The 103,811-nt window shown below is 35.3% G+C and overlaps 3 protein-coding genes, 1 long non-coding RNA gene and 1 other non-coding gene across 6 annotated transcripts; 2 read left to right on the top strand and 3 right to left on the bottom strand.

Moving 5' to 3' along the window:
- Nucleotides 1–1,063: 1,063 nt before the first annotated feature.
- Nucleotides 1,064–102,587, bottom strand: LOC117166763 (dual specificity calcium/calmodulin-dependent 3',5'-cyclic nucleotide phosphodiesterase 1A). 2 transcript variants are annotated; one of them, XM_033351048.2, is made up of 12 exons: nt 98,607–102,587; nt 23,766–23,921; nt 22,991–23,201; nt 21,938–22,051; nt 20,110–20,262; nt 14,076–14,325; nt 13,183–13,440; nt 11,966–12,135; nt 9,652–9,897; nt 8,724–8,950; nt 8,541–8,636; nt 1,064–7,991 (listed from the first exon to the last, which is right to left on the bottom strand). In XM_033351048.2, the coding sequence occupies exons 1-12, from the start codon at nt 98,788–98,790 to the stop codon at nt 7,867–7,869; spliced, it is 2,190 nt and encodes a 729-aa protein (XP_033206939.1). In that variant the 5' UTR covers nt 98,791–102,587; the 3' UTR covers nt 1,064–7,866. The 2 variants fall into 2 exon arrangements, with proteins under 2 accessions (XP_033206939.1, XP_076483914.1); XM_076627799.1 differs by lacking the exon at nt 20,110–20,262 and adding an exon at nt 17,903–17,956.
- On the bottom strand, nt 21,314–21,385 carry TRNAT-CGU (transfer RNA threonine (anticodon CGU)). The gene has a single exon. It is a non-coding gene; the product is annotated as a tRNA-Thr (tRNA).
- Nucleotides 37,192–51,377, top strand: Hbg3 (alpha-glucosidase). Its single transcript, XM_033351050.2, has 9 exons — nt 37,192–37,300; nt 37,567–37,739; nt 40,430–40,767; nt 43,137–43,262; nt 46,771–47,181; nt 48,537–48,792; nt 49,231–49,426; nt 50,185–50,325; nt 51,201–51,377. Exons 2-9 carry the CDS (start codon nt 37,571–37,573, stop codon nt 51,289–51,291), a joined length of 1,728 nt encoding a protein of 575 aa, XP_033206941.2. The 5' UTR covers nt 37,192–37,300; nt 37,567–37,570; the 3' UTR covers nt 51,292–51,377.
- On the top strand, nt 60,092–70,363 carry AGLU2 (alpha glucosidase 2). The gene is made up of 8 exons (XM_033351049.2): nt 60,092–60,266; nt 63,365–63,552; nt 64,249–64,518; nt 64,949–65,200; nt 65,548–65,733; nt 66,177–66,378; nt 68,645–68,987; nt 69,553–70,363. The coding sequence occupies exons 1-8, from the start codon at nt 60,107–60,109 to the stop codon at nt 69,686–69,688; spliced, it is 1,737 nt and encodes a 578-aa protein (XP_033206940.2). The 5' UTR covers nt 60,092–60,106; the 3' UTR covers nt 69,689–70,363.
- Nucleotides 69,985–74,577, bottom strand: LOC143305143 (uncharacterized). The gene is made up of 2 exons (XR_013061849.1): nt 72,097–74,577; nt 69,985–72,026 (listed from the first exon to the last, which is right to left on the bottom strand). It is a non-coding gene; the product is annotated as an uncharacterized LOC143305143 (long non-coding RNA).
- Nucleotides 102,588–103,811: the final 1,224 nt, after the last annotated feature.

The raw sequence follows: 103,811 nt of genomic DNA, 5'->3' as shown, positions 1-103,811 counted from the left end.
GCAGGCCTGGTTACATTTTGACTGATTATCAATAGAATTTTAGTCATAACGTTGAACAATTCGTTTGATAGTGAAATCTAATTTTCAGAATAAATATTTATGGACTTCTAGCATTCGCAATTTGGAAAATTAAAGACAGGTCCGTATCTTCGAAATTGGTAATAGAAGAAGGATGATTTCCTTTGTAGATTTCGGTTGCGGGTTGGTTTCTTCGTTAAGTAATTCTACGAGTAATGTAGCATTCTTTGCGATACAGTGGATACAGATGCAAGAAAACGACTGTTGGTAATTATTGGCTGACCAAGCTGTGTGGGATTTTCTATTTGTTACAAGTACGTCAAAAACCGATACGCAGCCGATGTTTCTCCTTCGCTTGCTATTAACTAGCACGAGGAACCTCAACGTTGCGATGGCTCGGTTCTAGCCATATCCATTCATCTCCGCGCGATGTCATCTGGGATCCATGGGATTACTCTCGAGAGACGAAAGAGCCAATTGTACCATATAAAAGTCATCTTCCATTGGATAGGGTTTCATAGGGTTTCATTCGCCTCTAGCCACGCCGATAAAGTAAGATTTAAGAAGATCAGAAGAATCAAGATTATCTGCTTTTTCTTTTTCTACGCGGAGGATACCTTTAAGAGATACGGTGGACCTCTTGGGGAGGTCGAGTGAACTAATTAAAAGATAATGATGCTTTTCATCTTGCTCATTATCCTCCGGTAGTTAACTCGGTGGAACTCCAGTTCGAATATAACAGGTGCAAGAATCTCTATACAAAATATAAATTTCGTCCACGATTTTGTACAGAAAATAGCGTTCGCAAATAGCGTGTTACTCTTTTACACTTTGATGAATATTCTTGACAACGACTGGCAAAGTTTTGCAGAAAGTTGTTAATTTACCGATACGGTCGCCATCCTCGTATTTGCATATTTTACTAGCGAAAACGACAAAAAAAGAATTTCCGCGTTGTCGGCGTGGCCGATAGTGGATTAAAAAAAAAAAAACAAAGAGTCAAGGCGAAAAGGTTCTCATGGGCTGAATAACTAATTACGATGAGTAATCGAGTATTTTTTATTTCTCGGTGAATTTATGCAGAATACAGTACTAATTATACACGACGTGTATTTATACTTTATATTTTGTATTTATATTAATATATATTCTCCCGTACCATATCTTTGTTTCACTTAGACGTTATTACTTAATTACATCACATCAAACGGACACGGTGCTGTATGGTTTCTTTTATCGATTATGTACACATCTGTTGCGGTTAATTGTGCCGATTAAACGAACGTTGAACGGAGGAACGACGAACGAAAAAACTGGAGGAAAGAATAAAAAGCGCACAATATTCGTTCGATTCCCATATTTTCTCCTTATAATGTATGTTTAATCGATTGTATGATCGATTATATAACGTTTCTTTATGAAAACCAATGGAAATCGAACTTTTGCACACTTTGGGGCTTAAGTGGTGCTCTTTTATGCGCACATCCGGTGTACGTGTACATTGTATGTATGCGTGTGAGTGTTCATGTACGTGTATCTTTGAGTTAGCTTATCTTATGAATTACGATTATTGGTCGAATATTGTTGTTCCAAGCCTCTTTGCCGTGCAATATCGATCCTTCTCTCGCGACCTCCTGTACACGAGCCACGTGTCGCGTTCAGGCTATTATATTTTTTTCTTCTCTGTTTTCTTTACGCTTCTTTTTATATTTTATTTACTAGGTACACCTAGAGCAAAGCGTTACAATAGGTTATACGTATCAAGTACGCGTTACGCGGCTCTTAGTTTTATGTTTTGAATCGTAAGGTGGCCTTGATACGTATTTGTTTTCACTGTTCTACTAGGAAAGGCCAGTATTTGTTTGAAAAAAGTTAGACGATTAAGGTGAGACTGAGCGACGCGAGCGAATACGCGAATACGAATGACGTTGAAGAGGACTCGTTTTAACGAGAGTTCGAAGAGCTCGATAGAGAAACGTGCATGCGATAACTTGACGAAAGAACGGGATGGATTTTTGTAGGATAAATTTAGGCGGGAAGTCTTAACGCGGAGATATGGCTGTATCGCGGTGAAATAAGTTGATCTGAACTGGAAGAAAGTATTGAGAAATTCTTAGCAGGTGGTATCATAATTTATGAAACTAAGTAGATATGGAATGTTCAGCAGCGATAAGTAAATAAATAATTTTGTAAAATTATGCTGGAATTTTAGAATTGATTGCTAGAAATTGAAACAGCTTTTAGCGAAACGTACATCGTATTCGTCATAATGTAAATTCAATTTCATCGAAGATTTGATTCAAGATTTAGATAATAAATATTCGAAGTGTATCGACGAGTCGAGCTTGAAATTGTAACCAACGAAATATTAATTTCGTTACAAATTTTCTTATTAAAACGCATTAACCTTCTAAACATGACGCACCTTTCAGAGAAAACGAAATACAATGGCTGTTAATGTTCGATAGAATTAATTCCCCTTGCGATAATTTCTGTATCGAGCTCTCTCCATCTTAAACTACGTGTCTTACCATTATTATTCAATTTTGTACGATCATAATTTGTTTACCGTGGTACTACGATCAACCAAAAATCAAAAGCATCGAGTAGACAGCATACAATGCGTACCTACTTAACATAGCGTTTTCGCTCGCGCGTTTCCTATCGAAATATTCTCTTGGTACGAGCATGGTTCCAAATGTACTGTCTCTTTTTTGTTTTTTTTTTTCTTTTTTGTTTCTCTTTAAATTCTATCACGCGTTTTGGCCCCTCGTCCGCTGCAGTAAGGAAAATGAACTTTCGTGCTGAGCACGTAACGCAAAAGTGGCAAGTGCGTGGTCGCGTTCGCGTCGCGACGAATGCGAGCATGCAAACACATTAAAATCGCTGGAGCAGCGTGCTTGGCTTTCGAAACGACCCGCTGCAACGAATTCGAACCTCGTGCACAGTCTTACTTGGGAAATCGCCCTAAAGAAAAAAACACGCGAATGTTCCTTTGTTGCGTTGCGAACAGGCAACTGATCTCGCCCACGATTTGTTCCACGTATGTACAATTAACTTACTCGCACATGAAGGAGATACGGGTCGTGTTCCTGGAACATGTTACATTTCTTTCTTTTGACGGTCATTAGTTTTAATTGCTTGGATGAGATTTAAATCTTTCGTTTCTTTTTACCCATACGGTCATAAGAGAAAACTTTATGAAAAAGCTTCGAGAAAGTTTTTAAATTAAAGCGTTTTCGCTTGGCTTGAAATATATTTATAGTGGGATATATATAGTTCGTAAGACTTCATCGTTTATCATCACGTTTGAATAGAAAGGGATCGAAATTTTCAATTCAATCGTAACGTGCACTAGTTCAACTATCTTAGATGCAATTCTGTACAAGCACTTTCAGTTGTAAATTTCAAAAATCATTTGTAGAATTGTAAAGCAGGTACATTTTCAGAAATTACGTACGATTAGTTCCATATCGTCGAATACGATTATTTTTCATTGGTACAAGCTATCTTGAATAATTTAGATCATAGTATCCGAGAAATTCAGCAGAATGCGATGCGATATCTCATCCGTACCAAGCAGCATCAAATTCTACGCCAATGAAACACGACACGTACGCGAAGGAGAGAAATCAAATAAATACAGGACGGATATGTTTAATCTTCGAGCGAAAGACTTTGTCCTATGCATTCTCTATGTTCCTTACAAATGTACGCGCGCTAAAGGTTCCTCCGTTTATTAAATCCTATAATGCAGTTCACATCGCATTACGTCGTTCTCGACGAACGTTGTGAGCCTCGATTTCAAAGGATTCTTCTCTTCGCTTATCGTTCAATCGATCAAAGTTAACAGGATAAAACGATGCGATTCCCCGATATGTTCGATCGAACGTACAAACTAGACGCGTTCGTAATTACCAGTTCGCGTTTCTCGCGACATTGCGCTTGAAATGTGCAGAAACACACCTACTCCGTTCCTTCCTCGTTTATGTATGTATGTACATGTACACGAAACATAGCACACGTTAAGTAAACGCTAGTGATATCCCTTTTACATTACATTTACATACATTAAAGCTGCACCTTTACGTGTATACGAATACACATCTAATGTAAGTATGTACAACGACGTTACATCCCTATGAATCTAACTCACACAGCTAGATTTAAGTCCGATTCTTCCTGATTCGATGCTCGTCCGTTCTCGTTTCGTTCGTTTCCTTCAATCGCCGATTTCTACTCGTTACGCTTCTTTTATCCGATTATCGCGTTTAAAAATCGGTTCTTTCATCCAATTTCATCGATTCTCTTATTTTTCGTTAAGCGTCGGTCGTTTTATTTATTATTTACCCATTAGACGTCACGTGGTTCGAAATGGTGTTCGATTTTTCAGTCGTTTATATCGTGTAAATTTCACTAGGACTTGTATTTTTTCTTTTTTTTTCCAAATTTCTCGAGTAAAGCGTAAGTAAATATCAGAGACTGAAGCAAAGATTGAAAAATGCTAAGAAGCTCCTCGACGCGGCTAACTTCGTGAAACACGATCCGATTAATCAATTTTAGTTAACAAGGCGTTTCAAGCTGTACAGATAATTAATCAATGTATGGAATAATATGAAAGTTACTTTAAAAGAGAAATATTCCAGAAGTCGAATCAAAGCAGCGATCTGTCTCGAATCTCGAACGAAACTCTCAGCAATTTCGTAAGGGATCCTAAGTTTCTCGGAAACTTTATAAGTGCCAACTCACGAGTGAATCGAACTGGAGAAATCGGACCTTCTTGGAATAGAAGCAACTTTTCGCCTTTCTCCGTGCCAATCGGCCGGTCGAAGTTTCGAGAAGGCAAGTGTAAGCTTTTCTGGTCGCGGGAACCTGACGCGTATTGCGCGAGCGTATCGAAGATTGGGCTCAGCGCAGCCCGAAGGCTTTTAACTTCGCGACATCCCGTCGAGAAGAATGTCAGGTTCTCCTCGTATGAAGTTCGCTTGGAATTCGACACTTGTGCGACAGTCAGCCTGCGTCTATCAATCCTACAAGCTTCGTACTATTATCTCGATCAAGTTATTTGTGGTAAAGCTATGAAAAATATGTTTTGCTCAAATATTAGGGTGTCTTTGGCGTAAGAACTAGCAGAGTAGTGAAAATGATCGGATCGTAATTTTTCACGATAGTTTTATACATAGATCTAAAATGATTCATTTTGAAGGATTTCAATGATTTTTGATAAAGTGGTCTTTCTGCGCTATATCTATCTTTATACAGGGTGGTTGGTAACTGGTGGTACAAGCGGAAAGGGGATGATTCTAAGCGAAAAAGGAAGTCGAAAATATAGAATAAAAATTTTTTTTTTAATTTTTCCATCGAGGCAACGATCTACAGTGAGATCACTGTATTCAAATTCAAAGTCGATTTTCTCGAAAACAAAGCCTCAAACGAAAAATTTTTATTCTATATTTTCGACTTCTTTTTTCGCGTAGAATCACCCCCTTTCCGCTTGTACCACCAGTTACCAACCACCCTGTATATCCTGCATGTTGATTTGCTTGGTACGAGTTTTATACTTTAGCTATTGGTAGTTCCAGCGTTAAAAATATTACGTATTTGTAAAAAAGAAAAAGAAAATTCTTCCTTATGATGACTTGGTCATTAGCGAAGAGAATTTACATATAACACGATTAGAATTAGATTTATATATTAATAAATTGAATCTCGATTAGAGATTTCATCGTATCCTTTAAATCCACGAAGTACAAAGAAGGAAATGTATGCCATTAGAATTAGCGCGAGCAGCCTCCTAAGCTTTTTTTACCCTTTTTATTTTTTTTATTTGAATAGATGATCTGAACATAACTCGAGTAGCATGATCGATGTTACGTGATATTTCTCAGATACCCTAATGTTATACGCAAAACACTCGCACTTACAAATCTACGGATGTTCGTGAGTTTAAGTCAGGGTTTATAGTATCCTTAAAAAAATTCAATAAATTAGAAATTTCAAAGATTTTGTAAAAAAAGATGAAAATAGCAAATAATTTTTATTTCATGCCTCCCTATAAACGTAGAATATTATTTACGAACAAGAGATTGGCTCAGTGCTCGTAGCAAATGATCGGTACTTTAAGAAACTATGAATTTCAAGGATTTTATGAGAAACGAGGATTATGAGCAGTTATTAGTTAGTATAGCTCGTTCAATGATCGAATTCAATATTATTTCTTTTCTTCCCTCAAAGATGAAAGTCTTCGTTCCTATGAAAAAACGTATGCTCTTAGTTATACACTAATTGTAAGAAAAAACAGGTACGGACAAAGACAGCGCTCCAATGGTGAAACGCTATGGAAAACCCGTCGACGTGTTGATGTTAGCGTCCTTTCACACGCGCTACCACTTCATCGCGAACAGACAATTGTGCTTCTAATTGTAAGTACGTTTACGATCTTCTCTTTCTCTTTTCTTTTCTTTATATATGTATGTTTGTTTGCTGCATGTGTAGATGTATGTGTGTGTCAACGTGTACTTGATTTTTGCCGCCTATTGCAGCTGGTAACTTTAGGCTACGCTTACGATGGAAACTCGATCAACTATATTTCTACGTTTTGATAGTAATATTTACGCGTAAAGTAAGCTGAGAAAGTAACGCCTTAATCGCTTGCTCGCTTCTTTTTTTCCTTATAATCCAACATGTAGCTACTAAACTGCTTTAAATTTGTCAGTATAGGTTTCCTGTTTTCATTACAGAATCGCATCGTACAGTTAGTTATAATCCTAACAATTTTCTAATTTTAATTATACGTTTGTTCAGGAGTAAAATTACATTGACACGATGTTTTTGATGAGCGTTACGCTCTATCTTCGATCAAAAGATAGTACAAACTACTTGTATGATGATGCAACAAAAATCGCAAAGATATCGTTTGTTAAAAGCTGATGTGACTAAGCGACAACTCACGATCCTCGAATAGTATGCTAATTTTATAAAGAACGTACAAGTCATACCATTGTGTATTATAATTCAACTATGACCTACATTTACCGAATTTTTCATCGATCGAAAGTCAACAATTAATCTTCGTTCTCATTGAGCAATTGCGAAGGAATGTTCCCTTTATTGACCCCTTTTTAATGTAAATTTTTCAAGAATTCACGAATGATATTTAAACTTTTAAGAAAATACGACGAGCGACACTCACACAAACGAAACAAAAAGATTTTGAGCCATCTTCTTCTTAAAATTTGAATTTCTTTCGATGACGATTTGCGTTTAGTATCACCGTGTTCGACGATCGAACATCGTTGGTTAAGGCGTCACTTTCAAAGCTTAAAAGCTACGAAAAGACCGCGACCTGCTCGACAGTAGCGTAGCGTAAGAAAAATCCCGCGAAGCTTCTGTTGTATTTACAAATCGCGAAGATTTCTCGGCAACGAAAGAGCGAGAATAAGAGCAAGGACTGTCGATGGCATCGATTATGCAAAGGCTACGTTCGACCGCGAGAAAAATCAAGACGAGAAATTGAAGACGCGTACAGACATCGATAATTTTTGGTCGATCGATAAAAAGGTGGAGTGATCGTCGAAATACAGCGAAATCGGTGAAGAATTGTTTGTAGTGTGGTGAACAAACGGTATAAATAGTCGTGGGAGTATTCTTTTTAATCGTACACTTGACCTTTCGCGCGTTCGCTCGATCGTCGAGGGAGATCACTTTCTTGGCGACGCGCGATTCGTTTAGACGTGTCACTGAGACAGACACAACGCGGTGGATATTCTGCTGTGTGTGGAATCACGAGCTTCTTCGTAGCCTAAAATTACATATCTTCTTGAAAAATAGAACGGCCCGCTGGATTTTTCATTCCTCGGACGCTGGCTGCGTCGTGTCGCTGTCCTCGCGGCTCTCGCTGCTCGCCTTTTGCTCTTGTTCCTTCTGCGCTTGCTCCTTCTGCGCTTGTTCCTTTTGCGCTCTTGCCTCGGCGTCTGTTGACAAGTAAAATAACAAATAAAATGATATAGTAATGATAAATTTGATTTATTTCAGTAAGGATATAAAAGGTCGCTGTTTGTTTTTATCCTACCACATGTATCTCTATTTCTATTTCTTCCTCGACCTCAAATTAAACAGAAAAGAAAGAAAGAATAATATTTACTGAATACACGAATGATATTTACATGAATAGATATTTACTGAGTATTTACCGAGACACCAATTTTACGAGATATGTGTTCGCAGAAGATTTATTACTATTGATATACTATGAATGTTTACGAGAAATTTAAACGTGACAAATTTTCACATCATACATAGCGTGCGTAAGTATACAAAATACTCAAAGTAAATGACTCGTTATAATATTTGTCTTTAAGAGGAAACCTCTTCTTTCCTTTACGTTCATAAAATTACGAAGCTCGACGAAGGAATTTTAATGATTAATATTTGAAAATACACAAGAGAGCCTAATTCTCCGTGTCCTGATATCGTGGCCGCTCTTTTCCTCAGAAATGTAAAAATAATCTTGATGAAGATACCTCGAACAGCTTGTTCCTTCCAAATTTTCTTGTTGTCACCGAGGCAAGGAATCCAAGGTTTACCGATCTTGAATCTCTTGCTTTCTCCAACGGATCCTATGAATTATTCGTCATTTGAATAGATTTCACAGAGTGGGGCAAGTGAAACGCATTAAAGCGTGACATAGATAGGCTTTCGCTCACCGTCGTTCGATTCGTCCACATTCTCCTTTATATTCAACGGAGCGAGAACCGTCTCCAACATGTCGCTGCACACCTGCATGCTGGGCTCGACGATAAACTCGATGAATCCTATTTGCGATTCAGCTACCAGGGTATTGTTACGGTCGCATAGCGGAGAAAACGGCAAGCCGAGAGCATTCTCTTTATCCCCCTGCCGGAAGAACTCTTCCAATAGTTGCATTGTCCATCTGAGTGGAAAGGAACAACGTCATCGTTTTTTATTTGCCCAGCTTTAAAATTTTATTCGATACGTCTTGCCTCGTAAATAACGGCGAATTGCAAGGGAATTTTCAAGAAAGCGACTGTGTATTTACTTAACACGTTGGCTGTCGCGATGGTCATCCACGTTAAGTACTAAGTTTCTTAGAATGATTAAAGTAAGATAATTTTCATGGAGTAAACAATTTTCGACAATATGAATGATTTAAATAACATTGTTAGAAAAGATCGAACTTGTAAAACAAGTAACGTGAAACTAAGTTTTAAATGTTTGCAATTGAAAGTAGTAACTGGTGTTTTTTACAGTCGAATATTAGGCAACGCTAGAACGTTTGAAAATAAAAAATGTTTCTCATTCTATCCTCTGAAATTTAGAAAATAATTCTTGAATTGGATACTAGAGAAAAAATTAAACTTCCCATTATCTATTGGAAGTTCTTGGTAAAGAAAATTTCTAAATACCATTTTAAATAACAAATTGTGTAAGACATAGGGAAAAAGAAGCACTTTTCTGTCATTGATAACGAAGAAATAAAATTTAATTGAATTGGGTACACTTATCTCTGTCATTATAATGTTTTGTACATAATAGATTTTGTACGTCATTGCAGGGAAAGAATTTTTTGCACAACAATCGTTCAGTTGCTTACAATAGGAGCAAAAGTTCTACCTGTGATGAAGATCCCATCTTTTGGCCGGATGCGAGATGTCGCAACAATGGAGAACCAGACTGACAGCTTTGCTTTTGTCAACGCTAGGCTCCGCCAAGCTCAGAATGTTTTTCATGTTTTTCAGTTGTTGGAAATGAAAGCTCATGTCGGTTGCGAGTACCATGTCGATCACCAACGAACGAAATTCACGGAATTCCTCCCTCGATAGATTTTGTAATATATTGCATTCATCTTCCCTCAATATCCTGAAATATATCTTGATAAACTTATCTGTCTTTTAAATTATTCTTGATATCATTAGCTGACCTTCCAGCTGCAGCAAAATTCCATTACTTTTCTTAATTTCTATGAGAATTCTAATCCATTTTAATTCATTTTTTTTACAAAAATTCATCGATATTGCAAGAAAATAAATAATTAAATGTTTTCTGAGTAATTTGAGTTATGTAACAAATTTGCAACAACCAAAATGTTGTTCCCACAAAAAGAAATATATACGATACAGAACTATTTGTTGGAACAAAATTTTAATTAATGGTCAATTAAATTTATTTATCTAAACGTGAACTGCTATTATGTGAACAATAGATAATTGGTAGCGTGGAAAATTGGTGATCTCCTATTAGATAAACTGCAATTGTATAAATTGTTTACCGAGCGACGAGTTTAGATAACTACAGTTTTATTGTAATAGTCCCGATAAAAAAGATTTAGATGCATATTTCTGCAGCTAGAAGACCATAAAATACAATTTCGGAATAATGTCGCGTTTATTAAGATTTGAGTACATTAGAAAATATATTATGATATTCAACCCTCTATAACGTTATCAACAGCGATTAAATATATGCTCTCCTTTAAAATACACTTTAAAATAATTAAAACACGTTTCATAATTCTCTCTGCGTATTCCATTAATCGTTTAAATTTTTATATCAATAGCCATAGAATACAAATAAAAATATATCAATGTGAACCCTCTTGCGTTATCGACACAATATTATTAATAAAATTTTACAAATCAAAGTTTACGTAATTTACAGGTAGCAAAAACTACCCTTACATTACAGTGATATAGTTAACGAAGAAAAATTACATTTCATAAATTACAAGTTATTTTAGTATTTTATTTAGTAAAAAGTTACGAGATTGTAAAAGAGAAATCTATAATGTACAAGTTGTAACTTGTCAATTCTTAGCTAATACGGTAGAGCCTCTCTCCGCCCCATATTCGAACATCCCTCATCCGAATACCCTAATATCCGGACACAATATTTCCCAGTAAATGAACGGTTTGTTCCGTTTCAAATATTTGCATATTTTATTAGTGCTCACATGCAATGTATACTTTGCTTTATTCGATTGATTGAATTCTGGTTATAAGGATGCGATATGAAAGTAATACGATAAATAAAACGAAATACGGCATGATTAAAAACACGAAGGTGCTGTAAATGCAACGGAATTAATAAAAATACATGGCGTTGAAAAAACCACAGTTACGGATATTACGAAACAAAAATTGGAATTTATCTAAAGCACGTAGTCCTCTGATGCTGGCAACGGTAGAAAAAGCTCAGATATACTGGCGTAATGAAACAGTTTCATTACGATAAGGACGATAATAGCAACGATTTTACATAAATGGAAACGGCAAACGAAAGTGGCAATGAAAAGCTGACTTCTCGTGCAAAAGCGTTCGTGGTATTCGAAAAGGAGTTTCGATGATTCGAAGTACAAGAAGAACGTAACTCTATGCGATTATTTATAACGAGAAAATTACGTGACTTGGCTGTCGAAAAGAGGAGAAATTCACAAACGTCTAAAGATACCAATCTTAATTTACCATTAATCTTAATTTGCATTTGAATCAATGAAATTTCAAACGAAAGAACCGATTGTTACATTATCCGAAAATTCGGATTCTATTAGATTCTATCGTCCAAACAGATTTGGCTCCCTGTTATTTCGGACAAGGGAGGCTTTACCGTATTATCGGTTGGTAAATCATAATTCAAGAGAATCAAATATCAAATTATACATGAATATCGATAAACCGCGTAACACCATAGGACATGTCAAACTTCACGCAAATCGATCAGCATAAAGCATCCGGTGGAATTTAAACCGCAAAGCGTTAACGTTTCGCACTTCGTGTCGTGCATCAATTACAATTTCGTCGAATGGCAAGATTTACGTGTGAGAGGAGGACGGTTGTTCGCGGTATAACGGGGCACAAATTACAACGAAAATAGCCGACAATCATCAAGGGATCGAACGTACACACGGGACCAACGTTTTCCGCGTACGTACCGGAAACTCGCGGAGATGTGGTGATTTTCCAGGACGGCTCGATCGTTGTAGAGTAGAGCCGTATCGCTACCGGACATTACGTGGAAATTGTTTGTGGTCCCAGTGTGCTCGTAGTCGTGAATAATCGCCGCAACCAGCGTGGCGAAAATCTCCAGGTCGGTCAGCCAATTCTGCAAACAAGCAAGCGTTTCGACTGTTCGCGCGCCTGTAATCCGTGGCAAATGAACAATTTTCCTAGAAAGTGATCTGAAAATCGTTATCGAGGATATCGAGCGAAAGCGAAATTTGTTTCTCACCCTCCGCAAACCTCGATTTATTCGTTTTGCGCGCAGATTCTCGAGTGACTCGCGCGTCAAGCGGCACAAGTGCCAGCTAACTTTTAAACTAGAAACAGCTCGATGTAGTGGTAGTCTGGTTCGAGAACTCGACGGGGGTGGGAAACTAGTGGGTGAAGTGGTTTTCTCCGTTCGAGCGTGAATTGGCTCGGATTTTCAACTTTTGATTAGTTACGTTTGATTTTTGTTAGGTCCAGTGTGGAATGCTGTTTACGATAAACCACTTGAAGTAAGTTTGCGATGTCGCGATTTCTAATTAAATAATTCCACATATTGCTACTTTGCTTTCATAGTGGCGCAACCGATAAATTTACTCTTCTCGCGTACAAAGTTTACATTATGTTTGTACTTTTATCGTGTGAACTCTTGTAATTCCGCCCCAGTTTTACGTCAGAGGACAATGTTATTACTTATATCGTTATCAACATGGCCTTACTTTTACAGAAACACTGGCTCATCATCGGTTGTTTCGTGATCGGTTATACTACTTTCGCAAATAGTGGCATAATTTGTAATTAAGTCAGCCTTATAGCGTCGTTGGTATGGCTCACGAAAATTTCTTTATAAATTTTAAAATGTCTTTTCCCTAAAATTTACGTTTTTTGAATTCTGTCGATATCAAAGCAAAGTAGCGATATTGAATTTCCTTCTTACAAGACTGTCGAAAATTATTTCATTTCATATTGAAATATTCATCTCGAACGATATACTAAATAATAATAATAATTCATCTTCGTTTTTAAATAATTCACATTGGTTCAACTAATAGTTATCTAAGTTATTTTCATCGCAATTTAAATGCCAATATACCTACTCGCGATATAATGATAAACAATGGAATGTCGTTAAGTCACTGATACACTTTTTAATTGATCGACTTACCATAAGTCCTACTTGACACAAAATATAGTGCATAGTCTGTGCGACATCAGCTGCGTGAAGATTATTATGATACGGATTTCGATGCCTGCAGTAACCCTCTTCGACTCTTCCCAAGAAGCACTCCAACACTGTTGCAGGGACTTTAAATTTGTGGATCATGCCGTATCGATTCAACAGATCATAGCCGAGATATTTCACTGGAGCTCCCATTGCGGCCTCGTTTAACGAAAATACGTCAAAGGACCAATCGTCTAAAGTCTTAAACAGAGATATATAAATTTCACTGGGTATTTCCGGCACAAAAATAAATATCATCTACCAGATCGTGGTAACGACATAAAAGTTCAGACTTCTTCCAGAGACAAGCGACCTATAGCTATGATCAGCTAGTGAGATCAATTTCAGGATGCTATGAAGCTGTCAAATTTCGTACTCTATATTTATGTATTATATCTGAAATATTTAACGGCTTGTCTGAATTTCTCTTGTGTTACACCGTGAAAGTATTATACTATCTATATACGCTTTAGCAAATGACTAATTTGAGCACGTAGCAAAGAAAAATTAAAGCACTGGAGTAATACATTATGGTAGAAAATTTTAGAATCTATCGGTGTCTCTTCAAAAACGCTACTTTCTGCCCAAAGACGCGTTATAAAATCAAAAATCAAAACTCGCTAGAAAATAAAGAGTCAATTTCATACAAAAATCTACCGTTCGAAGCTGCAAAAGAAGATCCCTAAACGACGTTACGTGTTAGAAAAAGTACGAACAAAAGTCTGTACAAGTGTGTGAAAGTCTTGACAAATCTGGCTTCATCGTCAATCATGTTCGCGCGCAAATTTCGCACGACAGGCGTCGGATAAAGCTCGTATCGAATGCACCCGGCATACCTTGAGCACTCTAACCACTTCCGGCGGGAACTGCATGAACGCGATGTTGGTGACCCGCCTGTAAATCCGATCGACGAAGATTCCTGCCCTGATGGCGTGCGCGACCGAGCGGAACTTTGGCTTCTCGTCTGCCTTCCGCCTCGTGGTCGCAAGCTGTCTGGTAAAGGTCGAAGCCAGCCATTCGCGAACTTCCGGTGGCACTGCATCCGGCTGTACCTCCGACAGTTCGTCGTCCTCGTCCGCTAGCCGCCTAAGGAAAATGTTTCTGATTGACTGATACGCGGCGAGACCAGAGACGATCGCGAAACAACTTGGAATCACAGTGGACAACTCCTACCTTCCCTACAATTTCTTTTTCTTTTTCTTTTTTTTTTTTTAATCTTTCATAAGAGAACAGAGAGTAGGCTTACGCTCGAACATCCGCTAATAATCGCTTTTGCTAGTAATTCCTACCTTTTCTTAATTCTTTTTGTCTTTTTTCTTAATTTCTGCGTAATTTGCTAGATACCAATCTATTTTTGTGGTTTCGGTATTTTATTTAAATATCTTTCTATTTTTTCGTTTGGCGAATTTTTACCGTCTACCGTGTACCTTTCCCTTTTGCCATTTCTGGTTCTTTATCGCATGTGTCATTCGAGTGGCTTTAATAAGAAAGGGGAAATAAGAAACACGTACGATTGGATTATTATAAAGGATACGACCATTCGCGGACTTTGTCAAGGAGCAAAGAAACAGCAAATGGTAGTCATAGCTTACGCTTATCTCTGCTTCGGATCGTGACGGGACGCTTGCTCGACAGGGTGCGTGTGAAGCTGTGAATGACACAATTTTTCTTTTTCTTTTATTTCCTTTTTATTTTTTATTTTGTTACAGGGCGTTAGATATACACCGAGCATCGTGGTTTGCAGTCTTTGATTATGATGCAATGTTTTATCCCCTGGATACCTCTATCGGTTTTATCGTACTTTTGGAAACTACTGTTAGAGAGATTTTATGACTTTTTTTTAGGTTTTATGGTTTTTTGTTACTCTTTTTTTTCGTAATGTGCCTACAAACGAACTGAAAAGATATTAGTTTTTGCTGTCATACTTTTGCCCGTGCTTGATATTGATTGAGGAAGATCGATGCGACAACGAATTATTCCGTGACGATAGACATTGGATTTTTAGCGAATATTCATTGGACAATGTAAGCTGGGAGTATTGTTTCATGGACAAAGTGTTCTTTAGATACAACTTGGAACTCTAATTTTCAAATTCGAGGTTATAATGGGATTTACATTGAAAGCAGATATAATACGGTTTCACGTCTCTATTATTACGAACGATTTATTATTCTTACAGAATCTGGATCAATGAATCCAGATTGTTATCTCGCTCTTGGATATTATGGTAGCGTTATTATTAAAACGAAAGTGTGCTTAATTGTACCAAGGATTTGCCTCTAAGGTTGTAAATCTATTCCGTTCTATTTATTCTCTTCCAAAAGTGATCCAAATTATTTATACATAATTCTAGAGTTTGTTCTGAATAATACAGTCGAAACTGTTTGAATAGTTAAGTAGAATAGAGAAAATGTGCAGCGAGGAAAAAGACGGTAGTATGCGAAAGCGGTTCAAGCAAACACACTAGTGTTTCAAAGTGGCTAAAAATATGCTATGTATAGTGATAAATTTTTAATGAAGCGGCGACGTGAATCCGTGTAAATTGAGCAATGTACGGTATTAATGAAACTTCTGCGTCTGAATATCGATGACGATGTGTTTCTGCATCGACTGCATTAGGAATCTAACCTTCGGAATCTTACTCGTTTTATTGAAAGCATAAGAAGTTTTCTTCAACGTCAAAAACAGCAAGGGAACTATAGGAATTAGAAAGTCCTCGCAAGTTTTTATAAGTTACTGGTGCTATATACAGTGGGTCGTTAATGTCTTTAATACTTTTAAGAGGGAGCTCGGTAAAGTTAATAGGAACTGTGATGGAATCTTCTCTAAAGAATATAACACTGAACAGAGAGGAATTATGTTTGATAAAGGAATAAGAGTTCTGTCGCGTTTAATAACGGAAAAATTTCTTGATTAAAATACAATTTCTATTAAATCGATGCAACATTTTAAAATATCAATTTGAAAACAATATTTTACGAATTTATATCCTAAATAATAGAACTTATTCCCCCGCCACGGTACGTTGCTTTTTGTTTCGTTGTTCTAAGATTATCGTTGTAGTGGGTGCATATATCGACGAATCGACATTCTGACGAACTAAATACGTCAATGTAATCAAATATGTACGTATATGGGTTTTTACGAGTGTATCGCAGTCTTTAGCTGCTTCGTTTATCAGAATATCGGTTCGTTCGAATAATGTTGGATCCATCGTAACGATACAATTCATTATAATCATGACTTGCAATAATCTTTCTGCCTAAATTGCGTTATTCATTGCTGGATAATGAAATTGACGCAATCTGTGCAGATGTAACGTTGCAATTAAAATTCGAAGAAACATCGCAAAGTATAGAAAGCAATATTTTTTTGAAAGAAATTTTTGTACTTCGAAACGATCGAGCTCCGTAAAAGGTTTTAATTTATTAAGCACACTAGAAACACTCACTCGATTTCTCGTTAGGTTCAAGTGTCAACGATAAAAGGAAAATCGCGGGAAAATATATCGAACGCAAACTCGTTACTGTCTTGAAAGAAAAAAAACAATCTTCCAATTCAGTGTTTCATTTTTTAGAGTGCTGATTCCCATTACTTTTGATCGATACAAATCTTTTTGTATTAAATAAATACCGATGCTGTTGTCTAAGATCGAACAAAACTATGGAATTTCCTACTGCTGTGGTCATTAGAAAAATACGACGAACGAAACGTCATATTGCACGGTATCGACCCGTGAAAACTTTGGAATAATAAAATATCGATTTATCAATACTGGTAACATTTATCGCGTAAAGGTTTTCTACGATAGTTCGAAATATTACGATCAAAAAATATTTACATTTGATCGAATAGGGAAACAGTTCCTTTATCAGATACGATTAATTGGCATATCCATGCGTACTATAATTTAACATGAACAAGTGGTAATCGTGTAATTTGGTAAAAATGGTAATTTCTTGTGATATTAAAGCTTTTGGCGAGTGTATTTATATTACGTGAGCGATTGTTACTAAAACAAGACAAATGGTGATGGATGAGGATTCATGCAGAATATGGATCATGGCTGTGTTTTAATAGTTATTGAAAGGGCGACGGTGAAACTACTATTTATTTTGTAATATCTAATTTTTGTACGTACTTCGAATGTAATTTTTTGGCGAATGCTAGACTAATTGCTGTTATTATTATCGTCAAATCATTTTGATAGTTCTTTTAGGAAATTTCTGTGATATCGATACGGTATAAATATATTTATACTACAATTATTTTTAAAACAAATCTGACATTAATCTTTAAATATTCTACCAATCGGGAATACGAAATATTTTGTAGTAGGAATAAAAACATTAATGGAAATTTTCTTTCAAATTCCAAAAAATCGCGAACTCGAGAAACGTAGATATCGAGGAAGATATTAGAAAATAAATGGAACGGCGCTTTAACCGAGTTCTCGAACGAACTATTCAATTTATCCAGAGAATGGCGTCGTGTCACCCTTTCAAACGCGTTCTTACCGCGAGTTTTGAAGATTGCCGTGTCTCCGCGCTACGAGAAACGCAAAAGAAACGTGACGAAACGAAAAGACGTGTCTGACAGCGATGCACATCGTGAACGTGAATGAAATCTTAGCGATTTCTTGTATTCAAACATTTGAACGAACCTACGTCGTATACCCTGACGGCGAGTAGCGGTTGACTCCACACGCTCGGCGTCTCTATAATTCGAAACATGAAGAAAAAAACGTGTGTCACATTAAACGATAGATCACATTCATCAGGCCGTATCTAAAGCACGGAACGTCCGCCTGCGTGCGTGTATATCGATACATGAAAGTAAAGTAAAGGAGGAGAGAAAATAAGAAAGAAAGATAGAAGAGTAATGGAATAGAAGAAGAAGAGAGAGAGAGAGAGAAAGAAAGAAAATGACAAAAGTTTGTACAGTTCCATTCTATCAGCGACATCTCATTCTTTTCTCTCATTTTTCTTTTTTTTTTTTCCTCTTTTTATCTCTTACGGTTGAGAAGCGCTTACACAATGTCGCGTCTCGATGACGATTCCGTCATCCAGTTGGTACAGGGGACGTTCGAGCATTCCATTAAAATAGCTCGTTTCAAACGACAAGTGATTTCTCAACGCACATCACCCTATATATGTATATATAGATACACGCATGCACGTTCTCATATAGATGGGCGCAGGAAACACATACATAGAGACAGAGGGAAGAACTCGATTGTACGTATATTTTTTTTTTCTTTTTTTTTTTTTTTTGAGATAGCGATGCATACAGCTGGTAAACAGGCAGATATCCAAGAAGTGAGCAGGTTACACCTAGAAAGATCTAAAAACAGGCTAGAGAAGAGGGAGAGACAGGCCAGGCAGGTAGAGAGAGTCGTCATGCTGTGTTTTGATGTGTTTGACGCTCGTGATAGACCGACTTTGATCATTCGCAATCCAATTATGTATACCACGTAACCAGCGAACAGCTGTTCTTTTTGCGTCTCCGTTATGAATTTTCGAGAAGCTATTTTATACGTTTCCTGGTTCTCGCGAATGTTTGGTTAATAAAAAAAAAAAGTCTGAACACGATTGCAAATCGATGAGATCCTATTTACAATGATGTACGAACGAGTGTTAATTTTGATATAAAATGAAATAAATTAAAAAAATTATCGCGTCTATCGTTACTTTTTGACTGATCTCTTTTCGATATCGAAATTTGGCTGTAGGAGGTAGAACGTAATTTCTTGCATGTGTGTTTATTCAGAAAATCTAAAACTAATATGTCATCAGTTTTAACTTCGCAGCATGATATAGTTTCGCTATATAGTCGCTAGACCTATCTAAACCTAAACTTATCACATATTAACATTCGTGCATTGCAGATATGTGCAAATTGGTAAGGAACGATACGATAGTTCCGAAGATACTATAAACTTGACTAACGATCGACACACATTAATTCCTGTGCAAAATGTCTACACTACCTATTTAGTACAAAGCCAAAACTACATATATGTTGACTAGAAGAAAACGTAGTATGTATGTATGTATATAGATCTGCGGTGCAACGCTGGGGGAGCGAAATCGCATTGGAAAATCTCACACTTTAGATTTAATTATCGGGCGGTAAATTAAAAATATCTTAAACGCGAACTTCACCATTGAAATCGGTTTTCATCGAATAAACTTCATTCCGAGAAATAAATATAATTCTATATATTACGGGTTCTTATCTTTAGGTTCGAAAAAATAAATGAAGAATCATTGTTACGAGAACTCAAATACTACAATATAAAAATATAGTGAAAAAATCAATTACAAAAAATCAGATAGTTATGAGAAATATATAAGAAACAATAATTATAACAATTAGTTATAAAGATATAATGGAAAATAATTAAAAAAGATAATTATAATACCACTAAAGAATAAAAGAGAGAAACATGAAAAAACAAAGTCAACTTCACACCCATAAGAAAATCGTTTCTCAAGATCCTTCGACCGAAGAAAAACATCCCGTGTCAGCTTTTCGCTTTCACCCCCCCTCGTTGCCTTCATTTTTCACTATCAGAGACCGGTCGATCGAATCGGTCTGGAATTCGGTATGGTTCACGGGATAAGGTTCGATTCCCCTTAGACGCTAATGATCAGAGCAGACGACGCATGATCGTGACCCTTAACAACGAACTCCATGAGATCGAGAAAAGATGTCAACACGTGAAGGGGAGAGAACGACAGAAACATGGCGGATGTCTGGGTTGATAGGTTCTTGAAGGATGTTTGATTTTCGAAGGGTCGAAGAAGGGGGCGGGGGTAGAGGCGGTGAACAAGTCGTGTGAGGTCGGAAATGTGAATATTTCGCAACCTTGCCCATACGGGGGTGCGAAGCTTCCGTTTCTGGGTTACCACCGCGTGGCCCTGTTGTCCATCCGAGTCCAAGCCGCTCCCCAGGGATGCAGATGACAGGCTCGCACCCCTACGCGATGACCGAGAGCACTCAACCCCTCCTGAATTCACCCTGCGGTACTGCTTGTTAGTGCATGTGTCAAGTAGGGAACAGAACAGTAGAATATTACACTTTTTCTTTATTTATAATCATTAGCATTATAGCGCCGCCATACGGAGAGGACATAAGCCGATTAGCTTGGTTCGAATCGATGTCGCTATTCCCCTTGGGATACCTGTTTCTAAGAAATAATTATTACACGGTCGAGGGGTTAACAAGAATCTGGTCGCGCCGATATAGACTCTGGAAAGATCACGGTTAGGTGAATTATGTAGTTTCGAACTGTAGACTGGTGCAGACACAAGGATTCTTCAAGCCTCTCGTCGGTCGTTGCTGCTGGAATATGTTAATCGTGATATACGCAAATATTCAAATTAAACGAGGAACGTCAGTGGAAATTGACATAGATAGGAGATTATCATGGCTGTATTTTAAATTGAGTATTTTTATATCGTAGTCGCCAGCTAGTATCGAGTTTATGGTAAGAATTCATGGATAATCTTAGTAGAAAATACGTCGCATTAAAAAATAGTTTGCACGTCGTATTATGGTTTTCTCGTCTTGTTGGATGTGTTGAAAAATTGCATAGATCGTTTAAAAAATATGCGGATGTTTCTCGACGGGAATGGCTTTCACGGTAATGTGAGCCTCAAGTTGGACTGACTGCTTTGTCGGCGTGGGTAACGCTGTTATTTTATCAATTTCGATATTTAAACGAAATGAGAAAAATGAGAAAAGAAGAGAATGAAAAAGAACGTCAGGAGTATGAAACATATTGACTTTTTATTTGACTAATATAAAGAAACAACTTCGATCTATAAATCATTGTAATGTAATAAATCAATGTAATGATAATGCGAAGTAAATATAAGCGTAAAAAGGACGATTTGGAATGTTAAAGACATAGAACTGCGTGAGAAATACGATCACAAACAGCTCAAATAATGATACAACATTTATAAAAAGAATTGTTAAAACAGTTGTGAAAAATGATGAATATTTCGTCGACGAATGTTGAGAAATTTTTGCGATATACGGAAAGAAAAAAAAGAAAAAATTCAATTGCCTCCTGTGAGGATTGAACTCACGACCCCTGGTTTACGAGACCAGTGCTCTACCACTGAGCTAAAGAGGCATTTCTGTTATCCTTACTGCTCGAATCCATAGTCATAATACAATTCTATATTTTTATCAAAATTACGAATACATAGTTTTTCTTATCGTTTTAAATAATATATACAATATACAAATATAATACATTACACTTACGTATTCAAAGATATAATTTATTACTTTTTCATATAATGTCGTGTTTTCAAGGGTCGTGAGTCATACAAAATATCATATATCATACAAAATCCAGATAAACATATTATTAATCGTTAGACATCGATAATAATAATTATGGCAATAATAACGAATAAATTACAAATTCGTCAATGATCGATTAATCGTGTTGCCTAGAAGTCAAATTATTAAATTTGATTAGATGAATATACTTAGGGGTAGATGTGCGCAATTTAATATGAAATTTCAAATTTTTTGATGGTACACACAAGATATAAATATAAATCTTCGCGAAGAAGTTGTGGTCTGCATGTAGCTATAACGGAAACAACTAACACGATATTATTAAAGGTGAAATTTACAGAAGAGATTATCAATTAACATTCTGAACGAAACTTACTTGGTTTCATCGAGGAAGACAGCTTCGAGTACGCGTGCCGCGTAGTGTAAATTTCGTTGAAGTAATTCTGCAGATATTTCGCCATGTTGAAGCTGCCTCAGTAAGCATCTCAATCTGTAACAGAAATTAATATTTTACGTGTTATAAATATTTGAAAGTCACTATTACTATTAATAAATTTACCGTGTTATAGAAGATAAGATTTCAAACGATTATATCAATCTTCTTTTGCTCCTGATGGTCTAATTCTACTTAAAATATAATATTTTGTCACAGTAAGAGATCGTACTTAATGCATACAACGTATCGAGTAACGTATACAATAAAAAAAGGATGATATCAAACACAAGTAACACGTCATAATTCGTTATATTTTGAATTCAATTCTGCACAATATAAAAATCAATGTTGTGATTGTGTGCGTAAATTCGTAGCTATGTTTTCAAAATATATAAGCATTTTCTAGACAAAAGCTTGAAAAAGCTTGAAAAATGTTGCGTTATTTAATATTTTGCACGAGTGGGAATAAGCTTTGAAATTCGTACTTTTGTATCATCGAAACAATGCGTAGTTATATTAACCGCGCACCATGATATTTCAGAAGAATACTGCATTCAAATGGAAAAGAGAAATTGAATTCATTTCTATTTTACATCGAAACGTACTTCGTGTATTCTAGTAATTGCGTTCTTGAAATAACGAAATAATAAAATAACGAAAAAATGTTGAAATCATCTTAAAAAGGAACTATTTTTATTTCCTTTTAGTTTCCAACTTAATTCTTCTAAATTAAATCCATCAATTTCCAGGACGCGATTTTTGTATGTTTTTTAAGTACTCAGTTAAATATTATTTTACCTCTCGATTCAATTGTTATTCTACCTGTAATGGCTTTTTACATTTTATTTCGTTTCCCATATGTATTTTGATATTTACGAACGTGTGCAATTATGTAAATTGACACGAAATGATGGAACAGAAATATATGAGATACGCTTCGAAAAGGATGGAAGAACACTGGCATAGAGGAAAATAGTATCGCGGAAGCCATACCTGAGAGCAGCCTTGTCGCAAGCATCGGGGGTGTCAACGGCAGGAAGCGAGTCCGTCGTTAGATCGACATTATCAAGGATCTCATCAAGGTCCACGGACTGGCTTGACGAAAGAGTGTCAGGACTGTGCGGCGGCGGAGAACTTTCGAAACTTCCGCCGATACTCTTACTCTTACCAGAACTTCGACGTACTATCGTTAATGTGCCTTGTTCTGGAACATAAAAGACACGAATATATTAAATAATTACACGATACTGCGTACATCCCATAAAGGAAAAAATTCTACATTCGAAACGCTTGATCATCGCTGAAGGAAGATGACTTTCCTTTCTGGATCTAACACGAGCTCCGATAATGTGATTATAAAAATTTCGTTGAAACTTGGCCGAACGATGACTTTTAAATATATTTTATCGCAATTTCCTACGCGTATAGAAATAGTCATATCGAAATTAATTACGTAATTCAATTATCATAATGTAATGAGACTAATTGTAAGCTATATTCCAAACGAAAAATCTATCTATTATCGATATACTTGATCGAATGAAATTTACGACTCTAACATATGTGATAAAATTTATCAAATGTGTAGATTTTGTATAGAAATTCTGATTCAATTTAAAGCATCGGAACTTTCTATGTACATCGCAAGATTTATTGAAATTTATTGCAAATGTTCGTTATTTAATCACCATGATGTTATTAACCTTATAAAGTAATCCTATAAAGGTCTTAATATACTATACAACAATCGTGTTATAGAGTCACTTACTCGATAGCTGGCCATTCCGACCAGGCGAGGAAGGGTTGTGCAATCGAGACGACGTTGTACTAGTGCAGCTTGTAGTTGCATTAACGTTTGGAGATGCACCGGGTGAGGACACTGCAATATCGTCTCTCGTGACTCTTCGATCCGGTGGAGATGCAACTGCAATTCAATGAACAAGTATAAATTACTACTAATGCAATATTAATGTAACATATATTTATTAATGTAAATTTTCATCGATTTATCGTCAATTTATAACGGTACATTTATTTCGGTTTAGTCTTCGTTTTGTTGCCTATTGATTATGTATGTAGTATTATTTCAAATGGTAACAAGAGGGAGATGCTGCTAATTTTATATAATTCAGGAATAACATACATATGTATAGTAGCCTCGATGATTTAAAGACGGGGAAAATTAATACTATTAAAATTGAAATTTCATTTTATGATTATCGCAATATCCTTTTTCGTAGATACTATTTTTCATTTTATCATTGAACAATGAAGGATTACTTCAAGATGTTATATCGATCTATTTACTTTTTTTCTCTTCTATAAGAGTTCATATATTATGCGCTAATTATTAGAATAATTAGAAAATTTCTTGCTCATGATATTTCGATATTTGATAATACAATATTCTTATCTTAAAGCAGTTATCGCACGTACAGAAAAAGGGATAAAGTAAAATAGATTATTTAGATATCAAGCCACCAAGAAAAGAATTGAAAGTGAATGAAAGTGAATATTTACGACATTTTATTGTCGGTGCGTGTATCAAGAGGAAAACGTTCTAGCAAGTCAGTGAAGATTATAATTAATGGGAATATTTCCGCATGGAATGAATGATGATTAGGTAGAAGTAAGGATAATTCGGAGTCCATTCGAAAGCGACAAACCGTCAGGATAATCACTCTAATTGATTGATCAAACAGACGTGAAAACAACAGGTCCGCATAGCGGAATTCGGTGGAAGAGCTATCGATTCGTGCTGGATGTCTGTGGATAACAAATTAGGCCTGCAGCAGTCCAATCAATTGTGCTCGGCTTACAATGCTATCACATTGCATCTGATAGTAGTTATGGGAAAATTAGGTAGAAATATGATAGAAATTAGGGAAACTTGAGGTTTCATCATTTTCTTTGTGCATTTTTTCTTCATTTAATTTAGAATATTTATAACTTTAAATATTTCAACGTATTTCAACATGAACAAATACTAGATAGAACATTTTAAGAATGTTATAATGCTTTAAATCAATATAACAATTTAAAGCAATCTTTATATTATATTAGATATTTTAAATCTAGAAAACATTCTGCTATTCTTTTCATTATCGTATCTTACAATATTTTTGAATTATTACAATTGCTAGCGACATTTCACTTGTTATCTTTGATATAGAAATTATCTTAAGTGTTAAGTATCTAACATGTTATATCGCATAATTTCCTGTTATACAATGTTCTTTTGTGCAATCGTGCAATGGATAACAGAGGAAATTTATCGCGCCACAAGAAATTGATAACATCATTATAACCGGATTATTTTTAGGGCTGCAAAAGAGTTACCGTATTGCAAAATAGAATCGCTTTACGCTGTTACTTTGTGCTATCAATGAAATGAAATTCTAGCGTCATTTCTAGTGATGTATTACCTGTACCTAATTAACAGTTTTACTTTTCCAGGTTCCCGTGTGGTTAGTTTTATCGCGCCGGATACCTAATCAACCTAAGTATTACTATTTCGAAGCGTGCAACTCGCAATCATGTTCGTAATAACGTTTACTTCGTTTCTAATTAATCAGAGTCATTCTCGCGAACTCATTTTACTTTCAACTAACCCGTTCTTGTTTCTTTAATAAAAATTTGTTAATAAATTTTGGAAGATGCCAAAACTTTTAAAAGAAAGCAACGAGAAATGCTCTGACATATCGCAGCGTCTTAGGTTGCTTTACTTTCTTTTAAACGGAGAAGAGCAAAGAGGAATGCTCAAAAAGTTAAAAAAGTTCCAACGATTATGGTTCTGGTCTAAAGTTATTTAAAATGAACATGCCATGGATTTTAGGTGAAAATTTTAAACAGAATATTAATAGTAGAAGCAGGAATGTTTGGAAAATGGAATTTTTGGATAATTAAGTTTCCTTTTCTTTCTGTTTCAAGTGCTTTATGTTAATACTTTGCAAGAAATTGTCAGAAGGATTGTTGATTCTTTTTGATATGAATAAATTATACTGACACACTTGATTCATACTAACATTGATTCAACGAGTGCATGAACTTTGATGTTCATTCGTGCCCATTTCAATTTACATCTCATGTAAATCTAAAAATTGAGTTGAATCGAAACTCTTTTCGATATTTCAATGAAATTTTCTATACAAACCAGTATCCGTTTATTAATTCAGCTCTATCGAAACTGAATGCCTAAATAGACAAGTTGAAATAACTTGTTCTGAATGAGATTTTGAAAACAGCTGACGCGTATTCTACGAAGCTAAGATTTATAGAATTAGAGCGAACATTTTATACGCTATATGTGTATACGATGTAATTCAATTCATCTTCCTTTATTAAACTATTAATAAACTGGTTAAACATAAGCTGAAGGATTCTGCAATTTTTAGAATATTCTGAATTTAATATTTCGTTTGAAAGTTATTCTTTCAGTCTCTTCTAAAATCAATTCTGAATTTAAACCAGCAGCATCGATAACCCGTAACCTGATATCCTTTGATCCTATAGAATCTGAAAAATATTTATTCGATGATAAGAAACATTTTCGAAGATTTTCCACGTGAATTTCTTTATGTTATTTTCATTTTGTAAACGTTTCAGCCTTATCTCGGTACTTACAATAAAAAATATGTATCAAGTTACGTATAATTGATTATAGTATAAAAAAAGCAAGCAGTAGTTTAGAAAAATGCTATATGCTATCAATAATATAAGTATATAAACATCTAGTTCTTTTAAAGATTTACTTTTCGGTAATTAAACGTCGCATTTCTATCGATGTCCTGTTTCTTCTAGGGTTTCGTAAATTTTCATTGGCGCTTAAATAACCGTAATAAATACATTTAATTGTTTCCACGATAGCGATCAAGACAAACTGCTTTTAAATCTAAACATATGACTGGAAAGACGCAGTAGGTCGCTCTCGACTTAAGCATTCAATAAATTGTACCAACTGGAAATCGAGAAGATTGAGTCGCCAGCATGGCTCGCTTGAATTTCGTGATTCATGGCTGACGATAGTGACCCGATCAAGTTCCGCTCCAATGAATCGTGGATCCATGCAAATTTCTGTCCGTTACGGCACGTGTAATGAAAATACAATTATGTGGTTCTATAGTACTTATTATGCATCCTCGGTTACAGTTATCACGAATCAATGCACGTTCTCAATACTGACTGTGTTAGTATCGGTGATTGAAATCGTGTAATTGCGTCCAAATAGACGACATTTGTTTAGTGCTTATCGGAATTTGTTACAAATGAAATGATTTTTTTATTCGAATTTTTTTTAAATACAAATTATTAAAACTTGAAATGATCTGCAAATTTTTGGACAGTGATTTAAGGTTGCGAAGAAAGGGAAAAAATATATACAAATTTTTCGAATCTATATAAGGCGCATAAATTTTTTATTAAAATATTCGACTATGTAACGAAGTCTAAAATTCAAATAAACATAATTTCGCTCATTTAGTTTCGGTGTTATTATAGAATCTAATTTATGTAAACTCGTTCGTTACATCTTCATTACTTGTTTATATCACATCTATCACTCTGCTGTAAGTAATTAAGAGAAAGAAAAGACAAAATGTGAACGTGAACTTATACTAGTTGGAGTTGAACGTAAGGATTTCTAGACGAGTAAGATGGTTTCCAGACATTCTGTCTGCTGGATGTTGACTCTTGAGACGGCCACTTCACTTCTACTTTAAAACTAACCTTGCGCTTCTCTGCAGTCGTTTTTTGCGTATAAAAGCATGAAGTAATCGGCTGTATCTATTGGCCAACCCTCTACCTCATGAAATTGCAATTTTTGACCAGTGTTTACTTTCTTTATCGATCGATGAAATTTTGCATAAAATTCAAAATTTTTGATAGATATATTACAATAAATTTTGGATACTTTTAATTTCTATTGTAATATATGAATGTACAAAGTCTTAAATAATAATTATATTGTCAACGGCATAGCACGCGTAAAAGATACGTTTTTGCACTTTATGAACGTTAAACAAAAACGAGTATTTCTTTCCAATTTTCTTTTTTTTTTTTTTTTTTTTACAGTCGAGGAAATTGAATTTTCAAAGGTGCAGCTTCAGAGGGATCTTGTCAAAAGGTGCGGTTTAAAAAAGTGCATTGGCACGTAGTGAATCTGGTTTAAAGCTCGACGCGTCACGTAGAACCAGTCTATAACGTGTACGTCGAAAACACTTTAGTCGTTGTATTATGCTAAACAATTTGCGCTTTCGGCGTGTTACGTTAATTAAACCGATATTACTATTTCAGCGGACAATATAAATGAAAATGCGTTTGTTGCTAACGTGTATACATATCTACATATATTACGTAGAATTGAGAAAAGTGTCGTTTATATCGAGGCAAACAATTTTTGCTCGAGTATAATTACATATTTGACTAATAAATTTTGTGGAACAAAAATGTGTGAAAATTCTCATGTTTTGTTTTTAAACAGCTAATAGTCCTGTGAACATGACTTCACGGACTACTTTCTACAAGTCTAAGGTCAAGACAGTTTAGTTTCCAAATACAGTATTATTCAAATAATATTATTTAAGATTAAGTAACAATTCATTTCACAAATGGAACAAAACATTTATCTGAATAAAAGTATATTTTGATAATACCAAATCTTGGTTCGTTTCATTAGTTGGAAATACAGTGTAAAAAATCTGTATCTAAAGGGATACTAAAGTGCAACTAGAACGTGATGCATTATACTTTATACCTTTTGAAGAGAATTTAGCAAACATCCTGCGAACGAATTTGCCCGACACAGATAAAATTATCCATTGTATTGTAAGGTGCTGGAATGGAAATAAATAGGGCTACAAATGACGAAACTAAAATTTTATAGTAAACAATGTTTTCGTTTACCAAAATGTTATTTATTGACAAACTATTACAAAACTTATTTATTACCTGTTTACGATATTTTTATTTTAATATTTCAAAGACCTTTTGACAATAAAAAATTACAAAAAACTATAAAAGGAATTATATATTTTAAGCAGAAAAGGCTGTAAGTGTCAGTACAGATTTTCTTACCTGATGGGATAATCGAAATGTATAATTTATCTACGAACATGTTCTCTCATGTGATAACACTTTCCTTCATATTTACTGATATTGATCTTCACACAAACTATCTTTTCGAGGAAAAAAGTTCTTTTTTAATTTTTTCAAAAATAGCTATTACAGCTTTTACTTCCACCGTTCAATTTTAGTTTCAGGAGGAAGACTGTGAAATTGTATCCCCATCTGTTTGTCCACCGATTTAATGGATCGTCGTCAGTTGCGTTTATGTCCCTTGAGAGTGCCGAATGTCTCGTAAAACCGAAAAGTTTTTAAGGCTCGCGATGCGTGCGCTGATATTTTGCACATGGGATTTTCATCGTTCGATAAAGGAAGCTTTATCGAATTTTGCTTGCTTGGCAGGTAAATACAACGCTGCCTGTGTAGTTGAAAATTAATTATTATTTCCAACAGCGCAGCGTTTCGAACGACATACTTTTCACGTTTTAGCTCATGTATTTTATTTATCGTATCTCATACCTTGTGCTTCATATTTGGTATTACACTACGGTTGAAGCATGACAAACGGGAGATATGTAAAAATAAATAGAGATATAAATGTGTATTATATTTCAATGCCATTATTCAGTTGTCATATCAGGCAAGCAATCGAACCGATACAAGTAAATATAAAAAGAAATTTAATATTAATAATATCAGAGGTCAATAACATCAGACGATGGAAATTATTTCCTCTTATTATTACATAATAGAATTGCCAAGTGTGTTACAATATTGTTATTGCATAATAAAGATTATATTATCACTATGATTTTTAAAAAGAGATATCAAATACTGAAAGCAACTGGAAGATTGAAATTATTTTTATTCGATTAAAAGTAATAGAAGTCTTTTAAAAATAAGTATACGTAAATACGTAGTAATTTTGACATTGATTGCAAACGTCGATTACAGAGGGAACCATATAAACACAATTGATTTTATACGTAGAGCTTGTCAAATCCATCTACATATTAATTTCATGCTCCTGTATAATATTTTCCTTTAATGCAATTTTATGGAAATTTCATTTTATTTATTGCCAGTACGAATAGAAACTGACAGCACAATTTTGTTAACGGGATTAGAATTGAGTTTATAACTCAATAACATTAAATAACACAATGCATTGTCCCACGCTGAATAGAACGCAAGAATATCAACTGTACCACAAAAATTTTGCGACCGATATTAGCGACTTTAATATTTCGACCAGGTAGTTCCATTATGATGATTTTCAATCGCGGTCCGGTTCCCGGCGAATGAAACGAGACCGATAAAAATTTTAATGAGAAACTTAATACATATATACATACACAAGCAATAGTAACAATACATATAACGATGAAAAAGTTGAAACGCATAAATTTCAGTTTGATCATCTCCAGTTTGAAGTTTATGTTTGATTCATGCTTTAAGTTTGAAATATTTTTTACTGTATTAGAAGAATTATCAAAGATATTGAATCGAACAAATAAGACGATTAATATAAGACAATATTTTTTGATAGATTAGGTGTTTACGATATCAAAGAGTGTTGATAGGTATTGAAGAAAAATGACAAAAAGAAATAAGAAGAAATTAATGTGGAAGAGATGTAACGCAAAATATATTAAAATAACAATCGTAAAAGGTAAAGCCCTATCTTGTTTGCAAAGCACATGGACGATGCATGCGTGACTTTCAAGTCACAGAGCATTATAGGGGTTAATAAAACAGCTGTTAGTCGTATTTCAGTATGAATCACTGTTACGCAATAAAAGATAATTTACAAGTAATATGTTAGGCTTTATTACGTGGTGTTCGCATAGCCATAGACAAACCATGCTTCACAGACACGGCGAATGAGATTAACTAATTACGCCTGTTCTATGTAACTTTCAACCGACCTCAATAACGTCGTATTCCTGTTACAATCACATGGAAACTAAGTCTGGGCAATTTTAATATAAAGCTGCTTAAAGTAGAACAACTGGCAGGTTGTATATATTTATTTCAATTCATTACATGGTGTAATATGAATACACCATGTAATGAATTGAAATAAATTTGTAATTAATAGGAGAGATAATCGTTGTGAACTTTCCTATATAAATATTTCGTTTCACTAATTTTTTTTTTATATTTCTTAAGAGTTAATCACAACAACGAGTTGAAATAAGTTTTTGATTGAAAAAAGTCACCGTTCAAATCTTTCTTTCGCAAACATTTCCTGGTACTAATTTTCCTCTTACATCGCTTAGGATGTAATTACGGACAATAAAATCCATATTTTAATAAAAAAAATGACTGCAAACATCACAATTTCTGTTTTTCTAAATACTATACTAAAAGAATACGTTAACTTTTTGATCACAACGACAGTTCGCTGGAAGTTTAATTTATAAAGCAAATCATTTCAAATAGCTGAAACATGTGGCTTGTAATCAAAATGCAAATTTGATTATTCATCGATGGACAAATGTTGGCGCCATAACCGTGTGGGACTGTGTATCCATAGAAGATACATCAGTAATGTGCTAAAAGGATTACTATTAATCCCCTGTAATAATAATCATAATCGTCACGAGATATTCTAAAGTTAAATAGCAATCATTTTGCCAAATAATATCGAGCAATGTATCCATCAATTATTAATCTGAAATCTAGACGAATAATGAGATCAAGCTATCAATGATGCTATGATGTACGATCAGCGTGAGGCATAATAAATGTTTCAGTCGCAGTTCTGAAAATACTTGAAAATTTGAACGATACATGTGCGTATATCGGTGCAGATTCTAAGTGTATTATATATTATACGATATAGTTAAGTATATTGTTTTCTTTTATTAGCTGATATTTTTCGAGTCGAACGTTCGGAAAATCGGAATTCTGCTATAGTGAAACTCGAAATACTACGTTCTTAGATTTATTTCAGGCGGATTTTTCATCTTGAAGACCGTATGTAACCACGCCCTATGTCCTTTAACTCTAAGTAATAAATTCTGAGATCACAGGCTTCTTGGATTAATTATGGCGAGTTTCACGACACGATAAAGTTGAAGGTTCTACAGCCTCATAGATGTTGTTGTGTAAAGCAGGTTTTATAGCTTCAAGGTAACCTGTTACTTTCTTTACCATAGGTTCTTGTGTGATCTTAGTTTAATGTAGATTCCAAGAATACCAAGTTACTAAATCATAGATTTCAAACTTCCATGGATAGGGATGGTTACTGATGCGTCTGACGACTTCTGAGTTATATAAAGTGGTTTCCGCATCTCTGTAGATAGTGAGCTTGCGGTTCCACGATCTCGGGTTGTCCAAGACATTGCTAGGTCATTGTGGTGGTCTGTGGCGTATCTTACCGCTTCGGGTGATACGCGAATGCTTGGCTTTACCACGGAGCAGACCGAGCATTGTCCCGCAATCTCGGCGCCTGACGATCGAAGATTTAAGCAGCGGGGTCGAAGATAGGTTATTTTCTCTCATTTCTGTTTCGTAGACCTTCTGTCGTAAATCCTGAAGTTTATGAAACTGGGAAACTCGTGAGATTTAACAAATTTCTTAAATATATCAGCTCTCTGAGTTTTCCATGTTCAAAACTTTTAGACTTAAGTACAGACGTTAAAAAATATTGATCGATCTCCGTCAATTTTAAAATTAGAAAGTCAATATCCTTTAAGAACCCGGAAGTTTTCAAATCGTTCAATGCCTACCTTTTTAGTTGAAAAATGTGGCCAACGATCTGCAATAGATGAACTAAGATTAAACAAGCTAAATTAAGACTTAACTGAAACACGATTATGGTTACGCAATTATGGTAAAATTATCGACGTCGACACACATGACATAAATTGGTCTATAGTTTTGTACATACACTGTCATAAATACGATATTGCTAAAATATCATCGAATAGGGTGATTCTCTTTCCAGCTTTAATATAACTTTTGAAGTTATACCTTAGAAAGGTGTACTTTAATATAACTTCAAAAGTTATATTGAAGTACACCTTTTTTAAATCACTAAATAACGTAAAAATCAGAAAACCTACAACATTGTATTCAATATATTTCTCAATTTTAACTTTCAATTCTTTTTCCAGCTATTTGTTTTCTTAGAATATGAGTCATTATTCACGGGGCAGACTTAAAGTTCGACTATTTGTCATTCGCGTTGAGTCATGACTCGTTACTAACTAGTAATTATTATTGTGACGTCTTTTGGGTACTGCAGACAAAGCGTCTAGTTTAATTAATTCTCCATTCGTACAGTTCGATTAAGCAGGCTCACAGCTAAGGTAAATAAGCTATGAACAGCCTGTTGGATACTCCTTTTGTCGTTGGTGTAAAGGATTGATGTGTTGTGCAGGTTCATAACATCTATTAAGCCTTTGTTCCTCTGTTATCATGCTGAATTGATCTCGGTAATGACACTGACGTTCCATCTCCAATTATCAACTATGTAATTTTCGTTTTGTTCAGGGGAGTGTTGGCAATTAATAACACAGGCATAATACAAGTATCACTTCAATTGAAGTTCCATTCTTCTCTTTTTTCTTTTTTCTAATTATAAAATTTACGAAAATATGAATTTGCAAAATTATCCGCAGTCCATTTACGAGATTAAATAACGATGAAATTAAACAATATATAGCTTCGTAACGAAGAAAGAAAATGGAGGAATCACAAAGATAAAAAAAATGAAACGAAACTGCGTTTCGTACGACTAGTACGCTTATCGGTAAAACATCTGCACACACTAAACGCTGGACAGTAAAGGTCAGGTCAGAGAAGGTATTTGTATGGGCGAGATAGTTAAGCGAGGACTTTTGAGGGTATTGCTTTTGTGTGGATGTCTCTGGTGGTTCGCATACAGTTATACAAAATGTACTTACACAATCAGTACGCATAATCCAATTGTTGCTTGCAAATATTTGTACCAAACTACACGTCGTTCGTATATGTACGTTTATTTATGTAAGAAATTAGATATATATTCTATATATCTAGTCTACGTAGAACTAGACATTCTATCTACGTGCATAATAGTTTTGGTACATATGTGCATACATAGATATGTGACACTTATTAGAATTATTATCTAGAAAATCTCGTTAAGTTCGTGCGATTTAATCGTGATAGCAAATGTTTATATAGTATTAGACAGATTTGATCGCCATGATCCGTAATTCTTTTCTAAATGTATCAGATTACACGTTTACACGAAGATCAACATGCTCTTCGATGTTTTATCAGTTCAAGCTAAGGTATTATCCAATGTAACTTTAATATGATCACGAGTGTTCTTTAACTGATTTTGTAAACATACTGAAAAAATTCCGAATAATCTTAAACAATGTTCGTGCTATGAAAACATAAATAATGTATGAACAATTATGTTACACAGGTAAGTAAGATATTCTGTACGAATAGATAAGTTACTGAAAAGTAATAATTAATGTACCGTAAATTCCATATATGTTTATTCTTCAGAATTACATTTTGTAATTTAGATAACAAATTGTTGGAAAGCAACGTTTAACTTATCGTTAAAAGTACCTCTAATACGGTCAGTTGGATATGTTAAATAGTAAGGAAGGACATAATGAACACAAATACAGCGTAAGGCTACTTGTCTATGTATAGTGCAAAATTTAGTAAGCGAAAAGCGATATGTTATTTCTTTGTTCCTGAAGTACTTCGTACAACACAAAAGCATTACTGTTATGAAATACTGGCAAATTAAAATTCGACAAGAGAAAAGTGAGACAATTACAGAATATAATTGCGTTGACGATAAGTATGAACATTACGAGACATTGTCTATAATCGAAATAGCGAGATTAACACAATTGATATAAAAGATATCCAAGTGTTAGCTACGTAATTAACTGTATCATTAAAACGTTATATATCCAATTCATTGTTTCATAATTGTATCGATCCACGCGAAGAATGAAAATAAAATTTATTATCGTTAGAAGACGATAATAATATTTCGTAACGTAAATTTTTCGTATTACAAAGTCGCAAGAGTCATATTTCGTAACGAAATTATTATCATCGATTTATTAATATCGATTATTATCGTCAGAAGACGATAATAATATTTCGTTACGAAATATGACTCTTGCGACTTTGTAATACGAAAAATTTAATGAATTTAATGAAAAATTTACGAATTTCCCTTTTGCAATTTTATCTTCTTTTAGAGATAATATCATGTATATGTCAAGTTTAAATGAATTAAACGAATAAGTTCGTTATCGATACTAAAATATTTAACACAATTTCTGAACAACGTCGTCGAAAGGTACTCTTCTTTTTGACAATTGCCTATCTTTGAGATGTTATCTCTAATTAATAGCGAAAACAATTTGTAAGCGAAATATTATCGAATAATAATATTTTTCTAAGATACCGTATTTACAGAATTAATTGCCACCTGTATGAATTTTCCTTTCCTTTCTTCGTCGTCGACAGAACGAAAGACATAATTCATAAAATTGAAAAAAGATAAAACTCTAATTTGAATAGAATTAACATATCGATTCCTTGGTGAGTTCTACAGCGAATTAGGTTTTAAGATTTTATGATTTCTCGAATCTAAATTTATGACCTGACATACGGTGCTAATATAATAAATAATCGGGATTCTCTTAAATCCTGAATTGTCTTATTAGAAATACAGAACATGCGTGGAGCTGCTAACGCATCGCATACATCAATGAGTTCTAATGTATTTCGCGATGCTATTGGTAATCCTCATCTTAATGTCGTTCCAATTTATGTTGACGAAATTCTCGGATCGCACAGACCATCGCGTATCATAAATGCTAATTAACTGATTTACAATTTGATCGTACGATAATAATATTTGGATGTCTATAGTACGAAATATATTCAGATCAGATTTATGTGTACATATGCATAAAAAATTCATAGTTTTTAGTTTTTTTTTTTTTGTTTACATATACTTATATTTTAGAATATGTGAATATTCGTACAATTAACATAATCTTTGCGATCATAATAAGAAGATTAAAAAAACATTTAATGGGTTGTTGTATCGAATGTAGATAGAATATTGAATATCAATGAATATAGATGGAAAATAGATAAAATCTATTTAAAATCTACTATATTTTATATTAAAATCTATTTATATTTTGGAGAATATATTTATTTCTTTAAGGTACTTTATTATGTTTCTTGTTATCTGATCTTCCGTTATTACAGCTGTGTATGGTTTTATGCCGCATTTCTTTTTTGTAATACTAATATCGTAGTAAATTAAAAATCTCATTTAGAAAACGTATATTTTTTATATTTAATATTCATAATAGGTGTGCACTTTGATGTAACAAGCTTCTTAAATTTAATATTATGGGAAATAATAATACTCTCGACATTAAAGTTGCAGGTTTGTCTCTTAAATTAGTATGCTCTTTCATCGGACAAAACAGTGATTTAAATACATTTTACTTTGAAAATAAATTGATGGTCTTGTCAAAGATCGTCCTTCTACAAACAAGATTTTAAGCATCGGTATTATACGAATATTTTTAACGCTTGCTTTTAAAAGCAACGCAAACACCGATTAAACCACACATTTTGTTCGTATTCAAATAGAACTATTAATAATAGACTACGGATATTTATTCAAAACTCCTATTGTTACGCATACTAAGCACTAAAAGTAGTGATAATGCTCTGCTATTACTTAAAACGTGAAATATTAAGTAAATACAAGTACAATTTTTCAGGATTTTCCAATAAATGTATCCAATAGGTGTCCCAATCCTAATCGTAATGTTTATTGGTTGGCGGTATAAGTAAATTATGTTTGGACATTTTCGTTGCAATACAAAGAAAATGAAGAGAAATTCCGACCCTTTTATCGTATGAAGTTTACATTCTAAACATTTTATTAAATAGATCGTGTGGATATTCTTACTTACTTCACTAATTGACGAAATGTGTGTCTCCACGATAAGATGGCGTTTCCACAGACGAAAAGCAAATCGACCACGTTTCGATAAAAGTTAACAAGGACGATTGATCGTCGAATGTGTGTACCCTGCCACTGAAACTCTAGACAATTATGCGTTACATAACAAGAAGTGGTATAAAAGGGAAGCTATCCTGCACTACATCACAGTCGATCGTTATAACGCTGGCGAAATATTCCAGGCGGACATAATCGATCGTGTCTTAATTACTGTGAGTACCTCGAAATAAGCTAAATAACACCATATTGAAACGACAAATTGTACATTGTTAAGCAACATATTGCAAAAAGTAATTTATTCTGAAAAATAACTATTTAAACTTCAATATATATCGTGTTTATCACGAGAACAACCGGAACCGGTATCACGCTACGAATACCGAACTACGTGTTTACGATGTGGTGCAGAGTGCACCAAGCTCGAAGTCACGCGAATGATTAGACGACTAATTTCATATTCAACGTTTTGTGTGCTTAGGGACATGAGGGCGCTAATAGTATTCTGCCTAACGGTATTGCCGTTGGTCGCTTCATACTCATGGAAACCGACCGCACAATATTTGAGCAACAATTTGGTAGGCGCATCGGTCTATCAGATCTATCCCAGAAGTTTCAAGGACAGTGATGGAGATGGCGTTGGTGATCTTAGAGGTACGTTCCTCTTTTTCCTTGATAGTTTCAGTTTTTAAGATGTTCTTGTATTTTGTAATTACGAGTTCCTTTTTCTTTCATTACTTATTATCTCATTGATTGTTTAATATACAGAGGAGTACATAAAGGTAGGAGAAAATGTAGAGGGAAAAGTTGAATGATACGATAAGATTCTATGTTCGTTGCCATAAGATCCTTTTTCCTTTCCATGTTTTCTTAATATCTCCTTTTAAATGGAATTTTACAATCTTTTATTAACCAGGTATTCTTTGATTCTCTACAAAAGTGGTACTGAGGTGCTTGAGCAGAAAGATGTTTAGTTCAAAAGATATATCAGTTTTAATTTCACGAAATTTAGTGTATGAAAGACAAGTTTTACAAAAGCAAGCATTTTTCGATCCAAGTGCCTCGATACTTTATTCTTTTTAGGGAATTAAAAATTTTATCGAATGATTAACACAAGATTATAAAATTCCATTTAGAAGATGGATACAGTGGTACTGTCTCGGTGCATCGTTGTATATTCAAAAAAGTGAAAATTCTTTTTCTATCTCTCGCCGACTTATTATTATTCAATGTTAATACGTAATTATGAAAATATTAGAAGAGTATAGAAAGCCGTTTATTATTACGAATTTGTGAAATTAATTAATAGTATTATAGTACTAGTAATTTATTTTCTCAAAAAGTCTCGATTATTGAACTTTGTATTATTTTACTACTGTAGTAAAAATAAGTCTACCTAAGCGAAAATGAAATCTAACTGTTGTAATCGTAGGAAATGATTTTTTAGTCAGAGAATGTACCCCTAGTTACAAAGGATAATCGAAGGCGAAACTTTTGTTACGCTGTCGATCCACATGTCACGGCTCGTAAACGGATGCATAATTGCTTTTCCTTTTCGCGTCGTCTTTCGATTTGTTCGCGCGATTATGTAACCACAAGGAACAAAGACAAGTACGGTACGGATGTAATTAACAAGGAAATCTAAAAATGCAAACGTTAGCCGAGAAAAAGGAAAGTGAAGCGCGACAATCGCACGTGGAGAACTCTGCGGAAGAAGTTAATGTCGCTTAAACGCGAAAATAAATTTTAACGAAACTTCCGTTGCGTTCGCCTCTTCTGGTCGCTTTGACGCGGCTTAAGAGCGACGTGTTCCGGAAAAGAGTTTCAGCCTTTTTGTAATGCTCCAGCCATTACGAAAGATTTACACCTCTCTGAGTTAATGTCGCAAGCGACGTCATTGGAAAATAATTTTCAAGTTCCCGTTAGTTGAAATTTAACGAACACGTTCTCTTTTTATTTTCCTAAATGAAATGTTACATATATGAAACTTCGACGTATATTTTTCCGCGTTAATTTTTTGTTCTATTTATTTTTATTTGTTGTCACGATATTTAAGCTGATTTTGATAATTCAACGAAGATATTATTTCGAGAAAAAGTTTATTGCTATCGAATGAAGAATTTAATGACGTAAAAAAAATTTCAAAAATGATCAGCACCAAGACTAGAATTTAATCGACATATCGAATTTAGACTACAAACGAAGAGGAAAGGATAATAATTGAAAATCATCAAAGAATTTAGGCATATTTGGGATAATTTTCAATTCACGAAGCGATAGATAATCGTATTATATTTTTCTACAAAGCTCAGCTTCTTATTCTAGGTATCTGAGTAATCTACATTGTTTTCATAAACTTTAACATTTTATTGTAACTTAAATTTGAGATAAATTTGTTTCAGTATGTCTGAGCTCCGTTTTAACCAGCAATAACGATTATAAATGTAGACTGAAATGTTTCTTGTTACAATATCTTCTTGAAAATCTTCGAAAGGAAAATAAGCTACACTGATAACGAGCAACTGTCAGATAACAAGACCAGAAGGATGTAGGTCTGTATAGTAAAAGAGTGGAGAGTTTGTTAGAAAAGAAGAATCAAGAGAGAAATAATGTAAAAGCATGGTAGATGTTTACTTATACACGAAAAGAAATCAGTAATATCTGAGTTATTAATAAGTATCCTCATTAAATTTTCCTTCTTTCTTAAAAGCAATGTCCTAAAGTTACTAAAACATTCTGCTTAAATGATATGTCGAGTCTTCATTTTTCCAATGTTTCATTTAACGAATGTCATGTTTCAAAGGTAACTTGAATTGCGGAAACATTGGAAATTGATCTTTATGTATATTATCTATAAACAATTCTGCTCGAGGAAACCGTTTTGCTTGTAGCTTTTATAATTCTTTCTAGAAAACTTGAAATCGAATATTTTTCGCAAAAAGTATCAAGCATTTATGTGCAAGGAGCTTGAAAACGGTAGCAGATTTATCGTTGTATGTGTCAATAATTCAATCAAATTTACACAATCAAATTTATCACAATAGTTATTACTTTATTGAATGGATAAATCTATCACACCGTTCTGAGCCAAAAAACCTTTAATGCACGCGCTTACGAAAACTAGGGATAAAAACAAAAAAGCATCTTAAGCTTATCGATTAAATCTATCGATTATAACTAGGACTATCTTTTAGTTACTATTTCTTATAACTAACGCATCTGCATACGGATGGCGAGCACGAACTCACGTTGTCATTTTCAACACGATCAAATTGTCTTCTTCTCGAATATAATTTATTCGTCGATAGAGTTCGACCAAGAAAACGAGATCTTCTCTGTTACAGGTGTCATAGAGAAGTTGGATCATCTGGTCGATGCGAACGTTGACATAATTTGGTTATCGCCCATTTTTAGCAGCCCTATGGTAGATTTCGGTTACGATATCTCAGATTTCCGGAACATCTACCCCGCATTTGGTACTATAAAGGATTTGGAAGACCTGATCCGAGAAGCGCACAAAGTGGGTATAAAGGTCTTACTGGATTTCGTCCCGAACCACACGTCGGATCAGCACGAATGGTTCCAGAAGAGCTTGAAGGGAATTAAACCTTACAGTGATTATTATATCTGGCATCCAGGAAAAGTATTGGAAAATGGCACCCGTGTCCCACCATCCAATTGGGTAAGTGCAATTTAAATTACTTAAAACGTTCTTCAGCCCTCAAAAACTACGATGGATCCAATAGGCAACACGCAAATTTTATTTGAATATTATTTGTTGTTATTTCTATACTCAGAGGTAGGATCACAATAGTTATTATTTTATTGAATGGATAAATCTATCACATCGTTCTGAGCAAAAAAAAAACCTTTATTGCACGCGCTTACAAAAACTAAGGATAAAAACAAAAAGGCATCTGAAGTCTATCTATTCTAGTTACTATTTCTTATAACTAACGCATCTGCACATGAATGGCGAGCACGAAATCACGTTGTCATTTTCAACATTATTGTTTTGTGATAATGCTATAGTTAAGTTATTTACAACCATTGTGAATAGTAATATTGACTATCATTATTTACCATCTGGTTTTTCTTCTTCTTATTATCATAATGATATGCAACACATCCGTCGCGTCGTTTCAGACTTTTCAATTTAAAACTTACCTTTGCGCCCGTAATTTTCGTGAAATACAACTGCCGGTATTCGTTGCTCGATGCTCGAGCCGCTTTAATTACTCGAAAAAAATTAAATTGTTAGTATTTACATATTTCGCGTTCCGACGTATCTCGGTTTTATACTTGCCCCATTGGCTATAAATAGTTATCTAATATTATTTCAATAGAAATACAGTGAAGCATGTTCTCGAATTTTTCTGCGTCGCATTCTTCGTTAATTAACGCGGTCGAAATATTTTCACGTGAAACAGTCGTCGATACGCCTATTACTTCCGCGCAAACAATATTCATGAGACATTTTGTACGATTCGTGTAACGAAGAATTTAAAAAAAAATGTTTGCAATGTTAGTAACTGTACGGGACAAAATATACATAAAAAGATATAAAAAAAACCTTTGTACTTTCTTGGTCGAAAAGTTTTACCGATCTGCTAGTTTCTTATGATTAGGAATGAACTTGAAGTACACTCGATAAAAGTTTCAGATAGAGTGCACTCATTCCATGTTTGCAACAGAGGTGAAAATATGTTATAACTTCATTTAGAAATGGACTTTACGATGTGAGAATGTCTTGTCACGATCTATTAAAGTTAGAGGATAATTACTTTTAACAATTTCATTGAGATGAAACTTTGATATTATTTGGTTGCTCGGAAACTTCATAGCGAAATTGATTGTGTCACTAAAGGCTAAACGAAACATTTCTAATTAATCAATTTCAGAACCGAATCAAGAGTACTATTTGGTTAAAATTAATATTTTGATATTTGGTAAAAATTCGTAATAATTAATTCCCTTTCAATACTATTAAATACAGCGTAGAATATATTCACTGTCAAAAACGTAAAGAAGTTTTCGAATAGCTGAATATAAATGATCTTGAGAAGGCAGAGAAAAATGGAAGTAGAAGCGACAGTAGAAATGATGGCCGACAATTTCATAAGTTTGTAGCGAAACTTTTCCAAAGATTTCGCGATTTATGGTAGACTCGTAGTAGGTGAAGAGTATGAAACAGTACACTGCATATCAAGAACCTCGGAACAGAAATGGTAAAATATCAAAACAATGTTGCGCGGCGATAGTCTGCAGAAATTTTTGTACCTACGCGTTGCTCGTTATTTCCTCGTGAAAAGATCTGTTTACATCGTTTCATCGCGTAAGCAATGCATTTTTCGTCGAAATTTACATTTCTTCTTCGCTTGTAAACGCAGAATGAATTCAATTAAACTACCAGTCGTTTCTATTCTGTCGTTATCGACCAGAAAAGATCATTCAACAACAACCAAAACTGATACAAATCGATTGGTATCGCTGTTACCTGCAGTTATAAAATTTAATGGCCGTGTCTCGTTTCGAGATAAAAATAGTCAAACAACGTAGAAATTGAAACTGACAATTAAATCTTTCTTTTGTTAGGCATTTGAAACTTCAATGGCACGAATATCTAGTTACTTTCGAACGATCAACTTTACGATAATCAATTTTAACGATAAGTTCCCGATAATGTTCGTTACGATCGTACAATGCCACTGATCTATCACTGTAACAATTTTGAAAGTAATATTGACCAGAATTTTTAATTCGCTGTACTTTCAAACTGCGATTCGGAAATTTCGTCAAATATGACATTTAGAATTCCATCTTTGTTTAAAAATGTAATTTCATGTTCTGAAAAAGGCAAGCTCGCATCATAGCTGAAGGCTATGATGTTCACGGTGTTGCTCGAAATATTTAAATTACTTTTTACGCTTAATTTAACTTAATTAAACAATTTTTTGACGACCCGTTTCGACACAACGTGGTAAGAGCTTATGCAATCTTTGTTCATCCTCTATGCACTTTGCAAATTTACAAACACATATTCTCGCGCAGGTGAGCGTTTTCGGTGAATCAATGTGGGAATGGCGAGATGAACGTAAGGCGTATTATCTGCATCAATTCTCAAAGGAACAACCTGATCTGGACTTCTTTAATCCACAAGTGGTAGAGGAGATGCATGTGAGTATCGTTTGAGAAGTACATAGTTCTATTTAAATCTATCGTTATAGGTAAAATTGTTGAACTTGTTGATAAAGTATTCTCGGTTACTAAAGTAATCACGATATTCTTCACTAGGATTTACATATCTTTTTTTAATTTTGATCACAGATATCTTTAGTTGAATTAATAGTGTTTATTTTAACTTTGTTGAACACTGTTTTGGAACAAAGTAAACACATCGAAATACAACATTTCCAACACGTTCAACATCCAAAACAAATTTAACGCGAATTTATCCAATATTTTTGTTGAAATATAGTTTTAACAAGAAGAATATATTTTTTTTAATTGAACTATATGTAGTCTATGATACAGAATAAGACTGTGTCTCTCTTACTGTAGATGTAGACTGTAGGCTACTATAGACTGTCTGTAATTTCCCTTAAACCTACGTTTAAATCTGAGTAAATTTCCCATTATCTGTTTACCCCATTATCTCTTACACTTCTAATAATTTTAATGGATTTTGTTGTAACAGAAGCTTATACCGATAGAGGCATTTTTTATCCACTTTATCGATACTTATAGTTATAAGAAGTTTTTCTATTATGTACGTTTTCATGACTATATTTACTTATAGATAGTGATATCTATGTTGCATCATCGAAGCTACAATATCGGATTTTCTCTTTATCGTATTATCTTAAATTCGTAAAAGTAATGAATTACGCGGAACTGTTAACAAGAGGGAAATAAATTCCGTCTGTACACGATAAACACGAGCTGTTTCCAATCTCTTCGAACGATGCTTCGTGTGTCAAGTATGAAGATTGTACGAACCTAACACGACTCGACGATCTTATCCTCAAACATATTTTCCGTTTTTTGCTCTTCTATTCTCTCCTTTTTATTTTTATCGTTGTTTTAATGCCTGGCAAATTTACGACAATGATAGATCTCGTTCAACGTCATCGTTAACCGTTAACCGGAGACCCAACAATTAACATCGTAATGAATCAAGGACCAAGATACGGTCAAACAGATATCGATTACCCGCTTTGATTTTATCATTTCCCACGAGACAATACCGAACCTTCAATCATTTCAGCCGAAGTTGCTGGTTTTTCGAAGCACGATCACTCGAAAAAAAGAAAATGATGAGAAATAAAGATATTCGTTGCTTCGACGTGCTACCCGTTGGTTCAACGTGATCCCGATTGTTTTATCGAACGAACCGAACCGATTTCTAAGGAATATGAGTCACAGTTCGTCAACATCGTGGAATTTCATGACGTCTACGTCATTTCAATAGAATTAGCAAATCCTTTCTCTTTCATCTTTATTGCACGTTTCCTGCTAGTATTTAATATTTGGTCATATTTCAATTTATCAGAGAATATGATTAATGTTAGGAATTTTTAATAAGAAATTTTTCAAATATATATTTTATTTAGCGTATGCATTTCCAAATTGATCTAAAATTTCGCCATATACAATCACGATAGTCGTGTCCCATTGCATTGCTAATCAAACTTCAAACAGCTTCACATAATACACGTAGGTAAAGGTATAATATGTGGTAATTGTTCTAATTAGCTTCATGAGTCGTTTATACCTCAACGTCTGCCACTTCAGTATTCGCTACTTTCATGCATGAAACGACAGAAAATCTTTGGAAAAATATTTGAACTTGGTATGAAATCCGCGATCAAACCGAATCCATCCAGGATTCCGGCGATGTCTCGTGACTTTTTTCGGAATTCCGCGGTAAATTTGAATTTTAATGGGCACAAATTCGTTCGATGAAATTCGACGGACATCACGAAAACACGGTCGGTTAAATTCAGTCAGCCACGGTTGAAATTCAAGTAGGGCTGAAGCCGCTCGTTCCACTATCCAGCAAAATATAAATCTGACTACGGTTGCGAATGTTATAGCTATGTCGGGTTTGAACGACCATGGCTTAAAATATGCGAAATCGAGGGATACGTGGTACTTGCTTCATCGAATTTAAATGAACCGAAGGGGGAAACACGGCGCGATTGCGAGAAAGAAGTTGTAGAATACATACAAGAACATTATACAGTTAGGTTTTTCAACTATGCGCTAAAAAATATTCTGAATATCAGTCATCTGTAATTAAATGAAAAATTGATCATTTATGATATTCGAATAAGAAATAATATTTATTGCAGTGTAACCTCATTTATCCTTATTAGCTTCAGACGTACGAATTTATAATTGAGCTTTCGTACATGAAATTATTTATTTGTCCTTTCAAAATTCAAAGACTTTTAGGTAATTATACACGTTAGCGAAAATAAACTAATTTTTATGTTAACTTGTTAATAGATCAATATGATCGAATTGCTTGATATAAAAGAAAGCAAACATGAACAATAGATACGATCATAAATATTATGTGAGAGCCAATAAATGGCAATCTATAATAGAAGTACTCATGACCAATTTTGCCGCGAAATCTTTCGGATATCGACATATGTCTCGCAACCATTGACTAATACGAATCAACCATACGTTACTATATCTTTCACCTACGATTACTTGTAGCGTCTAACAGTACGATATTGACATTTTAGCGCGGAAATCTAACGAACCCGACATCTTTGTTATAGAAACGTTACGAGTACGTATAAATTGGGAGAAATTTACCGAAGTACCGAAAGTACATACGAACATAGAAGTAATGTAATATAACGTGTAGAGACTTGAACTCATGAATAGTCATGCGAATCAGAAATAATAAAAGTATACCGGGGAAATGTATTGGTACAAAGGTAGAAACGAACACAATCAATCGAATTATCGGATGGTAAGCACGTGTACCTGTCCATTCAGAAACTGACTTATTTAATATCAGCCGTGTTAAAAGAAAATCAGCTCGCGTTAGAAAAATTACAGAATTTACTAAGTAAAAAGAATTTTATTTCTTTATATTAGAATCTTCTTTTACGTAGCTGAATACGATCGTAGCTTCGATATATGTATACAGTCGATTTTTATAAAGCAGATTTATTTCCAAGAGGACACGTTTCTGTAAAACAATCATCATCTTATGCTTGTAAAAGCACTTTCCACGGGTAAGGAACGTTCGTTCGGTTCGTATTTTTCTTTTACGCCAATTTGTTTTCGCCTTTTTCTCTGGCTCAACGTAATCGTTTCGCTGAAACAATTTGGCGGACTATATGGCTTTCAAGAGTACGACACAGTCGTTAATATAATCGTCGATGGGAAGAACTTTGAATTCGTAAAAAGTGTCATCGTCGTAGCTGGACGAAACGATAAAAAACAATGTAAAAATTAGAAACATGATTTATCATGATTTTTATTTGTGATCTACATGCATAATGTATATATTATCTCAACACGTAATAATATTTAAGATTAACATATTATATATATATGTATAATAATATTTTCGTTCTTGGATACGTAAAAACACTATTTCCAATGATATATTTCTCAAATAACATGGTCTAACTCTGTGCTTATTGATATATTACAGGAAATTTTGAGATACTGGTTAAGGAAAGGCATTGATGGCGTCAGAATAGATTCCTTGCCATTTATTGCCGAGGACATGAACTTCCCAGATGAACCTTTGTCAGGTAAAACCAACGATTCTACTAGCCCTGACTACACCGATAGGATATATACCATGCATCTGCAAAGAAGTTACGATTTGATCCCTGGATGGAGAAACGTCCTGAATGAATTTAAACAACCAAAATACATGTTCATCGAGGCATACGCAAACACGTCGATGACGATGAAGTATTATAAATATGGAGCAGACTTCCCCTTCAATTTTGGCCTGTTTCAAAACGTCCAGCCTACAGCGAACGCAACAACCTTAAAATCTGTGGTTGATACTTGGATGATGAACATGCCGAGAAATAGCATTGCTAACTGGGTGGTAAGTTACTAATATTTTCAGAAAGCCGATTAATTTTCTATTAGATTGTCATTTATCCCCATAAAACTTTACACATATATTTCCTTCAAAATATTGTACATTCAGTCAAAATGATTTCTACATGGTTCAATGCACTTCATCAATGTCTAAGTGATTTTATCATTTCAAATTTATTAAAATTATTAATGTTGAAATTCAAAATTTTCTGGACTGGAATTATCATAGTTCGCAGTTTCGCATAGTTCGAAATAATTCATCCACCGAAAGATTGCCTGGCTGAAATATAATATAATATAATAATATAATCATAAATTTAGAGGAAGAATAAGCGAGGAAAAATATTGTACGATCAGGAAAAATGATCTATTTATATACTTGTACGTTCATCCTTTTTCATCATAATCTAGTCAACCCTTATAATCGTAATTCTATCTTATGATAGCATTAAAAATTACAAGAAAGTATCCTATCACTCCTAGCTTATTTCAAGAAGAAGAATTTAATTAGAACAGTTGCTTTCTTAAAATTTGATCAGCACCTATATCGTTTATTAATTCTATAACTAATTTTCCTTTTATTTCAATAATTTTACTCCTATCATATTCGCTCATATCGCATTTTTCTAAATTCGTAACAGGATGACAAACTTCCATTTTGGCATTTCTATGTTCTCACTCACTCGCACACACACACACACGCATACACGTACGGGCGCGCTCATACAATTGTGGATGTTAACTTCTCCAACCTCGGCGAGGATCTGGAAAATTTTCTTCGCCAAATCCTTCCTCGATTCGCTTCTCTTCGTCTGTATTTGCTCGCCAGGAAGTTGGACGACGTGATTGTAGATCGAAGGAAAATCAAATTACTCTGGAAGCAAACGCACGAAACTGGTCGAACGTCGTTCGATTGGAAAAATGGTTGATAGCACCTAACTGTTTCGAATTCGAAGCTGCGCGATTGAACGGCGGAGGCAACGCGTGAACGAGCTTGAAAAATGTCCACAAAACGCCTGGAAGAGAACGAAACGAGCCTCTTTCCGCTCGCGTTCTTCGAATTCCACGAGCGCATCGAGCTTTTGTCGAACTCGTGTGTGCATCGGGCATTCGATCGAAAACCTAAAATTTCAAGCCTTAAAATCGATATTTCTATGTCGAGGAAAATCAACAAAAAACGTTTGTTGGAAGAAATAGAACGATCGAGGAAAAAAGTAGAAAATCCCCAAACATTATATGTATTTAAGCTAAAATATCTTCAACTCAATACGATTACCGTTAGTTAAAAAAAAAAAGAAAAAAAAAAGAAATAACGACGGATATTTTAAATTTTTAAATACCTTAAAATTTTGTGTGCAGATCGGAAACCACGATCAAAGAAGAATAGTGTCGAAAGTAGGAGAACCACGAGCTCGTGCCCTTACCGTAATGACGCTTCTATTACCTGGCGCAAGTGTGACGTATAACGGTGACGAAATCGGTATGTCGGACACTTGGATCTCTTGGGAAGAGACACAGGACCCGCAGGGTTGCATGGCTGGTTTACTAAACTACAATACTGCGTCTAGGGATCCCGCGAGGACACCGTTCCAATGGGATGACTCCGTTTCTGCCGGTGAGTTTCCAATAAGATATAACTTTCACGCGAATGAAGAAATTTTCAACTGAGCCTTGATTTTCACATTTTTGTCGAATCATTTTTAAGATATTATTTCTCCATCATGCCATAACATGTTTCACTCTCACAGATGAAACTGGAATTTCATTCCACGTCTATCAATTATTTTAAAATCAATTTCATCGTGTCATAGTAATAAAATAATAATACAGAATGTAGTAAAGAAAATGTTATCTTTTGAAAAATGCGAATTGTAGATTGTATCCTTTGCCTGTACAAATATCGTAAATACTGGTACGTTTGAGATGAATCTTCGTGTGAGATTTCAAAAAAGGAAGCTCCAATTCCAGAAACTCTAATTAACTAACTACAATTAACTGAACAAAAAAAGAACCAATAATCGCAAGAACTATGACCAAGTATTTCGATTTGTAGGATTCTCCACGAACTCCAATACTTGGCTGAGAGTCAACGATAATTACAAGACTGTCAATCTGGCTGCCGAAAAGAAGGACAAGGACTCGTTCTATACCCTCTACAAGAAAGTCTCAACGCTGAGGAAGTCACCGTTCCTTAAAAAGGCCGACTTGACTACGAAGCTGTTGAGTGAAAACGTTTTTGCGTTTGCCAGGTAAGGATAGTGAACATGTAAATCAAGATGATACTACGACCATTATATACCACGATTCGCTCGTCGAATATATTGCTAAATGCGAGAAAATTATGATTAATAGCGTGGCAGTATGTATCTACACTATCATCTACAAATGTCCAAATATTTTGGTCGATTTGTAATACAAATATTTCAATTTCACTACAAAATAATGCTGAACTAATAATTAGCAGTAATATTTACTAATTTTCATGGAATTGCCAGACTATACGATTGGGTCATCTATTAAAAGACTAGAAGAATATATTTTAGCATTTAGCATTATGTATACTACTACATTTATTACTTAAAATTTACTACTTAAATATCACAGGTTCTATTAACGTCGGAAGTCTTTCTGTCAAATTAAGAATTTTCTTCGTCAAGCTTATAATTCAGAAATTAAAGAATCTGAGAATAAAGAGCTCGACGAATAATAAAATAGTTCTACGATTGCAAACGCTGACTTTACGATCGCGTATTGATTTTTGAAAATCGATTCGATCACGTTAGAATATTGTGCCATGTGTAGCTTCGATGATTATAAAATATAAAATTCTTAAGGTTTAGTTTATCCATTTAATCGATACATTTGATTTGTGCAAATATCTTTGTACAATAGCGTGCAATTACTTGATCGCGATCATCGGCGTTTGCAATACGATGAGTCATGGTACTAAGAGTGCCTTCGTTTCTTAACGATACACTGTACATATGGAATATCATAATTTCTTCAGGGAAACCATGTTAGATGGATCTGTCTACACCATAATAAACTACTCGGATAAGGACGACGTAGTGGATCTGTCAGTATTCGAGAAAGCACCGAAGAAATTGGATGTGTTTTACGCTACTGCTAACTCTGTTGTGCTTTCTAAGTGAGTGTACAATTTCTCCAATTTTATTTATCTAAATTGCATCGCTGCCATGACAAATTTATGCAATTGCGTCGAGTATCGTTTCATAGTTTCCTTTCTTCTTCCAACACGGTGGTAAATGTGAAAAGCACTGGAAATAATTCGCAAACTGTAACGTCGTTCTTCAAATTGAAAGAAAAAGATAAAGAAAAGGTAGAAAGGGAACGAATGAGACAGAAAGATGTCTTCAATTATTTGAAGAGAAATTGCGTATTTAACAATAATTGATTAAATAAGCAACGTAACATCTTTCAAACTTGTTGAGATTAGAGAATAAAAAGATTTACTTAATCCTTGCTGCGTTCTTTTAATCATTTTCGATTCAATTGTACTTTTCTAATATTAAAAGATATCTCAAGTTCGAAGAAAATATGAAAAACTGCTGATTTATGTCAAACAATTGCATGTTAAACGTTTTCTTGAAACGTTCGAAATATTTTCTGTCCCCTAAAATGAAAGCAAGATTGTAATATGAAAATCCGAGGAGCGCAGTTGGATTAAGTGACTCTGATGTTATTCTGTTCCCTGTTAAATTCTTAATCCACAGAATTATTTCATGTTTCTGCTATCATGTACTGATTTTTTTTTTTTAATTAAATTATCCTATTACTTGCTACCTTATTAAGCAGAAACGTTTATTCCGACGTCTTATCAAATTAGTTCTTTTCTTGACTATATTTCTTTCTTTTAAATAAATTTCCATCTTATTATATATAAATTCCTATTGCATTATTTTTAGAGACGATGTCTTTAAATCGATGCTTTAAACATCCGTTTGTTAAACATTGTTGCGATGATATTAATTTTGTAAATTTGTTTGTTTGTTGGGAATATAGGTACGAGGTCACGGACATCAAGAAAGTAAAGGTTCCTGCCACGGCAGTGATAATCCTTATTGCCCCAGGTATCAAATTTGGATACATATAAATCTACAACAGATTCCTACGGTTTCTAAGTTCCAATACAAACATGTATCTCTAAATAATTGAAAAATATAGTTTTTTTCTTGCAAATCGTTGTATTTACATCTTAACAATAGTACAATGGCCAACGTTTCAAAAATAATCCAGTTACAATAATTTATCACACAGCCACGATTTGACGACCATTAAACTTATCGTTGCCTATCGCGATTATTATAAAAATATAAACCCTGCTATTAATCGTGAGACTGAATGGAAAAGTAATACGAGTGCATTTTTCCAAGAAACGAGATAAGTACGGAAAACAACAGTTACAGATTTATTTAAAAAGATATTATTACGAATAGCCTGCGATCGCTTACGCTTTTATTGACACTTATTTTTAATTTAAACTAACGTTAATTTAAATCAAATAATATAAAAATTTCATGGAAAAATATATAGGACTCGCGCAACATAAAGAAACATATAAAATAATATTACTCGTTGAGATATTTCTTAGGTGAAACAGATCTCCACTTATATGCTCATAAAAGTTTTCCCGAATGAATGTTCAAATACTTTCGATTTCTCCGATAAAACTCAACTTTCATCAAAATTTCCTCAGATTTAAAATATTCCTACTCGTATCGCTTGCCCTTTGAATCTTTTAATTGTCTTTCAAATGTCTCCAACCAAAAGTCTATTAAATCAAAAACCTTCAAATTCCAAACTGTCGACGTGCTAAAAAGTCAACGTTCACGTCGAAACATTCACCGAAGAGACAGCCACAGGTTAAATTGGCCGAAATTCACGATACGAATCGAGGACCAGATTCGATTAACCGGCCTTTCACTTTTTTTTACCCGAAGGTAAAACTGGCCTAAGAGCGTGAACGGAAGCGGCCGCGTATCGGTTCCCCCATCGATGTGGCCACGTCAATCAGCTTGCCAATTATAATCGTCGCTGAATATCCATGGTGGATTTCGTGTTTCAGCCCGTAAGAATTTCACTCGTCAACTTTCGCAAAATTCCTGACCGATCGAGAGGCGGCCGTGGTCGCTGCTTTGGGGCATTTCCTTCAATTCACCGTTAAAAAATTCGCCGTTCGAGCTTCATTCCGCATGCAGGCCGGGTGAAACAACCGGCGAAATTGGGTGCTCGAAAACGCGCCATCGTTTCGACGAAGAAAGCTGTCCTAAAGCGAACACGGTCGAGTAGGAAGACGAACGAAACTTTTCAAGTCGATCGAAATTTGTATATCTATATCGATGTATCGTGTCGCTGTTTGTCGTTGATAGCGGTACAATTCAAAACACGTAAATTTTAGAGGATTTATTTAATTTACAAGGAAACCTTCGTGAGTCATTTCAACGACACTGTAAGGCTGACTTAACACAAGGTATGCCACTGTTTGCGAATGCAGTACAACCTTCCACTTGTAGCGTCACAAAACAACTGAAGATAAGCCGGTGTTGTTGCAAGACTAAGACCACGTTGGTAGTGACATTTGCAATAATATTGCATTCTGATGCAAAGCTGATGGAATTATAAATATACCGTTTTACATGATAAGAGTACAAACATAATGTAAACTCAGTAACAGTGAATTTGAAATACTTTCAGTCGTGTCACTATCACTGCCGAGCACCGATATTATAATTCTATACTGGGTGTTTCTGACTTTTCGCAACAAGCTGTTCCATTCTTGTGTATGACTTTTTAATACAACTCTTAGCCAATTATATTTCTTCTTTCTACATACACAGCTTTTATGCACAAAATTTGTCTGATTATTAATATAAATAATTTTAGCTAAATTTCAGAACATTCGGCAATTTCCTCTTAATTTTCATACCATAACGTGATATATACTTTGTTTCAGATACCGTTCCGCTGATCTGAATTTGTAAAATGGTTTGCTTCCAACTACTTTTTGGACATACGAAGATAAGTTAAGATCGTAAAAAAAAAAAAATGACTTAAAGAATGTCCCAATTTTGGGCCTGGTTTTTTCCGAAACTCTTATATAACTTGTCTGTGCAGCGAAAGACATAACATTCGTTCGTCGTCGCAACTTCAATGTGTATGTATCGAAGTTTCCTACGTATCGAGCTGCCGTGACTGTTTGATTATTTAGAATTGCTTCTTATGTTTTATGAAACGAGTTCTTCCCTCTATATTCATTTGCGCCAGAGAAACTTTAAAAGAGAGAACAAACCAGAATCGCAGAAAGGAAAATTTACTTTTTATTCTAATACAGACAAGTATACCTTTAAAATAGAATGTGTCGTAATTAGGATGAATCGTAGGACGAAATGAAAATCACAATTAGGGCGTTTTAGAGTTATACACGTGTGCTGTTTCGTTGAAGGGAAATTAACGTTGGAAACGTAAAAATTTAATAATGCAAGCAACATAGTGGATTGTTTCTTTCGTGCAAATGCATTTGGGAAACGAACACCGAGAATTTTGGAAGCAAGTCGCTGCAACAACTGATTCAATCGTGCAATCTAGACGAAGCAAAGGAAAACGATGTTTGCATACGAATTTCGTTTTATTCCTCGCACGTACACATTTTTTACACTGTAACGAATCGAGTATTTATCGATCGTATCGATTCTTTCTCCCTATTGGAACTCTTAAACTTTCGATGAGAAATTAAACTAAACGGTGAAAATTAAAAGCTACTTCAATAGTAACGTTTACAAGAAAATGTGGAAAATGTTACCATTGAAATATTTACATGAAAGTTAATGAACAGATAGACTTTGAATATTTATTTCACTTAAAAATTGTTACGAATACTTTGTATATTTTATATATTTTCATACCTTTGAATTTCACATAAATGCAGAAAAATCTGCACGCTCTACCTATCAATAACATAATAAATTATTCGTCGTAAAATAAATATTCACTACCTTTACTAACATATGTTTGTCAAATCGAAAATTTTCTTATTCAGAAGCTAAAATTCGCCAGCCAGAGATAAAATCATGCGCGATGCTCCAATATTTTCGCTTAAATTCTATTTCGTGTAACAGGATCACCTGTTTATCCTTTTGCTCTCCGGCTAAAACGTAAAAAATATCACTGTTCGCTACGAATGGTTTGTATGGGGCGTAATCCCGCACATTTATACGGTTTTCTGATTTTTAACAACTTTCAGTACGCTGCTGAATAAACTTACGTCATTTGCCAAAATATACATATGCGCCGCTGGATTATGTTTTCAATGTACGTATTTCTCGATTGCTTTCGGTATCTACTTTATATCAATGAACATTGTTCGAAAGATACGATAAGATAACATATCGTCGAATCAAAGAAAAATGACAATATTCGGAAATTTGTATTCTTTTCACGAGTAAATGAAATACTACCAGGCACAAGTATTTTGACACATTGTGCAATTTAATCGAAACATTTATGTTTTCGAAATATTTGTAATTAATAATTATTAAAAATTTTCTAATTAATATTATTATTATTATATTAAATTATATATTATTATTATTAAATTATTATAATATTAATTATAATATTAAATAATATAATTAATATTTTATACTTTCAAAATTATAACAAGAGAACGGCTCCCTGTTGTTAATTCTTTACCTATCGTACCAAGTTCAAACTAAAACAAACAATATGCTTGCACCGCTGTAGCTTCATGATTATGCACAACGAATGATTGAAACTTTGCAAGATCTGTATCTGTTTCCTGTAACACGCGTACTATAGACCTGTACATTGATCTAATAGATCGTTATCTATACAGATAATTTTCTTTTAATTCCTTTCTGACGAAAGTAAATACTAAATAAATCGTATTTTATACGTTTCAACAATTAATTTTTATAAGTGTCATTGCGTGTTTGTTCGACTTCATCATTTCGATATAAAATCCACTTTAAAATTATCGTATATTTCTTAGAAGACTATAATAAAAAATCGTGGAATTTCGTTGTACGTTTAATTCGTTTGTGCGATTTTTATCTCATCTACATATGAATATCATTTTGTATCTCGACTACGTATGAGTATCGTGTACGTGATATTCCATTTTCGAATTTTGGAAATACAACCTACCATTACCCGTCATAAGCACCCTGACACCATTATACTTTTAATAGCGACGAAACATCAGAAACATCAGCGTGCTCAGAATGCTATCACAAACTTTCTCGACTCATTGAAACTACGATCGCTATGTTGCAAATTTGCTGATGTTGAATAAATTATTTTGTCCTGACAGGACTATCGGCGTACATTCGTGCGTGTTAACAACGTTCTACTCCTGAAATTATTTTAATTTCACTTATGCTTGTGTAATACGTATCCGATTGTGAGATAATAGGTAGGAAAATTATTGGAAAATTATTTCCTGAAAATCATTTCAGGAAATATTTATTCAAAAGTATAAATGCTAGCTAAAATAAAAATCTATTTCGTTTGACAGTTAAATGATAAAATTATTCCGAGAAAGATCGTTTTATTCGCTGAAATAAATTATTTCGAAGTAACATCTGCCCAAGTAACACGATAACCGTTTAAATAATCATTTTTCAAATATTTCATCTAAATAATGCTCAGGCCTAATATAAATGTGTAAAAGTTACTAAATATTAGATTGTTCTAATGATCTTGTCCATTAGAAACATTGAAAAAATTATATTCCTGGAAGCATCTCAAACTGTACATTTTCCACCATTATATATTTACCGTCTTCTATCTGAAATGTTTAAAGATCGTCTTATAGAAATTGAAACAATAAAGCTTATACATATCTAATCATTAATAATTTAAAAATAGTATCTTGCACAAGTATGATTAAGTATTACATCAGCAGTGTGTTTTAAAACCAATAAACTTACTACATTTCTGCGTTAATAAGAAGGGGAGAAGCGTAAAATCTATATAGGGTGTATTCTAGGTAATAAGAGCCAAGATAGACGAATAAATATGCTTGCCACGTGTTCCGTTAGTATAGAATTTTAAGATATAGATTGCAAACTGACGTCATCTTTATCATTAGACTACAGATACATATACATATAGATTTTTTGAATATAGCTAAAAAAATGCAAGATAGATTTGTCCCACACACTAAGTATAATCAATATTTTACAATAGTATTTTACTTGAAATATTTTATATATCGTTGCATATCGCATATACAGCCGTTTAAAAGTTTGCAGCACAATTTGCTTTTCGAACGGAACAACTGTTTTTGTACATTTTCCTGAGGAAGAAGAAATAGTATCGTTAAAACGTTTAATTTTAAAACAGGATCCCACAGTTACAATTTCAATACTGTAAAGGAGTAATATAACGAATAAGATATTTATTTATTTAAGCAAGCCATTATTTCTATTGAAATCCTAACATATGGCAAACTTTAAAACAGCAATATACATTTCTAGACTTTTCTGTACGTTCTCGCACTTTCACATTGCTCATAAACATACGAATATTCACAGTTTAATCAATTCGTAATATTCATTGCAGATACGATTGATTATCTGTAGCCGATTATTTTTTATAGGATTTGTTATAAAGCCACTTCTGGCAAATATCATTGGATCCGATTGCCAGTTAAAAAAGTTGAGTTATTATAATATAATAGAAGAGCGAACAGCGAGTAATTTGTTCCAGAGTATAATATGTTTTTGCTGCGGCTCCAAGATCGCTTGTTAAAGATAACTACCACCTTCTGAATTACGTATTAAAAAAGAATAGCGACAAAAACTTTTACCCTTTCTCTCTTTCATCTCAGTTTTGTGTTTCATTTGATTGAGTCATAAGCAATTACCGTTTTTATACACGAGCTTCATTTCTCTTTTAAAGAAGCTCAGAAAATAACTTAATGCCCGTTATAAAATATAACTTTTCCTTGCGTATTTAGTAACTTGGAATTTCTTATGTAAAAAAATTTGTTCATTTTGACGAAAAGAAAATTTGTATAAAATCTTGTACACGATCGTTGTTATTGAATTTTGGTCCATTTAACGTTTGTGCTTCTTGGGTTTAGGTTCGTTCTGAAGGCTGATCATATGTTCAGGACGAAACAAGATTAACTTAGAAAAGAATCATCGAAAATTCTTTTTTCAATAATCGCCGTATATTATCATTAATTTTAGGATTCTCAGAATATTCTACAACGAATATCCTATTTTGATTTCTTCGTTTTAGTCGTAGAAAAAATTATATTATCATTTGATCTACAACTACTTGATCCGTAAACACTGATCGTTGTTCTTAATAATATTACGATAATGTAGCAATGTGAGTTGAAGTAATTATTAAGACACTTTACCGATGTCAAATTATTGTTTACTTGACGCAAAAAATTCATTCAAGTTCCTACGCTTGTTTTCATTAGTCGAGTGACTCGATCTCAAGTCGCTTAAAGTAACTTGACCGATCCGAGCTAGACTTTTTTAAAACGACGTAATCATAACTAAGAACTGGAAACTAAAAAAGTTCATAATCATCCATCTGTATCAACAGCTACTTATAGCTAGATGTCTGTGCAATTTCATATCTTTATGATCGTACAGAAATAGAATCTAAATAAAGGCTTGTTTTACACAATAAATATTATAGTAATCACTTTATCTTGGATATGTTTATACGTCTAAATTTACCATAAATTCATAAACAGCCGCATTCCTCTTGCAACTAATGTCAACGAGAGAAATTAAAATAAAGTAGCATTTTGCTCGTGAATTGGCATAACAAGTCTTTCCCACTGTACGTTCCAATTGCTTGCTACTTGTTTCTGTTTGTAAAATTCAACAATTCCAAATATTCTTCTCAATTTTGACGCGAGGTTCGTTGGTTGCAATAGAAAACATGTTCTTTCGTTGCAATATGGACAGAGGAAACTTTGGTACAACTTCGAATTACCCACCGCGCAAAAAGAGCTGGCAACTTCTTTTCTCGTTCTTTGCCGCCTTCAACAATTTTCTTGGCACACGCCAACAAGTGCAAGTTTTATAAAATCTCCGCGCAACACAACTTTTCTTTCGAATTTCGCGGAATCCCGCTTCGAATCTGCTGTTTCCTCGTTGCGAAATTTAGCGTAAGGCGGGCGACTACAATTCTCTGAATCGTGCACAATGTGAAGCTTACTCGACTTTGCAATTGACGTAGCAATCACAGGTTAACAGCCTTCAAACTTTCTAACGTTTTAAACATCTTACGTACTTCGTACCTAATAGTGTCTAAATTTTTTATTTCTAAGATTAATTTTTAAGATAGTATCTAATAATAATAATCTTTAAATGTTTAACACTAGAACTACCGATAGTTGACACGAAGCTATTCCTATCAAAACCAATGAAAATGACTGGTTCTTAAAAAATACGTAATAATAGAATATTTTTATTTTTATTGATTTATTACTTTCTTACAGAAGCAATTCCATGTCGTGTAGTAGATTTTTGGTATTATTAATCCATCTGGGATCCCTAAATGAGGGTTGACACATTTATAAAATTCTAGAGCCAGTCATTTTGACTGCTGTGGTATTTTTAGCGTTAGCATCTAGCGATCTAGCGATCGATCCGGAATTTTTCTGATAGCTGATATCATCACATCGAATGATACGCGATAAAAATTTGAAAAATACGTGTGCGAAGTTGTACAAAACGAGGAAATTGGTTAACTGGGGCTCGATAAACAGATTGCAGGATCCTTTTATACTTTGACGAGTATCAGTCATTTTGACTGGTATTGATATAAGTAGCCTTGATACAAGATTATTTTCAGTTCGAATACATAAAAAACAAAATAAAATCCATTCTATTATTCTTTTAGTTATCATTGCGAAAGTCATTACATCATTGCGAAAAAAAAATATAACACGAAGTAGGAATTTTAAAATAAAATTGTAAAGCCAGTCAATTTGACTGGTGTGGTAGTTCTAGTGTTAAGACTAATTCAAGCTAACCCAAGCTAACCCAAACCTAAAGTCAAACTAAAAAATATTAAATAAAGAAAGTATAGATTACTGAAGTATGTGGTTAAAAAAATATTTTTGCACATACACGTATTTTTTAACGAAGCATTTTTCTTTTCTTAAGTTCTACATTTCCTTTGCTTGGTATCAAATTGTTGCAATTATATGAAAGTACTATTGAATGATACGAAATTTACTATAGTTGGATCTAATCAACTAGCATATAAGTGCGATAATAAACACAGTGGTGTGCAAATACTTTCTGTAGTCACTGAGTCACTGTACAAATTATCGAATAGTTAAGCCAATTTGAACGACGATTTCCTTCTTTATTTTCCTGTACTTGCAAATTGAAACTATACAAACACGCAATAATGCATACATATTTAAACGCATAGCGGTGCAAACATATGCAAGCCATATTCATGTCCATTTATAAACCTCGCTCTAACTTTCTTTTCTTTTCTCTCGTTCTTTTTTATTTTTCATTCCTCCACAAACCTACCCGTTCCCCTGCTACACAGCAAAGTAAAAAGTATGAAAAACACTTTTACGAGTATCTCGAAAACTAAAGCCGAGCGCAAGTTCCAAGTGAAATTACTTAGAGTCACGACGGAGAAAATATTCGATAAATTCTAATCGATGTAATTACAAAAAATATCCTATTGTAAAAGATACACGAACCGTGAAGAGGTAGAACGTCATATAATTCAAATTGCTCGATCATCGCGCGATTTTTCTTTGGTATCATGTTATTTATCTCGACTTTTCTCAATGCTCTGTTGATAAGGACATGCGATACGCTGCTCTTTTTTACCATCGAATCTGGCATATAAGAAGCCGAGTGATTGCGCGCCGCATCATTCAAATCATGAAGAACATCAGCTTCGTGGTGGTTGTGCTTCTCGTTGCGGTCGGCCTGGCCGCCGCCGAGATCAAGAACAAGGGTTGGTGGAAGAATGCGGTTTTCTATCAAGTGTATCCTCGGAGTCTCAAGGATTCAGACGGCGATGGCATTGGAGACCTGAAAGGTAGGAAATCCGTAGGAAACATTAGGATGTTCAGGTATCTGGTAACGTTCCGTGGCACGCGAACCGTTCGTTGCATCATTTCAGACAGTTTAAAGAATATCGAGACGAGACAGATGTGGAATAATCGCGATTCAGAAAAGCTAGAATAAATAAGATGTAATTTGAATAAATTCGTGATTTAATTATTAACGATAATTAATGAGAAATATACTCTAACTGGTGGAAAAGTTTGGATACGGACGCAGTGGTGTATGAAATATTCTGAAATTTTTATACGATCTTGTTTATTAGTCTTCCTATAGATTTCTTTCCTGTAGCCATTCTTCTCTCTTGTAACGTTTGATTCGTTCTCTCGTGATCATTCTACTCTGTGCTTGGACAACTAAAATTTCGGATTTCTTGTCACATTTTTTAACTTTATTCACACCATATCTACACACTATGCTCAGGGAATAAGAATTAGGTTCGTAGAAGATTTCAGGCCGGCAAATAAGGCTAAAATTGAAACGTCTAAGCCATAGAAAATATATTTAAGTGTACGATACTGCGAACTACCTAAAAAAGTAATCAACTAATAAAAGACATGGTCATTTAAAGATCGCGATTCAAGTGTTCATGGAAGGAAGTTTCGTAACGCGACATATACATCTAACGAAGTGTAATAACGAGATTCTTGAGGATTGTATCGTCATAATTGCAAACTACAATGGCCGAAGCTGACAGGTGTAAATGGTGTTCCTTTGAAAAATTGTCGGTGGAAACCAACAGAGAAATCGAAAGACTGTATAAATCTACATTATGAATTCTTGGTATAAATAGTGATGATAATTTTGTTAATGGTTAGTGTCAGTTCCGCTTAATTAACCAACAAATAAATTAATGATTCATCCGATCGTACAATTAATATTGAAATTAATTATAGTGTCTAACGGTAGTATCGTTAGTGGTTAACGATATTTTAAGTGATGCATAAAACACTTGGGCATCTCGTGTACAGTGTTGGCAACTTGGAACCAATCCAAGGTTTCGATTCCTCGCCTAATTACTATGATATCAGCGGTTATTCCCAGTTAACAGTAAAAAGTAACAGTGATTTTCTATAGTAACGAAGGAAATAAGAATGAGGCAGTAGTAAGCAATAAAATATTTAGGAGATTTATACGTTGAACAGTTTTTTCTTACTAGATAAATGGAACAATACTCTGCAAACATCCTTGTGTATTTTTTCAAGTAACATCCTTTACTTTTAATTCTTTAATTCTGTACACGTTTCGCAAGAATAGCACGGCGTACGATAACAAAAGATAAAAACAGTTCCGTAATATTTAATTGCACCTCTAGCATCATACTTCCTTTCTTTCATGTACGTGATGTAACGTGCGGTCTTCGAATGCTCGATAGTAATTAAAAGGATGTGTCGAATCCCAGAAAATGTCTCCTACGACGGTGGACTAACGAGATAGTGGTAGGATCGATGATTATTTATTTAAAAAACGAATTAATTTAAATAATCGCGTGTCAGACTGTAGTTGGCATTTTTCCCATTTTCATCTTTCTACAAATATGTAATATCTATTAACGAAATATCTAGCTTTCCAGTATTTATATATTTAATATTGATATTTAGATTGCAAATTTTCAGAGATTCACACGACAATAATTGTACGACGTTTAATGATAAATCATGCTAATGGGCAAAACGTAAAATAAAGTGTAGCAAATTTTATTTAGAAATGTCTGTTAACTACAGTCGAAATTTAGTCGTTTTAAAGCAATTTATTTTTTTCTAATATACTACAATTTCTCATTATACAACAATTTCGATTTTTCAAGTATAATATTTGATAGATTTCACGGCATACAACGAACTACACAGAAGTATCGGTTCGTTTCTAATTTTATATACAGATGAGAACGCGTTAATGAGTTCTAAGATTACATTAAATTGTTACTTACTTTGCCGTACGACGCCACGATTATTTGCGTCTTTCACTTACCTGTAACAACATCGATTACGACATTAATAAATTATGTTTGGATGTGTCTTTTTAAATATTAAAACGATACTCGGAATCGTAACAAATTACATCAACGTGATTAATAGTAAAATACATACAAATGACATAGTAAATACATAAAATTTAGTAAAAGCTATTATTATAACGTAGCTTCTTCTTTAACGCGTATGCATATACAATTGGTAGTCGACACTAACATGGAGAAACTATTCAATGGTGATTGTTTAGAATAACATACACTTTATCATTTTTGATAAGCTTGAAAATGTAATGTCAAGATCAACGTTTCGAAAAAAATTTCCCTATATCAATGTACCGATCGCTCGTCTTTAGTCTACACGATATTGTATTAGTATCTATAGTATTATCGATTTCATAAATATATTTTTATAGATAAGATGACATTTTTCGAATAGCTGTATATATAAACATCCACTGATATCTCATATCTCACAACTTTATCTAATCATACGATGCAAAAGAAAAAGGTAAAAGATTTCATACTATTCTGTGTATCGAACGGTGGAATTTTACAATGTTATTTTTTTCATCATATTATCCGTAACATTTATCGAAATATTGCTTGAGCATGCATTACTGTTCATAAATATTTCCACGATTCTAAATTATTGCCAATATATAAAATGTATTTGAAACGAAGTTCTTTAATTTAATTTTGACCTTTGATCTTACATTGATCAAACAGTCTTGCATATATACTTAGAATTAGTAGATATTGTTGGCAGGAAGTAATTGATATCGATTGAAGACTACACAAGAAAAATATCATAAGTTCATTTTCCGACTTTTATATCGCTGAACGAATATACGACTTTTATGTTAGAACGGTATAGTCTGATAAACTCGAAGACCGAATGATATTAATGTAGTTTCTATGTTAATATTTCGTTTAATTAATTAACATAATGTAATTAATCAACGTAATTAAATCCACCCCATTCCGTGATATCTATCAAAGTTCATCCTGATCGATTACCAGTATCGTTCGAAAGAATATCCTCCATTTGTATTCCTATAATCGTTGGAATTGATATAAAATTGTACTTGGTTTTCTCACAGGTATTACCAGCAAACTTCAGCATTTCAATTCTACTGGAGTAACAGCGATCTGGCTGTCACCGATCAATAAAAGCCCTATGAATGATTTCGGATATGACATATCAGACTTTAGAGACGTCGCTCCAGTCTTCGGTACTCTAAAAGATCTCGAGAATCTTTTGGCAGAGGCTCATAAAATTGGTTTAAAGGTAAAGCGAAATGAAATTTTGCGAATGGCGATAAATGAATTACATTTGATCGTTGATCTTAATCGAATCGTACAACATCGTTGAATCGTGTTAAGCAATTAAACAACACGCGCGAAGAACGTGGAGAACGAGAGTTTGTTTTAAAGACAAGTTACGTTAACGATTGTAATTTATTGCTCGTTTGTATAACATCGAATTGCGATGCATATCAGCATATTTTCAACGCGACAATAACAAACATTTACCATAATACAATAAAGCAATAATATTACCATAGAAATTATGTTGACAAAATCTGAAAATACCTGTTATCATAGCGGTGAGACAAAATATATTATAATATCAATGAATAGCAGTTGTCTCAATGCTAATAAGCATTTCTTTGATAGCCGAGTTTGTTGAATTATCAGCACTCGTTCAAATATCGCGGTTACCGATTCGTGCCTCGCTTTATCCATATAAATAATTCAAAATTACTTTGGTAAATGATATATATATAATATAATAAAATATAACGGTATAATATAATAGGCGTAATATAAGACAGTGCACCGTCATAATTATAATAGTTGGTACTTCACGATTTTTAGCTTTTCCAACATAAACAATCCATCCGTCGATTTGATATATTCATAGGGACTTACAAAATCGCTAGTAATCGTAAAGGATACGGATAATTTTCTCCTCATTTTTCAGGTTATTTTAGATCTTGTTCCTAATCACACGTCTGACCAGCATCTCTGGTTCCAAAAAAGCGTCAATAACACAAAACAATATGCGGATTACTATATATGGGTCAATGGAACAGGAGAAAACGGGACTTCACCGCCTAACAACTGGGTCAGCGTGTTCAATGGATCAGCATGGACGTATCACAAGCAAAGGAAACAACTCTATTTTCATCAATTCTTAGCCTCACAACCAGACTTGAACTACAGAAACCCGGTCGTACAGCGAGAGATGAAGGTATAGCTCGATCGATTACGTTAATATAATTCAAATTGATTCGACGAGACCGCGAATTTCTTTCCATTCTGACTACCGTTTTTGTTAGTAGCTCTCGATTCTGCTATTCTATGTTTTACTACAACCTATAGTCTATAGAAAGAAAGTAACGCTAGATCGATAGGCATCGATATCGACGATCGATGGGCTGATTTTTGTGCACAGATTTAGAAATTGAGAAAGATCATTACGTCATTTTATCCAACATATTTTTCATGACAAATCGAGAATCTTCCACGTTGGCTATTAGTATCTGCTAGATTATAGCAAGAACGATGCGATCGCGTCATTGTCATAAGCTTACCGTTTTTATTTCAATGAATCTATTTTTCTATCTTTAAATAATTATTTCTAACAGCGCGAAACATATATGGCCGTCTTATTTTTGCAGGACATAATGAAATTTTGGTTGGACAAGGGAATTGACGGGTTCCGCATAGATGCTGTACCACACTTGTTTGAGCTGAATGACATAACCAAAAACGAACCAAAACTTGAACACGTGGATCCCAGCCTCAATGAAACTCATCACGCCTATTACGATCACATTTATACAAAGGACCAGAATGAAACTTACCAATTAGTACAGAGCTGGCGAAATTTCGTGGACGAATATGCGGAAAAAAATGGTCGTGACGAGATAGTAAGAGAAAGCAGATATATTTTTGAATAATTTTATCTGCCTTGAGGACTATATTCTATTTCAATTTTGCCAATTCGCAATATTTAATATTTTAGTTTCTTCTTTCGGGTTTTAATCTTCCGAGTTTTAATCTTTGAATGTGTCAATGAGATTCGATAGCTTCGCTGGTACCGAGATTTCGATAATATTCGATCCTGCACCTTTTTATCTTCAACAGAATGTAGAAAGCGTAGAATACTTCACGGATAAAATTTTCAACATTTAAACCAATTAATTCGAATTTGGTCCTATCGCAGAAACCTTATTACCCAAGTAGCCCGTCTCCGTGTTAACATTTAATGTTACAGGTGCTTCTGACGGAGGCGTATACTTCTTTATCGAACACGATCAAGTATTACAACTACGGCTCGCACGTCCCATTCAATTTCAAATTTATAACGGACGCCGATGCAAATTCCAACGCCACTCAGTTGAAGAACGTTATAGATAGTTGGATAAATAAAATGCCGCAGAATGCGGTCGCAAATTGGGTGGTACGTAAGTTTTTAATCAAGTCACACAAGAGTCTTTAATAACGTTGAATACGCGTCTTGTTTCCAACGAATAAGACAAACAACGAGAAATTCTGATTCGTTGGGGAACAAGGAAAATCTGCTCTGTTAATTTAGAGATAAGAAGGCGATTAGAATCCTGAACATTCGCTTAAATTTGTCATTTTAACAATATTCTTTCGACTACGTAATACTTTCGAATTAACTACTGATAATAGAATATCAACTGTGTACAATTTTTGTCGCGTCTGATCAGAAATGAAACTGACGCTTTTCACTGAAAAGCATGTATAACTTTAAGGGTTCGAAGATAAATATCATAGAATAAAGAATATTGAACAAATGCTGAATGTTAAATATCCGGTTGGATTTAGTGCGCCAGTCTATTCCATTGAAAGTATATTTACATAATTATATTTCTATAGATGGGAAACCACGATCGAGTTCGTCTTGGCTCACGTTATCCTGATAGGGCGGATCAAATGATAATGCTGGAGATGATTTTGCCCGGAGTTGCGGTTACGTATTATGGAGAAGAAATCGGCATGGTGGATATACCTGAAATAAAATACGACGTTCGCGATGGCTGTCGATCACCATTCCAATGGGATAACACTACCAGTGCAGGTGAATACACATTTTAGTCTATGATATTGTGATAATGTAAAGAAGATAGGATGAGATACGTATTTATATGTATCCTCCTTCGTTTAAAAATTATTTAAAAACGAAATTATTTAAAAACATCTCTTATATATGTCGGAAATGAAACAACACTGGAGCCTTTGGAATTTTGGATAATCCCGCAACATTGTAACCTAGAGTCTACTATAGCTGTAATTGAACAATTGTAGTTATTCAATCAGATCGTAATTGTTCGAGAGTTGTGATAACGAGCTTGGGCTCGAGGCGACAGTCAGTCGCCGAACGTAGCCGCGGTCACGGGATGAACGCTTTGTCTAACAAAGGCATGGAATAATTCTATAGCTCTCCTTAAAAAGAAAATAGTTGTAACACTCGACAGTAAACATTCCAACGGTCTCTGTCCCGTAGCTCGCCATACGCAGACCCTATTCTTCGAGTAAGATGATTGCCAGATGTCGATGCGTCTCCGCAGTACATGTTCAGCTAGCTCGAGGGCCCGATATGAATCTTAAGATTTAGTCAACTAAAGTCCTTCAAACAGACAAACAGTCTTTGTCCCAACTACGGGAAAATAGGGGAGACCTATTTTTCAACGAGCGGCGTCTCCCACTAGCAACTTTCCCTCGAGGGCGGCTAGCATCTTTTTCTAACCACCGATATGGAGATTGACCAATTAGCAGCAACGCCAATTTCCCTTACTTTCTGAACGAAGGCTTTTCTCGACGAATCCGATGATCTCGTGTCCTTAGACACACCCCAATATAGTTTTCCTCTGTGGCATCATCGGGACGGGAAAGTCATTCCCGCTCGCGATCTCATCGATGAAAAAGAGTAACCCCTTATGACCAGTGAATATTACGCGTCCGACTTAGATTTTGTGAGTACGTTCATCTATCATCGCGTCGACCGCGGATTCGTTATTGAACTTAGGATCATTGTCAATAGTTTCTCGAGTACCTAACTACCACGGTTACTTGTCCGCTTCTATAATAATCGTATTTGCATTAGTCAATGTCTTCTCTATTGCATAACGACAACGTGTAACCCAAACGAAGATTCGTTTCACGCCCCTAACCCTAATTCTAATGTAAACCCGACATATATATTTCACTTACAAACAGTATAAGTATGATCAGTATAGTATAAAGCAGCAAGATATTTCGAATTTTTAACTTTTGATAAAACTTATATCTAACATACCCTTTATCGATATTTTATCATGGGATTATTGTATTTATGTGCAAAGTATGATATCAAAATCAGATGTGTTTTTTTCCATTTACCTTTTCCATAATATTTTCACATATTCGTTGCGTTGTTCGTTCAATTTCCTCGGGGATGTTGTCCCTCCACTTGTTAATTGTGGTGGATTTATTTTCACAGACGTCCACTTCGAATACTTCCATAGAAAACATCTAGAATTGTTAAATCAAGCGGACAAGGAAGTCAATCGAGCTCAGCTCTTACCACTTTCTGATTGATTTTGATAACAAGTTTTTATTACGACAACACACTCTTGAGACATGAAACGTTCCATGATAAAATTTAATGGATATAAGATCTACCACTATATATATATGTGTGTGTGTGTGTGTTCGATCTTGTTTTGTTTAAAAACTATTTAGAGACGAAGTGATGCAACTTCTTCTATCTACTACCTTTTACTTCCGTTTATCGCTAGGAGAATTTTTAGTTTTGTAGGATTAGCGGTGAATTTGAAATTCCTTCCTACAGTTCAATAACGATTGAAGGGTAATTCCGATATTTAAATTGTATTTATTTCAAGAGAAAGAAAGGTATAGCTTTCATATTCAATGGTCTCATATTCATAAATGCAGCATGTTTTATTACTGCAAATGTTAGTAGACTGTGAATTTATAATACGTTTTGAATTGCGTTTTGTTGATATATTTAAATTACTGGAACGTGCAGCTGCATTTTTATTTTAGCAGTCAATCCTTCTCGTTTCTAGACAAGCTCGTAAACAAATCGGCGGAAATTACATATATGTGTAACTGCTTAATTATTTCAATGTTACATTGCAGTGACATTTTCTGTTCAGAATCAATTAGTTCACTTTTATTTAATATCGTTTGTCAAATTTTATTTACTTATTTATTACGGGATTTATGAGTGAAACAATATATAGCATAGCAAATACTTGAATCCAGAAAGCTTAGATTAAGCCATTAGATATTATACTTAACGTAGGTATGTAACAGTTGGTAAGCTCAAATTCTATTCGTAGGTTTCAGTAACACCACAAAAACATGGCTACCCGTCAACAAGAACTTCAAAGACGTCAATTTACAGAAAGAAGAGAAAGAGAAGAATTCTCCCTATCAGCTTTACACTAAATTAATCGATTTACGAAAGGAACATGTGCTGAAACATGGTTCTCTCATAACGAAAGATATATCAAAATATGTGCTCGCCGTCCTGCGAGAAAACGAAACAGAAACTGTATCGCTTTTGATCAATATTTCAAATAACAAAACTTCGGTGAAGTTGACGCAATTGGGCTCAACTAGGGTGAGCGAAAATCCAACTAAGATACTACTCGGTAGCACGAACTTCAATCAACAACCAGGGTAAGTGAAAACAATTATTCGAATGGAATTTTGCTTGTATATTCTAATCAAACATTAAGATCATTTTGAATAAAGTCTAATCAATCGATATAATTTGAATAAAGTATAAGTATGATTTAAGTCCGTAGGGACAGAACATTCTCGACGAATGTAAGTAGCAGGACATACATATAGTGGCTCGTGAAAATTTTCGAGAATTTATAGAAACTCTTTATAAATATATTATGTGTGTCATACGAAGCATTTTGAAATTTCATTAATATGACAATGGGACACACGTATCGAATATTATATCGATAAATTTGGAATGTATCTGTAAATGTATATAGAAATTACGGGATATTTATCGCATGTGTTTATTGCACTTTACAATTTCAATGACTAATCGTTCGTTACGTTAGTAAGTCAATTTAACGAGGGCATCTTTGGCATTAATTACATGTTTCAGACCACTATTTACGCTGTATATTAATTTTAATTATTTCAATTTATTAATTTCGATTGTTATTAATTGTTTCAATCATCGAATGCAGCATTAGTAACATAAGAATAATTTATTTTTCAGCACCCAGGTTAATAACTCGATAATCGAACTTCCTGGACATGCAGCCGTCATTCTGATTTCGTCCGGTGCTAGTTTAGCCAGTTACTCAGTCATATCTCTTCTACTCGCAGTGTTGTTTTCCCTTTTCCCATGGTAAAACATAAAAACAGTTTGTCTGCTTTGTACTTACTCGTAGACTTATGTGATATGTGAATTTTAGACTTTAAGCTTATTCGATGATGCATTTGTGGTTTGCCGAATTTCATCGCGTTCTTATTAGCGCGTTGTACTTTGTTCCCGTGTTTCATGAACGTTACAGTTCGCTTCTTCAGGACGGACTTGATTCCAACTAAAACAGCTTCAGGATCTGCTCTATAAAAGTGAACTGCGATGTTCACTGAAAATACTGGAACGAAGCGTAACGAGTTATTAAAAACACAATCGAGATTCGAAGAAGTACAAATATGTTACGTAAGTGATATATATCTGTCACGTTTAACAATCGAACAACACGAAGTATTTAACGCGTAAAAAAATTACAACCAAACGATCAACATGTTATCAAATTGTAATTGAATTGTACGAATAATTACGATTGCGATTAACGCGATAAGATCTCGCGTTGTCGAGCGTAATACACCGATTAGCGGATTACACGAGACAGAGTAGAGTGAGTTATTCTACCGATAATTTTCCCGCATCATTAGACAGTCGTTTCTCTGTCGTAAATAAACTTGAAAAGTAAATGCGATAATTGTAAGGATACTTACGCACTTAAAATTGGAAAATGTTACGCTCTACGAAATACAAATAAATATTTGGACAGCGATTACATCGTGTTGCATTATTGTCCCTGAATGGTGTAATAACGAAAGTAAAAAGATTTGGGAACGTTCCCCGAACGTATCTGTCGAAATGATATTCGAAGAATATTATTTAAAATCTGTACTCACATTAACACATTTACATTTTCTCAGGTAAAATATTCTATTTACCGCTTCTAAATATCCGAGAAAACTGAAGTCTTGTTATTTTCTTTTTACCATCCTTGATCTTCTTCGCTTGAAAAATGCTTACAGGTTGTATAATTATTACAAATTTAAAATACTCACAGGCCATACGATCGTTAGAAATAAATCATACAAGTACATGACAGGTGTTATCAACGTAACGATTAATTAAATGCTTTGAACAGAACATTTCAACATCGTGAAGAGGGCGACGTGGAACATATGAGCCTAGGAAAGACTAGTGAGAAGAATTCTTTGAGAAATTGGATAAAGAATTAATAGACATTGTATTTACCAGAGATATCATCGTCTTAGGAGGCTTCTATAGACACACAAGTTGAAAAGACGGCGATAAAGTGGTCCATTTCATGATAACAATAACAAAGTAAATGGCAATGGCAAGCCGTTAATAGACATCTGTATGTTTAACAAACTAAGAATAACAAATGGACTTTACGAACACAAACATACCCATAAATATACCTGGGAAGGCAAAACAAAGAAATCAAAACTTATCGACAAATCAATCGTAGATTATCTGATTTTGAAAGAGAGAACTTGTATCGAACCACGCCACGTAAGAGTACAAAGAAGAGTAACACGTAAATCAGACTACTACTTATTACATTATTTATTTATTTATTAAGGTCGATGTATCACTAATTTTTGTACAATGAGTACCTCGAGTATCTTAACTACGATATTGATAGTTTATTCCAGAAAAGTACTAAAAGTGATTATCAGCAATGAGCATAGCTTCACAAAAAGCCATGCTCATGTAGTATGGGACAACAAGAAAAAAAGATGAAAGGACGATAATTGAAATTAAAGACTATTGACTGGAATTTCGTGCTGTAAATCAATTCGCCATTGTCATTCATAACGTAGTGTTCTAAAATTATTGAAAAAACTCGTTATACCTCGTTCAGTCGAATCTCAACGGAGGATAAAATTATAACGAAATGAATTATGCGAAACTAACGAAAAGATAGTTAAAAAAAAAATTGAGCGAAATACGCGACTAAATCCAAATTCCAAGAATCTTGACTTGTACCGAAATAATTTTCAATCAAAGATTTGTCATCTCAATGCCTCAATTTACCCTGATCCTTAAAAAACTCCTCCACTCGGATGCGATTTCGAATACACAAGTATGTAACAACGAGCATGATTTGCGCGTTATCCCGTCGATGGCGTGCGAATAATACATAATATCGCGGCTCTGTGACTTTATTAAACACCTGTTGCGTGTCATTTTACAACGCTTCCTTAGGAGGAAGATCGGCTGGAAAGAAAATCGAGTTTCACGGCGTTAACCGAGAAAAAGGACGGCTATCGGATCGAACCGATCCGTTATCGATCTCTCCGCTTCTTCTTCTTCTTCTTCTCTCGTCCGATTTCCACCGCAATCTGTCCACGCCCTACGTCACTACGCCCTCGTATCTCGGTCCGTTCACGCAGAAATTTATGTGGCCGGATTCGCACCTGCTGAGACAGAATGGTCGATGAACGAACGGGAATACGCGACAGAAGGAATTACGGTTGTTACTGTTACCGTTCCGTTGTTGGAATTCGGCCAACCGAATCCTGATAAAACTCTTCTGTTAAACCTGATATTTCTTTCGCTAAATCTTCACTCAGTTTTCCACGAGTTTCTACGATGGAATCGTTTTACTTCAAGTGATTTCCTTACATTCAGCTTCTCATTCTTTCAAGAATTTCCTTGCAAACTGGAATTATCAGATGTTGTTATCGATTACGCGGTAGTATGAAATAGACTTTGGCGAGTTATTTTCCCACAGTTCGTAGTTATGGCTTTAGCCTAGAATTGCGTATATATCAAAATTAAATTACACGAATTAACTTTAATTTCGACTAGTTGGCTAAACTTGAAAATTGAAATTTCATTGTACAACCACTGGTGTAAAAAATATGTATTAAAAGTATATAAAATAAATGTATATAATACAAATATTTTGTAATATCGATACAATACAATCGTGTAAAGTATAACCGATCGTCAAAATTCAAAGTATTGTGACTTGGAGTGTCGATCGTTGGTAAATAGCAAGAATACGTACGCAAAATTTAACATGTACATTTCTTTAATGTGCTGATTTAAGCGACTTTTTCAGCAAGATAATTTCAACGTTCCTTGCCAAATTGTTCAACTGTAAGTAGAGAGGAAAAGTACATTCGACAATTCCCTATTGAGTGTGTGCTTTATGAACAGTCTTTGGTATTGTGAAGAGGTAGTAACCTTTTATAGCCATTCGGGTTTTATATTTCACGCGGAATACCGAAACAAGCCTTAGTTCGATTTTTGAAACTCGATAAAAATTTACTGGGCTTTTTACACTTTATTATCTACTGTGATAAGATTATAGTATTACACAGTTGTTCGCTAAAGTGAACGCTTATACAAACTTTCTATGAAAATATTATATTGTATAATATACTATACTTGTTATACAAAATATTTTGAAATTTTATTAACATCATAATGAGATACAATTATTGTGATTAAATTGATAGAAACAGGTCTGAAATTGTATATAAAACTTAAGAGATACTTAATACTAGAACTGTTTTTTATGTATTCGAACTGAAAATAATCTTGTATCAAGGCTACTTATATCAATACCAGTCAAAATGACTGATACTCGTCAAAGTATAAAAGGATCTTATAATCTGTTTATCGAGCCCCAGTTAACCAATTTCCTCGTTTTGTACAACTTCGCACACGTATTTTTCAAATTTTTACCGCGTATCATTCGATGTGATGATATCAGTTATCAGAAAAATTCCGGATCGATCGCTAGATCGCTAGATGCTAACGCTAAAAATATCACAGCAGTCAAAATGACTGGCTCTAGAATTTTATAAATGTGTCAACCCTCATTTAGGGATCCCAGATGGATTAATAATACTAAAAATCTACTACATAACATGGAATTCCTTCTGTAAGAAAGTAATAAATCAATAAATATAAAAATATTCTATTATTACGTATTTTTTAAAGACCAGTCATTTTGACTGTTTTTGATAGAAGTAGTTTCGTGTTAATTATTGGTAGTTCTAGTGTTAATCGGTAGTTTAGTCACTTTGCAATTAAATATTTAAACAATCGATTCGAAGAAACAGTCCAATCAAAAAGTCAAAATCGAAAGAAGGAAATCTTTTGTTTCAACGTTAATTCGACTATTACATTTGAACTCTCGAGTCCAATCTGTATTACTTTATGTTCATTATTACCGTATTCAAGAAATACAATCCGTTTCATATATTAAAAAGTTGTAAACTTTAACTATAGTTTTATGAGTTTCTAACCGATTTCGTGAAGGAGCAGGTTACTTAATGCGACAAGTATATTTTTCAAATGTCTTTTTGTTTATAAACAGACACTACAATCAGTTTCAATTTCCAACTAATTGGTTCTAGAGCCAATTACGTTATTTTCGTTGTATTTGAAAAATATGAGCATCAAAAATGTTCATGGCTGCATCAAAATCATTGAAAGATTTCATCGCGCGAGTAGTTAAGCGAGCAAATAAGAATGGAATTGAAAGCGTCGCTGGTATCCGAGTTTTAACCAACGTAAAATTTTTATGGCCCTTATACCGCGAGGGCAGCAACGCGGCAGAGTTTGCCATCGCGATCTGCCAGCCATCGACGTTGCTCGTAAATGCGTGCATAAGAATTTTAATACCCACTCACATTGGCTAGATGTCAACAGACTTTAATGATTCTTTGAGAACGGCCACGATATTCCCCGCTCGATTACCAGTAACCGTGAAACGACTATACGATGCAAAAAACCACCAAACGATCTTTAACGCTTTCTAATGTTATCCATTCATTGTACGTGTACAACGTATTATGAAAATTCAAGCAGTATGTTTGCAGAAATCAACGAACAATTTATAAATTCGTATGTTTCCATCTTCTTCTTATCGACGTTTCTAATGACGATTCATATTGTAGTATCGTGGACAAAAGGCCTAAGAGATATCGGACGAACTATAAACAATGTCGCGAGAAAGCTCAAGCGCCGACAGGCCCAACAGTGTATCGTTGGTCCTTTAATCGAATAGTTACGCGGAAAAGACCAACGTGACCCTGGCCACGAGCGTGTAACATCAATCCACATCGGAGACCAGGCCACACACCGCGGGCAGGATGGTAGCTAGATGTCTACACATCCTTGGCGCTTATCCTCAGTAGTCTTAAGGACCCACCATGGGTCTTGGCATTTTCATAGTTAAGGTTCTTCAGACCAAACAAGTATCTTTTATTTGAAGTGTCCCTTTTACATTTATTATTTACTACGGTTTGACACGGGAAAATCAGTTTTTCTCACTTTTTCGGTATTTCTCACTTTTTCCGTTAGCAACTTTCTCCCGTGTCCTTAGACACACCCAACCCTAGCTTTCCTCCGTCATAACATCGTCACAAGACTTACTTATTCTCTATCCTTAGAATAGTCGACGTATTTTTACCGGTTTCTACCCTTAGACCAGTCGCGTACTTGACTTATACATACCCATCGGTGTAAATTCAATTGTGGCTATTAAGTGCAAAAATTGTGCGTGTTACGGCTCAGTTATCTTGTTTTCATCATATAACCCTCAAGTTTACGTGACAAGCGGTTGCGGAACACGTGCGAGGTGGGGCTAAGACAAAAGACAAAGGGATGCTAAGGGAGGAAGACGAATTAACTGTCAGTGTTAGTGGAGAAGTCGAAGAGTAGTTAGTTGAGAAATCAGAGAGTTGTAAGTTGAGAAGCTAAAGAATGTGAATCGAGAAATCAGGGAGATAGTGTTGCTAATGTTGTCGAGAGAGTGTGGTCCGCGTAAGAGAGAGCGTTGGTAACGAGAGCTGCAAATTAACTATTTAGTTGTGTAAATTATAGTACGTTATTGTATATAATTCACGTTAAACAACCATAGTTTGCTGTTTAACCAACACCTGTTTAATCCATTTATTGTAAATAAATTAATTATAACAAAGATCCTAATATATTAACTATAGTTATGTAAGTAATTTCACAGGTTAAATGTTCAAATGGACGTTTATATTTTACAAAAGTAACGTACATTACCATAATGGATTACTCTTTCTTATTAATTGATTTATTTTCTCGTGACAATTTAATTTTTACGTAATAATCGTTTTATGAGTAACGATTAACAACATTTTATTTTTTATTTAATATTTCACATTCACGATTTGTCCAATTTGGACATTTGGTAGAATTTTTTAGCTGTTTGATTATCATGTGGGTGGCTACCCCCAATGGGGTACCATCTTAATTAACAACATGACAAATTCTGTCACACTATTTAGGTGATATACTTTATCCCTAATCGATTTTTACGTAAGCTATTTGCAAGAGATAGGGGCACTTTGTCATTTATATTTTACTTGCTTTTCTAATTTCGTATTTATCTCTCACTAGTTTTTTGTTAATCGTTATTTTGCCTTCCTACTTTGTCGGATAAGTCTTACGCGTAACTGTAGTTTATCAACGATCATTTCGCGAATGTTTTTCAGACGGCATTAGAATCGACGAAATGATAGCAACTGCTCTAAACGTTTGCCAAAGAACCAGCTTGGGTGTATCGGATAACACGAAAAATTCTCAGTGAACGAATATTCCTCGAGCTTTCAATTTCTCTCTGGAACATGTTAAATCGAACTGAAAACGTTGCGTGTGACATTCGTACGAATTCAGAGCTGTGCGATCAAAAACCCTACGTAGCCGTTCACAGGAACGTGTTGCCTGCATGAGAAAGGCACAAAGAAATACATCTCGTATCGCATCGAACGATGGAAAAATGAATATTCAGAGTCGATAACTCTATATTTCAAGTATCTTTCGGTATCGAAATATTTTGTATCTCTGGCATCATTCTAGGCAATACAGAGAAATACTCGAAGGATGCAGAGTTACCTTGCATTTTATTTAGACTGCGAACGCTTATGCAAATTCACATGTTTATGAATATCTATAATAAAAGAAATTAACTACATAGAGATTGGTTTTACCTACTAAATCTTACGAGTACTTACGTTTTGGATGTTTTATACATTTTTGAATATTATGCACGTCCTAATTTCCTGTAATAAATAGCCTATAATAATAAATAAATAATATAATAAATTTCCTATAATAAAATACTAAACAAAGAATTATTTACATTTATATATTTGAAGGTTACAGGAAAGGAACATGATGTACGTATTATGTATAGGTCGCGTCTTTTATTTATTATTTTTTTTTTTATACGAGAGTACAGGAAAGAGAGATTCTCATTTCTAATACCTCTACCTATTAATCAGTTAAATCGACCTTAACCACTATAATAATCATCCCTATATTTGACACCAAAATCAAATCAATTACCATTTAATTGAATGATTACCAATATAAAGACTATTATTTCTCACCAATTTTTTCATTTGTCTTAAATTCTATTCCTCTTAACATCGATTAACTCTATTTATCTAACTACTGTAACTAAGATAAAATATTTCGCTATGAAAAGATGTACGCGGCGTAGTTTTCATAATACATGAAAAATTGGCTTCATTCGTAACGAGTCGTGCTCGGAAATTTGCCCGCCACTAGGCGATTAAGTAACTCCGGTTGCGTTCTCAAGGCGCATTTATCCATGGCTCGATTTACTCTCTCTCTCTCTCTCTCTCTCTCTCCCTCTCTCTCTCTCCCTCTGTTAGTAAGAACGCCTGGCGAAATTAATCAATAACTTAATTACGTCGACGCGTAATTAAATACCCCGTAAAACTCTACCGTGGATCGGGTTTGTGGCCGGGAAACACCGCAGTTCTAGCCGTGTGCTGGCGCAACGAAACAATAACAGGTCACCGGCGAGCGCGGAGAAGAACGCAACAAATAATGGCCACCCGAGGAAGAAGCGGGAAAGTTTCCGTACTTGCGAACACTTGGTTCCAAGTTTGGAACCTCGAGCGATCTCATCGTTGCTTCTCTGTTTCGCGGGCGATGAGTTTCCAGATGTAACTTCGACTAATCCTTGTTTGAAATATGCTTAAGTAAAAGATTAACAAGAGGCACGCCAATTCGTCGGTGAAATTAACAAGGTGACATCAACAATGACAAATGAACAGCGAGTCAAGATATCCTTTGTACTTACATAGGATTAGGAGACTATTTTGAAACTTGCGTAGGTGTTCTATCGGTATAGTAACGTAGTAACGATTAATTAACTCTTATATTTGAGAATAATCTCGTACCATTTGTTCGTCCGTCCTTCTTGTACGTATTATAAAGTTTGAAAGTTTTGCTTGTGTATGGCTCATACTCGGACGTATCGAAATTATACGATAACTGAGAATCAAAATTCTATCATGCAGAAAAAATATGATCTCGAATGGATACTCGATGCAATATTTTAACGCGAGATAGTTGAGAAAGGGAACAATCTGATAAATTCGACGGTATACAAGCTTTTTGAAAATCGGAGAAAAGTCCAAAATGTTTCGAACGAAACGAATAATGTTGGTTTAGTTATTACGCAGATTTAACAGTCTGCATAACTAATGTTACGTTGAAATTTTCGTTGTACATTGAAATATCCTAATTAATTTAAAAAATACAATTCTCTCTCGAACAGCATTGCCATTTATTGCGAAGGCACTCCGTTTATAGTCTTAGCGCCGATTATCGAAACGTAATTGAGAACATAAAACGCAACTTTCGAAGGTAATAACTAAAAATATCGATAACATACATTTTTCGAGCACAACATCCGAATGGAAAGGAAATATCCTTTTTTCGTGCTGGGATAGAATTCACGAACGTTTGAAAGACGCGTCACTTTCTCAAGAATGAAAACGAAAGTGACAAAGAAAATACGAAGAGTGTCGACTTTTGTCGAACGTGTGGTTCACCGCGTTGTTTTCGTGGCATGAATTATGCATCGGGTTTGAACTATCGATGTTATCTCTGAATAGAGCCCGTTTCGAACGCATTTTACTGGTAGATCAATGATTTCGTACCCGCGATTCTGGAAGCATAATTTCCTGCATCGGCTTTTATTCGAATCGACCAATGCCGATGAATTGCGGAATATGAGCATTCATCGCAAGCCTAAATTCAATTCGTTGCGCCACCACCTACGGTGCATATTATAAGCCGTACCGTCGTTTGAAAGAGGATCACGCAAGTTTCCCCGAATTCCTCAGCACTCGTTTGTATGAAAATGTTATTCGGATCAACGCGTTTAACAACAATTTTATCAATATCATCTTTGGAACGGGTAAGGTCTTGAACGTGACAGAAACTTTTACAATGGGGCTTGTATACGATGATGGGGGTTTGAAATAATTACACACGTAAGGCTCAGCTTAATGAGTTACGAAAAGTTTACATTATATTACAAAATTATATTACAAGCTTGAGATTTTGCGATGACGACGAGATAAAATTTAATGGCTGGTATTAATTCATAAAATTCGAGCTTGGAGAAAACAATTTCCCCTATGCTGATATATCTAAAGCGTTAAAATTTGTTAATTGACGTTTGGAGAACTTCGTTCGTGCACAGACGATTTATCAAATTTGTAATCAAATATAATCAGATATCAAAACAGTAATCAAATTTGTATAATGAATAATAAAATCAGATTATAAATGTAAAACCAGGGTAATTAATCTTAAAATCTTCTCATGACAAACTAATATTAAAATGCTGAATATCCAAAGCGAGTGGAAATTCAGCCGGCTCTTGACTAATGATTGGTACGTAAAGTAGACACGAACAGCGGGCAAAATCATGGAAAGGTTGAAAGTAACCACGAGAAAGTAATTAGAAGTAACATGGCAGTTGGAAGGACTGTTTCGCGTTGATGAACGCGACGTTTCTTTTTCTCTCGGAGCATTCCCGCGAGGTGAGGGCAAGTAAAAGGCAAGTAGAAGGTAATTCTCTCGGGAACCGATAAAAGGAAGTTAGTTTCATCCAATTTCTATATGTTAACCGAATATATTCTCGCGGACCTTCGTATTTCTTGGCCATTTCATATTCGAACGAGGAAAAGCGTTCCATTGGAAACTAATTTCGGTCCGCATGTCGAGCTTATCCCCTCCCCTCTCCCTTTTTCACCGATTAACAAAAGACTGTCGTCATCGATTACGAAATTACTTTGCCTGATCAAATAGCGAAATCCTGAGATCAAGATAGGAGAAGTCATTGAAATTCTAATGCGTTCGCATCCACAGGAATACCGTTATTAGCTGTTACAAGTATCCATTATTTCCATTTTGCTTAATCATTGTATTTTACACGATTCAGATGCAGATATATACTTTGATCCGACGTAACTCTATTTTTCTAAGAAGCTACGATCGCTAGAACAAAGCGAATTTTTCATTTTCTCTAAAAACGGACGAATTTTTCTCTGAAGGAAACACGAAATAGCATTCGCGGACAATTCGGTGAACTTCAAAGGACTTTCGTTGAAGCTTCCTCGTATTGTAATTTCTCGGGAGAAATCGTAAGCGAAATATTCTTACGAACGGCAGCGCACGCTATTCACATACTTCTTTTGACGTACGATAATATCGGGAAACTAGTTCTATACTGTTTGCGATTCTCGAAGAAAGCTACAGCAAACTCGCGAAGCTCGCAACCGCGCAAGGAGAGAAACGATCGGAGAGAACGATCGTGTTGGTGTACTTACTTAGATCGAGTTATCCCCCTGACGTTTGTGAACGCTTTGAGATTCTTAGCGTGATTGCGAGATAACGTTTCTCAGTCATTTGCAAATTATCTTCGGTCCATGTAAACGTCTTTACGAAATTCTAACGAAGAAAATGCAACGAACCGCGCAGCTTGGAGCACAGGAGTATACGGAAATGTTTAACCTGTCGATCGATTCATTTCTTAACCAGGAAATTCTACGATCGCAAAAGCGAAAGTTAATAGAAAGAAATTCGTTTTAATCGAATGTCACGCGAGAAAAGCACGATAAATTTCTATTTTTCCATTTTACGATTTTTGTAACGCTCTGTGACAATAAATTGGAAATAAAATTAATTTACAAGACATTAAAATCGAAAAATCAACAGAAATATACTTATCATGTTTCGTTTCTGTGCTCTTCGTAAGTTTATTTCGCTTCGCTCATAACGCAAAACCGTGGCAAATTTCATCGTTCCAAATTTCCGCGAACACCCTGACGATGTTTCGATCGATCTCGTTGAAAGCAGCGCTTTCAACCACCGTCACATCCGCTTCCTTTCTTCAACATGCCAGGCGTCGTCGAAGACAAACGAGCCGAATTTCGCAGTCTTCTGAACGCGAAGGAAGAATGCACGTTATTCGATGCGAATCCGCTGTGAAAGAGACTCCGTTGGTTGTTTAAACCGGCCACGGAAGTTCCGAACTCTGATTGCCCGACAAAACGAACACGTTGACGACCGACGACTAAATTTGAAAGAGGATTCTACGTGCCTTGCATTGTTCACATCGCGATCCGTCGTACAACTGGCATCTCTCGCGTTACAATCCTCCTGCGCCATGTACCATCTGTTTTGTGTCTTTTCTGGGACTGTCCTCTGATTTGAACCTTCGATACATCATTACACATATTGTTCTTGTTTAGATGGCACAGATATTTATAATCGTACGCTTCTGACAAGGAATAATGCATCGATTGAAAACTTTTTACAGATATTTACGGATATTTTAAATACGCGGAAAAATATTTAAATTAAAAAATTCTATTTAATATTCTTCTAATTTATCTAATTTACTTAAGATCGAGGAACATATGAAAGGATACTATTGATATGCGTGAACTCTTTTTACGTTAAAGATCTCGTCTGTTTCAGAAAGTCGCTTTGTTCGTTGAAACGAGAGCGAGATAGAGACGTAAACATTCGAAGGGAACAAATACGAATCTCGTAAAGGAAACTCTCATAAATCTTCTTTTTTAAATTTCCAATTGTAATTTGCTAATATTAAAAGTATCGTAGGTCAGAGACGTGTAAATACTAAGTTTTCCACGCGAATATTAGCAAAGCGGGATCTAATCGCGTAATAAGTTAATCACAGTTCGACGTCATTCGTGTTGTTATATCTAAGTGACAAAATCTTAATCGTATAATGTAAAATTTCTCAAACGAGTCATAGATAAGAAAACACAGATATTATTTATACTAACACGTATTCCTAGATACCGACATCTCGTCCTGCATAACGTACAGGTTGTTGCAGAGATATAAATTGATTACAAAAACAGAAGAAACTAGGAACTGAATTTCTCTCTTCGTTAAGTAATCTCGTTTATTCGTTCCTGAAAAATCGTAATTCGACGGTATAAAAGAAAAAAGTAATGCGCATACAGTTTCTCTTTAACCAATAAAGTACCTTTGTATCGCAAAATAACTTTCTCGTAAAGCTCTAAATTGCTTCCATGAAAAGAACGACAGGAGAAAACTCTAGAAATTGACAAATATCGATGTCAGAGATACTCGTGATTTCTTGAACGCATCACAGATCAGCAACAAACGAAGAGGCGAAATGGCGTAAGCTTTCTACTTCGAGGTCTTGCATTATTCAATATTATCCAATTAACGAGAAAAGCGCGGAAATGGGTGGGCAAACATCGTCTAACCACAATGGACACAGCTAAATTGGCAGTCGCGTTATTTCTGTAATAATAAAGAGGCATCGAACCGAGGATAGATTCACGCGGACGATGCTCCTCTTCGAGAACAGAATCCAGCCTGATTCGAATCGGGGTCAAACGATCGGTCGCCATCAGACCGAACTACTTGTAAGTTATTTTCAGTCTAGACGAAACAAATCTGGATGCGATTCTCCTATCCATCGTTGATTTGCTGGATTGTTTTTCACAATTTTCGAGAGGATAAAGGATCTTTCGAGAAATTTAGAGATCGTTTTATCGCCACACAACGTTTAATTGACAGATGCAGCGTTATTCTTTTAACGTTGTTGAATAACTTTAGAATACCAGAGCGATCATTCTCTACTCGTTCTTGTTTTAGCTGCTTCTAAGAAGCGAAATCGTAATTGGAACGTGTAGTTTTTCAGTATAGCGTTAACAAGATATAAGTATAGTATTGCAAGTAAGTATATCGCATATAACATATTATTGTATATATATATTATTCTAAGAAAAATAAATTCTTTTTGTATCATCTCATCTCGCTATAAGATTATATCACGCAGCTGTTTTATTGTATTTTATTTACGACTGTGTTATAGTCATACAACAGGTAGTCTATTTGTAAGAATTGTTAATTTTTTCAATCAGAAAAATGGGAATTGCGGATGATTATACGTTACTATCTTGCAGATCTTGCAAGTAAACGAAAATTTAATTATAAAGATTTAAAGGTAGCCTTCCAGTGATCTAGCGCTAATTAACAGTTTCTGTTTATCTTTACAAAGGGCGTGGCTAATTAGCATCTCCGGAGCGTCATCAATTAGAACAATACTTAAAAGCAAGACATCTCCATCTACATAATAAACCTACCAAACGACAGACTCGATGGTCAGTATTTAATCAGCACTCTATCTTGCCAATCAGTCAATCTTCGTTCGTGCAATCTCTACCTTTCCAATCAACTCTCTTTTTCTCTTATCAATCAATGTCTGTTGTGCCTGTCAATCACTAAACAAGTTTATATAAATATATACTAGCTACAGAGTGAAATTCAAATAATTGTTCTTCAATCTACTTTACACCTAATACTTTCCAACTCCATTCATTCGTCGTTGAATACTTGTTACGTATGCGTTTATATTGCGTAATTTTCATAGCATTTATCTTAAGAAATACTATCTTCGGAGTGAAAAGTTTATGTGAAGTAAAAAAACTTGTGAATTATAATTGTCAGCGAAACTAATCGTTGCTTTTGGCCTTTCTAGAGTGAATTCAGTATAATAGTGAAATAACGTAGACTTTGTATTAAAACTTTATCGAAATTCTGTAAAACTATCCGATGTACGTGCAATGAATGCTCAATAAGTAACCACAATATGCACGTTTAACGTTTTTAGAAAATGTTAAAATCAAAATAAAACATTTTTATTGCGTTGATTAATTTCTAGTATCGTCGAAAGAGCGAAACGAGAAGTAAAGTTTGTTTAAATTACTAAAACCGCGCAACATATTATTTTCGGACAATATGGTTTTTCGGACCACCTGGCCAAACATCCAATTCTACACAGGATATTAAATAAAAGAATATGTAGAAAATAAAAATAATCAAATATCGTAACGATTCATTTCACTCAGACACGATTTTTAAATCTACGTTTTATCCATTTGTTTCGCTCAATTTTTCTGAATTAACATCGATACTGTTATTGATATAAAAAGAAACTAAAGCTATCGTCCACACCTGCCGTAGAATGTATATTATATTTTATATGTATAATTCGTAACGTTAGAAATTATTGGAACATGATGGAAAACGATCAATTCGTAATTTTTCCTAGACATTTTACTGCATTATATCTTTTTCGCGAAGACATTAGAAAATATATTTTCTCATTATCATTAACTGTCACAAAGAAATTTGTCTCGCGGCTTAAAAAAGATTGCTGATGACGTTAATCACGAAATACTCGAATATGGACGTACAATATGATCGGTGAGTTGCAAATTATTAAATTAAACACGAGACTTTCGCCTGTAAAATCTAGCACGAAACTTATATTTTTCCAATGCACAGTTCCGTAATTAGTAACAATCGCACGGCTTTGTAATTTGATTTGAAATGTGACAAAGTTATACGCTCTATTTTCAAGTAATTAAGAGAGGAATTACTCATGCCATATTACATTCCCACATTATGCTTCGTTGCTTTGTATATGCAATATGTATACGCATCGAAGCACATACACGAAAAGTATTTATTAATTATTCAACCATGTCGTCATTGTATCATCCAATCCGTCATGTTGAAACCGACGTGTTTCATGAAAACTATTTCGTATTAACGTTCTCGTAATTTTCACTAGCATAAATTTCCGATCTATTTTTCGGTCGAGTCTATACAAGCGTGAATAATAAGAACTTCAAATTGCAGCGATATTTCAATCTAAATTCCCCAAACACCGCAACAAATTAGAACACGGTGCATCGAAAATGTTTGGATGATCGAGTAGCACGCGAGAAAAGGGCGAAACGAACTACTAAAGCTTATTTCTCATGCGATCGGAAACTCGTTCAAAGCTGGAGTATTCTCCATTGTGACTTCTCTTACGCGGTTCGATGCAAGCTGTTAAAACACGTTTGTTATGTGAAACACTAAACAGCAAGGAAAAACATCAAACTACGGTGGGAAGAAATTTGGTAATCTTTTACGGCGGGAAAGGCGGTTCTGCGCGGGTTAAAGTATATTGTAATGCGAATACCATTCTTTTCTTTGCAGCAAGAACGTCAGAAGGCGTTTTTCACTGTATGTATATACACGAAATACGTTGCGCCGGGAAAGATTACACGACTGCCCTTTTCTGCAACTTCCTCCATTCTATAGGTTTCCTTCTTTTCTCCTTCCGTCTTCCTCTCGTTCGCTCGACTTTTTCACCGGCTTCTGTCGACACCTCAATCCACACCTCGAGCCACGAGAAATGGAACACGAAACGTCGCGCTATACCGGATGTTTCAAAAAGTTGGGTCGTGGCAAGAGGATCTTAACGAACGTGGGCCTAAATCGGCCACGAGCATTTCTCGAATAAAATATTTGAAAAATGAGCATTTTTTGATGAGTATTTTTTGATCAATATTACGTGCTACGGAAATTTGACGCCAAGTTTTTTTAAGCACCCTGTATAATTGGGAACTCGAATGAAAGGTACAGACCCTATCCTTTAATTAGTTTACAGGAACGTTAACCGCGTGCTTTTCATACGATCGTTTATACCTATAATATATCATGTAACATGTACTTTCCAGCTGTTTATCTTGGTTCTGTTAAAAAATTAGTGAAAGCTTGCAAACACTTTGTGTGGCGATAAGTATATATTTGGCTTGCCTTCTATAGAGAGTAGAACGAATATACAGACCGATAGGATTCATTGAAAATGGCGAACCCAAATGGAACTGGTGAAACTGAAAGTTTACCATTGGGAACGGTAAACTAAATCTGCTGATTTACTTTATAACGTTTAGCGCGTATGAGAGCATAAAGCGAAATTGGAGTTTAAAAAATATTTGTTGAACATTCGCCGAAGCTTTCGACGAATAATTTGTTTGAAGTAAATTAAACTCGTTATGCCGAGGGAATTGTAACTTTAGCTACATGTCTGGTATATTTCTAGAATCTAGGCCAGGATGTAAATGAATCCGAAAAGGATTAAGCTAAGTTGAAAGAATATTTCAATACTAATTGTATATTAATACAACAAATAGATAGCTAACAAAATTCTAAACAATTACCAAGCAAATATTTTAGTTTGTCTATCAGAAAATTAAGCTATTTTTTATAAATATCCAATTTTCTAACCCACCAATTTCTCGTTTAAAAGTTAATTAAAGACTAGTAAATGTCAAAGTTTCGAGAAACATCGTTGAAAAATACTTGACATCTTAAACTTCTTCAGAGTCAGCCGAACCAGCGGCAATCTCAGGAATCAAGTTCCTGGTAATTTTACCTTCCACGCGGTCCAATAAAGAGTTTCGATTCGCCAAAGAATTAAAGGAAATTAAACTGAATTGAATACGCGAAAACATTATTACGCAACGTAGAAATTAGAGGAAGATTCAAGAAAAGATTGTTGCTAATTGTTGATCTCTCTCTCCGATTCCAATTTTAAATATTTCGTACGCGTCCGCTATAAATTATTTGTTTCGAAAATTCAAGAGTATCTGTCAGAAGTGACAATTCTAATAAATTGATCGAAGACATACTCCTATTTATTATTATCGAAAAAAACAGTAATTATCTTGCGATTTAATTGAAGAGTCAATATTATGGAAACGTATACTGATCGTACTACGTTCTGGTTAGGAAATTAGCCTGCGTAGGACTGGATGCATAAGAGTGCAAACGATTCGATGAACGAAAATTGCAGGATGAAGTTATCAGTACAATTACGGTATAATAGAATGATTTAACGAACTAACGAACGAAATTGCCATAATGCATCTCTTTTTTTCAACGTTGGCTACGTTTCAATAAAATTACACTATAATTAATGGACTTTACGCTTACAGAATTAACATTAGCCTTACGATCTACAGCCACATTTCTGTATTATCGTTTCTAATTTTTGCTAACGATTCTTTCCTTCTAACCACTTTTAACGAGAATATTCATCCAGTGAGTATAAATAACACAAAGTGATGGAATTAGCGGAATTGCAAAATAGCGATGTTATCGTGTTTTATACGATAAAAGGAGATTTCATTGCTATAATTATATCATCCAATATTCTATAGCGAAATCTAATTTTTTATCGATCGTTTGAATTGAAAGAGCGATATTAGGATAATGAAGGGAATAATGAAAATGATTAATAGATTTTCATTTCGTCGATAGGTTTGCTAATTGCAATTATCGTTATGTATCGAATAATATTTCAAAAATTTAATCAGGGCGCGATCGATAAAAATTTCGGCTCGGAAGATACGTTCGTACAAACCGCGCAATCTGATTATATATACAGTTTTTGAAATTTGTAGCTCCTCGATATCGTATCCAATAGCATATCGAAGGATATTGAATATTTATTTTTATTACCCGCTTTAAAATAAATTTTTCTCAATGACTCCGAAAGTATCGGAATCTTCGACCACTTTTTCACGAAACTTAACATATTTTAGCATACCGCGCGTATCTTTGTACTCCTACTTTCTTTTTCATAAATACACATTCACAGTCTATTCATGAGAGTATCAAAAATTTCAAATAAATTTTTTAACTACACGCAGTCTCATTCAATGGAACAACTTTACACATTCACAGTCTATTCATGAGAGTATCAAAAATTTCAAATAAATTTTTTAACTACGCGCAGTCTCATTCAATGGAATAACTTTTATTGCAAGAGGCACTGTACACAGGTACACGGTGCAATTCCATGCTACCAACCACAGAACATCGTAACGTTTAAAAAAAGGGCGAAGTACGGGATATTGTCAAATACAATATCCACGTGTATCAAATTCTACGTGGAATTCGATATCTTCCCTGACGAATATCTCGTTAACGCGCGATACCGATTTTACGATTTAATCTACGCGAGCTACTATCGAATAGGCACTATATCTAACGTGACTGTAAGTTACGATGCAGTCGTGACTTTAGGAATTGCACGCCGCTGCAGTTCCGTGTCTTTTTCTTCTTAACCAAGCAATATCTGCAGAACGTTTTCTCGTTGGTATTTCGCCGTGAAGTTTCGTTGTTAGCGGTTGCTCTTATTTTACTCCGCATCGTAATAAAGAGAAGTGTAACTGTAATTTACATGCGGCCGCAAAAACTCACAGACTGAAATTCGCTACTGTCTTTTTCTCGAGAAATATGATAGAAATTGATAAGATAATACAATAATGATTTATTATACATATTTGGCGGGAACAATCTCAAATGTATTCTGTAGCAATTTCGTTGTGTTTTTCATAAATATGACACGAATATGATATAATTCGTTTTAATAAAGATATTAATTATCTATTAAAACACCGGTATTAAAACACCGACGATCCATAAATAAAGATGTTCTGAGATGAATAAATTCATATTTTAATTTCCTGGTTGAGGCAAGAAAATAATAAAAGTAGTGAATAAAGTTTTAATACTCGCTATTAAAAATTCCTTGCTTTTCACGTAGAGCTATCGAAATTTAAATGTAGTAGTAATAGGTGGCAAACTTGGCGTTAAATGGAATCTCGGGGACAATCGAGCGACAATATACGGGCAATCGCGAATCGATGCTCGATTATTAGAATCGTCACCGCAGATAACGCTTTTTGGGGCAGGCGTTCGGCAATATTGCGTTCATCGCGTAGCCAGGAAATGAAACGGTGACACAGTCATATGGTCGTGCGCGAGATGCTGCCCGCGCTTCCATCGCGAATAGATGGAATTTCTAATTCGGTCCCATATCTAATTTCTACGCGCGCTTAATTGATTGCTACCCTTGAAGCGTGAAATCGTAAATTGTTTAAGCGTCGAAAAAAGCAAAAACTGTATCACAGTTTGACGTAACAGAACATTTATCATTTATTTATCATCTATTTTCGAAAGACTTGTATCTTCGATCGTATCAGGTTATTCCCTTCATCGACTATTTCACGTTACGATACTTAAGTGGCATAAATCTCGGAAACTCAAAGAAAATTTATTATATTGTTTCACTGTAGTCGTCGTACGTGTGCGACGGGCTAAAAAAGCACAGTGGTATAATTCAAGAATTTCAGAATGCGTATTTGAGTATCAATTAAGTCATAACTTTGACCCGATACATTTTCATAACTTGGAAAAGATATAATGAAATTTTTATAATCATAAACGTGGAACACGCCACCTTGTGGAAATTGGTAGCTAACGTACATCATTATGATTCTCAATCGTTCACACGTTACAGTCTAATAGTTATCTCGTTGCGTTATAGCAACACTACTCGATTAATCCGCTTCATAGAAACTTTCTCGTGTGTTCATCTGAAAAGTTGATTAAAACTTTCTCAACTCCTCCCCCGGCTCCGATTCGTTCGACGTCCCATAGTGATGAATCAAAATTAACGAGTCGAACATTTACAATTCCAGCCCTCTTATGCAACAACAAAATATCGATGCTGAACCGTCCATTCAATAGAGAAACAGTTCAAACATATAATTAAATCTACGTTACACTTACACTTGCTAGATCGATGTAACTTTCGAACGACGAAAATCGATTAACATCGAAACAGCATTCGTGCCAGCATCAAAACTAGAATATAACGATGTACACGCTGCCTTGTGGACTAATAGCCTTAACCTCTGTGTGCGCATAGTTTCACTTGACTGCATCAACTCTCTAAATTGAATCCGACGATAACGTCCGGGGTCAAGACAACTGTCCACGAATAACAGGCCAGCCTTTAATTTAATCCGATCAGTCTATACTCGTTGCTTGGTGAATTGATCGCGCTGTCCTTGAAGCGTCACTCATCAAGACGCTAAAGTATATCCTACACTATAAGTAGAAACATACACTGCCGATCATAGGTAAGTATCCGGACATATTCAGTGAATCGATGGTCACGATGTATGAATTTAACCGATATATGCAAATTGTTGACGATTGATAAATTCGTAGAAATCATCATCTATTATTGTTACTCGTAATCAACGTTGTTTGTTGCTATTATCGTCATGTATAATCGTTGTGCGATTTAGTACAGCAGGTGAAGTTATGCGCACGATATTCCAAGGCGATCGTATACGAGTACAGCAAGCACAGCTTAATGCCAGACAATCGGAATAATCAAAACATCTACATGAAATTCGACGGCGCTCGAAATGGGAGCCAGATTTCTTTCAAATCAGGGACGACGCCTCTCTCTTGAGGATCTTCTCCTTGAAGACATAATCTGTTACTTGTGAAAGCGAAACTGCCGGGTCACCCAGGGCTACTTCGTTTTTTTATAGAACTCGACCTAGAGGAGGGAGAGAAGAGGGAACTGGTATAAGTTTTTGGCAGCCAATCGACACCCTTGTAGGTCCAAAGGAGAGAGAATGAACGACCAGGAGGGTTAAGGAACCATTAGGTGGCGACTCAATTTCGAGATGGTCAATTTCTGCGTGGACGTTGTAAAGTGACCGGCCGACACAAGAAAAATCATGGCGTTCTATTGTCATGGATACCGTTCTTGATGAAGAACCTTTTCCTTCTAAAAATATATATCGCGTCCTCTCAGCATTCTACGTATTACGTGGAATATTTCTCATTTGTACCTTCCTTTATGCTGCGCAGAATGCTTTTACACGGCAGTGTATTATATTTAGTATATTACGTTTCGAGCGACGCAGATCACAGAGACGCGAAAGCGACGCAATTGAAAATTTCGAAATCCAATAAAACGCTTTACGAAGAGACACGATTTACAGGTATGTTGGAATGTACGATTGGTTCATTGTAATTATGATATTGTTCATAGACATCGTGACGTTACTCTCGACGCTATAACGCACGTGTTTGTTCTCCGTGGAATTCTTCCATCATTTGTAACAATATTTTCTTAAGTATTGAAATTTATTCACATTTAGATAATTCTATTTTTAAGGTACTTTGCATGCACGTAAAATATTCGTCATTGATCTCTTTCTCAGATTCCTCCTACACAATTGAACTAATATTACATTAATTATTACGTAATTATTTTATTAATATCGCAAGATGTTATTATTACTTTCTTGCATGTCTCTGTAGCAAGTATGACAATGACCACTCGTTTCATAATAACGTTTCTCATAACAGAAGAAAATTCGATGTTACACGTGAGAGTAAATGAGAGCGTTAATTACGAAAATTAGAGAACAGAATAGAAATAATGGAACGATACAGGATCGTATCTATAGCGAGCCCACTTCCTTCCAACGTGAATAATTTAATTTCACAATAAAGTTCGGACTACCAAATTTCGCTTATTTCTATTAAGACTTCTCACTGGCGAGCCATCTTAATTAATTGCTTTTCTCTGTATAGCAATTTGACTATCTATAACAATTCGCGCAGGCTTGTTTCAAATTCGCCAAGTTAAAGCCACTTAAGAATATATGACACGTTTGAAAATCATAAAACGATGGTGCGTGCTTTTAAAAACTCAAGATTCAATCTATTCTGCTATATCATGTTCAGCTTGTTCGTATTTCAAATAATATCTAATTTATCCAATAACATTTCTGGCGAAAGGCTTGACTCGTACAAAGTTTATAAGCTAACAATGGCTGGGCTCGATCAATATTAGAAATTAATTATTAGATTGCCGATATTTATTCAAATTTATCTTTTTCGTAAGAAGATAAACCATCGAAACTTGAAGAATATAAGAGCATGTACTATTTTCTAAACATACTGACACGTACTTTACCTTCGTCATACTGTTGTCATTCGCTTAGATTCCTGCACATTTTTACTTTTGTCATAAATGCATAAATACCAGCAGTCTGATTCTAACGAATACGATACTTTGATTATTTTATATATTTTTGCAAATGTGCGTTCTATGCATTTTTCGTCTTCAAATTCTTCCTGAACAAAAATCGTAGTCTATCGAACAAATGTATTAAAGATTATGATAGATCAGAATAGATCGGACTGATCGATTTGATTTAGCTTATTTGCTAATGAAAGGAAGAAAATATTTCTACTTCGAAACGCAACCCGATCGGAACCGGATCGAATTCGATCGAAGAGTTGATCGGAACGACACACGTGAAATTGCCCGGAGGTTTCTTTAACGATATGGCGTAATTAAGAGGGCTGTAAGCAACGTAATCGTTTTTCGACAAAGCGGAATCTCCGGTAGAGAAATTATTATTTCAACCATATACATGCGTCCTTCTTGAACATGTTTAGGCCAATTGCCTTTTCCTTTCTCTCTTCAAAGACACGCGTATCATTTAATGACGACGATTAATAAAAATTTCATGTTCGGCTGCCGGCCGAAACACGGATAATGACAGGACTATAATAAGACTTGAAAGTAGCTGACGAATATATTTAGAGGAACTTCTGATTCGATCGAAGATCGTGCCACCTTTAAAACTTCAGAAACTTGGTGACCCGGAATGGCCAGGCGTGCAAATTTAATTTAACAATTAGAGATACCACAGTTTGGGAACTTGGAAACTCCGATTTCAATTTCCAAGAAGCAGCACGCATCTGAATAATTTTTATTACAATTTGCATTTCCTTAAAACTTTTCTCTCGTTTTCATTTTATTTCAAAGATAGAAGATGTTTCGCGTTTCTGCTAATTTTTTATAGAATCTTGTAACTTATTAAATAAACTATAAATAGTAATTTATTTCCGCTTTATGGGTACACATGAATGGGAAATATTTTATTAACTAAACTAGCAACTAAAATAATAAGCAAGTACCAGAGAAAACATGAACTAAGGCACGTTTTTTTAAATAAAAGTTCATAGCATTAATTTATACCAATTAATTTTCACCAACAAGCTGTATTAATTATACAAAAATGGAGGCATCCAATTTTTGCAAATCAAACATTTTAGACAACGAATTACTCGCTCAGTTCGTTAAATATTCAGATTGGCCCGTTCTTGTTCTCAATTAAATGTATACGTCAATGAACAGGAGACAATGATTAATTAAATGAAAATTGCCTCAAAGTAAAAAATATTAATAAACTAATTGTCCCTTAAATAGTCATATCGCATGATCTGGAGGCAAAGAACCATGAATTTCATTTATTTATTCATAGATCACGGTGTTCCTCTTTTATTTGTTCTATTTGATTAAGAAGAAGTTTACTCGAAGTACGCCATCGACAGCTCACTCACACTTACGACTCGAAGAATATGTGAAATAGACTTTTTACTGTAATGAGGTTACTAATGAAGCAAGTACACGATACATGACGTGAGAATTACACGTGCTTATATAACTCTTAATAAACAACTGAGTAAATTCCACGTACTCGTATACTGTCCCTTTTACCTTCGATAGCAAAAACGGTGTAATATTTATAAATTCTTTCTCTGAAAATTGGTTGCAGGAAGTTTCAAATAGTTACAGAAATGTTTATATATTCAAAGAAAAAATGTATACCATGGACCATACAATAAGCGATAAAACAACGATATTCGTAAACAGAACCGCGATTATTTCTTCGTGATAAAATTCACAAGTCATCGTGTAATGATAGAAAAGTAAGAAAAAGTTCTCACGATCGATTTTGATGTTTGATACATTGATATATCTCGATTGATAGTTTGATATGTTCATTTAATCGCAAAAGATACTTTATATCGTGCTAAACATAGACGTTTGACGAAATGTTCCCACTAGCATACGCATGGTTGAAAAGAAACTACATAAATCCTAGCGTAACATGAATTTTCGTTATCCATCAAAGATACAAGAATATTTTTCTCTACCACGTCCATGCTCAGAGAAATTATATTCATATATCAGGGCTGTCTCACCGTGTCGCACGACTCTAGATCTTTTCGTAAGAGTACGCTAACCGAACTTTTCACGTGCAATATCACGACATAGTATCGGTGCAAAGGAAGAGATAATATTACCAGAAGCTAGAATGCACGACGAATCTCGCTTTTTCGAAGAAAAGTTGCAGCGACTCAACTTGCAAAAATCCATTGGCGAACAAACTCAACTGCGAGAAAGGAATACCTCGAGAACGATTCGTGAAACGATTCGTAATAACGTAATCATTCGACTAATGACGGATGCTGTCACTTATTCGAGGATAAACGGACTGCAACGAATCGCAGACGCGTTAACTCTTAAGAATGCTGCGCTATTTGGATTTTTCATAATTCCTTTGAATTTCTAATTGTGCAAAAGAATGAAAAATTTAAAGTTAATGTCATAAGGCACTCTGAAATATCTTCTTTTCAAAATTAATGTTTAGATAACGTCGCATATTGTATCGAATACTGAGAATATCGAATATAATAATTTATATAATTCAATTAATTATTCCATCGAAACTTTCATCGCGGAGAAATACTTGTATTTACGTCAACGATTGAATGCAATAGGGTGGATTCGGATATATGGTGAATTCGCGTGTTGTTTTCTCGACCAGGAGAAGAGTACTCTATTTGGATTTCCGCTGGTAGAAAAGTCTCTCCGGGAAAGAAGAAGCGAAGAAAGGAACAAAGGTCGTTGCGAAAATCGAGAAAATCGAGAAAAACGAGCAAAACAGGAAATAAATGGCAAAGAATACTCGATTTTGCAGTCTGTGCTAGTTTTTAAACGTCCAATGACATTCTCCAAATCCATGGGGATTCTAGGGAGATTTTCCACTAAAACAAAAGAGAAATGGTATTGAGAAAAATCTCGGACGTACTGACATTATCACGGCCGCTGGAACTAAGATTATCGGAAACACTCTAGTCTCGAAAGTAGCAATGTCACAGGACTGAACGCAATTTCCCATTGTTACGTAAAGAACAGACGATTAATGGTAGATGTATGGATTATATTGGACACAATATTTCTGAAAATATCTGGGTAGACCCTACGAAATAAAAATTAACAATATGGAATTTACAAATTAGATGTAATACGTTTATTACATCTAATTGATTATTAGGGGTTAATTGTTAACTAATACGTTAATTGATTATTAGAAGTATTCATTTTTCCAAAGTTGGTTTAGAAAATTAAGTTGATGAGACAAATGGATTCATATAAATGATTAACGATGTTATTGATAATTTTCTACCCATGTTTTATACTTGTATTATTCTTCCTAATGTCTTAGTAAATTACCTTGTTAGTCGTTTAGAACAAATCGCATAATCATATCCATTTTTATTAGAAATTCATCCTATTATTTATCGTATTATTTATCATGATAGGACAAATACCAAATTTCGCTCACATGAAATAATTAAAAACACAATATTAGAATAATTTGTGCATAAACACGTTCCTAGAATATATACGTGAAATTAGATGAGTGGAACAATACTAAATCCCAGCAATCGTAAATAGACGTTTACGATACAAATATTAAGACGGACGACAGACAAAACACGTAAATCGCAATATGTTTCTTACGTTATACAGTACTTATTTTACTTCTTTTGTTATAACTCTTGTTATTATATCGATACAAATGCGGATAAAAGCGAACGATAAATACATCGTCGAATGTTATAACCTGAACATAAATTATTCCACGTAATATTTACAGTTACAGTACGGTATTCGGTGAGAAGAAATAAATTCATAATTCACGATCGGAACAATCGTAAAGCAGAAAAGTTCCTAACTTCTGTACTTGGTAGACCAGGTAAAAAATTGAACAATTAGAGAAGCGAACCGGGCTTCACGATTGTGATTCTTCTCGGAGGGAAGTGAATGCGGCGTGTAAACGTGGGTTAATTTCAAACGGTTGACGGATGAAAAGAAAGTACAAGAACGGTGTTAGAGGGAGAACCTGAAGCCAGTAAAAATGATAAAATCACTTGCTTTCAGGCATTTTGTAATTTCGTGCGCCGCGTTGCAAGTTCTTTCGTTAAAAATATTTCCCCGTAATTTCTCGCGCGCTACGTAGCACGCGATGTAAATGTCCCTTCCTCCCCTTTCTTTCGCATTTTTTTTCTATTCTTTCTTGCTTCTCTGTCTCGGGTTTCCCGTCTCCACTTTGCTTGCTTGTTTTATAACGAAGAGCACGTGCAGTTCATCGTCGTGGTCGTGGTCGTCGTAGTCGAGAGGACGTTGTTACCATCGCAGCAACATTGCTCCGTGTCGTAAATAGATTTGCTTCGAACACAAAGTTCAATGTAAATGAACTCCAAGTGAATTAAGAGCTCGACAAACGAGGTTGCCTTCTACTCGCCTTCGATAACTTTTGACACCGAGGAAGAATGGGTCATTCGGTTACAATGGGTGTCGCTGTATTCGGCTGAATTTGATCGGCGATCTAAACTGCAACGGTACGATGGCATCAATGCCGAAAAATGTATTGTACGTACTTTTTGGCGACCATGTAGACGGCAGGAATGTATACGATGAGATGGAAATCTGGCTCTCAACTTAACAACCATAATTTTCACTGATTAGTCTTCCATGTAATATTCGTTATTGTAACATTTATTGTATTCAACGATTAGAGCCTTTGTTGTTCCAGTTATTTGGCGGTTCATTTGTTCCATCGCTGCTGAATTTTTCATTTTTCTTTTTCAAATATTCTTTTTCCTAGTGTATTTACTGCCTGATTGAAAGTGTTGAACGTTTCTCCTGACAAAAAATTCTATAAAAATCGAAGCAATCTATCGGTCAGGAAATGTATTTTTCAATTCTATATTATGAAAGAACTTGGTATACAGCTTTTCACGGTACGATAATATTTATAATTCTCGGCAGTGTATCGTGCGAGGGAACAATTTGCTAATCAAATTTTCAAGACGAAATAATTTCACCCAAAAATGAAATGCCGTTTTTTCGTAGCTTATGTTGTTTATGTGAAAATATACGATTCAACCGCGTGTGATTTGTGGAAACTTCGTTTTGAAAATATAGAAGCAAAATGTGGCGACGGCACTTTCCGAGCAACCTAATATTTTTATTTTTGACGTGACATTACAGTTTTATCTTATAAGTCGTATGTCACGTAATGGAAGGCAAGAGGGAAAAAGCCGAAACGTGCTGTTTGCCATGTGTATGAGTATTTGTGTTTATAAACAGCCGTATTCCATTTACGAATAGCGGAACACAAAGTTTGGAAATATTCTCGAACTTAAGGAGAAACACCGAATAATCTTCAAACTCGGTTGCGAATTGTTCACGAAGAGTTTGCGTTCGACAGATGTTGAAATTGAAAAAAGTAAAGATAATTATGATTATTAGATCATTATTATTGTACGAAATATAAAATATAATATTTATGAAGCTAATGGTATAGACGCGTTATTTGTTATTTTTATAAGTATCTGTATAATGTATAATATAATATATAATAAATAAGAAATATGTGAGAAAATCCGGTCAGAACACACTGGTCAAATAAATATAAATGTTTAATTACTACGACAGATTACGTATTCGTGTTTAAACAAAAATGTTTAAATTAAGAACGATATGAATGTGCATCAGAAGTAAACTATAAAACGACATGATTAACTTACTCGTATACTAACATACTCGTTATAGTAAACTATAAAAGGACATGATGGGATCCACAATGACATAAAAATTTATCGGAAAATAGACAACCTTCATTAACGTGCACAAAAGATATCACTCTTTTGAGCCGCAAAATTAAACATATCTTGCAATATCATTTGGAGCATAAAAGTTGACAGAATATGAGAATGAAATGCTAAATATTACACAAACCCGAGTAAATAATAATTTATCCGATAAAAACAGGATCGAACGAAATCTGCGAATTTTCGTAATCTCTGAAGTTCTATTTAATATGTACAATATTGAAATGCAGATAATAACGTTCGATTAACAACGAGTTTCTTTGCCGATGATAATAAACCGGCTGTATTCGTACCTCGATTCAACGAGAAATCCACGTACAAACACGGCTCGCGAAATTCAAAGGTGTTCGCGCTTCTCTGCTTAGCCACTCGCGCGTTTCTCAATTAATTAAGCTTACCCGGTATTTTTCCCTTTTTTCCTCCGACCATGGTTACCCGTTTTGAACCTCGAGCGTGTGTACGGGTATTTCGCTTAATTAGGGCAAAAGACGAGACGCGGCACGATTACGTATAAGCAAGAACACACGATTTACGAGGTCGTTGAAATCACGAAGTTGACGTTGCACCAGTCACCGAGCGTGCTGGGTACCAGAGAATAATTACACTCGTACAAGCAAAACTCTCGGACGAGACGCTCTTGCGTGTACTTTCCGAGTAATAAACTTTTGATTATTTTTGCAAATGAGCCTGTACAGCGACAGAGGAATGCCGGTGATAGCACGGAATACAGCAATAAAGAAAAACAGGCATTCTCGTTGACCCACAACTGTCGTCCAAGTTTACGCGGACTTTCGCCCTGAGGAAACTCGCCGTAACATCCAGACGCTATCGAATAAAAAAAAAATCCCGGATGATTTGTAGCTCGTTCGATCGAACCACTAAAAATACGAGAAGACTTGCCGTAATCATATCGCCTATAAAAAATAAGGAAAGAAAAGAATATTCTGACTAGATGGAAGAGTTGGTTCCATCGGGGTCGTATAACATAACGACGATAATACCTCGTACGCGCCACGCCATCAAGAACGAAAGATAAGCAAAGCCTTTTCCCTCTTTCGTTCTCCACCTGCCCTTGCTCTATCTGGCTGGACGATAGAAGTCGAGTCTTATCGTGGTTCGGTACTTACCGATCACGTAGCTATACCCGTCCAAGGTGAGAACACATTTGCGTGTGTTGGAAGAGCTTGGAATTCCTGGCACTATTCTGCGAGAAATTCGCTTACCAGGGCTGCAAGGAGTACTGCCGGTACTTGCAGCACCTGGGTCCGAGTGGCACTTCTGCACGGGATCTTTGCTTTGTCTAGACATCATCGTCCTCTTCGGAGCCACTTGTACTGCGCTTCTCTAGCAGAAGCCGGAAGAAAGAAAACCTACTTCCGCACCATGCCCGCGCCTCTAGTCTACTTAGCCACGCGACGATCTCCAACAGACTTTTACTATCGTTGTCAAGTTTTTATCACGACAGCCTGACAACGTGAATTCGATACTCGTCATTGCCGTTGGCTGACACCCCCGTTACATCCGGTTCCACTTGCACACCGTTCACTCGACAAAGTACAAAGTAGCTCGTCCGTGACACACGATTTTTCCCTTGCTCGCCAACGTTCCAACGAAACTTCGATTTTACCCTTTTCCCCTCTGTTTACCTTTGCGCCCCAACTTCTTTCGGTTCTTTAACGAACCAATACCGCTGGCGCTCGAAGCTTCGAAAAGCTCCCACGGATTACTTCCAGGCCATGAAACACGTCGTGCCGGTAGATATACTCGTTTCACGAAATCCTCCACTCGTCGCTGGCCGTCTGTAAACGCTAGAACACGAGCTACGTAGCTGTAATTGCGGTTAATCGTCGAAACTCGCGTGAACCGGCCTAGCTTTAATCGACTACCTTTTTCTTCTTGTCGTTTAAAGTTCGAAAGTTTGGGATTGAAAGGATTATTTGATCTTTCAGTATATATAAGATCTCGCGGATTTCGATCGTAACACGAACGTCACGTTTACGCTGGAAGGTTTTGTACAAGAAAATAGAGAAGGTTCCCCTTTGTAGAGCAATTGTTTGATAATGGCTTTCCTCTTGCTCTCGAGCGTTCCCAGTGTATGCCCGAGTAATTTGTTCAACGTCCCTGAAGAGACTTGAGAAGACTCCTTCAGGCACACTGTTGCATGCCAGCTTCTATTCCAGTTCGGATTACCGCGTTTCACGTGTCATTTTCTTTGGTATTTCTCACATACTTTCGAGCGTTTGATTTGATTTCCTCTTTAACGCCGATTTCCCGTGTCCTCAAAACCATTTGATAGCTTCGATTGTTAATTGTATATTCTTATCTTGCTTCTATTTTATCGCATGATTTTTCTTCTTTTTATTTTAGTTAGTTTTTACTCAAAAGATTGTTTACTTCTATTAAAAAGTTTAAACCACAGTGTATTTCCAACGAGATGTTGAGAGGAGTTTCGCCCGTTTAACTGATATCGTGGCCATTAAACTATTCCGAGGTTTGATCAACTTCAATGACAATCGCTGCATCCGGTGCTTCCCAGCGAACTTGTTTATCTTCTGGAATTGCTTTCGGCCGTGCTGATTTCCAGCGAAGGATTACGAGCATCCTTCTCTTTTCTCCGTGGTAACTTTCTCAACGCGTCTCGCGTCCCGTTCACTATCCCTTTACGTCGAGATTCTTCGAATTACACCGAAACAAGTAGTCCAATTGTCCGCTGAACAATCGTCGTAATTCGTTCTTTCCTCGTTTACTAACTACGTCGGCTCGTAATCCGATTAATTTCACGTTGGTGGAACGCCTGCGAATGCACGGTATCTTTTAATTCCGATACCACGTAAGTTTCTTTCTAAGGCAGCGACTAATAAATACGATTCTCCGTTTCGTTATTTTTCGATAGAATTTCTTTACGTCCTCCTTCGATCAACTGCTGCCAATTTCTTCAACCACCGATGATTTCGGTCTCGAGGAAGTTTCTACTAGTTTCCAAAGTTGTCGATCTTGAATTTATCGACCTGTGGATTCTAAAACATTTCGAACGCGCCAGCAACGTGCTACGTTATCTTTACAAGGGCCATCGATGTCAGTTTTCATCATTTTTCTAGTAAATCTTCGGGCTCTCGTGGAACATAAATATACCAGTAGCTCTATCGACCAGACAAACAGACCAACTTTCCTTCTTATTCTCTTTTTCCTTCTTTTTCACACCTTCGTGAACGTTCCAAGCTGCACGCAGCTCGATAAGGTTTCTGCCAGCACAAAAATTTATGCCGCGAACGCTGACCCCAGTGTCGATTACAAGCTAACGATCCCCGCGAGCAAACGACCTAAGAGAATCCTCGTCGTCAGTCTACTCGTTCGTTCCACCGATCGGTAATCTTTCCTGTCACGTACGTGTCCGAAATTTCTGGCAAATACGCGCAGCTTCTCGGAATCAGCTATGCATCGAACGATCTCTCGATCTTTCTTCGATCAAAGGGACGTACGTGAAAGTTGGCTACTTTGAATACCGCATAGATGAAAGATAAATTCGACGAATCGACGAGAATTCCAAGTTTAATATATTATTGGCATTAATTTTATTTATATCGTTATAGATGCACGATTATAAGCAAATTACTATTCAACCTTAATCGGCGCTATTGAATATACACGTTCACATCCGCTCGTTAACCTTAAGTAGGTAAGGCATTAATCTTCTACCAGCTTCTTTTGATAGACGTACTCGATTCCCCGGTACAGAGACTCTTCGAGCTGATTGATCACCTCCAAACGACCGACAGCGTATTAACACGTGTCCGTCGCCAGGATTCTTCCGAGTGAACCTAACATGCGGTCGTGTATGCGGTTCTCACCCCTTTCTCTTTGCCGTACTCGTCTTTGAAGTCTGACCGGTCGGATCGATCCGATGGATCTCGCCACTGAGAAGTGCACGCACGGGAAATTTCGCGAGAGACCGCGTGAACCACTCGAATTTGCTCGTGCAAGCTGGAGATCTTATCACGAATGGAAAGTCGACAAAGTTTCTCCGGGGTAATTTAGCCTGGAAATGGTAGGGGGAGGGGGAACACGGGCCGATAGTTCAATTACCTTTGCGCCTTCTTCGCAGAGTTTTTACGATGGCCGTTACGTGCATGCACGGACACGGAAAATCGTGATGGCGAGGGGTGAAGGTATTCTGCGATCGATTCACGTTACCATAACGTTAAATTCAGTTTACCCGCTCGTGCACCGGCGCGCCGGCACTCTCGCGAAGCCGGCACGCGCACGGCGCGCACCTTTTCATACAACGATCGATCACTTCGCATTCGCTGATTATCGGGATCCAGAGACGATCATTCGTCGATCGTTTCACGCGTCTACACGACTACGCTCGCACAGGTGTCATTTAACCAGATGCGCCCGTCGCACGCACCTGCTCGAGCCTGAAAACTCTAGCCGCGAGGATTACGCAAGTTTGGTCGCCTTCTCGATAATATTTATTTATACTTTATCCAAGATTATCCGCGTCGTTGCCGCTTCGATCGAGCATTTCCTCTTCCTGTGGCTGCGTCACTTTTTATTAATAACCCGTCCAGGATTATCCTTTTCGCTATTCGACAGTTCGCACGGAAATCCGTTCGCAATTTCGCAAACAGCAGACTCAACGTGACTGACTTCTCCGTTTCTACATCACGTTACTCGTCGTCCCGGCAATCCGTCAAACGATCCATCCTGCCAAAATCCAACCACCGGTAAACAAACTTTATCCTCGATTTCTCTTCGTTGATTGTGTCAGCTCGACGAGATCCCGAACAATCCACCGGGTGATCAAATCACATTTGAAAAATTCTGCATCGCCATCGAAGTGGCGATGATTGCGGTTCGGCGATAGGGAACTTTGAACGGAAGAGGTGCGCAACGCGCGAGTGGAAGAACCGCGTGCTTGGTCAGACGTCACGCGGCAGACTCGTGTGACAAGAGGGACGTGCCGGCTGAACCCACGAATGACGCCACGAGGGAAAGATCGACGCGAAGCGAGCAAGGGAGCGAGCAGGACGGAGCGAATGATACACGCGCGAACGCCAACACGCGAACGCGATCTACGCGAAAACGGAGACACACGTGCGACCTGAGCCGCGGTACCGCTACAACTGAACCATTCCAAACCTCCACCTCTCGTCGAGTTTCCTCCTCTCGCTCTTCACGCCGCTCCAAACCCTCCTGTCGACCCGCTACGTCGCCCTCTCACTACTCTCTCTCTCTCTCTCCCCTCTCTTCTCTTCTCTTTCCATCTTATTGCACGTCGATCATTCTTCTCCCTCCCTTTCACCGTTCCCAGATTTCTCTCTTTTTCTATCGTTACTCTCATTTCTGTCATCCTTGTCGTTCTTCTGTTTGCTGGTTCGTTCGTCCGTTCGTTCATTCTGTCATCGGTTCCGCTCGTATCTTCGTTCGCTTTTTCTCTTCGATCCGCGAATTCGACGAGTTTCCTCACCCTCGTGAGTACTATTCACCCCCAGGTAAACATCGAAGACAGTTTCTTTGGGAGAAAAGTCGTAGGGATCACCGATTACCCTACGGCGAACACTACTTCGATAGGGGATGTTTGGTCGAAGCGAGGGAGATTGTTTCGGGCACACTGATTAACATAGAAGCACCGTCGTAAGTGAATTTACAAATGCCAATGCGGCCGATTGTCGGTTTACCAAAGAGAGAAAGCTCGATGGCATGGAACGATTATTTCGTTTTAGGATTAAACAGTGATATTGCGATGATTGATCGTGAACCAGGTGTTTGGCGTATACATTGAGAGACAGACGGTAGATTTCGATATTTTGGCGAAAGATCTTGCGTAGAAAATTGCATTATTATATATCTGTATATATTATATACTATGCTTATAATAATTATGTATTATATATTTATACGCTACCAGATGTTTCAGTTTCTTCGATCAAATTTTGTCAGGAAGTTCCATAGAATTATGGATTTAAGGAGATGTTGCATAAACATAGATCGTTCGAAGCTTTACTGGAATTATTTTTTACAAAAATTGAAAATACAGAGAGAATAATTTCTGGGTCAGCGAATATTCCTCTTAATTCCGTACCTCTATATTTTTACGTGTAAGTAATTTTGTAAAAGCGATATACTAAACAAGTATCAATATACATGACGAACTGATACAAAGAGTTGACCGATTCATTGAGACGAAGCAAAGTTAAAATGAACTTCGTATTAACAGCAACGATTACATTTATAATGGATCTATCTTTGTCTTACAATATTCTTTTCATATTTCGTATTTCTTAATGAACATGGCAAACATCCTATACCTATGCAACATGTTCTTTTAT

Source organism: Bombus vancouverensis, chromosome 2 (assembly GCF_051014615.1).
Source record: "Bombus vancouverensis nearcticus chromosome 2, iyBomVanc1_principal, whole genome shotgun sequence".
Classification (NCBI taxonomy): Eukaryota; Metazoa; Arthropoda; class Insecta; order Hymenoptera; family Apidae; genus Bombus; species Bombus vancouverensis.
This window is presented reverse-complemented; position numbering and strand designations above follow the sequence as displayed.

Excerpts from the sequence above, each read along its gene's own strand:
- Hbg3 (XM_033351050.2), top strand. The coding sequence starts at position 37,571 with ATGAGGGCGCTAATAGTATTCTGCCTAACGGTATTGCCGTTGGTCGCT. Across the intron at positions 40,768-43,136 it reads GTGTCCCACCATCCAATTGG|GTGAGCGTTTTCGGTGAATC; the intron begins GTAAGTGCAATT and ends ATTCTCGCGCAG. Across the intron at positions 48,793-49,230 it reads GGATGACTCCGTTTCTGCCG|GATTCTCCACGAACTCCAAT; the intron begins GTGAGTTTCCAA and ends TTCGATTTGTAG.
- AGLU2 (XM_033351049.2), top strand. The coding sequence starts at position 60,107 with ATGAAGAACATCAGCTTCGTGGTGGTTGTGCTTCTCGTTGCGGTCGGC. Across the intron at positions 64,519-64,948 it reads TCGTACAGCGAGAGATGAAG|GACATAATGAAATTTTGGTT; the intron begins GTATAGCTCGAT and ends TTATTTTTGCAG. Across the intron at positions 66,379-68,644 it reads GGATAACACTACCAGTGCAG|GTTTCAGTAACACCACAAAA; the intron begins GTGAATACACAT and ends TTCTATTCGTAG.
- LOC117166763 (XM_033351048.2), bottom strand. The coding sequence starts at position 98,790 with ATGATGTCTAGACAAAGCAAAGATCCCGTGCAGAAGTGCCACTCGGAC. Across the intron at positions 14,326-20,109 it reads CGCACCCCCGTATGGGCAAG|GCGGCTAGCGGACGAGGACG; the intron begins GTTGCGAAATAT and ends CATTTTCCTTAG. Across the intron at positions 9,898-11,965 it reads CACATCTCCGCGAGTTTCCG|GATATTGAGGGAAGATGAAT; the intron begins GTACGTACGCGG and ends GATATATTTCAG.